The sequence below is a fragment of the Dermacentor silvarum genome, chromosome 1, assembly GCF_013339745.2.
Source record: "Dermacentor silvarum isolate Dsil-2018 chromosome 1, BIME_Dsil_1.4, whole genome shotgun sequence".
NCBI lineage: Eukaryota > Metazoa > Arthropoda > Arachnida > Ixodida > Ixodidae > Dermacentor > Dermacentor silvarum.
Window position 1 is genome coordinate 17,201,106 of NC_051154.1, and position 124,351 is coordinate 17,325,456.

Sequence of the window (124,351 nt, forward strand, 5' to 3'; positions counted from 1 at the left end):
GCGAGGTTCAATCTCGACACAGAGTCGAGGACGTGCTTGTGTTTGACCGTGTCGAAGGCCTTGGCGAGGTCCAGCGCCAAGATGCCTCGGACGTCTCTCATGACCACGTCGACTATCTGCATCTTGATCAGTAGCATGACCTCTTGACTGGACAGCGATGGTCTGAAACCGACCATGTTTGGCGGGAGGAGTTGTCGATCCTCGACATGCCTCGATATTCTGATGTGGATGATATGCTCCGCCACCTTGCCCACGCAGGGCGTGAGCGAAATGGGTCGCATACTGTCTATGGCCAGTGTCTTGCCCAGCTTTGGAATTAGGATCAACGTGGCTTCCTTCCAGGCATCCGGTACGGTGCCGGCCACCCAGGCCTCGTTGATTTCCTTGGTGAGCAGTTAGATCGAGCTGTCCTCCAGCTTTCGAAGGAGTCTGTTCCGGGCGCCGATCATTCGTTGAGGCTTTGAAGGGCCGCTCTGACTTCCGAGACAGAGAAGGGGGCGTCGAGGTCCTCGTCCGTCTTGCCGCCGTAGGCCGGGTAATCTTCCGGCCTGGACTGTCCGATGGGGAAGTAGCGACGCACGACTTGGTCCATCACTTCATTCGTAGATGCTCCTTCGCTAGTGAGCTTGAGAACCATCCTATCGATGGCCAGAGTGTGGTTTCTCTTGGGCTGCGTGTCGTTCATGCAGTAACTGCTTGAGGAGGTTCCACTTGCCTCCTGCGCAAATCTGTCCGCCGACCGACGCGCAGACTTCGTTCCATTGCTGCTGGCCGAGCTCCTTGCAGTGCGATTCGATCTCGCGGTACGAAATATATACAGAAAGAGGTCTCATAGTCAATGACGTTAAGGGCGAGACCTTCTGTTAATACTAACAACGTGAAAAAAAGATTTGTTATTGCAGCAAGCGGAAAATTGGTGTATACGTGATTAAAGTACGAGCATAAATACGTAATGTTATGATCGGCAAGGAATTCGACAGGATCAATGGGGGAAACCAAACCCGCGCACGTTCCCGCGTCGGGGCAATTATCTACATCCGCAAGAGGCGGTTGTGATCTTCCTGGAAACTGTAACTCTCAAATGTGGGAAACCAAACCCGCGCACGTTCCCGTGTCGGGGCAATTATCTACATCACCAAGAGGCGGTTGTGATCTTCCTGGAAACTACCTCTCAAATGTGGGAAACAAGCCCGAGCTTCTTTCCCGTGACGAGATAATCCCCTTCATCCTCGAGAAAGCGTCACACCTCTACGACCTGAGCAGACGAAAAAGGCGAGCTACCAAGAAAGAGGACCCGAGGGAGAGGAGGTCGTCAACTTGACCACCCGACAGAGGACTGACACTTCCACAAGTTCCCCGAAGGAGACATCGGCTACCACAAGACCACGAGGGGTTATTTAAGGCCGTCCTGGCCCCCGTGTTAATCAGAACCGCTCGAAACTCGGATAGAGTCAAAACCATGTACCAATGAAGTGAATACAATATTTTCTATTTTTCATCATCACGATGCCCGCCTTCATCGCCGTCTCCTGATTCCTGCGGTGACGACCCACCTCACCCGGTCGAGATTATATCAGTAATAAATAATGAAACATAGGTATGAAGGAAAAGAAAGAAAAAGAAGCATACATAAAATATATAACAAGCCCACTTTATACATAATGCCAGAACGCACGCAACTCGAATTTATATGAACTAATGGCAGAATATATTCTTTAAGGGTAGTGGGTAAGGTATTCCATAGTGAAGTTGAGGCAAAATTAGCAGTGAGGTTTGCGTAATTAGTTCTTGGTTTAGGCAACAAGAAGTTATTCTGTGAAGCGCATCTTGTAGAAGCGTTGTGGGGGAACTTCTCTGGGTTAATAAAATTAAGGACTATTGGGAGTTTTCCGTTGACGAAATTGTAAAATGAAATGCCGAGTGAGTATTTGTTTAATTTATCTAAAGGAAGTATGGTGTGATCAGAAAGCAACAAGGAAGCATTGGCTGTAGGATTGTTAAACGTCATGATACGTATAGCCTGATTTTGAATGTGCTGCAATGGGGACAAATGTGTGGGTAAGTGTTAACCCATGAAGAGATAAAGTAATTAAAACGACTGTGAATAAATGCGTAATAAAGTGATATCAGGGTTTTAATATCAACGTATGGCCTAGCCTTTAATATAATGCCGCATATCGATTTCTTCATTAGTGAGTTTACATGCGTAGTAAATTTTAGATGCCTATCCAATTTTACTCCCAGAAAGGTAGTATTGTCAGGAGCAATTAGTACGTCATTACCAATGTGAATAGATGGAGTGCCAGAAATGTACCTATTGCGTGAGGGAAAGATCATGAAATTAGCCTTAGTATTAATACATAGTCCATTACTCCGGCACCAGTTCAACACATTGACAGCGTCGTTATTAATTTTGGATAAGAGTAAGTCTATACATTTACCTGCACTTAGTATGGTAGTGTAGTCAGCATAGAGTATACAATTAGATGAGCTTAGGCATAATGGAAGGTCATTGATATAGATTAAGAATAAGAGAGGACCAAGCCTAGAGTCTTGCTGCACACCAATATATTAGTTACTTTAGTTAATGAGTTGGTACCAGATATGTATACCGATTGATCTCGATCTTGTAAGTAACTGCGGAGTAAAATTAAAGCGGGGCCGGTTATTCTAATCGATTCTAGCTTCTGAAACAATATGCAGGGAGCAATGGAATCGAATGCCTTTGAAAGGTCAATGAATAACGCAGCAACAAAATTACCAACATCTATTGGAGTTTTGATGTTGTCTGTTAAAGATAGCATGGCCGAAATCCAAATTGAGTTGGAGAAAGAACGTTAAATTTTTCCAAATATTTAGTCAAACGAGTAATTTTTTTTTGCAATAACTTTGCTGAAGAAAGAAAGTATGGCAATGGGACGATAGTTCGAAGGGAGGAATTTGTCACCTTCCTTAAAAACAGCGGCCGGCAAAATGCCAGTTTCAACTATTAGGTTGATGATGTGTGAAAACGTGTCACAGATTAAATGGGCTATTAATTTAATCTGAATCGAATGAAAGCCGTCCTGTCCTGCACTCGTGTCTTTTATGTTCTCCTTTCTGGGGTTTTACGTGCCAAACCCAGTTCTGAATATGAGGCACGCCGTAGTGGAGGGCTCCGGATTAATTTTTACCACCTGGGGTTCTTTAACGTGCACTACAACGCAAGCACACGGGCGTTTTTGCATTTCGCCTCCATCGAAATGCGGCCGCCGCAGCCGGGATTCGATCCCGCGATCTCGTGCTCAGCAGCGCAACGCCTTAGCTGGCCGAGCCACCGCGGCGTGTCGTGCCTTTCGTGTTAGGGACAGCAATATATAGGGTGTCCTAGCTATCACGCAGCACGATTTAAAAAAAGAGGAACGGCGTTACGCGAAGCAAACCTAGTGCGTATTGTTTCCAGTACAGTGGAGTAGCCAGCAGGAATTTTTTAGTTACGGATATTTAGTTAGATAATTGCAATTGATTATCTAACTCAATAAGTACTGTCCTAATTATCAAAGTGTCAATGAGAAAATTGTAGAGCAACATGAAAAACTCCCGATACAGCTTTCTGTTGCTCAATACGTGCTACATAAATGTGTTTTTTCGAGCGTGTAAGAAGCCCGCGAATACACGCAGAGTGCCTCGAGCGGCCAGTCGCACGGCAATTCTGCGTGTATTCGCGGGCTTCTTACTTTACATTTACATTACATTTACAAATCATTACATTTTGCACGATTGCGCTTTCAGGATTTGGCAGGAGAAGATCAGCCGCCTTCTTTATAAACAATGTCAAGTGCACTGATGGCATTGATATAGTTGCGAAGGTCGTGTACTTACAGCGTCAAGCAAGGGCATCATCATCTTCAAGGCTGCCAGTGCACACGTGGCAGAGAACCAAAATACTTAGGTTGGCGGTAAATGTCGACCTTCCCGCGTATAAGATCGAGTAGACAATTTATTATCCCCGGGTTCTGGAACAATCCTCTACTCGAAGCTTTCCCTCCCCTCCATGATGATGACGATGATGTATTGGCATCCACTTGCAAGCGGGGCGATGCCACCTAGCCGGCTTGAGCTAATCACGTAATCATACATGCTTATCAGTTTAACATTTTGCCTATCTCTCCTTAATCGTTTATCTCTTCCTTAAAACCTCTACACGTATAGCTTGTACCTACCGGGTATTAAACTCCACCGAGTGCAGCACACCGACAGACCTCGACAGAGTAAGACGTTACGCTTCTCAAAAATTGCCGCGGACCGCCACTGAAGCGCGACCACTTCTGTCGAGATGCGGAGCTGCCATCCACACTCTTGAGTTCAGATTGAATGTTGGTTGACAAGTGGAGGAACGTTCAAGGATATCGGGGATGTAATGTGTCCCATTATTCCAACGTGATCGCTACTCCTCACAAATAGAAAGGGTGGACATATTTATTCAAAAGAACAGACTGTTGGGATAGTTGGTACTGCATATCTTGAGGTAAAGCGCAAAAGAGCACGCAGGACGACAAAGGAGACGAAGACACGGCGCTACTAACAACTATTGCTACTACTAACAAAAAGTTGTTAGTAGCGCTGTGTCTTCGGGCTCCAGAGCATGCTCTTTTGCGATTTACCTCAAGTTACATATTTATTGTTTGCATTTTTTTTTCAAAGCTTCCAGATCGTCCATCAAGGAAGGGCTTCTGTTTTATTTATATTTTAGATTTATTATTTAAAGTTAGAGCAGTTCAACTAATGTATGTGTGTGAGAAATACGATAAGCAAAAACTTCAAACGCGAAAACTGTCCCGTTCTTCCCGCCTGTCCCCTACGGTGTTGTGTCCGCTGAAGGAGAAAAGTGTTTTACTAACGCACCGCATATTGTTTTAAAGGGATGCCAACATGGTGAGGCTGGCGACAGAATAAGCCACAGCGCATTCTTCTTTAGGCTGCCTAAAATGAGCCATTCCTAATCAACAAGTAAAAATTATTCAACAGAAGTTATCCGACCTCTGCAGTTGCGCAGGAATAGTGCCTCTGCGAAACAACCACAGCTACCTTGCAGCAGAACCATTGGAAATAGTCCTCCCCTCCACCAATCTGTATCCCTCGAGACTCCAACTAGGGTTTTATTGCGATAGCAATTATCTGGACACTCCAATCGCATTTTTGCCGTCGTCGTCGCCGTGAGGTTCCGTATTAAGTTCAACGGCGATAAAATCGTTGCCGCGCGCCGTGCGCTACATGCGTGAGTGACAGCGTGGGAGGGTCAGCCGGTAAGCGCAGCCTAATCTCGCGCACGCGAGAGAGGAAGGTGGCCGGAAGCGCTCGCGGTCTTCGTTCGCGCGCGAGGCACGGGGAGGAGGCGATGGAGACGTGCGTTCTGCTCTTGCGGCTGCTTCGCGCGGAGCTGTCGCGCGGGCGCCTATCTTGAAAGCGATCTGCGATGTGGCCGAAGTGTGCGCCCGCGGGCGCCTCATCTTCAAAGCTACCTGCGATGGGACAAAGTTCATTCGCCGAGTGCCGGTAGCTTCGTATGCGCTGCGCTTTCGACGTTTAGTTCGCGTTGAAGCGAGAACCAGCGCGAAGGTCAGTTAGCTCGCTGCCGCTGGCGCGCTTTCTCACTCCAGCATTTTGACCAGTTTCCGCGGTCATTGAGTGATATGTGTTCAAGTTTACCTGTGCGCGCGTGACACCGTGTTTGTTTATTCAGTTAGAAAGCGAATATTGACTACTTTATACGGCCGATGAAGGTACTATCCTTACTTCATATAGCTGTCTACTAATTTGCTATCGCAACCGATGCTTCGTCTTTCGGGCGCAACTGGGGCCTTTTTTATCTCTGATATGATCAAAAGAAACGAATATTAGGCAACTTCGAATAATGCACCCTCGAATCGCATACTAATTGAATAGCAGGGACTATTCGATGCGCATTTGAAATTTAGAATAGTGGCACGCGCCTATTCGAAAGGGATCTTCGCTTACTAAGTTACTGCTACTTTTGTGCGCTAACAATGCCTCCTGCAGGAGAAAATAATTTCTACTTGCAATTGAATTCACGGTGTTGTTGCTTATTTAGAATTCCACCACCTACCCTAGACAAGTGTCATGTGTTGTAGAAAGGGTATGAGAATTGGTAGTATGATGACGTGCTTGCCTTCAGAAACATTTAAGGAACTCTATACTTCTCGTGGAAACTCCATAGAAGGAGATTAATATGGTTTTCCTTCGTGCCATGTCTCCGACGTGCATTCTTCAAAAGTGTTGAGGTGCACCCTGGTTGGGAGTGGGCGCATGTACTTGTGCGAAGCTCTGCGTTCACGGGGTACAGTACATCCACAGGATTTGTGAGTCATCAATTTAGACGGGTTCACTGCGTCGTGTGCATCTGTTTAAGACATTGCTCGTTATCCGTAGTGTGTGCGGCTCGTGACTGCCTTTTCCACGACGGCCTACTTCGTCGGGCAGATGTGTGGCATCGCACTATGACTGTCGGTAATAGCTGAGTATTCTGGGCTAGGTTGAATTAACTGGGAGCATTTAGCATGATAAAACCAGTCACCACTTTGCACTATGTTGGTCATACATTCGTAGTTCACAGTTCTCTAAAGATCTAATATTTGAAAATACATAGTATAGTATTTCAGAAACAAATACACATAGAATTTCTAAAATTTTAGCAATACTAACAGCAACATTACATTAAACACACACACGCTCTGGCACACACGCGCATGCTCGCACGCACATATGTACGTATGCACTCACGCACGCGCACACACATATCCGAGAGAGTCGTAATATGCCGTAACGTAATAACGCAAAGCTATTCCAAACGTTTAAATGCGTAAGCATTTCTATGCTTACACAATGAGAAAACCGTCCGTTCGTCCGTGCGTCCGTCATGTAAGACGATAGTTTTCGAGATAGAGCTCGCAGCAGCGAGTACTTACATAGCGTTCACGGATCTCTCAGCACACGCCGCACTCTGCCCGTTTCGCAGATCGCTTTCAAGATACGGGCCCGCGCGTCTTTCTTCATAGGTAAGCGGCGATAACACAGCGTGCCGAGCTATCAGCAGTCGGCACTCTCTGTCAGCATCGCGAATCGCTTTCAAAGTACTGTCCGCGCGGCCGCGACATATCCAGCCGCCGGCGAAGTACGTTTGCTCACGGTTCATAATGGTTCGACGCGGATACAAGGATAAGGCGCTAAGGGTCGATAACGGCTTACGATGATGGGAACGTCATCAAGGCACCTGGCGCCTCCACCTGCAGTACTTTGCTTGCGTTATCAATGCATCTTGCGCCGCCGTCCACACCAGTTCGTGTCGCCGCAGCGGTGTCTTTGTACTGGCCGGATCAAGTTTCATAACACTGATAATGACACCAGGCTGCGTGGAGTTCAGCAAGTGGCACAGTGCTTACGCATACTTAGACAACTCCCAGATGAGTTTCTGCGTGAATTTTTTAATTCAATTTCTGTAATCATCCCTCCACGATTGGTCAAACGGTTTTCGGGCCACCCCCACTTCGCCTGTCTTTCACGCGAGATCAAGAAAACAGCTAAATCTCCCCATCTCTTAAGACGTGTGCACGCTGATAACGTATGAACAGCCGGAACAAAAGAAAAGTATTATTTCCAATTCTACGCATTTTTCGCCATTAATCCAGCGCTAGTAGCCAACTTGCTCTCAGGCTGCGCCCACTTCGCCTATCTCTCACGCGACGTCCCGAAATCGCGAAAACTCACTGCGTCAAAGTGACGTGTATGCGTTAAAGATGCATTAATATTCCGAACTAAACTTTTTTTTTTTTGCGTGATAGCCGGAAACTAGCCCGTTCCGAAAGGAATAGAAGACGGCTGCCCGCCGATCGATCTGGTAGTGGCTACACGGAGCAGCCGGGGCGAATGAATTTATTTGCGTATAATAAAAAAAATTCGTGGCTGTATAACAACATCGCTCTGCCAACTCATCTTCGCTGAGGATCCGTTTTAGCGGCATTTTTAGCCTTCTGTTGTACGCCGCCGCGATTTTCAACCAGTCACCGCAAGCTAAGCGAGGCAAAGCAGACCAATCGCTGACGCCGGCATAGCCCTCCACATGCGGTTATCTACTTTCACTGTGCTAGCTCGGCCCCACCAAAACCCTCTCCCATTCTGCGGGCTCCTCGCCTATTATCAGCAATTAGATAATAAAAACCAGTCAAACCAAGCTATTCGCTTTGAAACTAAACAAAAGTGACCTCCTATAAAGAAGGAGAGCATTTGATCTGGCTTTTCAAACAACGCTGTTGTCACTTGCGTCGGTGGTTACGTAAATTTGACGTCAGACGATTGGAATATTTTACGTTATAGGGCCCCTGGGTATGATGTTGTAGCGATGCCCTTTCCGGTGCTATTTTTCGTGCTTTTTGCCCTGCCTTTCCTCTCTTGTATTTCTCTCTCTCTCTCTCTCTCGCTCGCTCAGTGGTCAGACTGACGCTCAGCCCGGATTATCAATCTGATGAGCCAGCCGTGATTGGTGTATCATAAGAGTGGGCATATACCAGGCGTTTTTTAGCTGTACCAAATTTTTCTACCTTTTGTTGCATGCTGTCCACTACAGTGGACACATTTCGGCATTTTGGAGAAAGTTTAGTGCTTCCGAGAAGCTCTTTTTCATAGTGTCAACTTCAGTGCACAGAAGAAATTTTCTACAGCAGCCCTATAGAAGTACCCACCAACCACCGTTTTACCCATTGAGTTTCGCGCAATAATCACTAGAGGGAACTCTGGCGCTGGGATCGTTCAGCCACCATATGGGACATGGATTTGTCTGATAGTCGTGCTTGGGGTTTCAGACGCATTTGTGGCTTCGTTTACATTATGCTTTACCTGGGGTTAAATTGACCTAAATTTCAAAGCAATTTATACTTCTTTTATTGCAGGAGGTAATAAGGCGCTGCAAGCACGCGTAATCGCTGCTAAGTGCAGCGGTTCCGCTTGTCCATGCGTCCGTGGCGTAATGGTTTCAATGTCGGGCTTCTATTCTAGAGGTCCTTCCGGTCTTAGTAATGTTTATTTGATTATTTATAACGCAGTGCTTTCTTAAATATGATCACTTTGCAAGGTCACGAAGCCGTTTAAAGGCAGAAGGGCGAAGTTTAGGCAAATCCATGTAAAATACCCGTCATTCCCACGCTGACTGAACTGTCTTCCTACATTTCATTTCCTGTCCTACATTCCTAACCTATAATGGTTAGGGATGTAGGCATAGAAAGGTTAAACAGGTTTGCTTTATTGAATGAATTGCGCTCTTGGTGGTGTTGACATCGCACGAGTGCACAAAAAAAAAGAAAAAAAAAAAGCTCAAGCATGGATCGAGCAGTTCCAATAGTCGTCCCGCTCCACGTCGCACCTGCACCTCTCTCCCCCGCCCTTACCCATCCCAGTGCGGAAAGTACACGCATCAGTTTTACGCGCGTCCTTATCGCAGCACAGGCAACACAAGTCGAGGCCCCTAAGTCTGGACACTAGACTGGCACACTGTCATAGTCTATGAGACTGTCGCCACACGTCCACCAACCCTTGCCACTATCTCCTCGGCTTTTTCATTTTCGTATACCATTCGATGGCGTTTGACTATCCACGCCTCCGCGGAACGCTGGAGGCAGGTTGAGAAGAGAAGTGGGGGTAGGTTCGCTGCAAAGCGCGCAACATCCGGGCCTAACGCGTCGTATATGCTGTGTAATTATAAGCTTTGCTTTTCCTCCTTGCTAGAAAGCTCAACGCGACGGCGCTGTGGGCTGCGGTGTTTCGAGAAGCGAGCGCCATCGCCGCCGGGCGAGTTGCTCGAGTTTGGCAGGTTTGCTCGCTCGACCTCTCCACTTCTGTCTGGAGTGAGCCTCGGTGCTCTTCCTTTCGCACGGAAGCCGCGCTGGCTGGCGTTAATCGCGACGGACGACTGACATTATCACACTGGTCATCTGCTGGTCATGGTGCGTTTGTGCTTCCCGGGGTCGCATGACAGCCGCTGGTGCGCCATCTCCATGGGAGAAATGAAGATGGGGGATGTAGTTTACTGCCTGGTCAAATCGAAGTTGATGACGGGAGCTAGTAAACCGCTGAGGGGAGGTTTCGGTTTCTGATTCGCTGTTCTTGGGAATTGTTAACCAAAAAATGCAGTCGGAAGTGATCCAGAGTAAACAAGCAAGGTAAAATAGCTGTGAAGTTTTTTAAACAGGTTCCTGCAAACTTCAGACTTGCTGATGGCTGTATGTAGGTTATTTAATAATGACATACCCGGCCAAGCGCCCTCAATTGCACTACGTGACCAGATTGCAGTAGTATACGTGTCCACTACAAAATACAGCGGGTAATTGTGCCTATCTAAGTTTTCCGGCCTGGCAAGGGGAAGCAAGAGCACCCTCACCCCCCCCCCCTCGTTATCGATGCTAATGCTGGTACTTATGACACGTAGTACAATAAAAAATTAAATTCTCTGATTATACGCGCCAAGACCACGACAGGCCAGTTCCACGCACAGTTCCAGAAGGAAAGAACCGAGTTCTACTCTGGGGCGCCAAAAATGCGCGTGCGCGCACCACAAAGGAATCGCGTGCGCGCGCAGGACGCGCTTTTTCACACACACACAAATAAGAATTTAGATATTCTCTGAAGATCCACCTAGAGCATTTTATCCTTAAGTGAAATTCTTCCAGCACTGCCAAGATCACGCGTCATGCTTATTTATTTCTTTACAAGGCATTGTGATACACGTAAAATAAGCATCTCCCTTGTATGTTTCAGACTCTTTTGCGTACATTTTCATAAATGTTTCCGCGTTTGTAATCCCTCTGTATGTGCTACATTTAGTCTCGTATGAAGGTATTTTATTATTTGATGCGTTCAGTTCACCAGTAAGCCTAATTAAACGATTGACAGCCAGGCCATAATGGATCTGCCTCACTCGGATTCTAATGAATGAGTCCGAGTGAGCCCGGCTGAGTAATACAGTTAAACCTCGCCATAACGAAGTCGGCTAAAGTCAGCAATTTTCTTCCATATATCGAAATTTCATAGTATTAAAATTCGACCTTTTATGCAAATAAGCAGTCGCCGATCTATTTTTCTTGCATGGAAAGGGGCCGCAGAATTTTTCCAATTATCGCGCAATCGATAACGCAAATTTAATGAGAAAATTCGTTTTGATGAATTTGGGAGTCGGCGATGAATGATACGGTTTCATGCCACGCCCACGATCTTCACATCGGCGGTACGAATCAAGCCAAGCCTGCCACGCATTCGCATGCGCGGCTGACAGCGTCGCCCGCACTTAGACGAGAGAGAGAAAGATAATAAATATCTTTATTATGTAAATGCAGCTTTGGAGAGGTGTCCTCATTCCAGAATGCTTGAGCTTGGGCCGCGTCCTGGGCCCCCGCAATCAGCCGTTGCTGATCTTCGAGGTCGGAGCTCGCCAAGGCTCTCTCGCAAAGCTCGTTGGTGTGGCAAGGGTTCGGAGGATTGAGTGGTGCCTCTCTGGAACCTCCTACTATGTGGACCCGGGCTCTGCGCAGAAGCGGCATTGCGGAGAGAATAGTGTAGGAGTTATGAGGTGATTTCTGGTTGGGTGGGGCAACGTATTAACCTCTAGAGATCGGATGAATCGCTCCTGCTCTCTAGGTAGTGACTTGTGTGGGGGCGCATATATGTTCTGCGGGTTAGCTTGTAATGTTGTGTGATGTCTTGGTACGAGAATAGAGGGTGCCTGCGCTCGGGTTCAGATTCCTCGGCGTCGGCTCAGTGGGTCAAATGTCGAGCCACGTGGCTGGTGACCTCGTTGCCAGGAATGCCGTGATGAGCTGGCGCCCAGATGATCATGACTGATCTGGTTGGCGGCTTTTGATTGATGATCTTGAGTGTAGTGGCATGAATTCTGCCGCTAGCAAAGTTTCGGCACGCCTGTTGGGAGTTGGCCACTACGACTTAAACCTCTGTTTGGGAGAGCGCAAGGGCTATGGCCGCTTCCTCGGTTTGGAGGGGATTGTATCGGGTGAGCGAAATGGCTGCTCTGATGTTCTTTGTTGATGATTACGGTGGCTGTTGTGGCTGCGCGTCTGGGGTAAGACCCCGCATCCGTGTAGGCTGTAGAGGGTAAAGTCCCGTATTGCTTTTGTACGGCCAGGGCCCGGGCCTCCCTTCGCTGTGCGTGGTGCACTGGGTGCATGTTGCGTGGTAGAGGAGGTACGGTGATGTTGCTCCGGTAGGCATGGGGTAAGCTAACAGTCTGAGGCGTCGGATGGCTGAGAGGGGCAAAGAGCCCCAGGCGTAAGAGGATGGACCTCCCCGCTTCCGTTACCGGGAACCTTGTTCGCTGGCTGAATAAATGTGCCTCGATCAGCTCCTCGGTCGTGTTGTGCACTCCTAGTCGTAGTAGGCGTTCTGTGGACGTACTGATCGGCAGGCCCATCGCCTGCTTATATGCGTTTCTTATCATTCTGTTGATTTTCGTGAATTACGTCGCGTTGAGTAGTGCGTATGGAATAGCGTAAGTTATTCGAGACACGACGAAGGCTTGGACAAGCCGAAGCGTGTCCGCCTCCCCCATGCCTCTTGTCTTGGTTGTTATTCGCCGGATCATGTGGGTAACTTGGGCTGTTGTATTCTTAAGCTTGTCAATTAATATTGTGTTGGTGCGATCCGACTGGAAAACCATTCCCAATATCTTTACGCTCTGAGACGGAACGATGGTGCGTCTCTCCAGTTATATGTTGATAGTGGGCGAGTCGGATTCATGCTTCTTTCGCGGTGAGACCAGGAGTAGCTCCGACTTTTGGGGCGCACAGCTGAGGCCGCATGACTTAGCATACTCGCATACGTCTGCCGCTTCTTGCAAGCGGCTCTCCATTGCCCCGATGAACCTGTGGACGACCAGATGGTAATGTCGTCGGCATATACGCCATGCCGGATCCCCGGGATGTTATCGAGGAGTGGCGAAAAGCCTATTAGGGCGATATTGAAAAGGAGAGGGGATAACACTGCGCCCTGTGGTGTGCCGCGCCCGCCCAGTAGAAAGGGGTTTGTGGCTTGGTCCCCGACCTTTAGGACGGCTTTTCTATCTAAGAAAAAATCTCTGATATAGCAATACGTCCTGGCCCAACAGCCCAGCGTGTTTAGCCTCTGTAAGATTGCTGTATGCTTGACGTTATCGAACGCCCCTTTGAGATCTAAGGCGAGGGTAGCAGTGTGGGAGTTACGTGTCGCTGGTACACCTGGTCACCTCCTCTTTCAGCTGAAGTAGGATGTCTTGAGTTGAGAGGTGTGGACGGAATCCTATCATCGTTGTTGGAAGTTTCCCCAAGTCCTCTAGGAACTGTTGTAGCCGGTTGAGAACGATGTGCTCTAGGAGCTTTCCTACACACGAAATGCGGGAGATCAGTCGTAAGTTCTCAATGGCTGGTGGCTTGCCTGGCTTCGTTATCAGACGAACCTCGGCCATTTTCCAGTCCTCGGGAAGGTTTTCTTCCCTCCATACTTTGTTAAAGTAGTAGAGAGGGGCTGTCAAGATTGACAAGTGCCTGATTGGTGATTTGGTGCATTCCCGGGGCTCTGTGGCGTCTCAAGCCCATTATCGCCGCTGTTACTTCATGTAGATGAATGTGCTCATCTAGGATCTCGTTTGGGGTGCCGTTGTAGGGTGGCAGAGGCTCCGATTGGACGAGGCTATCATGAAAAGCGTCGGCAGCGGGAAGCGAATGCTTTGTCTGCCTCTCGCTTCAACTGGTCACCAAAACTCGAGATTACGGAATTCGAATACTAAATCACCCCCGCGCCAACCTCGCGCGCGCTTGTTCGCGGTGCCACCAGCTCCCTCCCCTCCCCCTATTTCCCTTTGCTCGTGCGGGAAGGCGGTACTCGTGAAGCCACCATCATTCTTGTCTCACCCTCGCACGCTTTCACTCGCACCCAAAGCGCACAGTGCCAACAGTACCTAGATAGCACTATCTAGGTGGTGTTGACAGTGCGCGGGGCGCGATAGGATCTTATTGCACTTGGACTTTATTCGGGAAACTATGCGGCTCCGCTTCTGTGGTGGCTCTTGCCGCGCGGCGCGCGATTTGAGAGGTGCGCTTGCAAGCAGCCGCTTGTAATTTAATCATTTGACCATCTGCGTACGCGGAAGTTTCCATTTATTAGACAGTTACAGTTGAGCGCCGCTTACGCTCCGCTCCGGTCAGATTTCACGCGGTGAAGCACTGCAGGGAACTGCGTAGATTTCTCATTCCAAATACGCGCCTTGCCGAGACGCGAGCGACGCGCTATCAGACCGGCTGCTAAACGAGCGAGACGCCAAGTGGACGCGCTGCCACGCTCCGCTCAGTCGGCTTTGGAAGCGATCTTCGTTCCGCTGCCGGCATGAGCGTTGTGCGCAAGCACACCAGCGTTCCCGCTACGCGGCTGCGTGGAAATTGCTAGCAATATGCCGGTTTGAGCGGAGCGAACCCTAAACGCTCAACTAAAACACACTATGGTATCGGTATTCGTTTGCGGCAGCAGTGAAATTCCGTTATATTGAAATCGCATACAAACACGCTTCGTTATATTGAGGTTCTAAGCACATGACGTTCTATGGACAAGAAGTTATGAAAAGTTAAATACTTCGTTATATTGGAGCAGCAGGAGCTTGATGTGGGCGAGTTTGTGTAACATACTTCAAGAAAAGTACAGCGCAAAAGAGACGAGGACAAAAAGAAGACAGTACAACAGACGGGCGCTAACTTCCAACTAGATTTTATTTGAAGAAACAATGTTTATATACATGGAAACGAATTCCACCACCATGACGTCGTGAACTCTCTATCGCATCAGAAAGGCAATCTCTTTGTCCACAAGTGCCACAAGTTCGTTATATTGAAGTTCGTTATATCGAGGTTTAACTGTATATTGATCAGTCTGAGTGAGGCCTAAGTAATAAATATTATTTGTGAGTGAGTCTGAGTGAGTTCCGTTCACTTATCCACCAATGGTGCCAGATCCCACATTCACCTGACATCCTTTCATGCACAATAGGAAGATTATTCGCTTTTCGTAGAGAAAGTGAGGCTCTATAGGAGAGTATATTATCAATTCACGGCAGTCAGAAGGTTTAAATACCAGGAAGTTGACCAAACCACTGCGAACCTCTGCCGTTTGCATTTCAGTACGTACCACAGACCACCCATTGACAGGGTTTTCAGTGATTGTGAAAGGTCTAGAGCCTATAGTAGAATTTGTGGTCTCTATCCCGCGGTGCTCTACTGGGAGTCACCTAGACCACAACGCTGGTCCGAGAATCGGAGTTCTAAAGGGGACGATCAGCTCAGCCGCGTGTGTTACGTGTGCCCGAGGCGGACGCTCGTTCGGCCTCCACTGGGAGAAAGACAAAGCGCCGCACAAGGAGAAGGCCCAGAATGGAAGGAAGGCGCTTATTGGACGACTACCTTGGCTTTAACTGGCTGTTATACCCTATTTCGCGGGGCCCATGAGCCGGTGCTGCCGCAATTCAAGGGTGGCACAACAGTATTATAGACCGCTGTAACACGGCGCTATACGGGAAGATGGCTCTGGCGGTCATGCTACCAGGGCAATGTTCTTTCAGCTGGGCCGCTATCTTGTACGCGTTCGAAAAGCTCACGTTTGGTTTCGCCTCACGCGATTGGCCTAGGTCGCGATATCGGCGCTGCCTGGACAATTGCGTGAGAGGGCGACCCGGCGCAGTACGGCCACGCACGTGAAGTGAGCCACATCTCTTTGGCGTTGCCTTCAAAACAGGAGCAGCGAACAGGTGTGCACCCATCTCGGGCCGAGGACCCTCGGCGGGGCCGGCCAGGGAAAATCCACAGGCGTGCGCGGAACACGCATGCAGCACATTCCCTGCGTAAGCTGGAAGAGCGGCTCCATTTTCGGCACCACGCACTAACCGGTCTTCGCGGCGAAGTCTGTTCGCGTCGTTTTCACAAGAACGATCTGAACTGTCCGCCCGGCGTCCGCGGCGAGCTGCGGCTTGTGCTGCGACTTGTCCTGCTCTCTGAACAGTGGTCTGCTGAGCCTGATGTTGCCTGGTTGCAGCCGCGCGCGTAGCTCTACGATTTTATTCTTCAGCAGCGGTTCGTATCTTGCGAGGAGGCACCATAACATGTATCGAACAGTAAACACAGGTATCCAGACTACGTGGCGCACATGTCACATCCCTTGACCCGTGGCATGGTACGTTGATGTTGTTGTTGATGATGATGATAATGATGGTTTATTGGCATCCCCTTCGAAACGGGGTGGTGACAAATAGTCACCTAGCCTGCTTGAGTTAACCAGGTCCAGCTACATGCATCCTGCAACTGCTATATGTAACTCGCTTGTCAAAGAGCACGATACGATGATGATTATTTAATGGCATTCTCTTTGAAACGGGACGGTGACAAACCATCATCTAGCCTGCTGGAATCGGTTATGCAAGTTTTTTATTACATCATTATTTATACATGTCCACAATCTTCTTCTTTTTGTTACTCAAGACTTCTCTATATACCTTGTACCGCGACCTACTCAACTGCTACATGGCGTGGCACATGGTGCAATAATATGCAACTTCAATGCAAAGGGCGTACAAATAGGCGCTACGCGGCGCGCATCTCACATCGCAAGGCAAGTGGCGCGATACCGTGCTAATGATGATGGTGATGATTTATTTACATCATCTTTGAAACCCGACAGTGACATAGTCACCTAACCAGCTTGATTTAATTAGGCAGACAATATATATTTTTTCTAACATTCTTGTATGCATCTCCCTAAACTTTTTTTTTCTTCCTCAAACAATCTTTAACTGCCTTGTACCGCTACCTCTGCCTCTGCTACATGGCGGTCTACCTGGTGTAATAATATGCAACAGCTATTTAAAACGTGCACGTATCGACGCTACGCGGCGCGCATGTCACATCGCGTGTCTTCTCGCACGCTAGAACGCGTTATAGGGCATTTTTTTCCGCTGCTTGCTAGCAAGCGCTGGCGTGGCTCAGGGCTAGAGCAGGCGGCTCCCACGCAGTGGGCCCAGGTTCGATCCCGGCGGGAACTTGATATATTTTTTCTCATTCCCGGCGATAGCTGCTACGGACACCGGACACCGGCGGTGGAGGCAGACACCATCGCCAACCGAAGCGGCTATTGAAATGAGCCCATAACAGCTTACGCTGTAAAAGGGCTGACTGGGAGATTCGCAATTCAGTACGCACCGTTCACGTCGTTGTCTGAGAGCTTCTCCCCGCGCCTCCGCTGCGGCGGTCGGCTCGAGCCGCCAGGAGAGAAGGGACGCGGGTTCCCGCCAAAACAGACCGATCGGATGAGCCCCCTGGTCGGCTTGGAGGCGGACAGCAGCAAATTTTTTACGGTCCCGCAGCTTTACGGTACCTCGGTGGAAACAAAGAGGGAAAGCTGCGGCCCGCGCGCGCGAAAATCAAATCTGCCCAAAACGTGCTGCACTATGGCACTATCCCCATAAAGTGCGATAGGAAAATAGAAGGAAATATAGAAACAGAACGTGGTCGGAAGTAGATGAAAGGAAAGTAGCGGGCAAAGTTACGTAGTCATGTGCTGCAAGTTCTGACCTACACGAGAAAATGAAACTTATTTCCGCCATGACCTCGGCTCCTGCAAGTTAGCCGACGAAGCGTAGCCGGACTCTCGACGCAGTCTTCTTTTCTTCTTTCTCCTCCTTTGGGTAGCTAGGGTTGCCACTTGAGTGATTTTTCATCGGCCAGACTAGTTTCTCCCTCACGGCTCCGGCTGCCAGTTGCCCAATGACGCACATTGGGCTGATTCCACCAGTGATGTCACCGGTCAAGACGTGGTCTAAACCACGGTCAGTGAACCGACGGATACTGAGTAAATAGATCAAGTAATGTACATATGTATTGTACGTACTCTAAAATTGTCAAATTGTGAAATTGTACATAATCATCATTTCTAACAATGCAATATCCATAAACATTCAATTTTCGCTACCAGTGGTCTACGTTTCGCTTCACAAAATTACGACGGTTCGTGAGTGCCCTTCTAGGACAACAATGTTTTGCATTACGTAGCACTCCCCTGAAATTGGAGCTGCCAAATTGTTTTCTGTAAGCGTGTCATGATTATTTTGATGCTAAGGCTCCCAGGCAGTTTTCGAAATGATCAGGTGGCTCCAACGCGACGGACTTGCGCGCAACAAGGTGGCTCCTCGCCGGTAGCGGCTGTAGCCGTTGCTTGTAGCTTCGTGCATACTGTCGGGTGGATTACTGCAATGGTATTGGGAAGATAATTGTCGACTGTTGGCGAAATACCTGCAGCACTAGACGAACAAGGACAGGCAAAGAGACTCGCACAAGCCCAATAAAAAAATCAATGTGAGAAGTGGTTTATTGGCGGTGTCCGTCAAGGACGCTACGAGTTCCAAGAACGGTGAGGCAGCGTGGAGCACCGTCTCCAAAAACACGAGCGACCAACAGCGCGAGCAGAGCGGGCCGAGCGTTGGCGATGCCGCTGGACGGAGGCGCGTCTTCTTCTTCACAATCGCCCCCGCAGAAAAAGAGCCATCCTGGCGACCTAAGTTGTTGTTGGCAGAGGGTCATGGTATGGCTTGAGACGCACCACGTGGACGAGGTCACGTCCACGCCGGCGCATGTCGCCAGATGGAGAAAGTGGCTCGATGAGAAAATTCACCGGGGACGTTCGCTCCAAGACGCGGTAAGGTCCTTCGTACTTTGGAACGAGTTTTGAGGAAAATCCCGGAGTTTGGCAAGGAACAGCCAGCCATACAAGAGACCCTGGGGCATACGTGGGACTGGGCAGTGAGTCGGCGCGTCCTTCCTTCTGGCGCTGTTGTTCTTGCGACGTAAAGATGCGCGCGAGCAGGCGGCACTCTTCGGCTTGTCGCGGGCAGCTTCGTACACAGGTGGGCACTCGGAAACGGTCAGGACGGTATGGAAGGAGAGTGTCGATGGTATGCAATGGCTCCCGTCCATATAGGAGGAAGAAAGGTGAAAATCCCGTTGTAGCTTGTATCGCGGTGCTGTATGCGAACGTTACAAACGGAAGTACGCGGTCCCAGTTACCATGATCAGATGTCACGTACATCGCGGGGATATCACCGAGAGGGCGGTTAAACCGTTCCGTGAGCCCCTTAGTTTGCGGATGGTAAGCCGTGCTCGTGCGATGAATAATGTGGCATTCCGAAAGCAGAGCTCCGACGACCTCGGAGAGGAAGGCGCGACCTCTATCACTGAGAAGTTCTCGAGGAGCGCCATGTCGAAGGACGAAGCGATGCAGGACGAAAGAGGCTATATCCCGCACTGTAGCATTCGGTAGAGCAGCAGTTTCGGCGCAGCGTGTCAAATGGTCCACAGCAACTATGATCCACCGATTGCCATCCGGTGTCATGGGAAGCGGGCCGTAGAGGTCAATGCCTACGCGATCGAAGGGTTTGGCAGGGCACGGAAGCGGCTGCAAGGCGCCAGACGCACGTAAAGACCCAGCACCTCCACCAATTGAGAAGTGGTTTATTGGCGGTGTCCGTCAAGGACGCTACGAGTTCCAAGAACGGCGAGGCAGCGTGGAGCACCGTCTCCAAAAACACCAGCGACAAACAGCGCGAGCAGAGCGGGCCGAGCGTTGGCGATGCCGCTGGACGGAGGCGCGTCTTCTTCTTCACAAATAGAATTTTTTCTCTTGCAAAGACAAAGTGGTGTTTTGTGACTAGTTTCGTGTTTTATAGAAGTGGACTGAACAGAAATAGTTTGATCATCCTAACCAAAATTGAAATTGAATTCCGCTGCCATTTGTGTTCATGAGATTCGTTTGCATAAGGGTAGCGCGAAGCCTTTTGACGGTTGAAAAATGTGATAAAGCGCGGTTCAATCGCTATTCGAGAGTAAACGCCAGTCCATGAAAATTTGGGATTTTGTTCATCAACAATAGCTGTAATATTGTAGAACAAAATGAGTGGAATTATCGACGAAATACTAAATTTGCGTTCAGCTATGGCGTGGCATAGTAGGCATGCATTTTTTCTGTTGAGCCTAAAGTTGATGCTTCGGTTCCAAAGCTGCTCTGACTCTATAGGGTGTCCCAGCTAACATTAGCCAAGCTGTTCAACGAAAAGGAAGGTTTAAAAAAACACGGTGCAAGGTAAAATGCTGACATCTGCGATGTTCCGTCGTGAGACCTCTGTCTACCGAACACCGTATAGGTCTTGCAGTTGTATCTTGCACCATGTTTTCACATTTTTTTCTGCGTTAAGGAGCTTGGCTAACGTTAACGGGGACACACGGTATAGCTTACTCGGCGGGATTCTTTGCGACTGAGTCGCGATGTCGTGGCCCTGACCTCGACTGCTGGTTTCATGGAAGGCATAAAAAAATGTAACGTTTGTTAGTATTAATACTCACATTTATAAAATTACCACGCGAACAAAATTCAGACAGTAATTGGAGACTGCCATGATACGAGAACACGCAGTGGCAATGGGTGTAAATAAATGGAAACTCAGCTATTCCAACCAGCATAGCAGATGACAAAGGCGACGGTCTCTGTGACATATTTTCTATAGCTCCTGACTCCTCCTGTTCATTTCATCATACCAACTTGATCTTTGTTTTACTCGGTGCCGAATTTAGCGCGGGAGAGCGGCACCGGAGGGCGCGGCTCTCGTCTGCAGGGGAGCAGACGAGAAAGACAACAGGTTAGTGGCAGCAGCAAGCGTGAAAAAGCAGTGCAAGTCTGTCTGTTGTTTCAGTATAGGCTTCGGACCTCACAACTGCAACGACAGTGTTTTTATTTCTGTCTGTATCACGCCACATTGTTAAGACTTGGCTGTTCGTCAGACATGTAGAGCGTTCTACTAAAAGCATACAAAAGAACATTCGCGTAGCGGGCTCGGTCCACTCGCGTGGATCGCGAAGCTTCGGACGAAAAGCAACAACAATTGACTGCGGCATCAAAAAGGTGGTTGCGATTGAAGCACGACTAGGAGTGGGCAGACTAACAACAATTACAAAAAAACGTTTTGCAATGTCAATTATAATTACTTCTGCCTTATATACTTATTAGCGAAATTCATTACTCAGAGTAGTGTAAGTTTAAGCCCTCGAGCAAGCACAATTGTCGTTATTTTTACATTTTTGTTGGGAATACCCTAACAATCTTTCTGCTGACCTCTTCAGCCGACGAAGCGTAGAGCGCGATAAATTCCGCGATTATAGAGTGCCGAAACCGACAAGAATTAAAAAGCATCGCAAATAAATAACGCGTGGCAATATAAATGCAACGCTGCAATAAAGTAATTATCCGGTGTTTTGCGTTGACTTTACGCTGCATTTCCTTCTAGAAATATGAACTAATTTGCTGAAAGCAATGTACAGACTGTTTCGTATTTTTTATCGTGAGATAGCATTTCATTATAGGACATATACAGGCTTCGAGGACCCTAACATCCAGTTTGTCACTTTTTCATTTTGCATTTAAGTAACAAATTGCCAAGAACACGCATTCATGACAGTGTGGCGTGCACTCTTTACCACCAATCTTCAAATTGCATCACTGCCGTTGTTGGCGCGCCTCTGTGCAATTTCCGCCAAAGTTCTGAATTTAGATAACGGCTGCTTCTTGCCACTGTCTTGAGTTCTGGAACCAGAAGAGCCACGCTACTGCTCCTGGCGGTTTCTCTTTCCCTCCGAGGAGTGCCTTCGAAAGTTTTGAGACAGGCTACACGGCGCTACGCTTCGTCTTTGTAGTGAAATGCGGGTGCTTTCTTTTCATTTTCTTTTTTTAGGCTATGTAGAATTTTTTTGTTTCATTCGTCTGTGGCAGATACCATAATTCTAATCCTTGAACTGGATTACTCCGGCAGGCGGACATTACCGTCCACGAGAAATCCAAATTCGTAATCGACTCATTACCAAATTTAAATAATCTCGTTTTTTTACTAATTGCGTTATGGCACGTATACATATTGCACTTTACAAATTCTACCAGGTGACTTTGCAAGGCAGATTCTGAGGATGACACTGCGTTTGAGATATGCGCCGTCAAACTCCCGGCAAAAATTCACCCTTTCCACTTTTTTTAACAAAACGTTCTTTTTTTAGCATTCAAGAACAAAACTAACTGGAACGCCAATGTATCTCGTCGCCCACTTTGGGAATACATATCTCGAAACTGGTCTCTTCATGAAAATTCGTTCCCAGTGGATACGCCTTGCCAGCTCACCGTCTACAATTCGCAAATTGCAATATGGGCCGTAATGTAATTAAATAAAAAGTTAATTAGCGTATTTTTTGCTAAATAGTCGATTGTGCATTTTGATTTCTTGTGCAGCTAATGTCCATCTCTTTGACTAATCCAGCTAAATGAGAACAATTGTGCTATCTGCGTCCGGCGGTTTTTAAAACTTCTGTATGGTCGAAAAAAAGAAAAACACCCGGTATTGCACGGGAGCGGTCTGCCAGAATTCTCAAGACAACCTATATATAGACTGAGTCCACTTCATAAGCGTATTCAGTTGTTCTCGTATTGCTTCTACGTTATCCGTAAAGTTGCGTTTTTCCCTTACCACCTGGTTTCTATCAGATGGTGTGCACTATGCGCGCATGTCTTACCATTTCTGCTGACTAAAGGTGCCAGCAGCTTTTTCCTTATTCTTTCTTTTTTTTTCTTCGGAGCTCTAGCACGATAAGCTTATTCACAACTTGAATAAGTAATAAACTGACTCTCAGGTATTATTTTCTCGTGGAATATTAGACAATTGTCGTGTTCCTCTGACATGGCTTAGTCAGCAACAAATGGAGCAAGATTAGGGCATTCTGTGAACAATGGCAGCAGTGGCGAACCAAATATAGCCGAATAAGAGCAGAAGAATATAGCCGACCTGCCTAAACGAGAAAAAAATTACTGCAGAACTCATCTGAGGGTTAATGTCTACGGTAATGAGAGCTTGCTTGGGGTTCCACGTTGCTAACATAGCCACGCGCAAATGAGCGCTAACTTGCAGAGCCAACAGCTTAGAGGCTTATGCATGAATCGCACATATCCACTCTGGACGATTGGCCAAGAATCGGGTAGCCCACAATAATAAAATATACAATAAAAATACACAATAAATTAATTAATGACTAGTTGAGAATAGGTAGGTTAGAAACAAAACAAGTACAACGTAGCGCGTATATATCAATGAAATTGAAGGAATCAATTCGGACAAATAAATACAACACAAACGAACACAGTTTGGCAAAAAAATAAACTTATTCAAGTCAGAATTTATCAATTAAATGGCATAAAAAGAAACCTTGAACGTCGCTTTCGTCGTCGTCTTCAGCCAATCAATTTCCGCCAGGTCGGGCAACATTGGTACAGGTCCAATATCTAGCTAATTCCAGTTGGGGTATCGGGCACAAACTTGTGCGTAACTTAACGGCGTAACGTAACAGCGTCAAAGCGGCAGAGCTTGCTTGGGGCTGCTGACATTGCGATGTGCCACTTGATACACCCAAATCCAGGATGACAAAGACGACACTGGTGCCAAAAGATCTCAGGCCGCACCCAGCGGCAGTGCAATACACCTGGACATCGAAGCGGTGAAACTGCACCGGGTGTTATTGAGAGTTGAAGATACTAGCTTGGGATAAATTGACGTAAAGTGGCTCAGTGTACGCTGAAGTGATCTTGGCAACGCGTCTAAGAAGGTACATTGCTGCGCTGGCCACTAACGTTCCCGATCTTAACACCATTGGCTGCCAATGCCTGCAGAGCGCACAGAGTCAATGTCAAGCGTGAAGCCAAAATATTATTGAGCCTTGTATATAGCTCGCAACGTATGCGATGTCGTCACGGCGACCACTGGCAACGGTGCGGCAAGGGCTTTCCTCCGTAACACAAGTAGTGAGGTCGGATGTTAAAAAGCCGTGTTTTACAGCGAAGCAGTTATAGGCGAGGTTCCTGGAGATCGCTTCCGGCAACGGAAGTAGATAGATAGACCGGAAGTAGATCACCAATTTCGGCTCCATGTGCGTGGCGGTTTCCCGCCAGCTGTGCCTTAGCACAGGTGTCAAAACGAATGATGGATGGCCTATTGTTATACCCTCGCCACCGCCGATGCCTCTCTCACAAGTGTCGCGATGCTCGGCGGCGGCACGTCCCACCAATCGTTGTGCCCCTTTGTCTCGTGACGTAGAGATCGCGCAAGCGCTCTTATCAGCAATTGCCATTTGGACTCGCTATGGGACGTACGCTCGTTTACCGTAACTACATCTTCCAGGATCCTGACGTCAGGATCCTGACGATGCCGTGCAGTGTGCCGCGGCTATGAACGCGGTGGCTCATACGCTAGTCTATGACGATGGGGCAGACTTGGCGCAGCAGACGCACTATTTGGCCATCGCGCCGAGCGAAAACAATGCGCCGGTGTCCTTGCTCTTTAACGAGCATGCCAAAGACGCTCAATATAGTCAATAATGATAATATAATTCAATATAACAATATTCACTAGAGCAGACCAACCGCAGACACACTTTCGCTAGCTTCCATCTTCACAGTAGTGGAAGTGCTCTGAATTTCTTTCATTATTTCTGAAAAGTCCAAAATGCACAGAAACTGCTACCGTCAAGGGTGGAGAACAACTTTTATCCACATAAAAGGATGCATTGGGAGCTGATTTCCATGCACAGCAGCAAGGTGCAGCCCCAGTTGTGCGTTTTTTTTTTCTTTTTTCTAGCACCTATTACGAAGCAGTAAATGCCAAATACGAAGGCAAAACTGAACATTCAACTGACTGCTTTATATCAACGGATTTTTTGACATATTCATAGACAAGGGAGCCGCGTGTTAACACTTCACTGAAAGTGCTCTGAAATCAATGAAAGGTGCCGTCCCAATGAACACCAGACACACGCGCAAGAATCAACACACCATGGGGAACACAGATGGCAGGGATGCCTCCTCCATTTTTGAACTTGACTGGTTCTTCCGACGAGCTGCGCGTTGCGCGCCGACTGCTCATCAGCTCGGGTTGCCGCGCACGTCCACGCTTGTGCTATATAGTTCGCCCTGCAGGGCTGCAACGCCGCCTCCCCGATTCAGCGCGTCTCTGCGCTCGCGGTTACAATCGAGGCGTACTGAGCCGGGAAGCCGGATGCAGCCGTCCGCGCTCTTCGCGGCCACTGGCATGCGATTCACGTCAGAATGTGGCGAGATTGCGCGTCGCCTCCACCCGCGAAACCGGTCGATAAATGCTGCACCGACGGAGAGATACAGGCGGATAATGACGCGCGTTTTGCTGGCGTTCGCGCTGGTTTGCCGATTTCGCCCACTTGTTGAGTGCTCTGTATGCTGCCTGCGTGCGGCCAGCGAAATCATGAGTGCCACACCGAATATAACAGCCATTGAGGTGACCGCGCGAAAACAATGGAATCTCTTTGGATGGAAGGCGATTAACCGGAATTTTAACTCTAAGTGCGGGTTGCGTTTGTATGTGGGCAACAAATAAGAACTATCACTGACCGGCAATCGCAGTGTTATTCAGGGGCGCTTCGTTGATTGCAGTCTTCCTTCTCGAGCTATTTCGCATTCTGCTTTAATGCGGCTTTTGTTGCGCCATCTTTAATACACTTGGGACCAGCCTGCTTCACTCATGCTGGCTGCAGCGGCCGCAGCGAAGCAGCGTCTGTGCTGAGCCTTCTTTGAAAAAAGAAAGTTTTGTCATTGAGAGAAACCTCTAAATGTCACTGCTACGCGAACGCTTCATCTTTTAGTTGTCAAAAGTTTAAAATATCTAGAGGCTCCTATGGCGTCATGATTTAGCGGTGTTTGCTGTCAATGTACTATTTTTGTTATATCCAATCCCTAATCTTGACGAAGATTGTGCATTTTTTTAAAACAAAACACTCTTTCTGTACACATAGCCCTCCGGAATCCAGATCGATGAAACGAATCGTTCAGGTTCAGAGGCCGAATCCACAAGGCTCTTCGTTTTTAATTGCGCTTTGCCATTGGCTGGCCACCTTTGCTAATGATACGTTCAACATCAGCATCTTCGTCTTCCTTCTGGGGTTTTACGTGCCAAAACCAGTTCTGATTATGAGGTACGCCGTAGTGGAGGGCTCTGGAATAATTTTGACCACCTTGAGTTCTTTAACGTGCACTACAACGCAAGCACACGGGCGTTCTTGCATTTCGCCTCCATACCAGCACCAGGATTTCCTGAAGTTACTCTTACGAGCAATTCTAGCGTAAGAGTTTTTTGGGTGTACGGGCCTAGTTTAAGAAAGATAAGGTGTAAATTTGCTTGACACAATGACGAAAGCTTGAAGCTTGGGTAGAATGCACAGATGGCATACGAATGTCGTTTCCTCTAACGCCACGTCACGCGGGCAATTTCGTCCGGTTTGTCATCAAGTAATTGATATAATTACTAAGTAATTATTCTAAAAAGTAATTGATGACGCAAAAATTAAAAAGTAACCGATATGTTTGCTTCAAGAATGACCTACGCGGGTTCCCGACAGCGTCTGCTCAGAGATGCATGCACCGTGCCTGCCAGAGTGTTTTATGACTCGCGAGAAGGAAAGCAATGTAAATTGGGGAAAAAATGAGTGCGCAATTTATACTCCGCCGAGCGGCAGTCGTGAGAAGCGCTGTGGCTGGAACGCCGCGTAGTTGTGGTGATTTCAGATATTCCAACCTTTCTGCAGCATGCTGAGTCGCGCGGCTGTTCAATTACGCCGCCCAAGCCCGCTGGACGCAGTTCCGGACCTCGTCGGAATGCCGCCCCATGCGCGTGCGATGATGCCGGAAGCGCGGGAAACCATTAGGTCTGGAATGCCGTGCGATACACACCCGTGTCACGCTCTTAACCACAATAGGAGCCACCTCTCTGGCATAGCATTGGAAGTCATGTCACGAGAAAAAGGAAGGCTGCGACCTTCAGTAATGTATTTCACTCCCTTTGCCAAGAAAGACTACCATGACCCTTAAATGCTCGAATTTCGCACATTGGGGTGGAAGCGCGAGCAGCGGCTGGTTCAAATCCGCATCGTGATATAGAATAACCGTCTGGCACCTCTCTTAAGCTGCGGGAAGATCGTTGGTAGCATATTTCGGAAATAAGGTCGAGGGAAACGTCATTTCATGAGTCTATCATCACCTTCTGGATTTTCGCAGACCCGTACTAACATATACACTTAAATCTTGTTTAGCAAAACGGTTTATAGCGAAATAATGTATATAACGAAAGAATCTTAATTCCCCTTGAAAGTCCCCATAGAAACCCATGTGTTTAAAATTTCGTTTTAATGAAGAAGGTTTACACTCATCAAGGGATATGACGAAAAATTTTCGTTTCAAAATGACAATTAACCGCCCGCTTTGCACACAAAATACTTATTTGTTAAAATGCACAGATGATGATGATGATGATGATGATGATGATGATGATGATGATGATGATGATGATGATGATGATGATGATTTATTGGCATCCCCTTTGAAACGGGGCGGTGACAAATAGTCACCTAGCCTGCTTGATTTAATCAGGTATACTATACATGTTCTTTATCTAGCATTTTTGTATACCTCTCATTATTCTTTTTGTTTTCAAAAATGTACCTTGTACCGCTATTTATGATTTTAAGAGATCATCTTTTCCCTGCTTTTTTTCCACCAATACTCTAATCGTCCCTTCCTTATCTCTACGGCTGATCAGTTGATGTTTCCTTCCACTTTAAACCGAAGCGCTTCTGCGAGTTGCACGTTACCTACGGTTCTCAGTGGGTGGATCCCGTCGCATTCCATTAAGATGTGCTGAGTGGTCTCTGGATCTTTACTGCAGCATACACATGCCTCATCTAGTTCCGAATATTTGCTCCGGTATGTTTTGGTCCTTAGGAAACTGGCTCGAGCCTCAAATAGCAAGGCACTGCCCTTTGTGTTATCGTACAGATTTTCCCTTCTAATTTCTTTCTTCTCATTCTTGTAAATCTCCATGGTCCTTTTTGTTTCCATTCTTTGCATCCAATTCACGGTCACTATTTCTCTCACTTTCTTTCTGATGACTCCTGGTTGTCTATTTACAGTTTCGATTATCCGGTACTTGGTTGCCAACTTCCTTGATCTCTTCCTCCATTCTGTGTCCACGTTTTTCATGTAGAGATACTTGTGCACTTTAGCCGCCCATTCATTTTCATCAATGTTCCTGAGCCTTTCTTCAAAACTAATTTTGACTAATTATGCCTCCTAGTTGCGTGCGCCCCCTAGCGGCGGCCTGACATTAGTAAGACGTGCCGCGCGCTTCCGTCGGAGCATCTGTTCTTCTTACACCTTGGTCCAAACTCTGCCGGACGTGCGCAATCACCTACTATGTTCTGCAATTGGTAAGTAGGGTTAAATGGGGTCCAACTGGAAAGGTTGGAAGGAGTACGCGTCTGAGGTTGGAAGAACCCTTGTGCTTCCAAACCCAGACGGCACAATAAAAAACTTGGACTTAAGCTTCGTCTTTGACAGTGGAACTCGATAGCGTTATTGGACGCCGTTGACGCCGCCGACACCGAAACCGTATTTTCTGCCACATAGGGTCCGACCAAATTTAGAAAGGCTCGCTTTTCAAACATTCCCCTCAATGTTGCTGTTGCCTAGAACCAAAGTACAGCGAAACACCATCAGAAGTGAAGGACGCTTAAGCTTCGCCTTTAAGAATGGAACGCGATAGAATTGAAATATCCTTGGTTGATTATCAGGCTGTTTTCTCGTATATTCCAATTACAATTCGACGCTATCACGTCTGTATAGGTTGGGGTTAAGTCGTACTTTACGATTTTTCTGAGGGATTTTACTTTGAGAAATTCAATTTTTGTTCACTAACTCCTTGCGCCACGGGAAGGGCCCGCCCGGTCGGGGTGGTTCGGGATGATGTGGTTCGGCATGATTATTTCCGCCAGACGCCGATGCTTACGCCGACGCCGACACAGACGCCGCATTTTCTGCGACATGGGGCTCTTAACGCTATCGCGTTAAAACACTGCAAGCAGGGAGGTTCTTCACTGCTTCCGTGGTGGTAATTTTCTATATGCATCCCAAAGCACCTATTAGGTGAGGACGCCCTCTCTTGTCTGGGACGTACATCCCGTAAGGTTGAGTTCTCGTACAGACCGAGCACTTGGCCGGAAGCACACTTGTACCTATGTTACCGGTAGGTGCCCGGCGGCGACTTTACAGTTGCTAGTAGGTACAGCGGAGACTTCCGCTTAACACGTGTTGTCATGGCAATCGTGGAGCTCCTAGGTGCTTAGGGACATAATCGCTTAGGGACTTTTGAGGCACTGGTCTCCGCTGAGCGTGGCTCTCTTATCTCCGGGACCAGGCGCAGCGACCTTGCCGCGCGCAGGTCCTACGTGCGTAGGGAGCGAATCGTTTAGGGCGCGTTGACTGTGTGGCGGTGTCTGGCCCACGTCGGCCGCGCTTTATTATTGTAGCGTTTGTTCTAGTGGCGGAAATCCTTACAGTAGTTGCGGTGTGGCATGATGGCTTTTGATCTCGGTGAACTGTGGTGGTGTAAACAAGCGGATACTGCTCGCGTTTGTACCCCGGTGCCGCGGCGGAAGCCGCGGTGACGGGCGCCGACGCGAAGCGGCGGTCGTTGGGGTGTTGCGGAGCGCAGCAACACCCCAAATAAAAAAAATACTGCTCCAGTAAGGTAGACTGCTCCCTCCCTGATAGTGAGATTACATTTGGATTATCAAAACAGTGATGCGTTTATTTAGGAATATCATTGTTTCTCTCTCGCACCCGCTTGTCCTCGCGCCTGCGAGGTGGCTGCGAAGTGGCCTACAAACGCTACAATAATAAAGTGCGGCCGGCGTGGCCCAGACACCACCAGACATTCAACGCGCCCTAAACGATAAGCTCCCGCGCACGTAGGAGCTGCGCCGCGGCAAGGTCGCTGCGCCCGGTCCCGGAGATAAGAGAGCCACGCTCAGTAACTAGCAGCCGACGCGCGGCCCCGCAGACCAGTGCCTCAACAGTCCCTAAGCGATTATGTCCCTAAGCACCTAATTTTGTGCTTCAATGCATAAAGCGACGTTTTCTTAAGAATCTAACTGGAACGCCAATGCATTTCTCCGCAAAGTTCGGGAATTAGTATCTCGAAACTGGTGTCATCCCGAGAATTCTTTCCAAGTGGATCCGCCTTGCGAACTCCACGGCTACAATTCGTAAATTGCAATATGGGCCATCACGTAATTAGTTAAAAACTTAATTAGTAAATTTCTGTTAATTATTCGATTATGCATTTCAATTTCTTGTAGAAGTTATGTCCGGCTCTTCGAGTAGACCAGTTCATGAACTAGAATTGTGCTATCTGACACAGGCAACCTTTAAGAATTTTTGAAAGTGTTCGCTGGAACACCCTGTATATACATATTCAGCCTCCTGGTATATTACCGCACTGAGAGCTAGAGCGGCCAGAAGAAACAATACTTCAGCTTTTCCGAAATGTCCAGGTACCGAGTGAGCGACCGAGTACAACAACCCGCGCAGCAGTGGTGGATGTTATTCTTCGAACGAGGAAAAAAACCGATAAACACGCTGGCTGCAACCGATCTGTTCGCCAGCAGTTTTAGCTTGGACGCGCAGGAACGTGGCGATCGAGTTACGCGTGGGTTTTTCTTCGGTTTCCCTGGCATGGTCTTTCAGTATCACCGCCATGTGGGCACGCAAGGAAAAACAAATAAAGCAACCGAAGGGGCGCGGGAGTCTTTTTGTTTCCGCGCCTTTGCTGCTTCCGCCTCGTGTCGTCACCGCGCGGTCGATGCACGAGATGGCGTATCGACTGGCGTGTCGAGTGGCTGATTACCCTACCGCTGTCGCGCAACCGCTTGGACGTGCCGCGCCAGAGTTTGTGAAGGATGCTGCTTGGGGGCCTTTTTCTTGGTTTCTTATCTCCTCTTGACCGAAAGCACGTCAGCGGAGCCTGCTCTGGGACGCCGGGGGACAATGCGCACAATTGTGTTATTTCTCATCCACCGCTGCAATGCGGAAACCCAGCAAGAAAAGCACTCTGCTTTATGCGACCAGCGAAGTTGGGGGGCCTTTTCTTTTTTTTTTTTTTTTTTTTGCCCGCGCTTTCAGTGGCGTTCACGGAAGAAGGGCTTACTCTTTGAGGTGCGTACCCAGAAGTGTGTTACATTTATTGATCAATGATAATTCAAGAATCACCTACATGCACGTTCCTTCGGAAGTTCTTGGATGGTTTGAAAAAGCCCGGATTTCTTTAGGTGGCGGTCCCACTCCGGCGGCACGAGCCCCCCGTTTTCAGTACTTTTGGAGCAACCGTGGCGGCTCTTCTACTTAGGATATAAAGTTGTGGTATATACAATAAAGAGCTTAATTCTTGTAGATTCCAAGAATATATAATATAAGGAATTTGATTAATGTCATTTAGAAATAAATGTTCAAGAACAAGCATGAGATACATGGTTTTTGCGAAATGTGTCTCAGTTATGACCATATTTAGAAGAAACTACCGCACTTACTGCATTGCGGCTTGCTCTGTAGCTTTAGCACATATTTATCTAGTTCCTAGATGTAGCAAAATAATTTTGAATTTTTACTTTTTGAATAATTTCCTTTTGAAAATTGCCAAATATCGCAATGTTCTGTTGTAAACAGCCCGACAACTACATGCTCAAGGAAGCTAAATTTTGGACAAAGTAGAGTTCAAGAAATTTACATTTAGGAAGAAAATTTTCATTCATGTAACTTTATTAGTTTTTCTAATAATGCGGCCGAAATTAAGCAATATTTCGAATTCTGGTTGTATTTTTGCCCATTTTTGCGGGAAGGTACTAAAGCTACGAAGCTGCGGTTTAAAACTAATAAATGTACATAAATGAAACAAAATTATTTTGCTACGTCTAGGAACTAGATAAATATGTCCTAAAGCTACAGAGGAAGCCACAATGCAGTAATTGCGGTAGTTTATTCTAAATATGGTCACAACTGAGACACAGTTCGCAAAAACCATGTATCTCATGCTTGTTGTTGAACATTTATTTCTAAACCACATAAATCAATTTCCTTATATTATATACAGTTGGAATCTACAAGAATTAGGCTTTTTATGGTATATACCACAACTTTATATCCTCAGTAGAAGAGCCGCCACGGTTAGTCCAAAAGTACTGAAAACGGGGGGCTCGTCTTGCCGGAGTGGGACCACCACCTTAATAAACTGAGCCAGGAATTGAGTACGCTTTGCATGTTGAACCAACGCAGCGCAGTTTGCTTTCTTTTTTTATTTTAGCTGTAGGAAAAGACTTCTTCAGAGCCTGCTATCCCAAATACATTACTGAGGAAAAAAGAAACAAGGACAAGAAAGCAAGAAGAAAACGTCAGCTAGCACTACAGAACCACCAGTTATCACGAGCGTACAAATAGTTTCACTACGGTTACCAGCAAGGGAGGCATGCATGGTCCAACGCCAGTTACCGATTTAGAACTGTTGTACGCTCAGATTCGCGCTGTCTATTCGTTCGGTAAGTTTGTTTGTTTGTTTGTTTGTTTGTTTGTTTGTTTGTTTGTTTGTTTGTTTGTTTGTTTGTTTGTTTGTTTGTTTGTTTGTTTGTTTGTTTGTTTGTTTGTTTGTTTGTTTGTTTGTTTGTTTGTTTGTTTGTTTGTTTGTTTGTTTGTTTGTTTGTTTGTTTGTTTGTTTGTTTGTTTGTTTGTTTGTTTGTTGCTACTGTTGTCGTCGTCGTCGTTGTTGTAGTTCTACCATGTTCCTAAACTTTTGTCAACATGTGTGCGCGGTGACTTTAAACAGTGTTATGTTTTTACTGTGAAGTCATTTTCTCGGTGGCTCACCATGTACCATGTGAACCAAAGCCATGTGAGCCACGGTCACATGGTCACATGGCTAAACGCTACGAAGCTGCGGTTTAAAACTAATAAATGTACATAAATGAAATCAATACCCGCCATCAATACCCGCCGTGGTGTTGGGCTGCTCTAGCATGAGGTCGTGGGATGAAATCCCAACCACGGCGGTCGCATTTAGATGGGGGCGAAGTGTGAAAAAGCCCATGTTCTTAGATTTTAAATGCACGTTAGAAAACCCCAGGTGGTGCAAATTATTCCGCAGTCCCCCACTACGGCTTGCCTCATAATCAGATTGTGGTTTCCGCACGTAAAACCCCATAATTTATTTATTTTCAATCCTATCAATCAATCATCTGCATTAAAGAAGCGCCAGGCCCATGGCGTGGCTTCCGTTCCATGACAGCCAGACAATAAATAGCAACAGTTTTGCTTCAAGGACAACATTAAAGAAGATTTCGTTTTCTGAGCGCGGCTAAACCATCGAAACAAGGTTAAAGACTAAGAATTTCATCCACGACAAAACATTATCATAATAAATAAGAGAAAAATTCCAAAGATAATGTGGTTCCATTGTTTCTTTCTTTTAATGTAAAGAAAGCATTATTTTGCGGCTATTGTAGAAATCCTTTTGCGCATGCCTGTTCTTGCTATAGTCTGTGAGGTTGTTATCCGGCCACAATGACCAAAGGAACCTGGGAAATTTCAGGATGCTGAGTTTCTTTCACTATTACAGAGCTCTCAGCCGGCGCAAGAACTGCAGTCAAATAATGCTCTACAAAATGAGGCTTTTCGATGAGATTTTACCATACGTCATTACCGAATGCCCGCTGTTGCTTTTCGTGTTCCAGCCACGTTAGACTTACCGCCTGCTGCAGCGATTCAACTTACGACGCCAGTATCAGCATAGAATCTTGCTGTTGCCACTGGCTGACTGAAAACGCAACTCTGAGGTGTTTTTAAACAAGCGTATATGATATCACTATAGCAAGAAGTCAATGAAATGGCGAAATATTTTATTATCAGTACCATATACAGCGTCAGAGGCATTGCACCTCCACTACTCTATATATACAAGATGTCGAAACCAGATTGTCGCACTAAGGACAAGGCATAAGCTGCACACAGGAAGAAGGACAAGGTAGAGAGAACCACAGCCACCCAAGCTTGCTCGCACGAAAGAACTGCTCATCCCTGGTTGCATCCTCGATTTTCATGATTGGCTAGAAATGGGCATCCGTGTTTCATGAGCTGCGAAAAAGACTGTTCGTAAATAAACACGAACAGGGGCTCGTTTTCAAAGTTGGTGCAGCTGCATCCGACAGAAGCGTATTGCGCAGGCATGTAGCCACCAGAAAAGACTGCTTTCCCCCAAGGATGGCATTTTGGAAGAGTGGTAAGATACACAACGCTGATACTAACTAACTAACTGAGATACATACTAATTGAGATACACAACGCTACGCCTCAAGGCTCCTTTCTTCGTCTTCTCTTTTTTTTTTCTTTTCGGCACAATACTGTGCTACTCACAAGAAAGCCTCATGCGTCGCGGAGCATACGACTTTCGTGCGTTTGTAAGTAAACCGAAGACTACATTGGTCTTTCACAAAAAAAAATAACCCTGACCAATAACCAATAAATAACCTTACCTGATGTCCGTTTTCCGACCCAGAATAAATTGGCTTCACAAACAATATTTCTTGTGGATCTCTTAAGCTGTATGCTACTCCGTGCCTTTTTCTTCTTTACGTCTAATGTAAAGTTTCCGTTCGTCAATGACTAGGGGAAAATCCGTCCCTATTATCAACTTGGAAACTGTTTGGTGTATTTGAATTATAAAGGGAGCGGGGGTAGCGGCTCACACTAATGTCATGCTCGCACTATCGATTTTTTGGGTTTACAAAATGAGTCCCGTGAATCACTGGCGAAAATGCAACAAGCCTGAAATCAGCCATACTACAGTTGTAGTGCAAGCATGACCTGCGTCGCGCGCCTTCCTGCTTATCTACGCCGATCCTTATGTCTCGCGAGACAGAATTAAATGGAAGACGGCCACTATTATGCTTCGTCACGAGAATTCTGCGCTACGGTCGGTGGGTCGTAGTCAACGCCTCTCGCAGCTCAGTTCCTTCGGTCCTGCAGTGATCGGCGAGAGGTATTGACGGGCGACCCGTGCGAAATTAAACGCGCAGGGAACGTCCTCTGCATGCTACGAAGAGATTCGATCTTGGAAGGAGACTTACTCAAGTCGTGCCATAGAATGCTCCCGGGGTTTGATTTACTCACTAGAGATTTTTGCTCTCTGTTTATTTATTAGTCGTCTACCTCGCAGATCACACATGGTACGAAGCTCTATGTCGAACACGATGATTGAATCGCGCAGTATAGCCGGTCGATGCATCCTTTTCTGCCTATAGCCACACATGCGGCATACAGAGGACGGTGACCGGGCTTTCCGTGCTTCAAACACAGCATATCGGGTCCACGAATGCATTCGTGTTTGTTTGTATGTTTGAGTGATTGTTTGTACGTTTGCGTTCGTGTGTCTGTATGTGTGTGTGTGTGTGCCTGTGCATGCATGTAGATTCTCTCTCGCGAAATGCGGACGACTTGTGGTAGGCCCTTGCCATGGTGCACGTAGTTTGTAGACACGAACAACGCGCCCAAACATGAGAGAAGCCGCAAAGAAATAAATAAAACTAAAGAAAGGGAGGAACTCAGAAAAGAAATAGGCCAACTTGAGCTCCTGTACAGCTTGTGATTCAGGCGCACTCCTCAACCAAGTGACGCACACGAACAGAGAGGCCCCTTCTCGTATACCCGTGTTCTGATGGATCCCAATCTAAAGGGAAAAAGAAAAAGAAAAAAAAAACATGAGAGCCAGAGACATATGTAAGATCATAAACATTGTACAAGGAAACAAACTGAAAGAACGTGCGATGACGTGCGGCAACAAAAAAAAAGCATTTTTAAACTTAGCTCATGAAAGTTGAATGCTTTAGCATCCAAGCATGTTTTAAGCTCTAATGAAAGTTTGAGGCAGGCAAATTCTACATGAAATTTCGGTAAGGAGTATATTTAGTACGGTTTTCGATAATACCCTATCCTGTAGCTTTTCGCTTGCCGAATTGCATTTCCCGTCCACGTCAATAATGCTGTGCAAACTTGCCTTCTGCATATAGGCGACAAATAAGAAAAGTCAACTTTCACGTGTAAACAGACACACACACACACGCACACACACACACATTATATATATATATATATATATATATATATATATATATATATATAATGTGTAATCGAATAAATAACAAAAATTCACTAATTAAGTCTAAACTAATTACCTGATGGCCCATATTGCAATGTACAAATTGTAGCCGTGGAGTTCGCAAGGCGGATCTACTTGGAAAGAATTCTCTGGATGACACCAGTTTCGAGATATTATTTCCCGAATTTTGCGGAGAAATGCATTGGCGTTCCAGTTAGTTTCTTAACAAAATGTCGCTTTTTACGACATTTGTTAAGAAGGGCATTTGTTAAGACGGACGGGGCTCCTACCCCTGTCCCCCTCTGGGGGACTGGGCCAGTAGGAGCCCGTCCGGTTTCTGTATGTAATAAAGTTTTACTACTACTATTCCGCCTAATTGCATAATTATTCTTAATTAATTAATGAACTTATCAAATATTATAATTCGATGAAAAGTGTCAATTAGAAAATTGCAGAGAAACAGGGAAAACTCCCGATACAGCTTTCTGTCGCTCAATACGTGCTACATAAAACGGTAGGCGACCCTAATCTTTGACTTACGTGTCTCTTAGTGGCACTCGCACCTCGGCGTTGCTGTTTTTGAGGTTAACTTTGTGTATGTATATGTTTTGAAAGAACGACACAGACACAGAGAACCATCGTATTGAGGTCTTCTTCTTGTGGGTAGGCTGTGCTTGGCCCGGCGCCTTCCTCGTCGATCACCTCCATGGCGAACGCAACGCACGAACCGAACTCGGAGGAGCAAGCCAGCTAACGTCTTTCCCCTGGCACGATATGCAGGCGAGGAGTGAGAGAGGGCGAAGAGGAAGCGCAGCGTGCGCCACCTGGCGGGGCCTAACCCCCAAGCGAGCGGCGCACGAAGCGCACCTTATGCGCCCTTGACGGCAGAGCATGTAACGAGCATGCACACGCAGCTGTTGCGAGCGAGCGAGTGAGCGAGCAAGTGCGTGCCGGGAGAGGAGAACCGAGAAAAGGAGGGAGTGACGTCACATCTGCTCTGCTAGGCAGATGTTCAATGTATGCCAGGCAACTGTCTTCCGTTAATTAGCCGGTTAAATATCATGCCATTTTCTTGTGTGTGGCGTCATTAATGACGTCATTACATCCGCTTTCTACTTCCGGATTTCCAGAAATTTCGCCAAAGTCATGCTCACGTGGCGGGTTTCCAAAGTCTACGATTCTGTGCTTTCGTGTGTGGTAATCAGTAATTTCTAATTAATTCTCATTATTCCAGACACTTCAGTAACTCAACTTGTAACTAAACTTATGGTCTGATATCATATCTATAATGAGACTCGTGAATTTTATACTGTACTATTGTTTTTCTTTTTTTTTTCTGATTTATTTTCAATTTCGTCCCCGGTCGTCTCAGGAGGTAAACCGGAGGTGCTGCGCAAGCAGCAAGAGGGTCACTCTAAGCTCGTGCCACTAAAAAGTGATTTTCCGAGCGTTAAAGAAACCCGTGAATATTTTCCGCGCGACTGGCCGCTCCACGCACCTTGTGTGTATTCGCGGGCTTCTTTCACGCTCGGAAAAACACTTTTATATAGCACGTATTGAGCAACGGAAACCTGTATCGGGAGCTTTTCATGTTGCTGTACACTTTTCTCATTGACACTTTTCATCTAATTATAATATTTGAGAAGTTGAATAATCAATTAAGACTAATTGTGTAATTGGGCGGAATGCAAAAAAATAATCTCAGTATCTCCAAGCGACGGCAAACAACTTACTTTGTTTCTGTCCAGCTACGTTGCATTTGCATATTTTTAAATCTTGGTACATGGTAGTTGGGACATCCTGTATATGTATATATATATATATATATATATATATATACAACTCCGACCACTACCCCATTTTCCACATCTAAATGTCCATGTGACATGCAGTGACAGCTTGCTTTAATTTGCCACATATAATGGTACATCTAAGGCCTATTATTTCAAAAGTTACGGAAGTAATTTTATTAAAGTATAGCATGATTATTACCAGTTCTTACCCGTCCTCTGGCGTGCACTTACATTATTGCTCCGAAGGAAGCATCCGTTTCTAAAAGACAACATTTTAAATAATACTTAAAGTATTCGTTGAAACACCCATATGCAATTCAGTTCAATTAGTGGAGCATGGCATACGTCATACGGAGTTTGTATGTTAGGCTCCCATCACCAGCAAGCTGTCTTTTCTTTAACTACCACCTTCCTTTTTCTTTATGAAAAAAAAAGAAGTTTATCACAAATTTAGCCCTAATTTATTGTTATTTCTACACTTCAATAATGACATAAGCCAGTGGACCCTACGAACATGTGGAATTCGGTGACAAGTGAAGCTTTCTTTGTTGTTTACGGAAATCTTTAGGCAAATACTCTGGAAGCCTAACTCTAATGAAGTCAATGCTTGCACAAAATTACGCACACAGGGCGCCGACCTATTGCGTAGACATTGGTCGACATGCTATAGATTGGGCGTGCTGTATGCGATGGTATACGCCCGGCGGCAGTTTCTGGTGGTTGTTCTCGCGCTCGGCGCGGTCTATTTAGTATCACGTGGCTCCTTATTAGTGGGAAACGGTTCTGTGAGACGTATTGAAGTGATATAAGACGGCATGACCGGAATTTCTGCGGCGCTGAGGCGACCGAAGTGTGTTTGAGACTACAATGAGCGTGTTTGAGACTACAATCAGCCTCGGACATGAGTTGTGTATTTCTGAAAATGTGTCTCACTAACATGACCTTACTACAGCATTCTCACTGTAGTTCCGGGCTGTCGTTTGGCAGCAATCAGTAGTTACCAAACATATGACGATCTTAAGAGCGTGGGTACCGTCCTGCTACGGAATACGTTGTGCTGTTTACCTTGACGAACGTTTAAATTATTATCTGTAGATACATTGCGTGACTATCTCGTTTGTTTGACGAGATTTCTTCGTACGAATAAAACAGTTTTGGTTAATAATAACAGCGTACCCTACAGCGTGAATCACACTTGTCGAGTGGTTGAGCGACCGGATGCAGACTGCACGAGCGTCCGAAGCAATGGTAGGTGTTGGGTTATACATATGTTTGTTCTATATAACGCATGGCCCAATTAAGCATGCGTGTTTTTTCGTGTCTTTTTTTGCGCAACGGAAAAAAATGAAACCAATATTTTTTTTATTTATTTTTTTTTTTGGGGGGGGGGGGGTCTTCTAAGTTAACGTCCTCTACTACGCATTCACCCATCTTACGAAAATTGTGTCCTCACAAATAACCTCGCGTTCGTGTTATGTAACCCCATTTGAAAATTACTGCTTTACAAGGCAAAAAGGCACTGCCGAAGCACAAAGCTGTATGTATCATGCTGGTTTACCGACCGCAGTGATCTCCGTGTTGAGCATCGCCATCGCCGTCAAACAGGAGGCTATAGCATAAACATAGCATAGTGATTTCAAGTCTGCTAGACTTGAAATCCGTGAGAACGATGCCGATGGCTGACGCAAATGCTTTATAACGGTTGGCGCTTCAATGTGGCGGGGTCGAATTGGGTTCGCCGTACACAAACACTCTTATGTTTTATAAAGTTCACACGCCAAGCGATCAGATATTGAGAAGATTTTTCAGTTCACGCTGGAAATTCATAGACGCCGGTTCTCTTGGTCGAGTGAAAGCCGATACAGGCAAAACAGTTCCCGACACACACAACACACTACAGCAGGTGACGCAAGCCGCATGTTTGCGCAGCCAAGAAAAATTTCTGCATAGTGTAGTTATCGCTGCACCGAAAGGCTGCACAGTGGTTCATCGACAGCCTTGTATGAACTGACATCACGTAAATTTCACGCAGAACGAGCTAAATCATCTCCAAATTCTTCCGCAGCACGCGACGGTAACACGGTAACACATTCAAGCAGCGCCGCGCTAGGCTCGCACAAGCCGGAGAGGAGGAAAGGCTCGCCGCGCACCCTTTCCTCCTCGCCCGATGAAACGGTCTAAAGGCTTTAAATTCCGGCACACACCAAGTTTCACTTAGTCAGTGGCCCAAGTTCTCGTCTACTCGTCAAGATAGTATAGCAGCCGGCAGTGAGCGTCCCCTAAAGGAAAGGGCAAAGAAAGCTTGAAAAGGTTGTTTCCCCTATGCTTTACTTGGCTTCATTAGCAGTGGTATACTACCGAGTATTTGTCAATGGGCCAAACGTAGCGCGTGGAGGAAAGTCAACTTCGCAGTTATATTCGGTTTTTATTGCCCAAAACTTCCAGTATGTGAAGTGACCTCGTTCAAACGACAGGACAACGAAGGCAGAGTTACACATCCTCGGCTTGCACCTGAAGATCGCAACAAGATTTAAGTGTTCTGGGACAGTATGGACAAACTCTGTCCTGATCAGTAAACGAAAAGAATAAATGGCAAAGCGATGCGAGCACAACAGAGGCCATTGAAATGCCACGGTTGAGAGGGGAAAACGTGAAGGTGAACAAGCGTAACCGCATTTAAAGAGAGCGAGGAAAAAGAAACGTGCTGGTAGGGGATAAGATGTCTCCGCAAGGTAAACGAGCAAAACTAGACTGAGCACAGCAGCGAAAATAAGAGATCACCATTATGAGGTTTGGCTATAGGAGAGAGCACATTATACGCAAATGATGGCTCGATGCTTATTCGGAGAAGTGGGCGTAAAGGTCCTAAGTATGACCCCACCATACATGCGAAGCTCCATAGTGAGTCAAGTGTAAGCCCATGGCTCGGTCCGGTTCTCGAAAGTTGTTACCGTCTGTGGCTGGTGCTTCTTAGTTTGCAGCTACAATTTCCTTAGCCTTACGTGTTCCCATACGCGTTGATGCATGCTTGGAGCTGCCTCACAGCCTCGCATCCAAGCCTGTGTTGATGAAAAATTATAAGCGCACCCTGATGTTTCTGGAGTGACCTCCCTTGCGCACATGTAGCACTTCATTGACGGAAGGAATTGCGCGCGGCCGCGGCATTGCGCTGTCGTCGCCTTTTCCATACGGTGACAATGTCGTCCGTCATGGCGCATGCCTTGCTTTGGCCTTGGTGAATGGAAATTCGGTCCTCGTGGGGATCATTGGTCGCTGCCTGAAGGTCTTGTCGGCGGCGTTTCTTCGAATGGCACCGCTCCTCTTCGGAGCCTTGCTGTAGAACGTCCGGAGGTGAGCCCGTAGAATAGGAGCGGCGATTGAGCCACGCCTGGCTCGCCTGCCCGTGGACCCTTCCTTTGCCGGGATTCCCACCATGACCGGTCTCCCACTTGGTGGTCATTTTATATCTGTTTCAGGGTGCATTCGCTTGGTCTGGTAGGCGGTGCTGTTGCTTCTTGGGGGTTCCTTAAAGTCACGCAGTGTCATGGTGATATTGTGTAAATGGAATGAAGACACTCATTAGAAAAATGTACCTAATACAACAGAAGTGGCTCTTCTGTTTATCAGGCACATTTAGGGGTTTTAATTCTGATGGGACTTGCAAAGAAATGAGAAGTTGTCCCTGTGTTCACTGATGTCACGTGTGAGTGTGGTTCCCATTTCGTCATATTAAATGAGTGTCTCGTAGCCCCCAGCTAGCTTATAGAGAAGAAAAGCTTTACAAAATGTACAATTATTACAGCAGTAGCTTGAATTATTGTGTGCGCGATGTTTACGTTCGGGGGTATTCTCTCGTACAAATGATGGAGAGTGGGCTTCTGTGAGGCGAAGAATCTACTTCATGATTAAGCTGAGAATCGGGTTTTTTTTTTTTTCCTGCGAGCGGCGCAGAGGAGAAATTATGGATATGTACGGCCTAAATTATACACAGGGCCTGATTTTGCTTCAGCAAAGTTGCTTAAATTTTTGTACTCATTTCTTGGGCCCTTGTTTGAATTTTTTGTGGTGTCCATTGCTTGTTAGTGCAGTTTTATGCAACCGTCCTATAGGACAAAGGTCCGAGTAATAATGTCTGTTTTCCTATTCTTACCGCAGACGGCCTGCTCCTTCTTTACTTGCTCTGGATATTTGTACATATGTTTTAAAAATAATAATAGTAATCATAATAGAGGGATTTAAAAAGGCTTGTATTTTTGTTGTTGTTTTTGCTGTTGTTGTAGTCGTTTTTTTTTTCTGCCGCAAAAAGTATGAGATTCTCTCAGTGAACAACTAGGCGTGATACAGCTTGGTGCTTTAGTATACTTTTGGTTGATGCAAACTTTCCCTTTCATCATTGTGATACGTACATCAAATAATATATCCTCGAGCCATAAACGTAATATACTACACTGCGATGAAAAAAAAATAACATAACGAACTCGCAATATTTTTCAGCATCCTATGTGGCAGGCATTTTCGTTTCTTTTCACTGGACGCTGCATTACTTCTTGCCCGCCGTCGTCATTGACACCTCTGACATTTCCGTTTTAAAACTAACTGCGCGGCAATGTTCATACATCTTTGTCGCTGGCCCAACATGTGCTGAGAAGCTCTGTATGAAATGTCTGCATAATTGGCCGATCTTGACATAAACAGAACTGCAGGGATGTGTTGTTGAACTTGCATTCTAAATGGCGAGGTCCCCGACTCTTGCTTTCTTCACCTAGACTGACGTGACCACAAATTAACTTCGCGGCGCTTTAAGAATTTTATAAATAGATTTTTATATATAGATTGATTGGTTATATAGAATAGAATCCTGATTCCGTATACTACCGGTAAGGCATCGCTACAGTCAGTAGCGCCATCGTCATCCACGTTGCTTCACTCTCTGCAGGTGGTCTATGTTGATTAGAAGCGAGCTGTTACTTGCGAGCGCATATGTGGATGGTATTCGCCATTGAGCGTCAGAAATATGCTGACACTATGTTTAACACTCGCCTTACAATGGGCGGTGTCCAAAACCCATGTCGTCGCTTTTGACCACTGAGGCGTTTGAAGCGTTCGCTGGATCATGCCATCACTTTGGTGAGCTTTCTTTTATTTGTTTTTTGACCATGACACGCACTTGTCGCCAAGGACTTAGCCTAATGCTTGCTTGCTTGCTGGCTGCTTGCTTGCTTGCTTGCTTGCTTGCTTGCTTGCTTGCTTGCTTGCTTGCTTGCTTGCTTGCTATATCATGGCACGTACCCACTACGGAAGCGGGTGGGGTGGGGGGGATCACAATCAGCACACTTGCTAACGTGCGCAAGTGTACTGATTGTGTGGCCCGGTTAAAAGAGACGACGATTCTAGGAAAGAGTAGTGACAAGACCGCGCGCATCGGTTTGGAAGTCTATACCACGTTAGGAAGTTCAGTAGCAAGTGCTTCAGCCCTTGCTCTCTTTGACGCTGAATTTTATCTTCCGGGTGCGGCTATCGGGGGTTCAGATTGGAAAGTAAAATAATTGTTTGCGTCTTGTTGCGCTTGGTTGGCTGCATCGCGCTTGCGTTGTAGGCACGAGTTTACCCTTGTTATGTTTTCCCCTTTCCCTTGCTTCACTCTGGCATGTATAAGGTGTGCTATCCTTGACAATAAAACCAGTTGTTAATCAGCGCTTGTGTGTACGTGTCTCCCTTCTTGTGGTCATCTGTTTGCGCTGTTACCCAAAGTTTCAACAGCAACGTTATGGACACGGAAGATAGCACATGCTCGTCGCTACGCCGGCAGCTGAGGGTAAGCACTACGCCAGAACCATCCGAAGAATTTTCCAAAGAGGCGATAGCAGCGCTGGTCAACCACATTACCCGGCGCGAAGAAACGCTTCGTTAGCCAGAATGTGCCGCACTAGCGATGGTTGGCGGATACCTGTCGAGAGCGGTTAATGAGCGGGTGCCTCAGAATGCCTCAGTTTGTTGACAAAGCCCAAGCCCTCGGCGCCGCCAGATTCTCTGATTAGGCTTCAAGACAGAAGCCGTCTGTTGTATCCGTCAGACGAACTCGTAGTTGTGCTGAACTCTTTGCACAAGTAGGTTTTTACCACCTGGGGTTCTTTAACGTGAACCCCATGCACGGTACGCAGGCGTTTTTGCATTTCGTCCCCATTGGAGAGCTCTTTGTGGATATAAGCTCTGATCTTAAATGTCATTTCGGGTGAAAATAAGTAAACAAATAAGTAAAAGAAATTTTTGGTACAACTCCGCCTCCGTGTGCGCGAAAAAAAAAATTCAGAGCCCTTCCGCTATGTCAAGATGGAAAACCAGCGACGCTGTACTTGTTAATAACTATATTGAGTTATTTATGGTTAACTGCTTTATTGAATTATAAAGACCCCTACACATAACTTCGTTGTTGTTATCGTCTTTCATTTTCTCTTTACTTTGTCATTATGGTAACCATTGCTTTGTGGTCACTGCGATTTACTACTGCATTTTTTTCTCGATGCTTTCGCGCCCACTACCACTTCTGTTCGCGAAGGCGGTCCTCACGAGCACGCTGTTATTCTTCATCGGTCACAGAGCGGCTATCCGACGTTACGGATCCTTCGGACGACACGCGTTCGGCTATAGCGGCTTCCCGTCACCTTCGACCCAATCACACTGTTGCTCACGCCGGCGCTCTTTCCATGCACGTCCTTCTTCTTCAGTACGGACTATGCGCCTCCTGGCCACAGCAAGACCAAAGTACAACTGCTGATAACGTCGCTGGAGCGACGTCGACGTCACAAGAAAACGAGGCACAGACATTGGTGGGTACATAATGACGTTTCATTATTTCGCCATCCACTCCGGAGCCAGGGAGCATCGCCGGCGCGCCGAAGGCTACTGTGGATTCAATTTTGTCGACGCGACTTCATTCTATACACCCTGTCGACACACGCACTTTTGCTCAGAACCTAGGCATATACAGCTTCGACACGCGTCCGGCTATAGCGGCTTCCTTTCCACATGGAGCCGAGTGAATATCTGAGGCGTTAAAAAAAGCTACCTTGAAAAGCCTCAGTCCTGGCTCAAGGTAATCTTTAAGTATAGTCTGCATACCTATTAAACAATTTCAGCAATCTTATTTTTGATGATATTGTTGTGAATCACTTTAAAATTACTTCATATTCTTTAAGCTAACATCCGTTCCGACACCTGTGCTAAGGCACTTTATACTTATAAACTGATATATATATGCGTCGCCGAAAATAATTGTTCTACGCGTCGTCTTGCCCGCGGACACGATCTGCCCGAACCCAGCCATATACATCTTCGCTGTTAAAAAAGAAAAGCATGCATTAAGGCTACGGATTCTTCACCATTGGCAAAATAAACGAGCTTCGGTGTGGTCACACACAAGAGAGCGCAAGGAAGTGGCAGCACAGGAGAGCACAGAAATTTATTCTGCGTGAAAGGGGTCGCGTTGGTTTCTGCCTGTCTATTCTGCATCAGAAGCTTCGTGCAGCTCTGTGGAATCTACCGGCGCCACTGATGAAGACGAACACATGAAAATGTTGTCGTCCACGTTTTGTCGCCTGCTTCCGACGCCTGTAGCATCCAAAGGGCCCGCAGCGTCCGTTGTTGCGCAACACTATACGCAATGTGGCGTGGGAGCAGGCATGCGAATTATATTAACATTGCGCAATTAAGCACTTTAGTTGTTTATGTTGCTTTGTGAGACAGAGTATATATAGTTCATTGAAGGACTTTTTTTTTTTTTGTAGGGCGAAACGCAGCCCACGTCGGACCCCCGAAAAACGGCGGTATGACCCAAACCGTCGGCGCGAACACGCAGCCGAACGCCGGCGTCGGTGATACATGTTTCGACACTTAATTATAGGCCGCGTTTACTACAATGCGGGGCCTTCGTTTGATTTGCAGTACACTCTTTTTCAGCAGTTCCTTGCGGTTTGCTTAGCCGACAACAGGGCTGGCAAACGCCTCTCTGAATATGTTCACCCACGCAGCGTCGTCTGCTCGGTGTCTAGTTGGCGTTTGCTCGTCACTGTCATCGCGTGCCGAACAAGAACGGAGTAGTAAAATAATGACGCAGTGAACAATTAGGTTTTTAAAGCGTATCGCATCGTCAACGCATCACCAGCGCTAAGGCTGTGGCGCCACCTGCTAAGCTAAAATCAAACCACTTTTACACGTGGGCATTTTCTGTGTAGGTCTAACAGCGTCAAAACAAATAGCTGATCTCAATAACCACGACAAAACATACCTAAGCTCCTGCCCTCCGCATGAGATGAGACTAAGCGATGGCTAATTTGACCATTTATTTCTTGCCGTCGGGTGTAGAGCAAGTAACAAGCGTGAATTTGGATCGAAGCGGTCGCATGCAAGAAAGAATGCGCGAGACGCCATGGCTATAGGTGTAAAATACAACCTGCACATTGTTGGTAGTTAGACAGGACAGATTATGCTTCTTGATACAATATGCCTTGTACTAGAAACTAAAGCAATACTTACTCTTTCTGTGAAATAATGCTTTTACGAAAGAAGTAATTATGATGCATGTGAAAGTAAACAACCAATATTTCTATTTTTCTGCATGCCCTGATTAGTTTTGAGCTTTCTTGGGGGCGCTGATGGGGAGGAGGAAACATGCAGGAAAGGAGGAGTGGCGCTAATTTGAACACTTGTTTTATGGACAAACTACACGTACGCTTGCCGGCGCGCGAAATCTCGCGCTCACGCGCCTCGCGCATGAGCAGATGCATGGGGCAGGACAGATCGTACGCGCCGAAGCGCGGCGCGAGCCCAGATATCTTCTCCGGGCAAATATCGGTGCTCTGGCGGCCTTACAAAAATAAGAAACGATGTCTACCAAGGCGAAAATAGTGAGCCAAGTGGATGCGCGCTGGGGCGAGTCTTGTAGGTTCAAACCGTCATTACTCACGGGGCGCGGCAAACACAAGGCGCGTGGCCGCGAGCGATCGCGCGCCGGCACGCGTACGTGCAGTTGGGCCTTAAGTGCTTCTCGTCTGCTGCGCAGCAAAGTCAACATGACGGCGTTAAACACTTGGCGACGGTGGCCGGGCATTGCGAAGTTAGAACAATGTTTAATGCACGATGCTGAGCGCCGTCACTAAAACGCGCTAGGAAGATCAGCATTTGCGTCGCTGTAAATGCTGTCCGAGCGCGCGCTCTCCCTGCGATGCACAATTGGATCGCTTAATTTAGTGCGTTTAGAGGAATCTCCGACATTTCACTCTATTTTTAGCGGTGTAGGTGCGTATTGTATTGCTTGTACTGAAGCAATAAACGAACTTCACAGTAAAGCCGGGGTGCTTGCAGCGTTAGGCTGACAACTTAAGCATTGTTCCATTCATGTGGAACTGCCATGTTTACGTTCAGCCACAGCGCAAGTATCTGCAAGTGGTCAGACTCACTTCTACTCTGCTTCAGTGATGCCTTCGGCTTCGCATGTTTTAGAACATGAAAAGTCCACCCGGTATCGTTACTGTCCGTTGAATGTTCGCTTCGTACAGCGATGCCGCATTCGAATGTTTGCGGTACGGCGTCTGCTGCCGCTTGTATGCCACCACCGTGACCTCGTACTATACAGGGTGTTTCAGCGAACCCTTTCAAAAATTTTTAAAGGTTGCCTGTGGCAGATAGCACAATTCTAGTTCATGAGCTGGTCTACTCGAAGAGGCGGAAATTACTTGCGCAGAAAAAAAATGCATAATCAACTGCTTAACAAAAATGCACTGATTAAGTTTTTAACTAATTACCTTATGACCCATATTGCAGTGTACAAATTCTAGCCATGGAGTTCGCAAGGCGGATCCACTTGGAACGAATTCTCTGAATGATGCCAGTTTAGAGATATTAATTCCCGAACTTTGCGGAGAAATGCATTGGCGTTTCATTATGCATTTCAATTTTTTTGTGCAAGTAATGTCCGTCCCTTCGAGTAGACGAGCTCATGAACTAGAATTGTGCTATCTGGCACAGGCGACCTTTAAAAATTTTTGAAAGTGTTCGCTTAAACACCATGTGCTGTGATGGCTCCAAAAAAGATAGTGCGTCAGTAGAACAGGATCGACGACTTGGACCAATTTGATCCCAAACCATCTTCAAAGTTGATCTTTTATTTGTTATGCGTGCTGTGCTGCTTAGTATTCTGACATGCACTTAAACGCGCGTTCTGATGAAGCTGGTAAATTAATGGAAGCGTAAGCATTGATCGTCGTGGTGATGGTGAAGTTAGACGCTGTAGGCCGTTGGTGTCACCAACATATGATTTATTACCATGCTCCAAAACAACAATGCACGTACCTTTGTCCTTTTCACCTGTGTTATTATGCGGCCGACTGGGCCTCGAAAGCAAACGCTTCATGCGATGCATCATCGTGGCGGAGAAGCGATGACCGCTTATACGACGTTACTGTGATAGGCAGAAAAACGTTTACGTACGGATGTTACATGGCGAAGTTTTCCGTAATAAATTTTGCACTGTCGGTAGCCCTCCCTTCTTTCTGCATTTGTCCGTTATAGCGGCCTTTACAACTGTCAGCCTGTCAGTGCCCTCGACAGGGATCCTATGCGCAGGGAACGTGCGTTTCGTCGTTGGTTGGCGCTCGACTACATCGTCGATTGAAACCCCTCAGTGTCTGAAAGTAGCGCCAACCACTTCCTTCCTCCTTTGCTCCATGGTACCGCTTGGCACGACCAGCGCCATCTCGACGGTGGCGCCGCGGATGTCGACCCTGCCGTAGCAGATGACCGCTAACGCGCTACTAAAAGAAATCCGCGGAAAACTCGGATCACGCATAGAGCACTTTCGCTTCACTGGGTCGTAAATGGCGATAGGAGCGCGCTAGAGAAAAAATGACTCCATCTCCCGCTAAAGGGAACCTTGTGTGGATGCGAAGCAGCGGGGAGATGGTTAGCTTGAGCGGGAGATGGTTTTGCGGCAGCGGCCCGAGCGCTCATCGCGGCGCTGCACAGGAGAGAGAATGAGGCGCGCGCGCTCCGTCATTTTCATACCGCGGAACTACCGTGACACCCCCAGCGGAGTATGCAGCGGTCGCACCACCTGTCGTGCGCGCCGCTCCGGATTCCTAGAGGAGAGAAAGGGGGGAGCGTAGGAGAGGAGAGAGAGGGGAGGGGACGCGCATGCGCTGTGGGGGTGTGGCACGCGCGCGCCGCTCCGTACAGGATTCCTAGAGGAGAGAAAGGGTGGGAGCGTAGGAAAGAAAAGAGAGGGGGAGGGGACGCGCATGCGCGTCCCCTCCCCCCCTGTGTGGTTGTGGGACGCGAGACGGTCGGACAGAGCCGCCGGCAAGAAATGCTTCGCATTTTAAAAATATACAAAAGCGCAACGCGTGCGTCCACGTGACACGGATTGGCCAATGGGGGAGCGGATGAGGCTGGGGCGACAGGAGGCGGCGAGAAGGAAACGCCGGGGTGAGCGCGATGGCGGCAAGATCAAAGAATGGCGCTACTTTAGGAAGATAAAGGGGCTTTATCGCCGACCGGCACCTTCGACGGTACCGGCTGCCGAGGGAGTCCATATGCACGTCATTAGAACTGCTCCTACAACCGCGTTCAGCGCGGTCATGCCATTCCGATGGAAGTGAAGGTGCTGCTGGCCTTTCCTTGAAGCTGTCTGGACTATTTATTATGCAGTTTTCTTTATCTCGCGATCGGAATTATATGGGCACTCCAAGCGCATTTCTTCCGTCGCCGTGGTCGTGGTCGACGTCGCTGTGAGGTTCCGTAGAAAGTCCAAACACGGTAACATCGTCGCCACGCGCCGTACGCTGTATGTGCGAGTGGAAGCTTGCGAGGTTCAGCTGACAATCGCGGCGCAATCTCGCACGCGTGAGGGAGAAAGGCGAAGCAGTAGCGCGCTGCTTCTGTCGCGCGTGAGGCACGGGGGGAGGCGAAAAGGGGGGGGGGGGGGGGGGGGGCGTTCTACTCCGGCAATGGCTGCTCACGGCGCAGCCGCGTTGTATTGACCCTTTTCGCGGCGATCCCGTAGGCGCTGCCATGTTTGATCACATGGTGACGCCATAGAATGTGACGCGTCTATTGCTTGCCTCAACTGCCTCCGTTGCCTCCTTGTTTACAATGGAAGTGTATGACGCCGGCGCGGCTTAGAAAACCTCTGTTTTCGGATATCTCGTAGACGGTGACTTGGTGAACGACATGAAGCTTTGATCACAGCTTCAGAGAACATGCAAAAGCGCTTTCGGAGCTGATTAAGCTATGTTGAAACGGCGCAAGCAGCGTATATGGGGCTTGTTCTAAAAGCGGGGCTAAATATGTATTCCAAGCTATTCAAGTTTTCCGATTATGAATTCCATCAGAATTATGTGTTTTGCTCTTTGTTCTTTATTCGGCAAATATTTTGAAGCAGTGGCTTGTCAGTTTCTGACTCAGTGAAGTTCCTCGGTGCGGCCACTATCTGATTATTGTCTGCCTAATCGCTCGCGGGTGTGCTAAGTTCCGATAGATTTGTTCTTGCTGCGCACAAAGCTTGAAACGTAGCTGTTTTGTACATTGTAATACCTTGTAGCAGATATATTACAGCCAGTAACTCGCTTACTCTTGTGGACCGTCACGAAACATTCAGCTTCTACCATTCCTGCGCCATAGGTGTAGTCCGTCATTTATTGTGCGTATACACTGCGCATATATTCAAGTGTGCACCCATTCACTTATTCTTGATACGTCGGCGATAGAGTGGGCGTAAGTTTTCCTGCCATTTGGGACAGATGTGTATAGATAACGTGCGCGAAACTTAATATGGCAGGAAGCGGTGCTACCCACTCCCTTTGTCATTGTTTAACGAGTGGTACTCACTCTTGCCGACGTTCTGGGGATGAAGCCCTTTCTTTGAAAGTTAGTGGTACAAGGCTGGTGGATGAGCAAATTTATGTATCCTCGAGGAAAGCCGTACATCACGAAGCGCCGGTAACACGTTCGGACAGTTGCAGCATCGGTCCGCGAACTTGGCCACACATATTCATTCTATTCCGTAACATGCCAGTCACTATTTTTGCAGCCAACTACTGCTCACGTCTTCCATCCACATGATTCAATCTAGCATGATTGGAGCACAGTGTGTTAGCGAAAACTCAGTTGCATTTCCGACAGCTGAGCGCACAGAAGCAAGGTAGAAGCGGTAATGGTTTCGTATTCGTGCGCGCTCGTTGAGGAGAGGTATGGCGCGCCGCCGGGAGCGCCATCTCGTTTCTTTAAAACAAACTGCTCCGCGAAAAGGGGCAATATTGAAAGCTATCTGCGACGCGGAAGAAGTGCTTGACCGCGCGGGCCTCATCTTCAAAGCGATAGTGCAACTAGTACCGGTAGCTTCGTGTGCGCTGTGCTTTCCATGTTCGCGTTGAAGCGAGAGACGGCACGAAGGTCAATTCGCTCGCTACTGCTGCCTCGCCTCCTCACTCCAGCATTTCGACAGCGAGTTTTCGCGGTCATCGACGAGATGTATTTATGTTTACCTGTGCACGCGTTACACCATGCTTGTTAATTTAGTTAGTAAGTGAATGTTGACAAGTTGATACAGCCGATAAAACTACTATTCTTAGTTCGTATAGTTGTCTACTAATTTGCTTTCGCAATCGATGCTTCACCGTCCTAACGCGTTTCAGCAACGCCACCGCGAACGCGCTCGGGAAAGGGCTCGTCGTTGACGTGCCGATTCTAGCGTGAGCGCTTCCGAAGACCAGGCGAAGCATCAGCGAAGAGCCGCGGACCCGTAGTTGCGGGAGCGCGATGTTGAGGCCAAACGTCAGCATCGTCTTGCCCTCAAGGAACCCGACCATGATGGAGCACGCCTTGGCAACGCTAGCGCCAACATCCCCGGTGCGACAGCCAGGTTTCAACGCGGGCTTCTCAACCGAAACGTTCATGATAGACATGTTCGGTTGGGTGATGCCCAATGACGTTACGCCCATTCTCATCGTGAGGGCAATCTTCACTACAGCAGACCCACCATAGTCACAGCTTCACTGGCTTCCATCTTCACAGTAGTGAAAGGGCTCTGAATTTTGTTTCTTTCTTTCTTTCTTGTCCCTCGCTCATACCCGCATATGATTTTATTATCGTTAATCCGGACGTAACTGACGAACATGTGATGCTTTTTTTTTACCAAGGTTGTATTACAAAAAGGCGTTTAGACGTTTTCGTTTCGACAAGTGGACTTGTCGAAACGTTCGCTCCTTCCTTGTTGTCGTGTTGCTCATCGTCTTGAATTACCATCTCCCGCATTCCCCGTGTTTTCCCTGGTTTAGGCGTTTTGTAACATAGGCACTGTTTTTGCTTTGATGGTGCGATGAACGGGCGCTGAGCGCGGTCGCGCTGGTCGGCGCTGTAGCAGACGCCCGAAAAGGAACCTGTCAAGAAGAGGTTTGCAGTAATTTGCCCTAAGAATATAGCCTCAACTACAGATGCATGATGTGCAACCATGCTATCGTTTGACCACGCTTCTTTATTCCCTTGTTGCTTAAGCCGAGCTTTGCTTCCTTCTCGCTCTCATACGACGCCCTTAGGTAAGTGTACTGCCACTCCCGCTACAGTCTTGGTATATGAACTTTATGGCTAAAAAAATTGCGTACGAAAGGAGGAGCTTGGTGAATTACGCTAGACAAACCTTGTGAATTCGGGTCTTTCTTTTACACAACGAAGGTACGTTTCCTTTAGGTGTAGATCACCGTAACGTAACCACATTTACTTTTTTTTCGTGTTATCTCTACTTTGATTGACAGGGTTGTGCATGCGGGTATCTTTGATATATAACTTCTGACACCGTCATGAAAGAAAAATTCGAGAATATGTCCAATATAACCCTGCGCCCGTATTCACAAAATTTGGAGGACGCTTAAGCTTCGCCTTTAAGAGTGGAACGCGATAGCGTTATCGGGCTCCGTCCGCATCACATTTTTCTTTATGAGTAGGCTTCACTGCAACAGACAAAGTGGGAAAGCCAGCTTACAAAGACCAAGCTTGCGCTGATCCCCATAAAGTCGGCTTCATTTTTAAGCACAAATGCATTGCTGGGAAGACATTTTTACAGGAGCAATTTAAGCCCTTCGGCGCAACCGCGCGAACGCGCTCGTGCCACTGCTGACACATTCGTCGTCTTCGTCTTCTTCCAAAGCTGGCTCCATTGCCGCTCATCATTCCAGCGCAGAATTTCACTTCTATCGTCGTTACGAGGAGGCCGCGTTTACGGGGGTATGAGCCATTGCTTAAGGGGGTATCTGTCTGTCTTACGTGACGGACAGATTTAATAATAGAGGTGATACGCGGATGTGTGTGCGTACTTATCGTCACGATGACCACCGATCAGGACAATAAATATGTTCGCACCTTTGTTCAAAATTCTGTGTCACCTCTGTGTCGTGCGCTAAACAGCTTCGCTGGTCATCCATCTTCACAGAGTGGAATGGCTCATGATTTTTTAAATCTACAGAACGATGTTAAAGTAAGGCGCGTGGATAGTATGGTTGAAACGATATAAGCGATAATGCTATAACATGTTTCAGTTACATTCAGTTTTACCAAGCGACCACCTCTGACCGTTTTTAAAGACAGTCACGTCAAAATTCAGCCAATCCTGATGCTGGACATCTCATTACTGAAGGCAGCCGGTCAATGGCAAAGAGAACTTAAAAGAAAAACTTTGCTGATTCGGCTCCCGGTTCATTGCCGGTTTCTTCTTATTATTATTTTATTGTGCGTATTTTCGCTCATTATTGCTATGTGCATAGTACGGTCGAACAAGCATTTACTTACGAACATACAGGGACGCCCGTGCATTGTAAACCGTTATGCCATGTACAGCGAAAAGAAACAAGAGAGGTAAAGATCTGGCGACGAATGATGGCGATGAGAGAGAAAAAAAAGACAAGGGAGTCATATTTCACGGCAATTACAGTTAGCGCGTCGTTCCCATGTTGTTGTTGATGTAGCTGCTGTTTATTAACTGCAGACAAATGAGAAAGCACTTTGCATAAGCCGGCTATCCCAAAACACAGTTAAGAAACCGCGGTCTTTGCCAGCCAATAAATTTGTGTTCACTCGTTCTGTAACGATTCTAACATGAATTTATTGGACGTAATAATGCACAAACGTGTTCTTTTTTTCTGCGTTAGAAAATGACACTTGCTGCATATATGAGTGATGGCACGCTTTCACTAATCTGCGTAGAGGTAGATCAAAATCGGCACGAACCTTGCGGCACCTCCATTAAGTGAGAAACCACACATCGCCCCTTCTGCAGCCTTGAGAATTTTCTTTACTCCGTATGGGAATCCTATGAGCGCAGGAAAGCGATTAAACACTCCGAAACCACGCACCGTGCTACACCTTGGTGCGCCTGCTGCTTACATTCATTGCAGAGGCATCGATCAACCGCTTCATTGAGGCATTGGCGATTTCCCTGGATTTTTGGTTCGTTGTCGAATTCTAATGTGAATCGGAGTCGGTCGTTCTGTTTCATTGCGTTTATGTCAACACCGGTCTCTCGCGCCACTGGTGCGCGCTGCAATCCGACGGCCGCGATGCTTGAACCGACAGGAGACGCCCCAAGGTCGCGCCGCGTGCGGCTTTGGTGCGAAGCCGCTCAGCACGATCCTGGACCAATGGTAGTTCAGTACGAAGACAGGGCGAAAACAAGCTCTGCGTGGGTCGGCGGCCGCAGTTGATTGGCTCCGCGATACCGTCAACAGCCCCGTAATTGAGCCACATGCGCGTATGCCACTGCACGATCGACTTGGCTCGAAAAGCAGCAGCAGTGGCAAGGTGTCGGCCGTGAGGAGGCAGCGCGCCTGCAGGCGACATTTTGCGCGGATATAAATACAGAAAAAGGAGAAGTTGCTTTGAAAGGCGAAACGGTCGGCTGCGGTCGTAACTTCACCGCCAATATTTGCGCGCATCTGTCATTCCTCAGCCAGAGCCTTGGTGACGCTTGTGTAGCCATGTTAAGGGGAAGCTTTAGCTCGGGGCCCACTTCGATTTCCCTATTCAGATACATGTAAAATGAAGAAACACATTTAATGAAACAACCGGCGAACCGATTTGAATGAAGTTTGTTGTTTTTGAGAGAGAAAGTTAAGTTCTAGCAACGCTAGGAAGCATCACTTTTGTTTAAAACCTCCAACTTTTTCCCAAATTTCGGAAAATCAGTAAGTTTGAACAAATAGAAGCACGGACTTTACAAATTTGTAACTCTGCCCCAACAACAGATATATATATATATATATATATATATATATATTAGAAAATACCGCAGGCCTTATGGGGCCCTTGCCGGAGGGGCAGAAGTATAAAAAAAAACAAGAAAATTCATAAGCACGTCACAAGCAACACAAAAATAAGAGGGAATAAATACAATTGAATGATTGTAGGAAAATAAATAACACTTCAGAAACACTGCACCAAAACAAGACAAAAAAGAACCAAACAACAACATTTTTCAATTGTCGCGTGTTCAGCTGTCGACACGTTCAATGCTTTCAGTGTTAATAAGAAGCGATATGGGCAAGTTATTCCATTCTGTTATTGCGCGAGGAAACAAGGAATATCTAAAGGTGTTGGTCCTGGCAAAATACGGAGTTAATGATTTGGCAGGCTGGTGCCTTGTCAATCGCCCTGTTAGCGGTTGCATGTATTGCTGCGCATTTAGAGATAGCTGATTATTCTGAAGCATACTACCTTTGAATTTTCCTTTTTAGTGTTTGTATGTTATTCACTTTCATTAAGTTAGTGGAAGAGTCAGTTGGACGGTATTTAGAAAATACCAAGCGTAAAGCTTCTCGCTGAATTTTCTCCAATGCATCGGTGTAGCGTTTCGTGTACGAGTCCCCAACCAATTGCCGAATATTCTAGTGTAGGCCTTATAATACAGTTGTAAGCCAACAGCTTGGTTTCCGGAGGTGCCATCTTTAATTTATGCCTGAGCAAACCAAGTTTTCTTAAAGCTGAAGCACGTGTATTAGAGATATGCCTATTCCAAGAAAGATAATGCACTATAATATCCCCCAGGTACATATATTCCTCGACTTCGTATAAGGGTTGAGATGCTAGATCATAAGTAAAGGGTGCTTTTTTTTATTATTCTCATAGAAACTGTTTTATTACTGTTAAGCTCCATGTTCCACTGCCAGCACCACGAATGAATGCCCTGAAGGGTAGAATTTAAGAGGACTTGATCTTCATGGCAATTAATTTCATTAAATAAAACACAGTCATCAGCAAACAAGCTTATCTGAACGCAGTGAGTGATTACTTCTGCAATATCATTAATATATATTAAAAATAACAAGGGGTCAAGCACGCTGCCTTGAGAAACACCGGAAGTAACTGGCACCTCATCTGAAGGGCAATCGCTTATGCTGACGAACTGTGTGAGCTTAGTTAAGTTTCGCAGCTTTGTAAACGGCATCTGTTAGAGCATTTGAAGCGGACAAATGTGTTATATGATTTGTTATCTTTTACGAGGGTATTGTGAAACTCCTACTCTCAAATTAGTGGTATATTTCGGAGAAGCGTGTAATAAATCAATTTATCCCCTTTAAACGTATTATTAGGCGCAGTTTACGATGTAGTTTTTATTGCTGAATGACAGAATTGTAAGCTTGATACTTTAGGCTTCTGAAATAATGAAATTTTCAAGAATTTCCATTAAACATTGACGATCTAAGCAAAAAATCCACTTGCCAGCGTTACCAGTTTCTAACTCCTTATTTTAAATGCAACACAGCTAATCAAGATCAGTGCATTGGTTGCAGAGAAAAACGATTTCTCCGTTCCCATGAATTTAGATAGGACCTCCCGAGTGAAAAATTCCTCTTGAACTCTTTTCTCGAACAGCCTCAGTTGTGCTTGAACAAAGAGCACATTAATGAATTGTAAGGGCACCAAGTTTTTCTGTTGTTTTTTTTTTTTTTCCAGGAGGTCCGCCTTAAGGCATAGTAAAGAAAAACAAAAAAGTACGAAATTATAAATATGAACTCTACTCTGAGTCGTGTAGAAAGTACAGTAAGGCTCCGTAATTAGTTATTTTGACTCCACTTGCTAAAGTGACTATTATGTAAACATCTCCAACAAACAAAAACAGCGGGATCCATCGTATCAAGCATTCACAAATTTCAGCAATATTGCATTATAGCAAGGCTGCTTTGGTTTCCCTAAACTGCTCTAATTCCAGAAAGCGCGAAGGCAGCAACGTTCGAAACTATTTCTACTTGCCTATATTTTAGCGAACCCTGTGCTTGCGTTCTAAGCCATCTTAGGATGACTGTCACCGTCAATGCGATTAGCATTGAAGCAACGTAACGACGCACCGTATCATAGCCACCGCCGAAACGCGCCAAGTATTAGGACTGTACTGCAGCCGTATAGCTTCTCTCTCGCTCAGAGTTTGATGCCATACCAAGCATGCGCCCACATTGATACTCTCACGCTTCCCGCTGGATACGCTACGCTGTCTAGTGGCGCCGCCGCGAAGTCCACGCGTAGCACGTGTCTGAATAAGCTTGCCTGAATGCGGGGCTCCGATTCCGTCCAGCACCGGAGAAATTTTAAATAATTATTTTTCTATCATTGAAGAGCGGCGTATACCCAACGACCCACGTTGGTCCACCAGTTCGTTTCGAACCCGCTTCCCTGCAGCACAGCAGCTATATGCACTATTGATCAGGGACTACCCAATAATCCATGTTGGCGTGAAAAAAAAGTTAGATACGGATGAACACAGACATTCAGCAAAATGGGTGAAGTTCCCGAAGAAAGCTAATCGCACTAAAGTATTTTGTTTCAACTAGCTCTTAATGCTATTAGCATTCTCTGGGAACTGCACCCAGTTTGCGGTATGCCTCTATTTACCTATGTAGCTATGTCCGCGTATCTCTTTCCCGTCAGCTCGGGTCACTGGGCCAGGGTCAACACCTAGAGCGTCAGACTGAGGAAAACGGGTTGAAAACCAACCGTCGAACAAACGTGTGTCCCTGAGTATGTAATACTCCAGTCAGACGGGCAAATTTAGCGAAACTTCGAACGAGTGCACTTCGCCGTTAGGGTCACTCGCAGGCTGTCAGACGGAAAGGTTTAGTGACACTTGCTACGGAGTGCCCATGCCAGGGAGTGTATTCGAGGAATTCACTTCGCTGCGTTGAAGTGTGTAGCCTCGATAGCAATGCTTCAAGAATAGATAAAGAAATGCTCACAGCAGGGTCGGCACTAATTCCTAGACCACTTTTTCGTGATTTCAAATGTTATGAGAGTTTTTGTGACGTCAATGAAGTCAAAGAAACAAAGCTTGAAACGTTTATTTTCGACAGATTCCGCCATTTTGACCCTGCCGAATGTGGATAAGTCCCTTGCTTGTATTGGCTCAAAACAAATAGACGTGTTAATGGGATTACACTGTATTTATGGTGGCATAGGGTCTTGTATAAAGGCATCTTTTCGTAATAAAACAGTAACCTTTTCTAAAACTTAAGATGCCGAGAATCATATCAACCCCAATGGCTTCTTAGATCGTCATTGTCATCAATCCCAATGGCGCTTCTTTTTTTCCGTCTAGCATCATGCCGTCGTAGGGACAGTCAGCGAGGCGAAATGCACTTGCTCGAAGTGTCATTAAATTTGCTCGTCTAACTTGGGTATTCCTATACGCATGTGGTGCTTTTCAATGAAACTTTGTTGACGCCAACTTGGGTTACTGGTAATGTGATAGTGGTTGTGGGGCGCTATTCAATGACCCTCTTTCACGCGAACTTGGGTACCTGGGTATGTGTCACTGGGAATGTGGCGCCTTTCATAATAATTATTATGGAAACATATTATCAATAATTACCTACCAAACATAACATAGATTGCTCATAACAATAGAGTTACCAATCATCTCTAAAGGATAGCCAAGAATTCGACGAAACCTCGTCTGGTCATGTAGCATGTTAACGAAGCAATAATTACGGTCACTGACCAAGTCAAAAGTATTGGACGTTTCTGATTCAGTGTTCACAATGCCACGGACAAGACATCGTGGTCAGTTTATATGCATATCACGTGACATAGAGAGCGGAGATAAACTTGGGGCAATGTGCCATCGGTCCTGTTGATAGTGTTTTCTGTCGCTTGTATGTGCAAAGATTCGAGCAGCAGCCTCGTGGTCACATTCTTTTCTTTCTCGATGACTGAATCATTGTCCACTTTTATCGCGTGACTGCACTTGTGCACGTGTTCCGCCAATGTGTTCGACACGAAGATTTTTCTCGCCATCGCGTTTATGTTCTTTCAATCGCCTTGCGAAATTCCCTGTTTCGCCAATGTAGGAGGAGGCGCATTCTTTGCAAGGTATTCTGTATACCACTCCCTGTAATTTGCCGTGTGCTACGCGGTCTTTCACGTTAAGGCCGATCAAAAATCAATTTTTTTTTTCATTTTTGGCCCATCTGCGGAATTAGACATGCATCGTATTCACAAACCAACTTACCCAATTTTGCACTCTCGTCTAGCTAGTTTACTAACGTTCTTGAAAACAATCGCGCAATTTGTTGTTGTTTATTTAACGGTATAGAGCGGATAGAATTCACCAAGCTTTTCCATCGTAAATGTACTCTTTGTCATTGTCCTTCGTCATATTATACATATAATAATATGTCAAGTTTCTGTGCATTATATTTTTAGTTGTTAGCTAAATGCTTCGTCCTGTGTACCTCTCTTTCGGTGTCTTAATTATTTCAGTTGTGCGCTAGACAGCTTCCAGAAACATAGAAACCGCAAATTAAGAATTAACAAGTTCCTCATAGTTAATGAAGGATGTCCCAAAAATTACTGGAGGCATCCTCAATTGGCTGCTAAATAGTCTGGGGTAGCTTTCATCGCTGTAGGAGGCGTTGCTTTCTTTTTTATCTTAGTGCAGGTTAAATGAAACACCCGGTATAATTGCCGCTTGCTCACCTTTTGCAACAGGCGGCTCCGGGTCACTGTATGTGTGCGCGTATACTACAATATAGCCTAATAACCTCAGTGGGCACGCATATGCTACATGGTGCTAGAACTTGTGCTCTCTTGGACTGCTTTAACAAAAACTCTGTTTTCCTTTTTACCTTGGCACGCTTACTGTTTGAGTGGATTATAAATCTTTTGACCCCTTTGCGAGCATCTCAAGTGCCCAAAAGCTTTTGCCGATCGGTTTCACGCGCCACATAGGGTGACAAGCCGCTATATACTTCAAAAGAGAGCTGTCTCTCAGAGATTCCTCTTTTTCGTGTTGTCTTGGCACGTCACTTGACTCTTCGCATTATGTGTTTTGACAGCTTTCAAATTAAAGTGAAGTTCAAATATTTCAAACATAGTTTTGATCAGCCCAGTACGTGTGCAATCCTCGGATGGATATAGCGGGTGACAAACAACGAGTCACACTGGAATCCGACATAGATTCCAGCCTTGCGCGTCTTGTTTTCCTGGAGAGGACATTTTATGCTGCTTTGTCACGGTAGAAGAAAGTAATTGCTTTCGCAAGCCACGTGCTTTTTTTTTATTTAGCTGGTTTTAGTACACTCAATTTTGCTTCGAGATGCGAGCAGTGCATGCTTCGTACCGCGACTGAGCGGCGTTTGTTTTAGCTCTTCCACTCTGCCCGTCTGTATAAACGGAGGAGTAGCGGCAGCCGAGTAATCAATAATTTTCATCATATGCTTCAGAGAAGTCAATGTTATTGGTTTTCGATATTCTTGGACGAGGTGACGCTGGTCGCAAGGCGTGCATGCTGGCATTTGTCGTTGCTACGCCTCAGCCTGTTTTCTTTGCGCACACCCTGCTGTTTCGCGCGTCACTTGTACGGATAAGAGAAACCGCATTCCTCTGCAGTTCCGAAAGAGCGCCGCATTTCCTTGTTGACGCACTCGTAAAGAGTTAACATTGGCGTCATACTGAACAGTTCGCCATGCCTGGCGCGTAACTGCAATGCAGAAATTACACGCAACGCAACCATTCTCCCGGTGTGCACATAAGTGAGATGCCGTAACCAAACCCACTTTCGCACGTAGTACTCTTGGAATGTTACCGCAGCCCACTTTCACCAACTGCCGAGTGGTTGACCCAGGCTACCGAACATGAGAACCAACGGTAACTGGCGGAGTTATTCATCGGAGCAGAACTCCATCAGCGAGGCCCTGGGTTAGGAACTATATTGCACCCTTACTTTTCAATAACCTCTGTCTCGGTAAAAAGCGTGGGCCGCTAAAACATAACGATTTCATTTGAGTTCTTTTCCATCAGTGGTCCGAGCGACGCTCCGCGGCGCTATCAGCCGGATCCGCAGGTCGTGAACGGTGGAGGATAAGAAAGGAACAGTATAGAGAAAGAGAGAAATTACAGCATTATGCCCGTCTTGAATTCAGGACGCATCAAAAAATAACAATACACGGTAAGAAACTGTCCCCTTAAGATCTTGTTACTCAGCAAGTCTTTCTTGAAGTGCCACCAGACGTCGCCTCAAGTGCCTGACAATTGGTGACCGGCAAACTTGTTTAGGTGGCAAAACCGACGGAGCTTTGCGATGGCCATTTCCTTTCCAAGCCACCGCGGTTGCGACATTGGGGGGCATTCGTTAGTAAAATAAAATGTTGCACCTTCGGGCACCAGCTGAGAACATGGCTCGAAAAGTTCCCTTACGTCGGACACCCTGGCACACCGCCACACGGATGGAAAATGCCACGACAGCGCCTGCGCCCATGGTGCTACCTCTAAGCTTCATAGCTATACCACTTCCAAACGATGACCCTCCAAACTTCGCCCGGCGCGCAGAAGCCAGCGCAGCAGAAATCTGAACCTCTGGTTGGGCGCCAAAGTCAGTTTTCCTGTAGACCCCGCCTGCTCCCAACGGCAAAGCCAATGCAAAGGTAGCTTTGTCGGCGTCGACACAAGCATCGACAGCTTAATGACAAACACCGGCTGAGATCAGCAGTCCGTGGAGACATCGTTACTTGACGAAGCCATTGAAGCGCAAATAAAAACGAAGAACACAAGACGAACGCGTACCATGGTGTCCGGTCTCGTACTCTTTATTTGCCCTACAACGGATTCGCCAAGTATAAACCAACAAGCCCAGGAACAAGTTATCCTAGGGAGACATCTGTCACTCGACCAGCGCGCTGCATTTGGACACTAGCTTTCCTCCCGTGCTTCGACCGTTGCTGAACAGTCAGCCTCGTCCTCCCGACTACTGTAATTCCCAGTCGGACTCTCTCTTTGAGCTTTGTGGACATAATGCACACGCACATTTCATGTACTATGTGAATACATAGCACAATTTGTATATACCCCTACATTTTTTCCTAACCGCGTCTTCACTGTAAATGCTCTTGAATAACACACTGCGCCGTATGAGGAGGGCACCTGTTGCGGAGAACGAGGAAGACGAAGACAACCTCGCATACAGAGCACGAGGTAGTCGGCGGCCAAGGACAAGTGGTAGGCCGGGTTGCCCCGCCACTGATACTTCCCTAATAAACGAGACCGCTGTTGCCTTCACTGACGTCCTCCACGAGCTAATTAATTTTATCTTCAACAGCGCCACTAGGGACAAGCTAAAAGAACGCAGGACACGTGCCGACTACCGAATGAGATTATTACATGGAAACGGCACCTTATATACTCCACCATGTCACTCCTGCAACCCACGCCTGCGCACCGTTGCGAAACCGGGCTCCAAGCGGCCACGGATCGAGGTTCCAGCGCTGGTGCCGGGTCAGGTGCCAGGCGAAAATTAAGTCCGCAGGGAAGAGAAAACGAGCTTTATATACAGTATTTACAAGTCGATGATGCAGAAGAAAAAAACAGCGAGAGCGTCATAACATCTTGGTTCCCTAGATCCCCGAGGCTTTTCCGAGTTCTTTCACAGAATTCCTTGCCAGTAGCAAGGCGAGCGAAGTGCCGTTGAACTCTCGCCGTGGTTCTGTTAGGCGCTTACTTGACCTATGGGAAGGGCCGCATTCTTAGCCAGCAGCAGGGCCGAGGCGTTTCCGTCAAACTCTCACCGTTGTCGATTCGGGCGCTAAACTCTGGGAGGGATGGTGCCAGGATTGTGGGCTAGCCGCCGCAGCAGGGCCGACTAGCTGGCACTGTCGTTTCTAGAGACACATCCAAGTGCCATCACACACACGCGCGCGCGCGCGCGCGAGCGCTATCAATCACATACACACATCTGCGCTCAGTCAGCTTGATGGCGGTGCTTGCCTCTTTACCATCTCTGAGGCGTCGAAGAGGTGCTGAGACGAATATCACCCAAACAGCACGCTCGCTGGAGAAGCACCGTTGTCGAGAGGGGGAGCGCCAGGCACAATACCGCATACAGCCTGGAACCAGAGATCAGACGCTTAGAATTTTAATCTCATGGCACAATTTCAGGACCAAAATTCTCGTAGTGGCACATCTAGCTTATATTCTAAAAACGCCACTTCGCGATCGCATAACGTTATCGAGGGGTGGTTAGCACACGCGTCGCCACATTTTATTATTCTAAATGCATCGGATATTAACGCGTTATCCGTTCTCTGAGTCTGTAGGTTATCTTTCTGTTTTGCCAAATTTGAATACAACCACAATCGCGACAATGCATAGTGAGTTCAACGTGTTCAGCCCCCTTTTAATTAATTTTGATGTTCCTTTAGCTGCATATTTACGCACTTTCCGGTCTGCCCCACTTACCTGCCGCAATAGGAGAACGGAATTTCATAAAACCTCGGCACTTACATAAAACCAGCAGGACATTACATGAGGGGTGGGCACGGAAAAGGCGGGAATGATGATGATGACATTACAAAGATGAGTCAAAAACACTCGATGGCAGATATAAAGCACGCTGTATCGCGGATGAGTGAAGTTTGTCTCGGAGGGCCAGTCCAGTCTCGGGCAGTTCACACAAAGAATGACTGCCGGAACGTAGTGGTGCGGGCTCGTGGCGGGATTATGGAGTTCGCATGGCCTGTTCCACGAACCCGATGAGCCAGCTGGATCAACTCGCTGTCACGAGGTATGGAATAAAAAAAAACTGTGATTAAGGCATAGGCGAGAGATGCAACGACGAGAGGCAAGAGGCGACAGGTCTAGTTTAGATTTTAGCGATGAAACGCTAGTGTGATATGAGTAATCTGAAAAAATAAATCTAGCAGCACGGTTCTGAACAGATTCGAGAGCTCTAGTGAGATTATTTTCGTAAGGGTCAAAGATAGCACATGCATATTCAAGTTTTGGTCACACGAGTGTTTTATAAGCCAATGATTTTCTGCGTGTCGGTGCCATGTAGACATTACGGCGAAGATAACCAAGAATTTTGTTAGCTGAATTGATTATGTGGGTTACATGATTTGTCCAAGACAAATCTTTAGAGAGGTGAATGCCTAAGTACTTGAAGGAGTCGCTGGTAGATATAGCGCTTTTATAATCTTGTAGGCAGGGGGATGCAGTTAGGTCGACGGTGGAATGAAATGTGTAAAGTCTTACTAGTGTTCAGGGACATGAGCCAAGTACTACACCAGTCTTGAATATAAAAGTGATCCTCTTTAAGGGCAGATACGACAGCGAGGTTATTGATTTGGCGGTACAGGACACAATCATCAGTAAAACGACGTATTACAGAGGTTACAGTAAATGGCAAGTCATTATTGTAGATTAAAAATAGGAGCGCCCCAAGAACAGTGCCCTGAGGTACACCAGACAGAACGGAGGAAACAGCAGATGTAATGTTGTTAGCATATACGAACTGTTTTCGGTTAGTTAAAGAACCTAGATCCAGTCATAAACAAGTAGATGAATGTTCAAGCATGATAACTTTAGCAAAAGACGAGAATGTGGAACCTTATCGAAAGCCTTTTCGAAATCTAAGAACAGGGCATCAGTTGGAATGTTACGGTTGAGGTTTAAATGAATGGATGGATGGATATCATGAATAAATAAAGCTAACTGAGTTTCGCATGAGTGATCTCTTCAGAAGTCATGTTGATAAGGGTGAAAGAACTTCGCTGAAGTTAGGAAGCTAGCAACATGAGAGTAGATGACGTGTTCCATGATTTTGGAGCATACGCTGGTGAGGGAGATGGGATGACCGATCACCTTTTTTCTAGACTAGAACGACCTTCCCTATTTTCCTGTCTCTTGGAACTGTGCCTGTGTCAAGTGATTGCTGAAAAATGATACACAGGATCGAACTACACACATACTTAGTATTTTTAACACTTTGGCCTTGATTCCGTCTATAACACAGGATGATGAGCACTTCATGCCACCTATAACCTTAACGATGCCTTCTGGCCCAAAATCAATACCTTCCATTGGTGGAAAATTGAAAATTGGAAAACTTGGAAGTTCATTGGTAGATTCTTTTGTGAACATGGAACAAAATGCAAGGTTCAAGGTATCAGGAGCTTTCGAGTAAGAAATGGGTGAGCCAGAGTTATCACATAGTGAAACAGAACAGATAGCGTCCGTGGTTTTTCTTCGCAGAGATATGTAGATAGTTCGCGTGAGTTTCCGTTAAACTAAGGCTTTATTTTCGGATTTCGCGAGTTATGAAAAGATAACGCGGTATCAGGTTAGATACTGGTTATTCTGCATTCTACTTCAGATGATTTTTAGAAATCGCCGCATGGTTGTTGCCACACGCACGTGGAGAGTACCGCGCCTTAGAAATGGGCTGAGTGGACCGCTTTTAGTAATGGTGTACTTTATAGATTTCTTTTCTCTTCGACGTGTTATGTAAGGGTATGTCTATGGCTGTGCGTGTCTCGCACGTGTATTTCGACGACGGCAGCATTTGAGTTTCATTTAGTGCGTGGAAGTACTTATAAATAATGCGCAAATCTTCTTGTAGACTACAACGCGTAATTTGCGCAAGTTTCTTGTTGTTCGTTTCTTTAATGCGTGAGTCGCACGTAAGAGTTTTGACCGCAAAATGAAAGCGACGAGTCTGATAGTACATCCATGAAGTCAACGAGGCTCTCAGTGGCACTATTACGTGCGTTAATAACGGATGCAGAGTACGAACATATGACATTTCCATTCTCAATGATTTAGGGTCATTCTGCAGCTTAAGTTGGGAAGATTTTGGTTGTATGCAGAGACATGTAGTGTTCTGTTCGATTTTTTTCCAGTCCACTACATTTTCAGGCATGGAGTGGTGCCTGAACCGGCAAAAAAAAAAAAAGAAAGAAAATATCGCCGAGAGCTAGTGAGGCTATACTAGTCAAGGTGCAACTAAATTAGGAAGGCCCACTAAGCTTCAACAAAGTCACTCTCTCACCAGAACAGGAATTGGCCTCCCTGGTGCAGTATTCGGCCACTACCTCCCTCATGACTTCTACAATTTACCCATGGCCCTCAGTCCCCAGCGGCGGTGGAGCACTTGACCAAGGCGGCGGTCAGACCTGCGACGCGGCAGACGGTGCTAAGAATCTCTGGGTCCGGACAGGCCGCCAATGGAAACTGAACCTGGCAACGTTCAACACGCTCACCATCAAGTGAGGCTAGCTTAGCAGGGCAAGTTGAAGAATTATCAGGTATTGCCTGGGATATTATTGGCCTTATAGTGAGGTGAGAAGAACTGCTGAGGCTTATACAGTGCTCACTAACGGCCACGTCCTCTGCTACAGAGGTCTTCCAGATAGGAGAGAATTCGGAGTAGGATTACTAGTCCATAAGGACATAACGGGCAACATTGATGAATTCTACAGCATTAATGAGAGGGTAGCAGTCGTGGTAATAAAGCTGAATAAGAGCTATAGAATGAAGGTTGTACAAGCCTACGCCCCAACCTCCAGTCACGATGATGAAGAAATAGAACAGTTTTATGAAGATGTTGAATTAGGAATGAGAAAGGTGAAAACTCAGTATACTGTAGTCATGGGCGACTTCAATGCATCAGTGGATAAAAAGCAGGCTGGCGAGCAAGCAATTGGCAATTACGGCATCGATTCTAGGAACACTAGAGGAGATATTTTGGTAGAATTCGCGGAAAGTAATAGGCTCCGAATAATGAATACCTTCTTCAGGAAGCGCAGCAACAGGAAGTGGACCTGGAAAAGCCCTAATGGAAAAACAAGGAATGAAATTGATTTCATACTCTCTGCCGATCCCAGGATAGTGCAGGATGTAGAAGTGTTAGGTAGGGTAAAGTGCAGTGACCATAGGTTAGTGAGGTCTAGGATTTCTCTCAATTTTGTTCGTAGCAACGTTCTGATACATTTTTAAAAGTTTGTGGACTTAAATGGTGTCAGATTTTATAATTCTATGTTTGGAAAGAGTGGGTCGGTATGTTCTGTGGTCGATGCATTCTCAGTTGAGCGCAGTGCCTTTTTCTGCATTAGTATACGTTTGTGTAGGTTAGTCAGCGTAGTGTTTCCCCAGGTTAATGTGTAATAACTCAAATGTGAATTAAATAGCGCGTAGTATATTGTCTTCTTTACAGTAACTCGAAGTAGGTGGCGATAGCGGTTTAACCAAAGGACAGATTTACTTTACTTTGTTAAGTTTTTGATATGTTCGTTTCATGACATCTGCTCAGAGAAAATGACTCCAAGTAGCTTTACTGATTTTTCAGTCAGTATTATGGTGGAGTAAAAAAAAAGGAAAGTAAGGACAAACAGGGCGAATGTGGACTCCAAACATCCGAACGCGCCCGCGGCGCCGACGAACCGACTCGCAGTCGCACCCGCCCACAGCCGCAGACGCGTCGAGACCGCCACGCGACGCCCCGGAGGCAATGTGATTAGACCACAGTCGGTCCTTGCCCTCATGCGGGCAACTTTAATGACCAGGATAGGACACAATTTGTCCCTCGTCGGGTGTGAACTTGGTTTCCCCGCCCTACGACACTCGTTGCAGCAGATCCCGCCGCGTCGCCCATGCGTACACGGTGCACTGCGCACCCAAATCTTTTGCCGCGTAGCGCGTGCAGACGGCCTTATCCGCCTGCTGTCACACAGGACGGACGCGGCAGAGATGACCATACAAAGATCAAAACGTGCACTAGGTAAAGACCTAGTGCTATGCTGCCGGCTATTTCTTATAATGTTCCTGGCGGGTGAAATGCACTTCATTTTTGGTTCATTGAGGATTATGGCCTGTTTGTCTGGTACCATTGATGCAAGTGCTGACAAAAGGTAGTGGCCTTGGGTGTTATTTCATCCATGTTCTTTCCGTCAATAAGCACTAAGCAGTCATTTGCATTTATGAGGTGCCTGCATTGATCATAATTGTTTATGATGTCATTTATGTAGAAAAGAAATAGTATTGCTCCCAGTAAACTTCATTGGGGAACTCCATATTCAATAAGCTTGAGTCTTGATGTTCATTCAGTTCGACACGTCGGAAACGAGAATATTGTTTGTCGCTTCATGACAATATGTACTGTTACTGATTTCAATAAAACACTCATTGAAGCAATGTGCGAGGTGAATTCTGCTTTCCTCGGTGTTATCATTGTTATCAACCACAGTTTTGTTTTTCTTGTTGTTTCTTCCACAATATGTTGCTATTACGGACACAATTATGATCGAATACACGACTATTATTGTCATCTTATGATTTTTTTAATCTTTGTTAAGTTCATTACGAAGTACTTTCTTTTTTCAGTTGTTCAGTTTCTCTTGACGGAAGGACTGAAAATTTTTTTTCTTTTTTTTTTCTTTGTTTGATAGTAAGCTTGACGAGGTCCCGTGTTATCCAGGGCTTGCCTAACTTTTTGTGCTTGCCATATGTGCTCATCGGAAAGGAAGAAAACTAATGCGTTTTAAAGATGCTCAAAAACTTATCATAGCTCGTGTTGCTATAGCCAAGAGCAGTAACATCGCTCCAATTTACTCTGGCGATTTTGCAGGGAAATGTTTCTAGCGTTACTGACGATATGTGACGATATGTTACGATATGTTGCTTCTGGCCACTTGGTATTTTTGTAAATTACTATCCTCTCCCTCGCGAGAGAGAGGCTAATTTAGTAAAAACAATATCATTCACTACAATATATAGCATCGGTTGCTTCGTCTGCTCCCGAGCAGGAGGAAATATGGACAAAATAATGGGGGAAATGAGCTTGGTTATAGCACAGCGTTTCAAGGTGCGCAGCTTGAAACACTGCAGCGCCTTGAGAATGTATCACTTCACAATCAGAGACGCTACCACAGACGCGGGTCGTACTATAACACGAATCTTACTGGAGCAATACAGGTGATGGGCTCAAGGACTGAGTGATCGTGTTGCTGTGCACGAATGACATTCAGGATTGACCGTATAATTGAGATGCCCCAGCAGTTTTTAGTGTGGGTTGCGCCAGCGGCCTCACTAGTCATCAGCTGTGGGGGAGCCGCCTGCTCAGAAGGCATGATCGGAAGTTCCTCTTTTTGTGCTTGGCTTTATTGTATGTAATGATGGAGGCTTTTTCAGGGACACCTGGTGGTAACGTCGGGGTCGGAGAATAGCGGCACCAATCTATAGCAGTTACGCACCTACGTGCAGTACTTCGAGAATAAGGCACTATGGGAGCCGTGGTAACTAGCGCAACTCAAAGCGACTTCGCACACGTGTCCCAATTGAGGGACTCCGAGCAGCGTGGGCATGACAATGTGTTCGCAGAAAGACTTTTCACGTGACCAACTTTCTGGCACTGAAAAACTGCAGCGACTCACGGAAATGTACAAATGAACTAAACGACTAACTCTGTCGTGAAACGGAAGGCAATATCCTTTGAGCGCAAGTTTCACGCACAGTGCGCAGTCAAGTCGGGAGACCTGTACGTCATGGGAATGCTCTCGGCCGTCTCATGAGAGAGAGCAAGTCTGAGTAAGAGATCATCTCACATCATCTAGTTCACAGCAACTCTCAGTCTCCCTGTTTTGAGTTGATGGATCACACTTTCATGTTGTCCAGCTGTAAAATCTGCAGATGGTGCAGTTCGATCGCTACGGTAGAGCATGTCTCTGCCAGGACGCTTTTTCGGATATTTAATCTAACTTGTTTATTTCCTTTCGGTGCAATTCCTTATAGGAACAAATAACGTTCTTGCCTTCTAAGGTGTCGCAAGTTACTAGAAGAGTCCTCAGAAAACATTCTCTCAGTGTCGGCTGACTGCGCCACTAAGTACCAATACAGGGCGCAGCCCTTTCCATCTTCATAAAAATGAATACTTGAAAGCATTTTTCGTATGGTTGTGCAATGAGCCTTAGGCCATGATGCGCGAGCTTTAGACGACCAATCAGCTTCTGTCTGCACGTGACATCATGAACAATTAGTATCCATTCATTTGAGCCAAATGCATACGTTGTACGCTTGCTTGATTCAGCGCTGTGTTCATGAAGAAAAAAACTACCTTTTCTTGAGGAGGCAACATAGACATTGTTCTACCAGTGCTTCAACTCTCGTCTTCCTTCATTTTCAACATAATGATTCGAAAAGTTGGTTTACCGATCATTTTTTATATGCTGACTTGTGTGACTGCGCTTTTTGTTTTTGTTCCTGTCAGTGTTTTTCAGCCTTCCACGCACCATCTAGTGCGATTGAGAGCTCGCAGTCATTGCCTAATGGGATCGGCGGGCAGCCGCAGAGTTCGCCGGCAAGAGCGAGAAAATCATCGATGCGAAGAAGCCCGCGAAGAAGCTTAGCTTGTCGGTGTGTTTGAGTTAGCCACTCTGTTTGCCCGTTCAGCCGTCGGCCTCGGGCGCTGCCAGACGTCACGAAGCTCAGCCTCTGTCCAAGAACCTAGTGGAGCAAGGCCGACAGTTGTGTGCATTAATGTAAGCCTCGCTGCTGAGTATCCGCCTGCAGCATCAACCAACGTACTCACCAGACAATAAGGGAGCAAGATCAAAATTTTAAAAATAGAGTAAGCTAAAAAATGAAGCCTTTTTTTCAGCTAATTCCGATATCACTATTCTCTAAACTGCAACCTCTTGTTTTGCACTATGCACTATTCTGCAAACTGGTACGCCAGTTTCCAGATTTTATGCAGGTTTTACTTTGGTTACTAGAGTTTTACGAGCACCGCCCTAGTCACAAATAGCAGCATGGTCTAGGGCATACATGATCCGCAAATTTTGTGGCCTACGACGAAGTGATTCTTTAGTACAACGCTATTTAAAAGGCAACTACAACTTTGGTCTCGGCTTTTTAGCTTGTCTCTCTCCAAAGTCAGAAGCTACCGCTTCCTTCTCGCGACTATGTATAAATGACAAGACATCTGTGGCGACTTGCAAAGACAAAGACCGTTCCCTCGTTAAAATGGGCACCAAGATCGAATAGCTCGTGGGTGGCCTTGACGACTGCGAAGCCGAAGTAATGGGAGCCGTGGAATGCAACGAGATCTGCCACATGATCAACAGCTAGGGTTCGCGTTGTTTTGAACTTCTGCGTGATTCCTGTATTTCTAGCGGCTACCGCCAGCTCTTTCCGAGGACAGCGGGCACTACACCCAGACGGTCTACCCGATGAGCAGGGAAACGAGGTGTCACTTGTCTCCTGAGCATGACACGTTGTGAGGTAAAAGCAGGGTATATATATATATATATATATATATATATATATATATATATATATATATATATATATCTTACAACTGGTCGTACTAACGAGACATCACACTTCAAGTTATCTATAGAGCTTCCCCAGTGCGCTCCAGCCAGATATCTTAACATTTGGAGAGCACTGTTCACTTTTCTTTCTGGAGCTTCCCAAAATTGGGTCCATAATAAGTTCCGATCGGGATTAATACCGATAAAGCAACGTATTTTGAGTATTTCCAACGGATGACCACCAAGAGAGATGTTAAAATTATTAACATCATTTTAGCGTTTACGGTAGGGCAGCTGATTTTTTAGCAGACAAGCTCATTCCATGTTCCTGTACATATAATTACTGACTTCGTTAATACCATCTTGCATGGTTTCTTGTACGACCGGAAGCGTTTGTCTCGATGTCCAAATGCAAGTGTCATTTGCATTATTCAGCAGATGTTCGGCGAAAAACGCCATCCGCCATTCCTGCGCCATCCCTGCGTTAAATAACGCGGGACTTATGACGATTCCCCGTGGAACATCATGTGTCACCGTATATTCCAGGGTTTGTTCCGTTGCCAGTATCCACGAAGATCCGTCTGGTTGTGTGAAAATTATGCATGAAATGCAGTGTATTTCCTTTAATACCGCGCAGCACTGTACTCAAGAACATGTACGAGGCAGTGTAGCGTATACACCCGTTTGATGTCCAGAAATATGGCGCCTGTTATATTTCCTCTTGTTCTATATATAGTTATATTCTGTGTCATTCTTCCACTGTAGTCATTTATTGATTATCTTTTCCATTACTTTGGAGATGCAAGTTGTAAAACTGCCTTGTTTTAATGACTCTAGTGTCATGGCGATTTTTCTAGCCTAAGAGGCATTATTCCGGACTATTTCCATGAAACCTGTTCACTCCACCAGACATCATCGTAAAGGTCCAAGAAAGCTATCTTGTTCCAAGGTTTGATGCCACCATATGTCACACCATCAGAGCCAGATGCCGTTCTTTTGCGTGACATGTTCAATGCATGCATGAGCTCCCCTAACTGATAGTCCATGTCCGTTACCGGCAAATCTGACTTCAACCCTTGCTCTGGTGTCACGTCAGCCAGCCTTACTAATTCTTTATGATTTTCTCTTCTGGCCAGCAGTGCAGAAAATTTATCAGCGACAGTAGCTTCGTCCAGTCCACGAGACAGGGACTGAGAACGAAAAAAGGATGTACCGGACTTATTGGCGGGCGAAGAGCTCTAACATTATTCCTCACTTTCACTGCTGGCATGTCGACGGTGCAAATGAGCTGCACATCACATCGCAGTGTTTGGGTGAAACCTTCTGGAGCGCCTTCTGCACCTTGCAGAGCACCCGTTGGGCGTCCTTCTCCTCTACAGTTTTTCCGTCTCCTCTTCTCCTGTTCATCTTGGCGTGGCATAAGTGCATACCTAGTGGCCCGAATCCTTCTCACGATCCGTCTAATGCGACCACATCAAAAGTTAGTGAACATAATTAAAGAGCTCATCGGTCACTATCGCGCAAAATGTGATGCCCATCACTACTAATAATAATGCGTTGGCATATAAAAACTTCCTTGACCTTACTGCACTAGTCAGCTTGTAGAATTCTTATTTTGCCGAGGCACCTTATTTATACATGGCGAAATGCAATAACACTCATGTAACGTGCACGCACGTTAAAACCCCCGGAGGTCAAAATTAATCCAGAGTCTTTCAATATGACATGCCTCATAATCATATCGTATTTGTTGCACTAATATCCTACATTTTTTTAAACACCTTAAGAAAACTTTGCACCCATCGGGACGCATCTTTTCCCCGAACAATAATCGTCATCTTTCTTGCATGTCTTTGGTTTCTCTAACGCTGAGCGCTCGGTGCCTCCAGGTCATGTGCGTTATTAGCGTGACAGACTATTCGCTACAGGGAAGTAGCGAGGGTAGCGGTTTCAAGAAAGGAAACGCAAGCAGACATCATTATTGTTTGGGGACAGTTTACGCCCGAGTGGATGTATATTTTTTTTTAAGTGTAGTAAAGAGTAGTGAGGAAAGGCAACTTTGCGCTAAGCCTTTCTGGATACCGACGTTTGGCTCGTAAGCTAGGCGTCGTTGCGCTGCGTGAAATTTATTGTTACTATACAGTTTCTTTAGCCACCGTATACGCTTACTTTATAGACCGTCATCTCTAAGGATGTTTAACAAGGTGACAAGACGAAACTTCACATATAGGCGCACACCGCTGTTTTCTTTTTCTTTTTCTTTTCTTTTTTCTCTTTTTTTTCTTTTTTTTTTTTTTGCAGCCTCCGACAATGGCTCGTATGCTACTTACGGAGACCTGAATAATTGCTCACCAGAGAAATTCTTTCTATTTCTGATTTAAGTGAAGAAAACTTCAGCATTCCTAAGCCTATCAAAACTCATTGTACAAGAGCTCACCAGAGTGGAGCGGTATCACATATGAATTTACAGGCATGAAACAATTTTGCAAAATTTCGCCCGGGTCCATTTGCGTCAGGCTTGCTTAGGTTACGATAGATTAAGTACGCAGTTAATACAAGGCGGCCAGAAAGCAGTTAATGGTGGCGCGTTATTTCCTTCTGCAAGCTCAAACAGCCCCATAGTAATTCACCATATGCAGTAAAAATAAAAAAATGTAGAACAATATCATGTTCGGAATTAGAATGTCTTACAAATAATGATAGATTCTCGCTCCGTGCTGGATAGCTTGAATACTCGCATACTTCTCCCTGTTTAATTTTCATATGCACCATCGTGTTACAGGAAGGCTCCATTAATATCCCGTTCTCTTCCTGGATTATACATTCCGTGAGCACAAAGAGGCTATCATCAATACGTGTGCCAATTCTTGAATCGTTCCCACAATATACCATTTTCGTCTGTCCATGCTTGAACCTTTCCTTTTATAGCTAGCGCTACTGCGGCTGCATTGAGCACAGATGATTTCATTATTGGCCCGCATAATTTATTACCGACCTTTCTTTCTTTGGCTCTGTAAAAGAACTTCCTTCTACTCTGTCAGCAGTGTTCCAGAATTTGGCTGTACTATGCAATTTTCCGAATTCCTCTAATAATGCTGCTTTTCTTCTGTCTATAGCTTATTAGTTTCTCGCATTGGTACTCCGTATGGCTCCAGTGCCGTCCGCACTGGAATTGTATCTTCCGCTTTTCTTGATCGAAATTTTTCAGAGCTAATCCTTTTCCTGCATGCGTCTTTTTACTTACAATTCTGCGGATCAGACCGTTGCTTCTTTTACGTAACTCGGGTATATAGTCAGCAGTGCAATTTTATGTGCTTTGAACCTCATCCGCCCGATAATGATTTTATCTATCTTTCGAACGTGATGCTGGACTGTTTCGTCCAAGTGATTTGGCGTGCTACGTCAACGAACATTTCCTTAGTGCGGTGTTTTGATCGCCTATCCCTGATAGTTACGATGATTGGCACTTAGGACTTATTTCCACAAGAATTGTACCTCCAATTTCTTTTTTCCTCGCATAAACGCGTGTCTCACTTTTTTTTTTTTTAGCTAATAAATTCCGCTTATCAGCGCTGCACCTCTTGGCGTCTAGGTTTGCCGCATTGCATCGCTCCTGAATGTCGTCGTGACTCTCTTTTCTTTCCACAGGATTTTCGTATATCGTCTTTAATTTTGGCCATCACAATGTTTTCGAAGGTTAAGGCTCTCCTCAATCCTCACTATTATGTTTCCTACGTTTTTTTTTTTTTTCTTTATTTTAACAGCGAAGCTGTTTGCCCGGCGTAATGTGTCAACCGCGAACAGAAAAGGTGGCTGATCCTGGCCGTAGTGCAGAAAGGGTCCAAGCGCAATGGCACATACCCCTGTGAACTAGCGAAGCTGAGTTGTGCACCAAGTTGGGCTAGTTGGTTGAAGTTCACATTGGAAAGATTTTAACTGCGCTAGAAACAGGGACAAAGGAGGACGAAAAACACACCACGGTAATACACCAATATGATCTTTCCAATAGCGAAGCTGAGCCTGGCTAAGTCTAGCTAAGCATGGTTGGGACTACTTAAGCTTGATCAGTCATCGATAGCCAATCGATAGCCAATCAATAGCTAATTAATAATCAATCAATAATTAATCAATTCCGGGAAATGCTGGGGATGACTTGGTAGTGCTTAGCCTAGCCCACATACGTGGCCAATACCTTGCGATAGCGAATCGATAGCCAACCAATAGCTAATCGTTAATCGATCAATTATTATTAAATTCTGGAAAATGCTGGGCATGACTTGATAGTTTTTAGCCTAGCCCAAATATGTGGCCAATACCTTGCGATAGCCAATCGATAGTCAATCGATAGCCAATCAATAGCTAATCGATAATCGATCAATAATCAATACATTCAACATGCGAATATTGCAGGATACAAGCAGTGGTAAGTCGTTAATATATATTAAGAAGAAGAGAGGCCCGAAAACAGGTCCTTGTGGAAGTTACCGGTAGGGAATAAGATGCGCTGTTGTTAATAAAGACGAACTGTCAGTGGTTACTAAGGAATGCTTTAATCCATCGCAAAGTATCGGGTAGCCCATTAGCCAGAGATAGCTTTAGTAATAATCGTTGATGTGGTACCGTATCGAATGCTTTCGTGAAGTCTAGAAATACTGCGTGTGCCTGTTGATTACTGTCTCGATTAGTGTGAAGATCTTGAAGGAAAACTGCCATTTGGGATTGGCAGTTAAAGCTTTTGCGAAATACATGCTGTGAAGGATGACAAAAGTTATTCGTGCCAAAATTTTTCCTCGTTTCTATATAAATGACATGTTATATGATTTCGCAAGGTACGCTTGATAGGGAGATGGGGTGATAGTTAAGTGGGGAGCCCTTGTCCCCTGATTTGTAGATAGGAACAACCCTCCCCACCTTCCAGTCTTGTGGTATGATGCCAGTGGAAAGCTACTGCGAGGACAGTAAACGCAAGTAAGCAGTACTGATGTCTTTAGTATATTTTAACGCTTTTGAGTTGATGTTATGTACTGCGGCTGAGGATGCGGCTGAGGAAGACAAAATACTGTCGGCAAAGAAGGTTACCGCTGGCATGACGCTTGTTGAATTGATAGGAAATTATAAGTTGTATTTAAAAAGTTAGCGCATTCAACGTCGTCGGCCATTTCACTGTTTTCATTGACTGGCGCATTACTGTTTATTTCTAGAACTTCTCACCAGCATTTTCAGTAGATCTTCGCGAAAGAATGACTGTTTGGCCTCCCGTATAGCTCATAAATATGCGCGTTCCGCGGCGTAGTGTGCACGATAGAAACGATACAAAGGTTTCTTTTATTTTTCAAGTATCTTTAGAGAATTGATGAACCATGGCATTTGAAGTTGGGGTGAGAGGGGGGGGGGGGGCGTTCGATACGTTATCTTTGGAATGAACCCGTCTTCTCGATTATCAGTTTTTTCTTTACACCTTTGCCAATTTGTATGGATAGTGTGTTTGTTAAAGAATGCCTCAAATGAAATAAAGAAGTCGTACAGATTTAGCATATAGCCTCGTAGGTGCATTTGTTAAAAATATGTCTTGTCTTTTAGGGTGTCTAGAGTGGAAATGGCGCGTAGTGCAAGGAAGCATAAATAACATTATGGTCGTTCATTTTCTTGAGATAGATAATTCACGATAAGCTGTCTGGCCGCCTTGTTAGTATTAGGTCTAATACGTTATCTGAGTCTTGTGTGACGCGCGTTAGTTCGGATACAAGATGAGCAAGGTTCAATACCTGGAAAGTTAAACGCTCATAAGAGGACAATGTCAGCTTTGGGGTACTGAGTAGTTAGTTTGCAGAGTACACTTCTAAGTTGACAGGGAAAATCCGGGTTACATCGAGGGGTTCTGTAGCAAACGCGTAAATGTACCGATTACGCAGTGACGTGACAATGAATGAAAAGGGTTTTCCAGTCCGATGTGACCCTAACAACAGCAATCGATAACGACCGCCTATAAGGACGCCTCCTCCCCGCGTTGTCATGCGATCCTTCCGAAACACGTTAAAATTCGGTAACTTGGCCAGCGTTTCCGAGTCTGAAATGTCGTCACTAAACCAGGCTTCCGTGAGTACCAGCACGTTGCCTTTAGATGGTAGTACAAGATTAGGTAAGTGTTCGTGTTTTGGAATGAAGCTTCGTATGTTGGTAAAGGTTATTGAGATAGTAGTGCGTGATACAAGTGTTATTCGGGGATCGCTGTTTACTTTTTGATTATGAATCGGTTGTTATAGCTCTTTTATCATCTGAGAAGCTTCATCCGTAGCGCTTCAAACCTGTGAAAAGCGTTGTTGAACGCAGGGAAACAACTGGTCGACAACTCCAACTTAATTTGGCTTTCTGGTACATAGTCCTCCCAGAATTCTCTGCTCCGCTGTCTGTAGTGGAAAGTAGTATTTTTATGGCATGCTGGCGGTACACGGATGTCTCCGTAAAATTTTGCGATAGCAATTATATGGACACTCCAGGCGCATTTCTGCCGTCGCCGTCGCCGTGATGTTCCGTATAAAGTGCAAGGACGATAACATCGTTACCGCGCGCCGTATGCTGTATTTGCGAGTGAAAGCGTGCGAGAGTGAGCCGACGATGACGGTTCAATCTCGCAGTGCGCAAGGGAGGAAAGCGGAGAAGCGCGCCAGTCTTCCGTCGCGCGCAAGGCACCGGGGGGATGGGAGGGAAGAGGAAGCCTTCTATTCTTACGGCTGCTGCGTACGGCAAGGCCGCGCGAGCTCTATCTTGAAATCTATCTGCGACGGGGACAGAGTCCGCCGTGCGCTGTGTTTTCGACGCTTAGTTGGTGTTGAAGCGAGAGGAAGCACGAAGGTCAGTTCACTCGCTGCTGCAGCCGCGCTTCCTCATTCCAGCGTTTTGACAGTTTCCACGGTCCTCGAGTGAGATGTGTTCATGTTTACCTGTGCCCGCATGACACCATGCTTGTTAATTTAGTTAGTAAGCGAATGTTTACAAGTTTATACGGCCGATGAAACTAATATATCCTTACTCGTATAGCTATCCACTAATTTGAAATCGCAATCGATGCTTCGCCTTTAGGGCGTAACTGCGACCTTTTTAGTAAATCCGTCGTCAACACCCCCCTTCCCCCCTTTTTGCAGTGCAAAGCATTGTTTGCTTCAATCCGCCGCTTTGCGGGTGTGGTCTGTCTGTAGATTTTTCACTGCAATGCCTTCGCGATTTGTATAACACGGAATCCTTGTAACGTTTCTTCACCAGAATGAAATAAGTCAGTGACGACATATATGTCGATTAAGATGACAGTTAGCGACCTCAGCCGCCTTTTATTGCGATAGCAATTATATGGACACTTCAACCGGATTTCTGCCGTCGCCGTCGCCGTGAGGTTCCGTATAGATTCCAAGGGCGATAACATTGTCGCCGCGCGCCGTATGCGCGAGCGAAAGCGCGCGGGGGACGCGCGCTATCACGGAGGGCGAACGCACGGCGGAAAGCAAACGCGACCGTCGCGCGAAAGGCAGTTGTGGTATGGGAGGGAGGGAGGCGGAGCGGCGCTGTGCTCCGGCATCAAAGGCGTATCTTGCCACTCAATCGCCCACGCGAAAGCAAGAAACGGGAAGAGGGGGGGGGGGGGGGGGGGGGGGGCAGCTTCTCCTCTGCCAACAACTTTTCCGCTGCCCTTTGCCCGGCGGTGCCGGTCGCCCGCACCATCTCTTATCTCCACACGGCTCTGACCTTTGTATGCGCTGTGCATTCGCCGCTCAGTTTCCGTTGAAGCGATAGACCGCGCGAACCTGCGCTTGCTGCCAGTGTTTTGACAGTCGTTGGCTGCGGTCATTCAGTGTGATCTATTCATGTTTGTTTGTGCGCGCTGACACCACGATTGTTAATTCAGTTAGTAAGCCAATGTGTCCAAGTTTATGCAGCCGATAAAACTACTATCCCTACTCCGAATAGCTCTCTACTAATTTGCTATCGCAATCGATGCTTCGCCTTTCGGGCGAAACTGCGACATTTTTTGTGCATGAAACCAGTATTGCAGATAGTATATTTTGTTATTTTGATTGCGAGAAGACATTTCACCAAATGACCCGCCGTGTTTCTGCAGTGGCTATGGCGTTCTGCTGCTGAGCACGAGCTCGCACGTTCGATTCACCACCGCGGCAAAAACACTCCTCTTCTTTGATTTAGGTGCAAGTCAAAGGACCGCAAGTGGTCAAAATTATTCCAGAACCCTTCACTATGACATCTCTCATAGCCAAATTGTTGCTTTCATATATTAAACCCCATGAATCAATCAGTCAATTCATCACTCAATCAATCACCAAATGTCCATCAAGTGTGTTTTCCTGACGAAGGCAATCAATAGCCGGCAATCAATTACAGCCGTGGCCTTCAGGAAACACTACGTCTTGAAAGCCCTCGTTTGGAAAAACCCCTCTTCTGCACACCGCAAAGCAACGCCTGTCATTACTCTACGAACTTCGGGCACAACAAGATGTGGTGTTCCACATCATTAATCTCCCCACCCGAGGCACAGATCAGGGAAGTGGATTGCCCAGTGATAAATAAGCATGCATGTGTAGCGGCGTGACTATCGCCTCCAATGCCGAGGAAGAAGACTGCTCACGTGCCTGCATAGCGCGATAAAAAGTATGCGCCATGGTATAGGAAGCAAGCAAGCAAGCAAGCAAAAGAACACGCTAGCGCTCTCGACCTGAGCGGCCGCGGTATCTGCCGCTCCCGAGACCCCACGGCACCATGGCTGGCCGGTCTAAATAAACCGTGGCCACAGGGGCTACTTCCTCACCGCCCCCCACAAATTGGTGACGCCGGACGACCGAGCCCAGCCATGCCCACCTCAACGTAGCGACTCTACTAAGGCGAGAGTGACGTAGGCTCACGCGGTCCGGCAGACGTCCCACGCTTGTAAGGTATCCGGGAATTCTACATCGTCATGCTGGACATTGGGTTCATCCAGCTGGACAGACATTTCCGTTTCAACAAGGTTCCAGGCTCCGGCTGCTTTCCCCGCTCTGGCCTGTCACTCTCCTTCCTTGGACGTTTCCGCAAAATATACGCTTTCCGTTCGGGGGCACCTCACTCATCACCCATTCAGAGGCTCTCCCGCCGGCTCCACTAGGCGCAAATTTCACTCTCGCATGCACAGCGATTCCACAAGCACAACCTTCGCGATAGCTTCAGTGACCACCGCAACCCTGATGCTATCGGCATTCGAGATTTCGCCGCAAGCAGCAGCACCGCGAGCCTTCCGATGTTCTGTGCTCGCATCTTCCGCAGATGCATGGTCTACCGAAGTTTTGCAGAAGCAGCTCTGCCATCTGGTTTCGTCAGCTTGACGATCACTTCTACGTCAACAAAGTGAGTGACCAACGCTTGCGCTATCTCCACCCAAGTCGCACGCTGCCAGACGGTCTTTCTTCGGAGCTCCGACTTCTATCTGGCCCTCGCATCTACGCGAACCTGCGGCAGGTCGTGATTTCGCACTACGGCATCCGACTGTGGCTGCGCCTCGCTCACAACCTACGCTGCCGGTGCGGCCTGGTACATCTGTGCACCAGGCATCTCTGTATGTAGGCGAAGTCAATTTTAACGCGATAAAGGAGGGTAGCCTCCTCACGAGTAACTTATTTGACCACACAGGATTGATGTAGAGTTTTGTGAAGCGCATAGAAATGGTCGCCGATTGCACCCATTGTGTGCTGCAGGTTCCTCAGGCCTCTCAGTAAAGGAGTTAATTGCTTTCATTTCCAATGTGAGACAAAGCCAATTGAAACCCTTGCTCCTGAGTTGTTTGATCAGCAGCAGAGAATGCGTAGTGTTTAGTAAACTTGTCACGAGGCAGGCCGCGATGTCGTCCGCGAGTACTGTAATATCGTGTGCAGACTAGCTCCTCAGTTTTCGCAGAGCCACGGCGATTACAGCTCTTTAAACGATTCTAGACGACACTAAGCGATCCAGACGGCCAGACCATGACACATCAAGGGAAACTATGCAGTATGCAGCTACGCAGCAGTCTGCATCTGTGCATGCCAACTCGTCTGTTTAGGTTATAGGTGGTTTGATATGGTTTTGATCAAATGATGCAGCACAAGATAATTTGTGTGGAGTTTTTCTGCCACGGCTTCCTGCCACGGCTTTCTGATGACGGCAGGGTCGCACAATGAGCCAAGCAATGCTCTGGCATTTAAAACTTGTGGTGTTGTTTGAATGATGCGTTTAGCGTGTAGCTGGGCTATACTGACATTGCAGGTAACGTCCTGAAAAGACCATGGCAATTCTAGACAACTACATTTCGACCACTCGAATTTTAACACTCTAAAGGTGTACAGTGTGCATGAAAATAAGAGTGAGTTCTTGTACGCAATCTCCGGAGAAGCACCTTACCGGCGAAGGACTCACCAAGCTGTAAGAGTTGAATCAATAAGCTTTGGGAGACCAATAGACGGATTGGAAGTGACTCGGCTTCGTTCGTAACCTTCTGGTTTGAAGCCGATGTAGGAACTCTCATTGCCCTGTGAAGTCTCTCTCTGTGCACTGCCTTTAAGCACTCGAATTGGCTGTGCGATGGTGATCTCAGTGGCAGCTGGTAGAGTATTCAGCTTGTTATCAGTGCAGTGTGCAGTTTCAGCATTGAAGTGGGGTGGTTGCTCCAACGTACTCCTGTTATGCGACACAGTGCGTTGAACCTTTGCACTGATGAAGCCATGACACCTTCACCGCAAGACATCAGAGCAGCGTGTTGTCAAGGGTGAAACCCAGGAACCGAACACTATAGTTGCACAGGGAATCGGATGAGCTTTCATGTTCAGTCTAAAATGCGTTATCTCCGCCTCAGTCCGGGAGAAAATAAAAGGCAGACTCTTCCGATGATAAGAATAGGCGTTCCGCCGACAAGGGGCGCTCGATTATGGAAATTGCATCCATAAACTATTTGTGACAAACGTTTCTCCTGGCACCTCGATATCCAAATGCAGGGCCAATATAATGCAAGGATTCCTTTCGCTGGATTGTATTCCTTTCTTATCAACCACCGTTCACGACCAGCCGATCTCGGTGATAACGTTGGCGGAGTGCCGGTCGGATCCTTGACGGAGCCCGAAATGGAATAGCATTCGAATAGAATTATTACATTATCTTTGCCCAGATGTAGTCTCGCAAATAAGCATTTCAACTGGCATCCCACTGCTCTTTAGTGCCGCACGGTGGTTCGCCATGCCGGCGTTAAAAATTAAGGAGGATAATACAAAAGGTTATATCCTTTATGTTCATAAAAGGGTATTGATTTCTTATATAAGGAAGACCAATGACTCCTTGAGATAGTAAGTCGATTTGTTGGAATGGTGTAGCATACCTTGGTGAATGGTGTTGCAAGCTTTCCTCCTACATATAGGTTTCTACTTAATATGAAAAGCGTGTTCTACCTCCCGTGTCTGAATAAAAACAATTCGTGCACCATAGTATCATGAAATATTGGCCCAGTAAAAGAGAAAAACTAAGACCTATGTTTTAAGAAAGGAAGAGCAAACCTGCTATTGATCCCACGAAAGATATTGTAATAATGATCGATGACATTCAACGCTACCTATCTTTTAAAGTTCAAGGGGGAGTGTGCATAATGGACGTCACTGCAAGTTATTTTCGGCCATCCATTGTAAGCTTTCAAGGAATGTCTTAATGCATTATAGCGCGGCCGGTTTCAGGCAAACGTTGTATTGCAGTGGCCCACCACAAAACATGAGATAGAGACCGGGAGATATAGCGTCCCGTTTGAAGTACTCTTGTTAGCGTGTATGCGGATCCGGTTCTTACTCGTTGCACAGGGGTTCTTCCTCCGTAGAGCGTAGCCTAAATGCCGTCACGTGCGTTTTCCCTCCTTTCCGTTTTCAGTTCGCAAAACACCCATCAATCTTTACAAATTTTTTCAGTGCCTTAGTTATGGGAGAACAGCATTGCCTGAGGTGGCCGGCCTCGGTTTTGATTGCAGCATTTAAGCGCTCTGGATACTCGTTTGCCGATGCCCACATTGCTCCCCTCGAAAAACCCCTTCGCGCGTTCTCCAGCCACGTGTTGGGGGCCGAAACGATAGGGCGCTCTTCGATGTAGGCATTCTCCTGCGTGAATAGCCCACGCACAGGGCTTCATGGAGTTGTCCACTTGAACATTTTGTCTTCAGCTATGATGAAAATGAACATGCCCTCTGCCTACCATGCTATTTGTCTTGAGGCGACCAGTCGTTAAAAAACGACCAGAATTTTCCTTCACTGATGTAATGATGTTAAATGGTAATTATGGGAAACGGGAAAATAATGAGGCTGCAGAAATTTGTGAAGGGAGGTGTACACGTAAGTATTGATCCCCTTTCGCACAAAAATTGGGTGTGTGCATCTTCCGACAAGTTGCTGCAGCCCAAACCATAACAAATTCTGGATGCAAGCCCCGAAATTCTGTGTGATTGGCTGCATCAGCAAGCTGATACCATTGACCTTCCAGCGTTCCTCTTCAGGTCAGCGTTATCTAAGTTCAAGGTTTTAATGAAGCCCCGGTCTGGAACGGTCGTGCAAACGCAAGAAGCCAAGGCGCCGACAACTACAAGGTTAAAAGAGTAAAATTTTAGATGTTTCAAGATGGCTCCATTGCCAGCGCTGACATCTCTCCATCGCCATTTTTTTAACCACAGTCGAAGCATGTGTATTTAACTGTGGCTCCGCGTTATCGCACTTTTATTATTATTTTCTTTGCATTTACACATATACCTACGGTACTCGCAATTAAGTACCGACACGTGTAGCTTTTCTTCCATTGTAATCGAGGGATTACTCAAACCCTTAGCTTCTTGCAGGCACATTGGCTACAAGCTACGCGGGAATAATCGGCAGCGAAAAACTGACTGCTGCTCTCTAAGCACTATTGCAACCGTACGCAATATAAATATTAATTTTATACGTTTGAATAGACTACATTTCTCGTAAATCTGACAGCATACAGCGTGTATAAAAAACATATACGTGCAACTGTTTAATTCTTGTGCGATTTGACGACGTTGTTCAAACGGCGCGGTCGTCCCGAAGTTGGACAGCCCAATCACCCAAGTTTGTCAGGACCAGACCACTCGCTTCAACGGCGTCCACTAACGAACAATGCAAGCGCGAGAACGTCAATTTTTATTCATTTCCGAACTAGCGTCGGAACAATTTCTCAAACGTCGGAACAACTTAAAACACTTGTCAGGGCAAAACGGCGCGTAGATTCCCTCTTTTTGCATGAACGATAGTTCGAACTCCTGTTGGAACTCGCCAATAGGATTTGCCTGCGCGATTACGCTTTTCTTCGCTATCATCCAGGCGAACAATTAGCCACAGTTGACAGCCACCGTGGCCGCTGGGGTGGGGGGTGTTACGCGAAATTGAGGCACACTGTTCACTGGCCAATCTCGGACACCATTGTTTTCCTGCCTTCAATCCGAGCGTAATTACTCGCCCTAGCGTTAGCCGAAATGGCGGCGATGAGAACCTCGTCGTCCCCGACCGTGTGACTGGATGGCATGAACAATAGCCCTCAAAGCGTGCAGGTGTTCTTTTCCCCGCTCGAGATCGCGGGATGCTTTGCACGGATATACTGATCTGTACGCACTCTGGGGGTACACGGTCCACTTTTTTGTATGCGGCGGACGCCGAAGGTTAGAACACTTTAATTATGTAGCTTATGATCCTTTCTCAGTGCACAAGGGTCTGCCGCCAAACATTCAGCCCCAGTTGAGCAGTTCACAACATCCCTCGTCAAAACGACGCCGTCATGACCACGCATCGAACTTACACTATCGGGACGAGAAGTGAAGCGGCCACCACTGCACAGGAATTGGTTCTTCCCATATAATTAACGATGAAGTGGCTGTACACTGGCTGAAATGCCACGATGCGGTTGGAAAAGACGCGGTGAGACCAATCGAATGCGTAGCCCCTCAAGATGAAGCGAATGTAATTACGGCCGGGAGCCTGCTTGTCACGCTATGCCGCAGTGCAACGCAGTGAATGAGCGCTTAGTCCACGCACGACATGTCCGATATGGAGATGCTATTGATCGTTGCAAACCCCGTGAAGGCAGTAACCATAATTGCGTGTGCAGAAGCGGCTCTGCTTTGAAGGACATAATGATAAATGCAGGTATTTCGCACGTGGACAGGCAGCACGATAACCTGGGCTGCCAGACACGGAAATAAAAGACACCACGTCATTAGCAGACAGTTCTAGACTAGCGTACAGGGCCTTACGTACATTCAACGCATGCACTTTGCGTAACGTTACGGTGTGCTTGACTTGAATACATTTAGTTTAACGTAAGGGAGTACAAACGAAAAGAAAACATAAGCGAGGTTGCGCCATCAGCTGCCTGGTATCAAACCTGTCCGAGACTAAACAATGCAGAGTGGGCATGAAAATGCAACAATGATGCAGCCACCTGAAACACCGCTCCGCTTTGCCGTTCAGGTTGTACTACTCATTATCGCCGCGTGAATGCGCCATGGCAGCTAGCTGCGCGTACGAGCAAATCGTCTTTTCGGAGTGCCATCATCTTTCACCAAGCGCAGCTCTTAGCCCGCCTCTGCACTTGCGCTGCCAGCGTGATCCATTGACGTCGACCGGCCTGTACTCTTCTTACCATGGCAAACCACAACGGCCAACGTATCGACAGCGTACTTAAGCAGCTGTGTGTCGGCGTTTGCATTCAGTGGGCATGGAAATGCAACAATGATGCAGCCTCCTGAAACACTGTTCCGCTTTATCGTACTCGCTTCGATAAACACCAGACTCTCAAGTGTGCTTTGAATAGATCGGATGATAGGCCATTTACCGAAGCAAAGGTCTTGGGAGCCTGGTCTCACAGCTCATCAGCCCAGAAAGCCACTCGCGCTCTCCTATATACAGTACCTCAAGGCGACAGACTTGAGTGCCCGACTTTAGATATGCTGCACCTGGCTTCATCATCATCATCATCGGCCTATTTTTATGTCCACCGCAGAACGAAGGCCTCTTCCGGCGACCTCCAATTACCCCTGTCTTGCGATAGCTGATTCCAACTTGCATCTGCAAATTTTCTAACTTCGTCACCCCACCCAGTTTTCTGCCATCCTCGACTGCGCTGCCCTTCTCTTGGTACAAATTCTGTAACTATAATGGTTCACCGGTTATTCATCCTACGCATTACATGTCCTGCCCAGCTCCATTTTTTTTCTATTAGTGTCATTAGAATACCGGCTATCCCCAGTTTGCTCACTATTCCACACTATTCCGCTCTCTTCCTGTCTCTTAACGTTAGGCCTAACATTTTCCGTTCCATCGCTCTTTGTGCGGCTCTCAACTTGTTCTCGACTTTCTTCGTTAACCACCAAGTTTCTGCCTTCGGTAGAATGCAATGATTGTACGCTTTTCTTTTCAGCAACAGTGGTAAGCTCCCAGTCACGATTTGGCAATGCCTGCCATATGCACTCCAACCCAATTTTATTCTTCTGTAAATTTCGTTCTGATGATAAGGGTCCCCTGTGATTATTTGACCTAGATAAACGTACTCCTTTACAGACTCTAGAGGCTGGCTGGCGATTCTGAATTGTTGTTTTCTTGCCAGGCTACTGAACATTATCTTTGTCTTCTGCATATTAATCTTCAACCACACTCTTACACTTTCTCGGTTAAGGTCCTCAATCATTTGCTGTAATTCATCCCCATTGTTGCTGAACAGGACAATGTCATCTGCAAACCAAAGGTTGCGGAGATATTCGCCGTTGATCCTCACTCTAGAGCCTTCCCAGTCTAAGAGCTTGAGTACTTCTTCTAAGCATGCAGTGAATAGCATGGGAGAGATTGTGTCTTTTTGCCTGACTACTTTTTCTAAGCATGCAGTGAATAGCATGGGAAAGATTGTGTCTTTTTGCCTGACCCCTTTCTTGATAGGTAACTTTCTGCTTTTCTAGTGGAGAACCAAGGTAGCTGTGGAATCTTTGTAGATATTTCCAAAGAGATGCACTGTGATGATTAAGTGTGGGCGCAGGTTAGCCAGACGCACAAGAAGGCAACCAGAGACACAAAGAGACGTATTTATGACACGAACGGCACGTGGGACAAGACATGAACATGAACTATACAGATAAGCTGGTTCAGTGTCACGCTCGAGCACTCACAGTTCTAAACAGGAGTCCGGTCTCGTGGTGACGGCTCGGCGGACTTGGCTCTGGCGGCGGTGGGTATACGGGCGGCGGTTGACGTTCAGGGTGGCACCGGGACGTAGCCCGGTTCCGGAGCGTTAGCTCTGGGTTATAGCCCGAGCTCGGCACCGTGGCGGTGGGATGAGAGCCGGGGCGAAGCCCAGCACAGCAGTGGGTGAAAGCCGGGGCGGCGCCCGGTTTGGAGAACAGGACCAGGGGGCTCTGGGTCGTGGCCCGAGCCCGGCAGCACGGCAGCGGTCGTGCGAGCGGGAACGAAGCCCAGCTCAGCAGGACCCGCGACGATGGTTGAAGCCGGGGCGGCGCCCGGTTCGCAGTGCAGGACTGGGATGCCGGGACGTGGGCCGGCGTTCGGTCCGCTCCATCTCGCTGCACTGCCCGTTCTGTCAGCCTGGATGCCCCGTCGTTCCAGATGGTCTCTCCCGACACGCGCACCGATCACGCGCACCAGCGACGCTCACTCCCGCGCTTTTCGGCCCCGCACGCCGAGCACAAGCACGGAAAAGCCCGCGCATTTCAAATATCGGTTCCGCACACCGATCACAAATATTAAGTTGTCGTCCTCCTACCACACTTCCCCCCTGTTCAAGAACGACGCGGTGGTGAGGTAGGACGCGTCGACTGAATATGAGTAACACACAACACAGTGCGCAGTTCGTCTGTTCGTCAGCGAGTTCTTTCTTGTTGTCCGGTAATTTCACTTTACACCTCATAATGCACTGCACTTTTCGTAATGTTGACAAATTCAATGTTCCAATCACTCTACATGACTGAACTTTTGCTCTGCACACATTTGTGAAAACTAACATCGCAACTGACCGTGGTCATTCCTAGATAATATTCCTTATTTATCATACTAGTTACACCTGTTCACTGTTTTTTTTTTTCCGCCTTTTCCTGAACTTCCATGCTTGTCTACTTTCTTTCTGCTTCCTTCTCGCTCCTACGTCTGCGGATTTCCTGTACCACTCTGAATGGCCCTGGTTAATGACGGACTTCATTTTCTGCCTCATCGAACAGCACGTCTTATTCAGCACACGCGTTTTCTTACGCCGTCTTGCTTTCAACCTTCTGTACAAGTTCTTCCTGCCCTTACATTTTGCCTTACGTCTGGAGCGATTCGGGCATCTACCGGCTTTCTCGTTGCTCGGTTTCTCGGAATCTAAATGCATCATGTCTGTTGCCTGGCGATCTCTGGTATCATTTTTGATTACCAATTCACTATAGTTGCGAGGTGAACCTACTTTTTTCTCTGCGGCCCTCTGCTCCTCGTTTACGCAAACCTCTATTGGGATGTCAGCCATCCTCTTAACCTCTTCAGTCTGCATCAAGGGCTCCTCAATGGTGAGCTTCACCTCTACGCCGACTCGGCCGCTATCTAATCTGCCAACTTCTTCTGGCATCTTTCTTATGTCATGCAGTTCTTCTCGCAGCATCTTGAGTTCTTTCTCTTGGGGCTGCTTCCTCTCTTCGTAATCTTGCTTAGCTGCAGCAGGTTCCGCTAGTCGAACAGCCTCGACGCGTATCCTTTCTTCCTCAATTAGTTTGAGGTTGCTCACCGGTAGTCGCACGTTCAAACTGGTTGTCTGTTCTTGAAGCTTGAGCTTCAGCAGTAAAACGCGTTCCTCGACTTGCAACCGTCTTTCCTCGAGCTCCATGATCACGCGCTCATCTTCACGAACTTGCGCGCGAAAGCGTCTTTCTGTTGCACGTTCCGCGTCAATCCACTCGCGAAGAGCGGCGCCAGCTAAGCCCATGTCTTTGCCGATCGCGTACAGTCTCTCAATATCCATGGTCTCCCCTCGTGCGTCTAGCTTTCGGCAAGATGCTAAAGCCGATCCTGGCAAGCTCGCCAAAATTGTGATGATTAAGTGTGGGCGCAGGTTAGCCAGACGCACAAGAAGGCAACCAGAGACACAAAGAGACGTATTTATGACACGAACGGCACGTGGGACAAGACATGAACATGAACTATACAGATAAGCTGGTTCAGTGTCACGCTCGAGCACTCACAGTTCTAAACAGGAGTCCGGTCTCGTGGTGACGGCTCGGCGGACTTGGCTCTGGCGGCGGTGGGTATACGGGCGGCGGTTGACGTTCAGGGTGGCACCGGGACGTAGCCCGGTTCCGGAGCGTTAGCTCTGGGTTATAGCCCGAGCTCGGCACCGTGGCGGTGGGATGAGAGCCGGGGCGAAGCCCAGCACAGCAGTGGGTGAAAGCCGGGGCGGCGCCCGGTTTGGAGAACAGGACCAGGGGGCTCTGGGTCGTGGCCCGAGCCCGGCAGCACGGCAGCGGTCGTGCGAGCGGGAACGAAGCCCAGCTCAGCAGGACCCGCGACGATGGTTGAAGCCGGGGCGGCGCCCGGTTCGCAGTGCAGGACTGGGATGCCGGGACGTGGGCCGGCGTTCGGTCCGCTCCATCTCGCTGCACTGCCCGTTCTGTCAGCCTGGATGCCCCGTCGTTCCAGATGGTCTCTCCCGACACGCGCACCGATCACGCGCACCAGCGACGCTCACTCCCGCGCTTTTCGGCCCCGCACGCCGAGCACAAGCACGGAAAAGCCCGCGCATTTCAAATATCGGTTCCGCACACCGATCACAAATATTAAGTTGTCGTCCTCCTACCACATGCACGTATGCCTCCTGTACTCCTTGATTACACAATGCCTCTATGACTGCTGGTATCTCTACGGAATCAAATGCCTTTTCATAATCTATGAAAGCCATATAGAGGGGTTTATTGTACTCCTCAGATTTCTCGTTTACCTGATTAATGACGCGGATGTGATCCATTATAGAATATCCCTACCTAAAGCCAGCCTGTTCTCTTGGTTGATTGAAGTGAAGTGTTGCCTTGATTTTATTGGAAATTATATTGGTGAATATCTTATACAATACTGAAAGCGAGCTAATGGGCCCGCAGTTTTTCAATTATCTGACATCTCCCTTCTTGTGGATTAGTATAATGTTGGCATCCTTCCAGTCCTCTGGCACACTTGAATCGAGAGGCATTGTGTATAAAGGGCCGCAAGCGTTTCAAGCATGATATTTCCTCCGTCATGCTTGAAACATGACTGCACCTGGCTTAGTGCACTTGGCTTAGCGCACCTGGCTTAGTGCACCTGGCTTAGTGCATGTAAAAGTCCGATCAAGACTCGTGTCTTCTCTCTCTCTCTTTCTTTCACTCCCCATCCCCCTTCCCACGTGTAGGGTAGCAAGCTGTACAAAGTCTAGTTAGCTTCTCTGCCTTTCCTTCCTCCCTTCTCTCTCTCCCTTTATCCTACAGGTGGGTTCACCCACTCTTTTATACTGCAAAAAATCTAGCGATCCTTGTTTCAACTTCTATGCCTAAAGTGCTATTTTCTTTGACATGTGTGTTGTGTTAACTTGACCAAACTACTCTTTCCATCCGGTGATATCGAGTTAAACCCTGTCCCCTCCCCCTAAGGAGGCCCCAAACAGACAGCACCAAGAGCTTTTAATGCGAAAGCATTATATGTCCCATGAGGCAGAAAAGCCGGCATTGTAGGCAACGACTGGTACCAAAGATCATCATCATCAGTGACGTCAGTAGCAACACAGAATTAAAGTTAGAACAAGTTAGAGTAAGGTGACTTAAAGTGTAGTAAAGTGAATTAGGGTGTTGTAAAGTGAATGAACGTGTGCCACACATTCATTCGGATTACACTTGCCACAGCCAGACTCTAGCCCGAGTGACGCACCGTCTGTCGCCGCGTCAACTACGAGTAGCAGAACTTCGCCCTAACAAATAATGCGAAATCATACTTTCCCTCTTAGAAATCTATACTTCTTGCTTTATTACTCACGCCCAGAGCATTACTAATAAGCGCGACACCTCATATGTTCAAGACGCATGCTCGGCGGACGTTACAGTTGTTACTGAAATGTGACTTTCTTCAAATATTGGAAGTAATGAACTTTTTGAACGCGAAGAAAAGTACGCCGTCTATCACCGTGAGCGGACTGTCAAATTTGGAGGCGGTGCCCTTATCATCGTAATTGAATAGCTTCTATCAAACATTTTTCTTCTCCATTCTTCATTAGAACATTTATGTGTTCGTATTCAGCTGAATCATCCAACTATAGTACTTTGTGCATGCTTCTGACCACCTAACGAGACATCTGAGTTTTGCAACAATTGCATGATGCTCTTATACGATAGTCCAGCAATATCCGCCATCTCCTCTATATTTTTAGGTGATTTTAATTGCCCTAAAATTTACTGGTCCTGATCTTACCCCTTCGTCAAGGAAACCTTTGACGAAAGCGCACCTTTCGTTAACTTATGCTTAGACTTTGATTTTAGCTTATGCTTAGACTTTCATTAGACTTTGAAATGGTTTCTGAACCAACTAGAATAGGCAGAACCTCGGCAAACCTATTATATTTAGTCCTCACGACAGCACTTAACCTTCTGAACCCATTGGCGTACCTGCCTGATGTTAGCGATAACTGTTTAATTTACTTCACCCTAATAAGCTGCGTCCTACATCAAACCGCTATCAGAAAGACAACTAGGAATTACAAGAATGCCAACTACACAACAATTAACAGAGAACTTGATATGTTTATTGATGAGCATATATATGCCTGGCTATTTTTATAGAACAGTCGAGCAGAAGTGGAACCTCTCAAAAAACAAAGCAGCGTGCTTGATTGCCAGCTCCCTCTTCAAGTCATATCAACCAAGCAACGATCACCCTAGTTCACAGCTGAATTGAAAAGCCTTTCTGAACAAGAAAAAACTAATTTTTCGACAAGCTAAACATTAGAAGGGTAGTCTTCGCTTGTGCGCGCACCGTAACGTTCTTCCCGAGCATTCCACTGTTATCATAAGAGCCAAGCACAATTATCTTAACAATACGCTGCCCTCACTGTTGACTACTATTCCGTATAAGATTTGGAATATCATATAACCTGCAAAACAAAGTGTCATACCGCTTACTCATTCCGACGATATGTTCTGCGCAGCTAATACTATTGTTTTGCACTAAATGACACTTTTACGATGTCTTTTTCTTGTTTCTGTGCAGTTTTCATGCCGCAGCTGCAGAAAAGATGTTTCTATCCCATCAATTCTCTTGAGACCCCTTAGGCATTGTAAATTTAATCCAGACTGAAGTTGTCCTCTAGTTGCGACATTGATGAAATCAGAGCGAAATTTTCCAAAAACTAGTGCAGTGTAGTGTTTAAAATTCTTATCACATCTTTTCACGCACTCAGTCCAGTGTTACGCTCTACCTATTGACTGGAAGGCGGGAAATGAGATTCCTGTATTTAAATCTGGTAACCCACATTCCCCTTTAAATTGCAGGCCAATGTCTATAACAAGTATTGTCTGGAAATTACTCAAACATCTAATAGTCTCCAATATATCTGTAATCTAACTCTATCTCGAATCTAACTCGTTTTTCAGCGGCTTTCACCACGGTTTTTGTGGGAACTACTCGCGTGAAACACGGCTCCTATCTTCCACTCATAATGTAACTTCAGCCGTAGTTTAGGAATAGGTGGTTGGATGCGTATGTCTTGATTTCGCCACAGCGTTTCACAATGTCTCTCATCATTTAGTGCTCTTTAAAATTCGCACACTAAGAGGGGCGTAGCCGGGGGGGGGGGGGGGGGGCTGATGGGGCTTCAGCCAATCCCCCCCTCCCCCCGAAATTTTTTCGTGCTGTCCTGCACCGCCGACCAAAACAACCACCGGCGCCGGGACTCATTCTATATTTTGTCTACAATGTCTTTTTCATGCTCGAAAAGACATTGCGGCGCGAACATTGCGAACTCGGGCTGGATTTCGTGGCAACGCCCATGCACCTGGAGTCACATAACGCAAGGAGTCCCAACAGAGCACAAACTTTTAAGGGCTTTTCGATTGCGAGCGGGCGCATCGCGGCATCTCGCAGCGGCCCCTGAATCTAAGCAGCGCATCGATTTCAATTCCGAAACTTTATGCGTATAAAGTTCTCATAAACTTTTGACGCGAAAGGTGCAATGACATTTCCAAAGGCGTGCTTTTAGATTTTTAATTCTGCAACTTTATGGGTTTAATGTTCTTATAAACTTGGGCCAACATGCGCGCACTGGAACCCTCGTGTCCAAGCCGTTCCAGAAATGAAAGCAAGCGCTCGCAATCTTCCACACACAAAAAATATTAAATATCACCATGACTGTCAGCTGGCAGCTGATAATTTTCTCCAAACATTTTCAGGAAGCGCGCCCAATGTGATCGATCAGCTGGACCAGGGCAGGCAAAGTAAAATAAGACAAAACAGAAGAAAGTTAACGGTCTATTATTGAGACAGTTCTTTTTTTGCGGGTGGCAAGGTCAGGCTCTCCAAGGCCATAGGGACAGTGCTCCTATGGATTTAAGCAAAACCCCCGCTGAAACTACTGGCATTTTCAGAGCGCTTCTTCGCATGCGAGCTGATTGTGGAGATACATATCTGAAGAACCATTTGGAAAGTTGCCCCAATAATGTCTCGTATTTAAGCCCAGATGTACAAAACCAAATTATAGAAATTCGTGGTGAAATTATCAAAGAAAGCCTAGATGCAAAAGTAAACGCTGCAGGCTGCTTCTCCGTACTTGCTGACGAAACGACGGATATTGCTGAAATCGAACAGCTTACTGTTTGTGCAAGGTACCTAAACAAGGATGTCAACGATATCGAAGAAGTGTTTTCAGGTTTTAGCACAGGAATAGATGCCCTCTCTCATTGCGAAGGCAGGTTATATGTACATGTGCACAAACTGCTGCAGATTCTAGTCACCCTTCCAATGACCACTGGCAGCGCAGAGATGATTTTCAAACATGAGATTACTAAAAAACTACTTGTGCTGTACAATGTCTGAGGAACGCATGGTTATGCTGGTGCTTCTATAGGCCCACAGAGACGTCGGCATCAACGTGTCCGAAGTTATTGAACGCTTCGCTAAACTTCCCCACCGAGTGAAGTTTGTCCTTTAGATAGCGAAGCAGCAAAAATCAATGCATGTAAAAATATCTGTTCCTTCACGTTCCTAAGCTCGTAATTATGACAACGTATGACTGTTCATTAGCTTTTCAAACCACATAAATTTTCACGGTTTATTGGAACAGTTAGCATCATGATCAAAATTGTCATGCGAATACAAAAATTAAGAGGACATCAATAACCAATTTTGACCGACCTTGCTCATTGAAAGCCCGGCCCACGCGGCGTTTCCCAAAAACGCACTCGGATATTGGGTAGTTCAACTTGCCGCATCATCTGTGGCTTTCGTTTGCCCTTTTCTTTCCTTTTTAGCTACCTGCTTTTACCTGTCCTCGCTACGACGTACAACGCCTCTCTCTCAGGACAACTTTAAACCGACTGGACTCGAGACCGTTCTCTGAGTCAGAGATACTCGGCTTCCAGCGACACTTTCTTGGCCTTCATCTTCGCATTTGTATATTCCATTCTATCTTCGCATTTCTAATGTATATTTTGGGGAACTTCTGCTTTCTATATGTACTCACTGTTGTGAATATAATTTCGGTGCAATTACTCACAATACACGACCGGTAACAGCTGCTCCTGCGCAATACATTGCAACGAAGGACAGCGTCATTGAGGTTTTTCCCTGGCCGTTGCATATGTACAAAAATGTGAACAAAGTTCTTGAATGATAATGATTCATCAAAATATTTGTCCTGAACTTGTTCATTTTATGGTCTTTACATTTTTCATATCAGCGGCATGCACTGCTTTGCTGGTTTAGAACTGATATAGTTCTAACGTTCGCGTTATAATTTATTTACTTATTAAATGGACAGAAAAACGCGGAAGCATTCATATCAGTTATTTCTGCCACAATTTTTGGGACATACGAATATATGCTTTGATGAAAAAATACATATTTTACCTGTCTTGACAGTGCGTAGCGTTCAATAATTCGTGTGCAGCGTCTAATATACAATGGTATTTGCAATGGCAATGGCAATGCAGTTATTATTCATGTATTTGATCCCTCGACAACTTCTATAGACCGTTTTTTCATGGGCGCCGCCATTGCATAGGCAGTGGCGCCATCTATGGGCAGTTGGCGTGCTGGCTTGGGCGAACGCCCGTGTTGTATGCTGTGGTATACGTTCGGCGGAAGTTTCTGGTGGATTTTTTCGCACTCGCGCGGTCTATTTAGCATGAAATGGCATCTTCTACGTGGGGAACGGTCCTGTGAGGCGTAGTGAAGGAATTTAAGTCTGAAGTAATTAAGCGGCTGGAGTAACTGCTGGCGTTAGGGCGGACGGAGCACCCAGCGCGAGGTGCGCTCGTTTGTTTGAGCTTACAAGCAGCCTCGGATATCAGTTGGGTATTTCTGAAAATTTGTCTCACGAACGTAACCTTACTGCAGCATTCCCAGCACTGTAATTCTAAGCTCTGATTTAGCTGCAACGAGTATAGTTACGAAACATTTGACGATCCTAACAGCGTGGGTACCGTTTTGCTGGAGAATAAGTCGTGCTGTTTACTTTGACAAGTGTTCAAGATGCTATGTGTAGATACACTGGGCGACTGCCTTGTTTGCTGGGCAAGGTTTCTGCCTACAAATAAAATAGTTTGGTTAATAATAACCGCATACCGTACACTGTGAAGCACACTTTTCGAGTGGTCGAACGACCAGCTGCAGACTGTGCGAGCACCCGAGGCAGTACTAAATGCTGTTATAGATCTGTTTGTTCTATATAGCGTATGGTCCAAGTGGTCCAAGCATGCGGCATGACCATGCAGAGTCTTATTGCGTCGTTATCCCATGTTCTGTCTTATTTTGCCACAAAAGGCGGAAATGAACTTATTTTTTTGTTCCTGTCTCCTAAGTTCAGTCATTTACGACGCATTCACCCACGTTACAGAAATTTTGTACTTACTTACAGCTGTTGGATTCTCTTTATGCGATCCGCTTTGTATATTTTGCCTTAAAGGGAAAAAAAGGCAATGCCGATCATGTTGGTTTGCCAACCGCAGTGCTCGCTGTGTTGAGCAAAGCCTTCGGCCTCTTGCAGGAGGCTAGCGTAGACATAGTGATTTGAAGTCTACTAGACTTAAAATGCGTGAGAACAATGCCAGTGGCTGATGGAAATGTGTCACAACAACTCTTCGTCGAGTGAAAGCCGATACATCCAACATATTTCACAACACATACACACCGCGGCTGATGATGCGCGTTGCATTTTTGCACATCCAAGAGAAATTTCCAGATACGTAGCTACTGCTGCGCCTAAACGGTTGTCCGACGACCTCGTAAGAACTGACATCCCGTAAATTGCACTCAGAACTAGCTAAAACACCTCCAAATCGTTCCGCAGCGCGCGACCGGCAACACATTTAAGCCGCGCCGCGCCGGCTGGCACAAGCCAGAGAGGAGGAAAAGCTCGTCGCGTGCCCTTTCCTTCTCGCCCGATGAAAAGGTCTATAAGGAGGAGGCCGCGCTGCAACGTGAGTCCCCCCCCCCGAACAAAATTTCTGGCGACGCCACTGCACACTAAGTTTTGACTCTAACATGTTAAAACGAATTGAGTGCTTCGTGACGAATCGCACTCAATATGTGCCGGCTAACAATTGTTTTTTCCCTTTGCTGTTCAATCCGGTGTTCCTCGGGGCTCTGTCTTCGGCCCTTTGCTGTTTATGGTTTATATTAGCGGCCTTCCAAACGGCCTTATGTCTTCCATGTAGTTGTTCGCTGACGATTGCGTCATCGTTCGCGAAATACGCAGTATAAATCATTCTTTTTGTTCTTCGTTCTGATCTCAATAGCACATCTCATTGGTGCAACAAATGGCTACTTGACGATTAGTGAAACTTGACGCAAGCCAAAAAATTGATACTTGATACTTGAAGGAAAGTGATACTTGACGCAAGCCAATATAGACGCACGACGATTGCTGGCCTCTCAACCCCTTCTAGCTTTTTCGACTACTTTGTCAATAGAAATAAATTGCAGCATACTTCAACCTATAACTATCTCGGAGTTCAAATAAACAGTAACCTATTATTTATTAACTGATAACCTACATTACTAACAATGCTAACCGCGCACTGGGCTAGCTTCTTCGAAACTTCCACCAAGCCTCTGCATGCCTTAACCTACTGCTATACCAAACACTAATTCGCTCAAAGTTAGGGTATACTGCAGCGATATGAGACGCGTTAGTCCCTAAAGCGCGTATTGATGTTTTGGAATCTGTCCAATACCAATCGGCTCAATTTATTCTCGCGGATTACACTCAACTTTGAGCGTCACCTTACTGAAATTTTTTATTGGCCTTCCAGACCTGGCAAAACGAAGCAAAAAAAATATTGCCTTTCTCTTTTTCAAAAGATTTTTTTCCACACCTGAATTGTGGAACTATCGTATTTGTCATCGCGTGTGAACCACGCCGACAAAGTGGACCTTCCTTTGCGTCGCACTAATTTCAAAGCGAAACTTTCCTAGCCTACTTTTCCTGGTTTGGCATGGCTGCCGGCTGCCTGGCTGCTGGGTGCTGTTGGGTCGCCAAGAGAAGTTTAATAAACCCGCCGCGGTGGCTTAGTGGCGACGGTGTTGTGCTCTACTGAGCACGCGGTCGCGGCATCAAATCCCGCCCGCTGCGGCCGCATTTCGATGGGGGTGAAATGCACAAACGCCCGTGTACCGTGCGTTGGGGGCACGTAAAAGATCCCCTGACGGTCAAATCCGGAGTCCCCCACTACACAGGCGGAAAGTTTTAATTTTTCCGGGGGGGGGGGGGGGGGGGGGGGGGGTGGCTGGGGCCTGACCTGCTTTCCGAACCCTACCCATGTATGCATATATATATATATATATATTGCCTTTAATAAAAAGTACACTGGAAACTTCGTCTGATCTCGAAGCATTGTTCACTGAAGTGACGAGCTTATATGAGTATTTGCAAGACCTCAGAGTAGGAGACAATTCAGTCTTGCAGCCGGAGTCTCCTCGTACCACCACGAGAGTGGCATCTCTCGGATGAGCAATGCGACCAGCAGATTCATTTAAACACGTTAGGGAGTTATATTTGTTTTGTGCGCATTACGTCGCACAAATACACACTAATGAAAAAAGCCATGTAACGCCTTGTAAATGTTTTAATATAAAAGATACACTCAAGAAATTTTTTTCCTGACAAAAGGTCAGTTATTGAGAAGATAAGACATAACATATATAAAAATTAAACGATATATAACAATTTTTGAACACATCTTATGACGAATAAGTATAATGTGATTTCATAACGCAATAGTTTAATTACTTGTCAAAGCATGCCTTATGCCACTGGTTTCGTTTATTTTCCGGAGGCAGAATAAAGGATTATAGAGTAAAAATCATCAGGCGCCCAAATAAATACACACATTAACAAAGAAATACATAACACAGCGATATCTCAAAAGCGCGAAAGGACTCGATAGCAAATACAGGAAAAGCGTGGATTATGTTATTGAGCGGCAAATGACGCACATGACGAATAAAAATTAATAAGAAAAATGCACAGATAGACTAGGGAGTTTTACAAATAGCGCAACCACGCGTCTTTTCTTACCCAAATGGCTTCACTCTGCTTGCGCTGTTATGTACCCCATTTTCGTTCTTTTGTATAACTTTTTGCGCTGTTTTCTAAGGCAGGTGGTTTCCTTTGACTTGTAAGTGGATGCCTTTCTCTCTCCTATTAAACACATCAGTTCGTTGTCTGATACGATGATTTCACCATCATTGAAAAAGTGTTCGTTCGGGCAAATTGATTTTGCGGGAGAGTTCTTTGTGGGCGTGCAAATTTGCCAGATGGAGTCAAACGGGCTTGTCCAGTCGTCGACCGCAAGTACATTTTCAGTCGCCGAAGGCAAGAAAAATACCTCTCGGATGTGATCGACGAGACCGGTATGGCCAACGCCAATTTTTTTAGCTTGATTACTTCCGGCAAAAGATTTCACAGGTGTTCGCCCTTGCCCCCCGTAAACATGTGCACGACGTCCTCGAATGTATGCAATGATGCCGACCTTTGCTGGCTTAAAAAGTCAATCAGCATATCTCTGTGCCAAATTAAGCGTCCTGGTTCAAGGTCGTTACTGTAGAACGCTATCACCGTAGAACTTCCCTATGGCAAGCTGCTCAATGTGGGAGTTACGCTGCCACATATCAGGTGGATACCTGTTGTTTAACGAAGACAGCACTGTTCAAGTGCTTCATAGAACCTCTGGCGGTACACGTCACTCGCTGATGGAAACAGGTGAGCTGAGGAACCTTCTTGATAGCGGCCTGGAGTCTTCTTTTGCCTAGTAGCTAGAACACACGGGTCCTGAACTCCTACTTTTCCTGCTTTCATAATGCAAGCGTTGTGATTGCGACTGCTCGTGGTCAACCAGCGAGATATTTACAGGCATACTTGGTCGGTGCATTGCACGATGTTTGTTATTTTAATTATTAAGTAATTGTTACTAGAATTCATATAGGCGATATAACCAAAGTACAGACGCGTGTGTGGGACGCACTTTTTTGCTCAATTTTGACGGGCCTTACATGGGACCGGGCCATTTTATCTCATATTTCCAACTACGAGTACGAAATCCGCCGTAAACCTCTGCGATCGCCTCCTCTCGCCATCTGTAGTCGTGTATAACTTTAGAAGGCAGCGACATTTGCCCCTCAAAGGCGGATGCACATGAGCATCCACCAATGGGCGGGCATTGTAGACTGACGTCATGAGCCGGACGGCCGGTGACCCCGCCGACAAAGGACATGGCTGTCCGCGCTTCGAGCTGGGCTGAGTCGTATAAGCGGGACTATTTCTTTAGTCGTGGTGGCAATCGGCTGCTGCGCTTCAGTGATCAGGGCGGGGCACCTCTCCTGTCTTCTTAAGTTGTAATCGACTTTTTTGTTAGAGTTGCAACGCGCGAAAGTACACTACGCGGGAAAATTCGCAGTGGAGCGCGATCGGAATCAGCAGTAAATGCAATTGCTTCTCGGTTGGATTTTTTTTTTTTAAATTGCTTTCAAGTTGGGGGTGCGGCTTTTACACGGATTTATACGGGAAGAATCTTCCTTCGTCTAATTGTCTTATGCATGGCTATCACTAATACCCGCCGTGGTTGCTCAGTGGCTATGGTGGTGGGCTGCTGAGCACGAGGTCGCGGGATCGAATCCCGGCCACGGCGGCCGCATTTCGATGGGGGCGAAATGCGAAAACACCCGTGTACTTAGATTTAGGTGCACGTTAAAGAACCCCAGGTGGTCCAAATTTCCGGAGTCCCCCACTACGGCGTGCCTCATAATCAGAACTGGTTTTGGCACGTAAAACCCCATAATTTAATTTTATCACTAATACTGCTTCGCCTTTGCGGTGAAACTGCAGCCTGAGTCCTATAGTAAAAGCTCTGCTGCACATGACTGCTATTGATTCTAATTTAGAGGTAATCCGGCTTGGCGTCACTTCGGTTACTAAGTTAACTATATATTTTATGACCTCTGCATGCACTTTGCGATGTTTCCATCCCCAATAAATGCTGTAAATTATTGTGTTTTTTTTTTTCATGCGTCGCTAGCATTACCTACTGGAAAGAGAAGCAATGCTGAGACACATATCATTCACGTGCATTTCACACATGCACCGTTGATAAAAGACTCTGCCGAAGGGGTCACTGAGGTCTTCAGGTCTTTTTCCGTGTCAAAAAAGCGCGCAAACGAATTTGTAGCGAGTTGAACATACAGCCACATGCGCTTTCGTCTAGGTCAAATATGAGTCCATATTTTTGAGTTTTGGCCCGTAAAACCCCAGAATTCAATTCAATTCAGAAGTTTCATAGACTTAAGAGAACATATCAAATCTACATCAGCAATTCGCGACATAGACGTGACGAGAAACGTAAAAAATGAGTCTTCAAAACGTGCAAACAGAAATGAACGTACGACAAACGAACGTACTGCACACAAACAAAAGTTTGAAGGAAAGTCCAGAAAGAAAATGGCCATGGGCACAAACAGAAGTTTCAAGGACAATCAACAAATAAAACGGTCGCGAACACAAAAAATGGTAAACGATACAAAGGTCTCACTAATGTTGCAGCATGGGCAACGAAGGACGATTGTTTCTAATTATCATAAAGCATGTTGACCATGCAACGTCGAAGAAACTCTTCTTCCCCGAGAAGCACGAGTTGGCAGTTCAAATGCTTAATGACACGCGCATGTAGCCGCATCAACAAGTGCACGGCTCTTTGTGGCCGTTCTCTCAATGCTGCAAAACCACGTTATTCGCAGATTACAAATGCCCCAACACACAAGATAGTATAAAAGTTACAAACAGGGATAAGGTGCCTCCGAAAGGCTGGCCTACGTTTCGATAGGGGGACCTAGGTTTGTGATAGGCGGCCTTGTCATCCTCGGCCGGTTAGATTTAGCAGGTTAGTAGGGTGACGTCACGTGCGGTCGTCGTCGGCGGCGGCTGGCTGTAAAGGAAGAGACTAAAAAGAAAATGAGCGCTGTTATTTGACGTCTCTGGGCATGGTAATTAAGACAAGAGGATAAGAGCGGGAGGGTAGGAAGGCGGCAGTTGGGGGAGCGAGAGTTTAGAAAGCCTTCAGAGAACTGAACATAAACCGCAGGTGTCGTAGGCTGTCTGCGTTTGTGGCTTTAGAATGGCACTACGGATATTATGCAGAACTAACTACACCCCACGTCGCGGGGCGGTCACATGTTGACCGAACCTCCCACGCAGCCTCCCGAAGTCTCTTACGTCTGTCGGTAAGCTTTGAGTGGGAAACGCCTGTCATTTACCTCTGCGACATCTTTCAAGCTGATCTTCATCAAGTTTACCTATTTCAAGCGTTGTCCAGTGTCCAGTCAGACACTGGACTGTTCCTCATAAAGTAAAGAATTTTCAAGGTATCGTTATGGCAATGACGTAAGCGTAAAATCGTGGAGGCTGCTCGGCAGACGGGGTTGCTTGATTATAAACTAAGAAAAGCCTGTGGGAAGTCCCGAGAACGTACATCAACAGGTAGCAGGCTGTAGCATCTCTGTAGGTAATTAAATCTAGCATACTGTGCACAGGAATTACATGACACATGTTTGAAAAGTCAGGAAGGCTGAAACCGTCCTTGCTTCTGTGCAACCCATTTTTCGTCATTCTTGAAATGGAGATAAACGAACAGACGGAACAAAGGATCAATATAACTTTTCTTGTGAAAGTGGCAACAATTACGCAGAAATTCATAAAATGCTGCAAAAAGGCCTACGGAAAGAATGCTTAAAGGAAAGTATTGTGTTCAAGCGGATCTAACGTCTTCGTGAAGGCCGTGAAGACTCCAAAGACGATGCATACTTGAAGAAAAAAAAATCACCGCATATCCACAAAGTGAATGATGATGAGTGGGCGAAGCACCGGGGGATCATTCGGGTAAACCACAGCTAGAGAGTACTAGACGATGGTCTAGTACACTCTAACCACAGCTACGGACGAAAGAGAAAGAGAGCGCGCGTCGGGAACGAACGCCCTTGACGCCCTTGTGCACCGCAGCGCCCTTAGCTACGGACGAGAGAGAAAGAGAGCGCGCGTCGGGAACGAGAGAAAGAGGGCGCGCGTCGGGAACGAACGCTAGGGTGCCTCGATGCCCAGCGCCGCCGTCCAGGGTGGAGACAACCCCGCTGGCGCCGCCATATTGAGTCACACGAGCTGAGACTCAGCTACGCTTGCGTTCATAAATAGTGTTACTCGCGGCGCACTTCCAAGTGCTTTGCCTTGATGAGGATTTTTTTATCGGTATCGCATCTGCACATCTTTATAACCATCATCATCATCATCATCATCATCATCATCATCATCAGCCTATACTTTATGTCCACTGCAGGACGAAGGCCTCTCCCTGCGATCTCCAATTACCCCTGTCTTGCGCTAGCGTATTCCAACTTGCGCCTGCAAAATCTTTATATCTTTATAACCAATAGCCGTTAACTCGTCGAAGGTCCAAGACGTAAATGTATGGCGCCGGGAACATGCCCCAAGTTGCCTAATTCAATTTACATTTAACATGCCGTGTGTATGGTTGAAATACGCACTATTTTTTTTTTTTTTTTTTGCGCTTCGATGCTTGGTATATCAGGTTTGCGACCCCCTGTGTGTGGAAGTTTTTTTTTTGTTTTCGCTGCTGTATTTTGGTTTACAAGTCACGCCTCCTTTACCGTAGCCAGCCACTCGCGCACGGCGGTTAGTTTCCCTTGCGTTGCGCGTGCTCTTCGCGTTCGTTGCAATTATTTGACGATATCTACGCGCAATTTTGCTTTTTTTCCCCCACAAAATTGTGTGCTGACAGGATTAAGCTGGTGTAAAAATAACTGCGATGTGAAAATAAGGTTTAGTTAGTAATAATAATAATAATAATAATAATAATAATAATAATAATAATAATATCTTTATTTCCAACAGATTGCCCAGCGCCGCCGTCCAGGGTGTAGAGAAACATGTAACGTAACTTGTCTGTGTCAATCTTGCGTAGTACACACAAGAAACCAAACGATGCACAAAATACATTTACTTATAATGTCTAGTACAATCAATCATGAAAGAGATATGTACATGAAAAATTATATGTACTGTGTGGCGCCTGCAGGTTATGTTGAAAGACGAGATAAAAAAAAATCGCAAGGTAGGCTCGACACACAATTCGGGATAGTGAGAGTTTTTTTTTTTAATTTATTCATTACATGGGGGGGGGGGGGGGTTCAAGTGGGTACATCAACCTTATTACACACAATATAAATCGAAAACAAGAATGCAAACAAGAAAACGCAACCGCGGGTAATATTAATCAAGATATCCAGCCAGAATACATCAGCTACCATCGAATACGTCGCATCAGCCAAACACATCGATGGCGAGTACAGAACATGTTATAAATAACCATTAGAACACTGATAACTACATTGAAAAAATAAACAACGCTGCATACATATCGCGTACAAAAACCGTAAATGAAACTAAGACAGTCAAATACAGATTAGCAATGTTTTTCACTTCGAAAATATAGTCCATGATGATGTAAGGCTGTTGACTTTAACAGACAGCGCCCATCCTGTCGATTTCCCTCGTACTGGTCCTCTTCAAAGTGTTTCTAAGTACATGTAAAACAACAAAAGTGATTATTGATATGAAAAGTTGCCTTGTAAATACAGCTAGAGAACCCATTACAGTGCTTAAAAATAAATTTTCGCAGAAGTAATGCTGTATTACCTCGCTTCACACGTTTCGAAGAAATGCACAGGCTACAACAGACACCATGTCAGAAAGCGCCGAAACATTTTGGTCTCATGATGCCCCTTAACTCTACTACACCTGGGCATACCGTGCACAGGCATTTAAAGACCGTCACAGTACCCACTACGATCGGGAATGAGCACGAATGACCATCGGCTTACGAGCACCACGCTACAAATATATTCGTCTAAAAAATCAGCGATATAACGTAACAACCTGAGATCCGCAAGATATCTGCTGAGAATAGAGAAAATCACAATGCTTCGCTTGCCACGTACACAACAGCCGCTCTCCCGAGAAGCACTGCGTTCTTCAGTCCCAAATAACCAGTAGCGAAAAAAGAAACTGAGGGAAAAAAAAAAAGACACGATGTGTTCTTCCCGTGAAAAAGTAAAATAGGTGGTTTACATGACGATTTGTAGCTAATGTAAGGCTATTTCGCGGCGAATCATTTTCGTCAGTTCTTAAAATAAGGGTACTACTCGCATAGACTGCTCTGATCAAAACGGCAAAAGCCTACGCGACGCGCGCTCGCAAATCATAGGCTACTCAGCATCGGTGCAGTGCTTAGTTCGTGAGCGAACGTAGGTACGTGAGCGAGGATCAGAGAACACTTATTTATGAAAAACACGATGCGATAGTCTCAACTTTCTTGACACTTACCTCGCAAATGTAGCAGCTATCCGTTGCCTTCCAGTGATACCGCTTTACTTGGGCTTCCCATCTCTTCCTTCGCTCTGGGTCCCGGGGGAAGCGTAAACAACGAAGCCCTTTACGCGTCGATCCGGTGCACTTGGGAACACAACAGCCCGTCATGTCGACTCGATGCACTTGACAAGCTTGTCATTCATGCGGCTGAACACTGTCCAGCAAGTAGAAGCGTCAGCGACGCATCCGCACGCACTGTGTCTCGAACTAAGCACCGGCACCAAGCACTCGCAACCGCTCGCTGTGACTCAAGATGGCGCCGCAGCGAGAAAGCGGCGGCGCGGGTGCGGTCAAAGGATGGCACCACCTTGAACGGCGGCGCTGGCATCGAGGCACCCTAACGAACGCCCTTGTGCACCGCAGCGCCCCTAGCTACGTACGAGAGAGAAAAACGCCGGAAGCGTTCTCCGGAAGCCGGAGCGTGGCGTACATATATATATGTACGCCACGTCTGTCTTGCGCTAGCGGGTAGAACACCCGGCTCCTAATCTGGTAGTGCATAGCCTAGCCCAAATACGTGGCCAATGCCTTGCGGTAGCCAATCGATAGCCAATCGATATCTAATCGATAATCGAGAAATAATCAATAAATTCCGGGAAATGCTGGGGATGACTTGATAGTGCTTAGCCTAGCCCAAATACGTGGCCAATACCTTGCGATAGCCAATCGATAGCCAATCAATACCTGATCGATAATCGATCAATAATCAATAAATTCCGGAAAACGCTGGGGATGACTTGGTAGTACTTAGCCTAGCCCAAAAGCCAGGACTAGCTAGGTACCCATCAGCTCCGCTGTTTCTCCAGCGCCTCCAGTGCAAGCTACGCTAATTTTTTTCGCTAGTATGCGTTTAACCTCATTCAAAATAAGTATGTTTAACTCTTATAAGTTTAAATTAAATGTCTTATGGTGGTCTTGTGAGATGTATAAGCGCCCGGAATGAGGTTTTTGTAAACTGACGGTCACAACTACATTATCACATTTTGATGATGAATTGCGCATGATTGCGCATTCCAATTTGGCAGTAAAACCAAGCAGACATTTCTTTAAGACTTTTGTCGGTGAAAAGGACAGAAATACTAATATAGTATAACATATAGAGGAATGACAGGCTACATGTTTTTAAGAAGAAATGTGTAAACTGGTCTTGAGTATGCAGGTAAGAAAACACCTCATTATCTATGCATTTTAATGTACAGAAAACGACTAATGAGCATGCGGCGTCATGTAATTCACCTTGTTGAAGAATAAAACTGGTCTTTCAAACGGATTTAAACAAAATAAAATTAAAGGGCACCACAGAATATATGCTGCTCTTCACTCGCTTAGAATAAATCACATTCTTTGCTGACGCTGTGCAGCGCGCACGGGAAGAGTAAGAAGCCCTAAAACTAGATGGCACCTAAATTCTTCGCAAGAACAGCCAGGAATAACACGAGGCCTCTAACCACGCTTCATAAGACCAATATAGCGGCTGGGACAACAGCAGACAGGAACGCCTGTCGAAAAAGACCACGGAGGCCATTGCTGACTTTATTCAATATCCATGCGCGCGCGGGCTCCCACCATCGACTTTCTTCTCTAATCTGAAACACATTTCCGCCCGCGACGAAACTGGCGAGCTGAAAAGCGGGAGATTCGGCAAGTCCGCGTCTAGACTCGGAAGACGCAGGAAGGCAAACATTGTGCCACGTACGGCCCAGGAATCCATTAAGCGTACTCTATGTGAGGAACCGCCCGATGAAGAGCCCGGCCAAGGAGTTGACCAAGTGGGTGCTTAGCTAATTGGATTTTCCGTGCTGCGGTCGCGAAGGGCCTGCGTGTCCGCATCAAGCAAACACTGCACTCAGAGCCACCACAGGAACTTGTTCTACAGTAGTTCTGTGTCGATACTGTACCGTACCATCATCACACAGTTAAATTGAACTCATTAGAATATTAAACAAAATATGAGAAAGAACGGAACCCTGTGGAACTCCTCTGGACTGATTATATTTTTACGTCGAAACGCCGCCTTGGGAGCAATAGAATTTTCTATCTCTTAGGAATTCATAAATCCAATTTGCAATATATGGGGAAAATTCATGCTCTTTAGGATATTCAGGAGAATGACATGCTCGGCACTGTCGTATACCTTAGCTATATCAAGAGCCACCATCGCTGCATCTGCCGCCTGCGTCAAGCAAGCTTAATGCATCTCTCGAAATCAACGTGCGCGCACCAAATCGAGCATGCCGGTCTAAATACCATCTGACCTGAGCTTAATAATGTGTTATTAGTTAAAAACCTCATTATACGGACATATTTGTAATAGTTTCATATTATTTTATGTTAATGCAATGGTGCTTATGTTGTCCATATGCAATCCCGCTCCTTGTTTCTTAAGCAGGGGGAGAATCTTAGCAAGCCTCCAATCTGGAGGAATCCAACTGTTCTTAAGGGGAGTAGCTTACGATATTAAGTAGGTCCTGTGGAGACACATCAAATACTATTTTTAGCATGCTCGTTGTGATACCATCTGGACCTGGAGCTGAGGCAGGTTGCAGTCTCACAACGTGCGCAAGCTCTTCAATCGTTATATTTATAAACTTGTCCTCGGATGCAATCCTGACAAAGTTCAATTGTAACTGAGCTGTAAAACGCTGTTCTAATCCTCTGGAAATTGTTTGCTAATGATTCTGATAATTATTTACGCGATAGGATTACTGAATTACGGGCGTTGGTATAGCCTTGCGAGAAAATTGTATAGTTTTTCTTCGTAAATATTCTTTGCTAATGAAACTGTTCGTTCAAACATAGCTGACACATACGTATAGTTACTCCAATTTGTAAGGCATTGATCAAGAAGTTTCTTCCATGCAGCCTTTCGGCGTCTATAATCTCGTGCACAGTCAGGGTTCCACCAGCTACAGCCAGAACCATCAGCTACAGCCAGCCGGATTCTATAAGTCTTTTGCTGTCGATAGTGCAAACTCAGATTTCTTTAGAGTACCCTTCAAAACCGAACAAAGTCTCATAGCTTTGGTGTCTCTCTCCATACCTATCAAATAAGACAGCATTTTGATGGAGGCGAAATGCAACAACGCCCGTGTGCTTGCGTTTTAGTGCACGTTAAAGAACCCCAGGTGGTCAAAATTAATCCGGAGCCCTCCACTACCGGCGTGCCTCATAATCAGAACTGGTTTGGGCACGTAAAACCCCAGAAAGAAGAAGATGAAATAAGACAACGTGGACGGTAACGTTTTCCTAAATTTTGAATAGTCCACGAAAATATGTACTTCATTATCTAAAGGAATTAAGGGGCAGGCAGTATCCATCAATATAGGACGGTGATCACTACTTGTGGCGTCATCAACGACAGCCCAAGATACGCTTGATAAACCTGAGCTAGTAAATGATAAGCCTAAGACAGAGCTCGACTGACATCTAACGAAAGTTGCATTTTTGGAATTCAGGCAAGTAAAATTGTTCGAAAAAGCCCAATCCCATAAACGTTTCCCGGATTCATCGATGCGAAAACCCCACGCCAAATGATGTGAATTGAAATCACCCGTGAACAACGTGTTCTTTTGGCAGTAGTCCACGGTGGCCTCAAGTGTGCGGACATCCCAGCAGGGAAGTAGGTATTAATTATAGAGAGCGCTGCGCAGCCTGGAAGTATTATTCCTAACACTAAAATTTCACATTCAGGAGATATATGTTCATACACGAGGTAGAATTAAGGCTTTCACTTCGTCCTCTCTTCCTGCTCCTTGTCACCCAGCATGACGGCCACTTGCTCTTTCCTCTGACACGTAATGAAAACGCCATCGTTCACAAGCGGGTCAGCCTTAAGCCTGGGTAATATAGATCCACTTCCTAGAGGTGTATAAACCCGTCCAATTCTCTTAGGAACAGTGCCAGCACAGGAAAATTTTGCGGAATACTAGCCCAATTCCTCGTAATCGACATTTTCTCAACTTGCAAATACTTCGAAGAGGCTCAGTGAAAACAATGTCAAAAAAAATTTCTTACTAATTGTTCTCTAACGACGTTGCGATAGAACAAAAAACTCGCTACAATGAGAAATGAAGCACCGTATGTGCGGACTGCAAATAGCTCTAATGGAATAAATTCGCGAATGCGCTTGTACTATAAGTTTCTTTTATCTTGTGTCTTTTCTTTTTTTTTTTTCTTGTCGTTCGATTTTTTTTTTTTTTTTTTTGCCTATGATTCGTCTGCGCTGACGTGCAGTTGAAGAAGATGTGTTCGTTTGCCTCGTTTCCTCCAGCGAAACAGTATCTTAAATTGAGCTTCTTAATCACACTTTGCAAAAGCACTTAACTGCGCTTAAAAACGTCTTACATTTGTTCTGTCCTACATTTCAGCTGGTTTCGTAGAACGCGGAACAGCTTTGGTGTCATTCACATGCTATCGTCAATGACGGCACTGTTTTGCGTGCGTGTGCGTGTGCGTGTGCGTGTGCGTGTGCGTGTGCGTGTGCGTGTGCGTGTGTGTGTGTGTGTGTGTGTGTGTGTGTGTGTGTGTGTGTGTGTGTGTGTGTGTGTGTGTGTGTGTGTGTGTGTGTGTGTATGTGGCGAATGTCAATGTAGAATGCAAAAAGCGTCCGAATAAAATGTGCAAAAAAATTGTCCAGAATACGTCATTGCTTCATCAGTTCGCTGCCACGGCGCATGTATTTTCCTTGAAGAAATGCACGTGTGTCTAAATGTAAAGGTGTAAGCCCTTGCTCACGACTGTTGTCCCGCGGCGTTTCAGGGACAAAGAGGCAATTTTGAACAACTTGGACAATTTTCCATTCCCGCGTTCTGTAATAACATTGCTTTCCACGTGTTCCTTTTTTTTTTTTTTTTTTTCTTGCAGGCGTGCACTTGCATCAAAGTCGTCGACAACCTCCGCCGACACAAAAGTGAGCGCGCGAACGGTGAAAAATAACTTGCGTGTGCGGATTGTCCCCTCATATATTTCAATCTGGAAGCGACTATGGAGCGTGCTGTCAATGTCTTTGTAGCGCAGGTAGCAACGGAGCGAAGTCATAGCAAGCAAATGCCGCAACGGCGGAAAATCTAGGCCAGCATAATATCAACACCCCGCAGAGAAGTAAAGCAACACACCGCTGGAAGACGCCGTGCCGCAGTACGCGCGATTATTTGCATCACCCAGCATTAATGTTGTGTAGAGAAATATTGGCACGACGTTTTAAATACGGTACCTTGCATATTCGAGCCCCTCTTGAGTGACCAATGTGTTTATAGGCGTACAATAACACGCGAAAACAATACGGCATACACGAAACGCAGGAAACAGGGCAGTCAATGCCATTCTCGATCGCGAGCACATTCTAATATTATTTCCAAAGCACTTTTCACCGAACAATAGCATTAGTGAGAAAAACATTTAGCAGCTAGCTGACCCCTCACAAAACATAATCGCCTAGTATTGGCGAACCATACTCGCTTCTCCAGCTCCTCCGCCTTTGCTATACGAAGAATATTCGGTGCCCTTTTTCAACAAAGCTCAGTTCATAACGCGCATTCACACGCAATTTATTTTACGCATGCGCTTCTTTATTACCTAGGCTTCGCGAGATACTGACATCTGTAAGCATCGCTGGCTGCTCCTACCTCCACCTCGTACTCCTTCTTTGTCATGCTAATTATGCATAAAAGTGCTGGAAATGCTGCAAGAAATAAAAAAGTCAGTTTCCCCCGAACGGCGAAGCATCAATTGCGACAGCAAATTTACTAGCAAGGATACGGAGTTATACGGAGTAAGGATAGTAGTTTTATTGGCTGCATAAACTTGGACACATTCGCTTACTAACTGAATTAACAAGCATGGTGTCAGCGCGCTCAAGCAAATATGAATAGATCACACTTGATGATCACAGACAAGCACTGTCAAAACGCTGGCGTGAGCAAGCGCTGTGGGAGCAGTGACAGAATTAAGGTTCTCTCGCTTCAACGGAAACTGAGCTGCCAAAGCACAGCACGTACTAAAGTAAGAGCCGTGTGGAGATCGCTTTCAAGATACGGTGCGCACGACAGCCATCAGCCGCGTAAAGTACGCAGTTGGTGGCAGAGTAGAAACCGCGCCCCCTCCCTCCCACGCTACCTTCCCGCTTTCCTCCTTTCCGACAGTCCCTTGCGCCCGGTCGCACATTTAGTGCCGCAGCTAAAAGACGCCTCCCCTCCCTCTCTCCCATCCCCCCACGGTCTTTCGCAAGACGGAAGATATCGCGTTTGAGTCTCCGCCGTGCGTTCACTCTCCGTGAAAGCGCGCATCCCTCGCGCGCTTTCACTCGCACATACAGCATACGGCGCGCGGCGACCATAATATCGCCATTGGACTTTATACGGAACCTCACGGTGACGACGACGTCGATGGTGACGGCGATGGCAGGAATGCGCTTGGAGTGTCCATATAATTGCTATCGTAATAACACGGTGAGGTGACTCCAAAGGACGACCGCGCATGCACGGAGACAAGTCACCGATCGTAGTTTGAAGAAACTGTTTTAGGGGGTTCCTGAACCACCCCTCGGACTTGGTGAAAAACATAGCCCGCGGACAGCATACGCTGCTGTGAACATCTCAGCCAAATTTTGCAGTCGTGCTCGCTGCGTGGAGCTCGTAAGCGGAGCGCGAAGTCACCTTTCTCTCAAACAATCCCTTTTCAACAGAAGCCCACTCCTCACTATTTTCTGGATGCTTTATTTCGTAATATAGCGGATTCCCACATGCGGCTGCTATTGGCCAATAGCTTACATCAATCAACAAGGGTGTTTGCATCAGTGAGCTTCTTCCTACTGTTACGGTGTATATCTGTTAACGATGTTTAATAAACAGGCTGAAGTAAGCGAAAATCTGCTTTTGGATTTCGATAAGAATTACGTACTTCCGGAAGAAGCCGACTATCGTCCGCTCACGCTCGGCCGCGGCTGCCCGTGTAGGTAGGTAGGTAAAAACTTTATCTTTTTTTATCTTTGTCTGGCAAGTTTATGGGCTTCACCCTCCCTAGGCATCTGCCACGAGCCCTTGGGCTCTGGCGGCGTCGTTGGCCCGCTAGACTGCCCACAGTTGATCTTTTGGGGCTGAGCTGAGTAGCACAGCACACCAACGCGCGCGGAGGCTTTCGCTGTAGTCCGTTTAGTCCTGTATGCATACCTGACCAGAGGCGGTTGCACTTGAACTCCATTGTTTTTGTGGAGTTCCCCAACCAGTTTGACTCATGTATATACTTCCCGCAATTCTGCGGCTTTTCTCTGTTTCCTTTCTATGCTATACTGGCGAGCGTTCATATTATGAGGCACTGCCACACCAACGTTAAAATGAATGTGCTCAAATCACAATTTTAATTAATTTATGGGCTAAATTTTTGATTGATTTTGCGGACTGGTTTCTTACTGACTCAATGCGGCTGCGTGCTACAAGCAAACACTACACTTCAACGCAGATTCTGCAGTGGCGCTGTGTAGAGCTGTGCATCTCTTGGCCTAGAGAGATCTCCAGACCGCGAGGACGACCCGTTGGTCCTCGGCCAAAGCTGGAGTGCGTTGGGTGAGCTCGGAGAGGGCACACGTATCATGGAGGGCCTCAGCATGAGTCCCAACGAGCTAATGGTAAGATTTTAAAACGATACTGCGCATGATTATTAAACTTTGTTATTACTAGCACCTAACTAAAGCACCTAACTCAACTCTTCCCAAACGTTTTATTCTCCCTGGGTTACCTTTATTTTTCCTTAATACAGCGGAGACTGTTCATTTCATGAGGAAAATTACAATGGTAGGGTGGTTAATTCCTGTTCAAGCCAGAAAGTGTCTCATTGAAGCTCAGCGGGCCATTTTAATCCAGTTGCTGCTCAGGAGTACATTTACATATATAGGGCGCCCCACGTAACTTGAGTCAAAATTTAAAAATATGCGAATGCGACATAGCTGGACAGAAACAAGGTAATGTTGCTTGGCGTCGCTTGGACATACCCAGATTATTTTTTACACTCCACCTAATTACATAATCAGGCTCAATTAATTAATCAACTTCTCGATTATTATAGATAGATGAAAAGTGTCAATGAGAAGATTGTAGAGCAACATGAGAAACTCCCGATACAGATTTCTGTTGCTCAATACGTGCTACATAAAAGTGTTTTTCCGAGTGTGAAATATGCCCACAAATACACGCAAACTGCCTCGAGCGGCCAGTCGCGCGGCAGTTTTGCTCAACTGCAGAATAGGTGCCATGGACGGCAGAGGATTTGGTAATATTAGGATATTAAGAAATTTGACGGAATATGATGTAGATGGCTGACGAGATACAGAGCTAATTGGAGACGGTTGCGAGGGGCCTCCGTCCTGTAGTGGGCATAAAATAGCCTGATGATGATGATAAAGACAACGGGGATCAAAAACAAATACAAAATGCGCAGATGCTGTGCACTTGGTGTTTTGTGCCTCGTCCTTCTTACTGCTAACATGTTTCACCATGCCGGTAACCAATTCGCGCAGCCTTCAGCAATCGTAAGAGTACTTCTGAGATCATGGAGGCAGTGGCTTCGGTGAATTGTTACACCGACGGGCGATGTGTGGGTCAGCTGTTAACACCCAAGGCGTCTCATGTGGCTGGGTGACAACGACGCCGAGAGACGCAACGGCAGGAGCCGCCGGTAAAAACGCTGAATATGGGGCGGGCTTTAGGCGACCGCTCCTGCGTTGAGCGTCGGCGTCCCTCGGCGTAACCAAGTGAACGAGCACAGCAAAGGATAAAAGAGCGAACGCGGAGCGGGGAATGAAAGACGGCGATAGCGAAGAGAGCGCGAGGAGGAAAGCGGAGCAGGAGGGTGCAGCGGAAGCATGAGGAGGAGGAGAGTATGGCGAAAGGGTGAGGAGGAAAGCGGTGTGCCGCACGAGACGTCCTCGACGGCGGCGACCAGGCATGTATGGAAATCGATACCATGTATGGAAACAAAGCGCTGGAGTGGGCTTCTGACCCACTGCACATGCGCTACTTCGCCTGCGCCGCCGCCGCTAGAGAATGCGCTCCGCGCACACCACGCGCTCCCGTGTGTGACTTTACAACTGCTAGTAGGTACAGCGGGGGCGTGGCACTGCGGGTCACGTGACTTCCGCTTAACACGTGTTGTCATCGCAATCGTGGAGCTCCTATAAGTGCCTAGGGACTTTTGAGGCACTGGTCTGGCACGAGACGGTCTTTGGAGGGACCGCCAGTCGTTTGTCGCAGGCGCGAGGACAAGCGGGTGCAAGAGAGAAAATTGCGTCCGCGCTTGCGCAAGCGGATACTGCTCGCGTTTGTACCCCGGTGCCGCGGCGGAAGCCGCGGTGCCGGGCGCCGACGCGAAGCGGCGGTCGTTTATTTAGCAATACCATCGTTTCTCTCTCGCACCTGCTTGTCCTCGCGCCTGCGAGAAACGATGGTATTCCTAAATAAACGCATCACTGTTTTGATGATCCAAATATAATCTATCAGGGAGGGAGCAGTCTACCTGACTGGAGCAGTACTTTTTATTTGAGGTATTGCTACGCTGCGCTCCACAACACCCCAACGACCGCCGCTTCGCATCGGCGCCCGCCACCACGGCTTCCGCTGCGGCACCGGGGCACAAATGCGAGCATCCGCTTGTTCACACCACCACAGTTCACTGAGATAAAAAGCCGTCATGCCACACCACCACTACTGCAAGGATTTTCGCCACTAGAGCAAACGCTACAATAATAAAGCGCGGCCGGCGTGTGCCAGACACTGCCAGACATTCAACGCGCCCTAAACGATTCGCTCCCTACGCACATAGGAGCTGCGCACTGCAAGGTCGCTGCGTCCGGTCCCGGAGATAAGAGAGCCACGCTTAGTAACTAGCAGCCGACGCGCGACTGCGCAGACCAGTACCTCAAAAGTACCTAAGCGATTATGTCCCTAGGCACCTAGGAGCTGCACGATCGCCATGACAACACGTGTTAAGCGGAAGTCACGTGACCCGCAGTGCCACGCCCCCGCTGTACCTACTAGCAATTGTAAAGTCGCCTCCCGCGTCCACGCTTTCTTTCTCAACAATGAGCGACGCAACCGGTGGAAATGCTTCGTCTGCCGCTGCTGCAAAGCGAGCTGCCCGAGCAGAGGCTCAGCGCCACCGCCGAGAGAGCCCTGTCGTTCAGAATCAAATTATTTGCCACAATATATAGCGAATTCAAAACACCTACACAGCTGCGCTCAAAATTCGTATTAGGGAGTATCGTAATTGTCTGTGAATTTTTTTTCGCCTCAAACAAAATTCTCTCCTATTAAAATTTCTACATCACAAGCAGAAGTGTTGGTGCGTACAGTGAGCTATCTCACGTATTTTTACCTTGAAGGCCTTAATGCTTCATTTTGGTCTGAACATCGTCTGAAAGTGACTTTTTGGCAACTTCGTAAGTAATTTTACGAGAGTACTTGATTTTATAGTCGAACATTATTGTAGCATAAATAATAGCAACGGCAAAAAATAGTAAAAAAAAAAGTATTGTGGCTGAAACGTTTACTACTTCTTAATCTACTTCCTAAATATTATAATTAGATGAAAAGTGCCCATGAGAAAATTGTAGAGCAACATGAAAGACTCCCGATACAGCTTTCTGTTGCTCAATACGTGCTACATAAAAGTGTTTTTCTGAGCATGAAAGAAGCCCGCGAATACACGCAAAATTGCCGCGCGACTGGCCGCTCGAGGCACTTTGCGTGTATCCTGATGCCGGACACGTTATTAGCAAAGGCGGCGGCCAATGGGAAAAAAGCACGTACGAAGGAAACAGTTCGTCAATTCAGCCCCTGGTTACGCGTGGCTGGATGCTTTGGACCCTTGTAAAACGTTCTCGTATGCCTAGCGTATAACTATAATATGTAAATGAGAACCAGCTTCAATAGAAGAGTTTTCTTCGCCTGTACCGCGTGCCTGACATCTTGACATATCGTTCCACATTTTCGGGGCATATTTTCTAAAGAAATAACTTTCCGCCTATGCAGTCCTTGCTTTCACAGTACTCATAATAGTAGGCGTCGACATCGCGTCACGCAGTTCTTTAACACTTTTCTAACTTTATTTTGCCAGATACATGTTTAGGAAGCTAACAAACACGGATCCTAGAACCCTGCATTCTGTGATTTTATAGAGCGTGTCTCATTTTTGTACAGCATTGACGTCAATCCTGCTTTTACGTATCTCTCTTCACCATACGTTAAGTCGACAATTGCACGATGACGGTAGCAGCTTAGAGAAACGGTGTGATGTAACCGCGTGCAGCTTTTAAATAACGCCAATCACACAGTTTCCAGCGTCGCTGTTGCCAAGTGCTGCACCAACTATACCAGTTGCCTCCGTTCATGCGCAGGCCCTTCTGTCGCAAAACAAGAGCGGCAACGACACCGAGGAGCTGCACCGGCAGCTGGAGAGCCGCCTGCTCTCCTTTCTCGACCGGAGGGCCATTGACAGCGACACGCTAGCCGCTCTGCTGGCAGCGTATACGCTGCTCATCCTCACTGGCGCCACGGGCAACGGGCTGGTCTGCTTGGCGGTGGCGCGGCGCCCTAAGATGCGCACGGCGCGGAACTTGCTGATTGTGAACCTGGCGGCCGCCGACCTACTGCTCTGCCTGTTCACCATGCCCTTCTCGCTGGTGGAGATCGCACTCAAGTTCTGGCCCCTGGGTGGGACCACGTGCAAGCTGGTGGCCGGTCTGCAGGCCACTAGCGTCTTCGTTTCGACGCTCAGCATCACGGCCATCGCCATCGACCGCTACCTTGTTATTGTCTATCCGACCAAGCAGCACTGGTGCTTCTCGGCGCTGGTCGGCATGCCACTTATCTGGCTGCTGGCGCTGCTGCTGTCTGTGCCCATGTTCGTGTACCGTGTGCTCGACCACATCGAGCTACCGGACCCTGCGCGGGGCACAGTGGTGCACCTCGAGTACTGCGTCGAGCACTGGCCCATCGAGGAGGGCCGCTTCTACTACTCCATCTTCTCAATCGTGTTCCAGTACTTCATGCCCATCACCACCGTGACCGTGGCCTACGCGAGTATCTGCCGCCGCCTCCGGGTGAGGCTCGTTGCCAAGGCGGGCCCGTTGAACCAGAGCGCACCGCGCCAGCAGCACGACAAGCAGCGTATGCACCGCACCAACGTGCTCCTGGTGGCCATCGCCGCCATCTTCGCCGCCAGCTGGCTGCCCCTGCACATCCTCAACCTGGTCGCAGACTCGACGCCCAGCCTCACGGAAGACTCTCGCCTGTACCGTGTCTACTTCGCCTGTTGCCACATGGCCGGCATGAGCTCGGCCTGTTCGAACCCGCTGCTCTACGGATGGCTCAACGACAACTTCCGGCGCGAGTTCCGGCGTATCCTGTCCACATGCTGCCCGCGGCTGCGCACCCGGCGTGCGTCCACAACTGGGCCGCCATCCGAAAGCCGGCCGCTTACGGGACAGGCGCTTGTGCTGTTTCGCCGCCAACCGCGGCCACACACCCAGGACACCTGCGTGGAAGCCGCTCCACCGCGACCAGCCGGAGACCAGTACGAGACGCTCGTCGTTCTCAGCCAGCCGTAAACGCTGGACCCATTGCGCGCCCGCGGGTGCTGTAGCAAATCCGGAGTGTGCGGACCCCGTCGTTGGTTACTTTCTCGTACAAAAATTTACGAAAACCAAGTCTTGATACTGCCTTGAAGGTTTTGGTATGGCTCACTGTAAATGTATGGTGCGTTTGGACTTTTCAAAGCACACTCGATGCTATGAAGTGAGCTGTGCCGCTGCATTATCGTTTCAACTACGCCCATCGTTTAAGTAGCAACGCCGCACTTTAGGCTATGCCGTCGTGTTTCCGTCGTGTATCCTGCAAGTGCAGCCGCCGATTCAATGGTTATGGCCGCACTTGCAAATCGTCGTGGTGCGTGATTGTGCATGATGCTGAATGTGCTACAGCCAGGAAACATTTCGGAAGTCAAAGGTGCTCTTTCGGGAAAACCATACTTTGGGGCCGCCCCGTGGTAGCCATGACCGCTAATTAGCGTCTTGTGGGTGCCAGCTGGAAGGTCACACATAACAGCAACACCTGATTTTAACGTGGCGCTTTGGAGGATCGCCTTTCCTTGTTTTTACGAAACTCCGTCTTTCAGGTCGACATGAGGTGGGGTTCGTCATTTTTAATAATATGCTCAGACTGTTTTCTGGTACTTCACTTTTCGAAAGTTGACATCATTGCGCCAGGTGAATGGTGTCATAATGTGTTCAATGCCCTTTGTAAGTGCGACTTTTTTTCCTTCTCTCTCTGTTTAAGTTAACTTTACGCGCCGGGCATGGTAACGCCTCCTCTACCGGTGCAATTTCAAGGTTTTAAGAAAAACAAACTATTCTACAACGCCAACATTATTTCCTATCTATGAGTCATTAATTACAAGACAGTAATAACAGTAAAAAAACTGCCTGGCTGGTATCAAAGTGTGTTGGGAAATAAAGAGCCTGGGTATGATTGGTGTAGAGACTTGCACCTGGAGTCTGAAGGCAGTTGATAACATGGTAACATCCTATAAAGTACTTCGATTTTATACCGGAGCGAGAAAACTGTGATGCTGATAAAAAAATGTGCTTAACGTAATATGTGATCAATATAGGAAATGGTACTATCGACCAAAAAAGTTTACGGACCAAGGGATCTGATAAAAAGCTGAATATCTCCGCAGCCTCAAAACGCAGCCTGGTATTGCCATTTCCAGCCTCCACTGGTAAATGCCAACAACATTGTCGTGTACGGTTTTACTGGCTACTTTGAAAGGCTGCTCGGATATTTAACGTTTTGTGAGATCCCGTGGTCCGTAAACTTTTTTGGTCGATAGTACACATTGCAATACATTGATCTTATTCATTAGGGCATGCTTACTCTTTTTTATTTTTATTTTTTGACAATAACAGCACAGGGCTTCCAACACATTCGCCGTGGTTGCGTTCTGAAAGAAGATCAACCAGACCGGCGTATCTTTCCGACATTCCGACACACAGCCCCAGATAGAGTGTTCAGTTCAATTTGTATCTGTTTTCTGCATTTAAATGTGTTTACGACGAGCCGTTTGTAAGCGCTTCTTTGTTTAAATAACAAGAAATTAATTACACCATGTGTAAAAGAAACCCTCTGTTGCACCCTTCCTGAATTTCTGACTGAATTTGTGCACCTTTGACAAAAATACAACATATTATTCTGCTCTGTCACTAATGCTGAAGTTGTGTTTTATTGCGATAGCAATTATATGGACACTCCAAACGCATTCCTGCCATCGTCGTCGCCGTGAGGTTCCGTGTAAAGTCCAACGGCGATAAACTCGTCGCCGCGCGCCGTATGCTGTGTATGTGTGAGTGAAAGCGCGAGAGTGACGAGCGCTTTCACAGAGAGCGAACGCACAGCGGAGGGCAAACACGACGTCTCCGGTCGTGCGAAAGGCCCTGGGGGGATGGCAGGGAGGGACGGAGGGGAGGCGACGTTTAGTTGCGGCACTAAATGCGTATCTTGCGACCGGGCGCAAGAGTAACTGGCGACTCAGTCTCCCACGCGAAAGGAAGAAAGCGGGAAGGCAGCGCGGGAGGGAGGGTGCGCGGCTTCTAGCTCAGCCAGGAACTGCGTACTTACTTGTACTCTGCGCGGCTGAGGGCTGTCGCGCGCACCTTATCTTGAAATCGATCTCCACACGGCTCTGACCTTTTTATGCTCTGTGCTTTCGCCGCTCAGTTTCCGTTGAAGCGATAGACCACACGAACCTTCGGTTACTGCTCATGCCGCGCTTGCTACGCCAGCGTTTTGACAGTGCTTGTCTGCGGTCATCGAGTTTGGTCTATTCATTTTTGCTTGAGCGCGCCAACACCATGCTTGTTAATTCAGTTAGTAAGCGAATGTGTCCAAGTTTATGTAGCCCATAAAACTACTATCCTTACTCCGTATACTCTACTAGTAAATTTGCTATCGCCATTGATGCTTCGCCTTTCGGGCGAAACTGCGACTTTTCTTTTATCTGTCCATAACACTGATTACCTTCAATGCTTTCTGCACCGTATGTGAGCGCTACTGACTGCAGCTGTGAGCACATAACATGGCCGCCACAAAAAAAAAAACCGTGTAAACTCAAAGAAAGCAGCAGAAGAAAAAAGAATGCAGGAGAAGGTGCATCAAAGTATCCTTTAAATGGGAAAACGAACATAAGGTGCCTCCACAACAGAGCGCACATTGCTATGAAGCCACACAGTGGGTCAATATTAGTCTGCAATGAAGATCTCCACTTCACCTTCAAAATTATTGATGTTTCTGGCATAGTTAATGCACACAAAACTGTATTTCATTCTCTAACGCCGAATTCCACGGTTACACTTGGAGGAGCAACCACCTAAATTCATAAGCGAGCACTCGGGTTTCTCCCATCTAAATGTTACAGTGGAAAAGAAACTGCTACGCGCCGGATCGACCCGGAAGTTAGTCCGTGTGGATGGTTTCAGGAGTGGCATCTAATGTTCTAAGAGTCTGTTTTTGTGGTTAACGGTATTTTACTGCAATTTCAGTATGTCTGCTGCGGTCGTCTGTAGTGCTCGAAACGCCACTTAAGCCCCGCATGGGCACAAACGCAGCCATCCTGACACGAAAAAAAAAAAGTTCTGCATCCCGATGTTTGCATGACGCTCCAAAACCATGAGTCGTCCTCGTCCTCTCCGCAGGAGGAAGCGACGGAACGCATCTTTAAATCCACGCCCCGAGGGCGGATTGAAAGAATGCTCCTCAGCGTAAAAAGTTGGGGGAAAGGAGGAAGAACATGGAATTAATCAAGTGCAGTCAAGATATGAAAATTCGTTTTCCAATAACGATATTCATAGACAGTTTACACATACCAGTATGTCACGGTTCTTAATAAAAAAGGGTTCATCGATTTCCCTGGTTTGCGTGTCTTTACTATATCGTAGAGAACTGACTCAAATACCGGAACGCAGTCACATTTCGAAAGCTTGCCCTGTAGCGACCTCCGTTGGTGCCTTCGTTTGCGCTTCAATATAATAAATACCTACAAATAAGCTCACCTCTGCCCTTATGCGGTTCTAAACAACCAGCGGAACACACGAATACGGTGATGATTTACCATAGAAATACAGAATTATCCGCTGAGGAGGAAAAGCTACAGGCTTTGTAGCTACAGGATTTAGCCTGGCGATCGAGGCCGGCAATTGCTCTGCCTGAGCATCTCTTTCATTGTCACGGGGCATTCACCATCTCGACTACGCTTCGCTTCTCTTGGTATCCATTCTGTAACTCTAATGGTCCACCTGTTATCCATCCTACGCATTACATGGCCTGCTCAGCTCCATTTCTTCCTCTTAATATCAACCAAGAGAAGGGAAGCGTAGTCGAGAATGGCAGAAAACTAGGTGGGGTGATGAAGTTAGGAAATTTGCAGGCGCAAGTTGGAATCAGCTAGCGCAAGACAGGGGCAATTGGAGGTCGCAGGGAGAGGCCTTCGTTCTGCGGTGGACATAAAAAAAAAATTGGAGGACGCTTAAGCTTCGCCTTTAAGAGTGGAACGGGATAGCTTTATCGGACTCCGTTCGCATCACATTTTCCTTTATGAGTAGGCTTCACTGTAACACAGAAGGTGGGAAAGCCAGCTTACAAAGACCACGCTTACACTGATCCCTTCACTTTAACACTTCACTTTTAAACACAAATGCATTGCTGGGAAGACATTTTTACAGGAGCAATTTAAGCCGTCTTATATCAAAATGTAAAGGCCCCAGGACCTTTTTTTTATTATTTTATTGTTTGCTATTGCCCCGAGGCGCGCACGTGTCCAAAATTTAAAAAGGCTCGGTTTTCAACATTCCCCTCATTGTTGCCTAGAACTAAAGTACATCCAAACACCATCAGAATTGGGGGGCGCTTAAGCTTCGCCTTTAAGAGTGGAACGCGATAGCATTCAAAGATCCCTGGCTGCTTATCAGACTTTTTTTTCTCGTATATTCAAATTACAATCCGAAGCTATCACGCTTGTAGGTTGTGGTTAAAGCGCGAGACAATCAGAGGGCCCACGACATCGCAACGGGATTTCGCCTCCCGGTGCCATCGTGGGCGGAGCCACCGACTTGACCTGAGGGAGCCTTCGGCTCCCCCTGGCCAGTTTCTCAGGACCAATAAAAGTTCTTGTCACTGTCACACGATGCGATTTTGCAGTGCGATCCGTCGTACGACGCGCCCCATCGGCCGCCGCACTCAACAAGTTCTCAACATATTCTGCCGCATGCGGCGGCGGATCGCCGGCGCCGCATGCGACCAACCTGTTGGATATAGTAGTACTAGAGTGTAGTACACTCTAGTAGTACGACTGTCCGATCGGTCGGACAGGCCGCGGCCAATGACAGCGCCGCCAGCGTGTACGTCATAGGTCACGTGGTAGAGCCGGCGGCGCGGGGCCGGTGAGCAAGCGCTCCGCTCGTCCCGGCGCTTTTTTAACACGAAAGTGTTTTATGCCGGGGTCCACCAAGACTTCACTGACGTATTTCCGTCACGGAAATACGTCATAGAACATAATACAAAGAAAGAAACCAGAAGAAAAAGTTCCACAAACATGCAAAATTTGGAAATCGAACCCACGACCTCTCGGTCCGCGACGATAGATCGCCGAGCGTTTAACCCACTGCGCCACAAACGCATTTGCAGAGAGCTACACAGACGCGCCTTATATATCTAACACTCCTCCGTGTACCCGCGCTCTTGCTCGGGGCGGTGCCGCCGCCTACGGGCAGAAAAGAGAAGTACTGCATTATGACACTAACGCGCACCGACAGTGAACGCTTCGGTGGTCTCAGCACTACGACGCCTCGATGCCAGCATTCGAAGGGACGCTGGCATCAAGAAGCACTACCAACGCCACCTAGGTGGCGTTCACCGTACTCAGCACAGCGGAGCGTGGCCTCCGCAATTAGCTCTGAAAATGTTTCTGAAGTTGATCGCGGAGGCTGCAATTACGACGCGCTGTACGCGCTGATTTGACTCGGTGACGATTCAGTTACGTGCTTTGTCTTGCGCGTTGTATTAGTGTGTCAGTTACGTGCTTCGTCTTTCGCGTTGTGCTAGCGTGTGCAGCGTAGTGCAGCTTCCATATCCACGACGGTTGCTCATGGTCATCGACGTTGGTAGTCGTGATGGAGGAGACGTGCCACCAGGCGTCAGCGTGGGTGCATCAACGCCTAAGGGCGCTTTAGCCACAAAACACCAATAGACATTATATATCAATGTGCAATAAACATTACACTACTTCTGTGAAGACACGTTTCACTTTCGTGTTCTATACCGATTCCTATATAAGAGGGATCAACCACATTTTTTTTCCTGGTCGAGACGCTGGCCTCTTTGCCGCTGACGGCGTCATAACAATGGGGTACACTTTGCTTCTGACACGAAATAACCTATAGAATGAAGTGAACTCAAAATTGTGCATGTTATAAAACGTTGTGCGAAGTAGTAAATCGT

General features: G+C 46.7%; 1 protein-coding gene across 2 annotated transcripts; it reads left to right on the plus strand.

Annotated features, from left to right (window-relative positions):
* Nucleotides 1-42,942: 42,942 nt before the first annotated feature.
* On the plus strand, nucleotides 42,943-120,121 carry LOC119457446 (neuropeptide F receptor). 2 transcript variants are annotated; one of them, XM_037719003.2, is made up of 3 exons: nucleotides 42,943-43,113; nucleotides 113,271-113,436; nucleotides 117,199-120,121. In XM_037719003.2, the coding sequence occupies exons 2-3, from the start codon at nucleotides 113,401-113,403 to the stop codon at nucleotides 118,408-118,410; spliced, it is 1,248 nt and encodes a 415-aa protein (XP_037574931.1). In that variant the 5' UTR covers nucleotides 42,943-43,113; nucleotides 113,271-113,400; the 3' UTR covers nucleotides 118,411-120,121. The 2 variants fall into 2 exon arrangements, with proteins under 2 accessions (XP_037574931.1, XP_049521071.1); XM_049665114.1 differs by lacking the exon at nucleotides 42,943-43,113 and adding an exon at nucleotides 110,678-110,724.
* The last annotated feature ends 4,230 nt before the right edge of the window (nucleotides 120,122-124,351 follow it).

Excerpts from the sequence above, each read along its gene's own strand:
- LOC119457446 (XM_037719003.2), top strand. The coding sequence starts at position 113,401 with ATGGAGGGCCTCAGCATGAGTCCCAACGAGCTAATG. Across the intron at positions 113,437-117,198 it reads TGAGTCCCAACGAGCTAATG|GCCCTTCTGTCGCAAAACAA; the intron begins GTAAGATTTTAA and ends GTTCATGCGCAG.